At 37.1% G+C, this 144,179-nt stretch overlaps 4 protein-coding genes across 5 annotated transcripts; 3 read left to right on the forward strand and 1 right to left on the reverse strand.

The window, feature by feature from the left end:
- Positions 1–11,815: 11,815 nt before the first annotated feature.
- On the forward strand, positions 11,816–24,250 carry arfip2a (ADP-ribosylation factor interacting protein 2a). The gene is given in 13 exon segments (XM_048161470.1): positions 11,816–11,862; positions 12,232–12,402; positions 12,931–13,035; positions 13,340–13,396; positions 15,249–15,357; positions 15,466–15,528; positions 17,206–17,255; positions 17,257–17,287; positions 17,669–17,781; positions 18,161–18,382; positions 18,515–18,672; positions 23,200–23,374; positions 23,481–24,250. Coding segments are annotated over 11 exon segments (1,230 nt in total). The 5' UTR covers positions 11,816–11,862; positions 12,232–12,402; positions 12,931–12,939; the 3' UTR covers positions 23,637–24,250.
- Positions 24,251–26,542: 2,292 nt separating this feature from the next.
- Positions 26,543–43,440, forward strand: fhdc4 (FH2 domain containing 4). 2 transcript variants are annotated; one of them, XM_048161883.1, is made up of 12 exons: positions 26,543–26,670; positions 27,371–27,739; positions 29,768–29,829; positions 33,267–33,369; positions 33,526–33,611; positions 33,817–33,917; positions 34,213–34,283; positions 34,429–34,536; positions 34,640–34,710; positions 35,230–35,347; positions 36,165–36,329; positions 40,981–43,440. In XM_048161883.1, exons 2-12 carry the CDS (start codon positions 27,410–27,412, stop codon positions 42,052–42,054), a joined length of 2,289 nt encoding a protein of 762 aa, XP_048017840.1. In that variant the 5' UTR covers positions 26,543–26,670; positions 27,371–27,409; the 3' UTR covers positions 42,055–43,440. The 2 variants fall into 2 exon arrangements, with proteins under 2 accessions (XP_048017840.1, XP_048017839.1); XM_048161882.1 differs by lacking the exon at positions 26,543–26,670 and adding an exon at positions 26,677–26,832.
- Positions 43,441–44,772: 1,332 nt separating this feature from the next.
- On the forward strand, positions 44,773–79,939 carry trim3a (tripartite motif containing 3a). The gene is made up of 14 exons (XM_048161881.1): positions 44,773–44,941; positions 65,180–65,353; positions 67,057–67,297; positions 69,079–69,230; positions 69,488–69,668; positions 69,840–70,187; positions 71,959–72,349; positions 72,956–73,059; positions 73,157–73,324; positions 74,408–74,576; positions 74,684–74,743; positions 74,896–74,966; positions 75,202–75,342; positions 78,066–79,939. Exons 2-14 carry the CDS (start codon positions 65,208–65,210, stop codon positions 78,216–78,218), a joined length of 2,325 nt encoding a protein of 774 aa, XP_048017838.1. The 5' UTR covers positions 44,773–44,941; positions 65,180–65,207; the 3' UTR covers positions 78,219–79,939.
- On the reverse strand, positions 79,454–103,638 carry c4 (complement component 4). Its single transcript, XM_048161880.1, has 41 exons — positions 103,467–103,638; positions 101,374–101,566; positions 101,093–101,273; positions 99,925–99,995; positions 99,756–99,841; positions 99,462–99,544; positions 99,294–99,381; positions 99,100–99,205; positions 98,856–98,982; positions 98,540–98,655; positions 98,218–98,391; positions 97,829–98,026; positions 97,513–97,707; positions 97,269–97,412; positions 96,738–96,867; positions 96,541–96,615; positions 96,243–96,449; positions 95,743–95,860; positions 95,066–95,136; positions 94,828–94,967; positions 94,455–94,658; positions 94,306–94,357; positions 94,133–94,216; positions 93,139–93,342; positions 92,265–92,340; positions 91,941–92,097; positions 91,752–91,856; positions 91,503–91,671; positions 91,121–91,308; positions 89,001–89,156; positions 85,795–85,854; positions 85,622–85,712; positions 85,228–85,399; positions 85,028–85,115; positions 84,830–84,904; positions 84,539–84,638; positions 84,364–84,453; positions 84,179–84,271; positions 84,021–84,104; positions 80,206–80,350; positions 79,454–80,125 (listed from the first exon to the last, which is right to left on the reverse strand). Exons 1-41 carry the CDS (start codon positions 103,526–103,528, stop codon positions 79,984–79,986), a joined length of 5,100 nt encoding a protein of 1,699 aa, XP_048017837.1. The 5' UTR covers positions 103,529–103,638; the 3' UTR covers positions 79,454–79,983.
- Positions 103,639–144,179: the final 40,541 nt, after the last annotated feature.

Raw genomic sequence — 144,179 nt, forward strand, 5'->3', positions numbered from 1 at the left:
GTTAAATCGGTTTAGCAGACAGAATCTGTGAATGGAATGCAGCAAAGCTTCTCCAGCTATTGCTGACATCTATTACTGCAAGGAGCACATGCCAGCAAAGCACAAATCCTGTTCAGATGGACACCATGCAGTAGGTGGCAATTTAACTATTATAGTAAGACTGAACAAATCCTTTGGATGAACTGAGAGTTTACAACAGCCAGTCGATGGCAGTGTCTGTTTTCAGTCACGGAGACCAGGCAGGCAAAACATCCATAGAGCTGCATTACAGGCCTGTCAACTTTTCATATCAAAAGAAGAAAGACAAAAATATGTGCATAAAATGCAGGTTTTATGCGGGCACCCGTGATCCATATCCAGCACCTGCTGCAGTATTTCAATCACTAAAAACATTTAAAGGATTAGTTCACCAAAAAATGAAAATAATGTAATTTATTACTCACCCTCATGCCATTCCACACCTGTAAGACCTTTGTTCATCTTCGGGACACAAATTAATATTTATTTTTGATGAAATCCGATGGCTCAGCAAGGCCTCTATTGTTGACCACTGATTCGAAACATAAGATTCGTAAAGCATCATGAAGCAGTGTTTTGATATCAGCCATCACTAGATATTGTTGAAAAGTCCTTATTTTATTTATTTATTTATTTATTTTTGGCGCACAAAAAGTATTCTTGTCGCTTTATAATATTAAGGTTGAACCACTGTACTCACATGAACTGATTTAAATATGTTTTTAGTAGCTTTCTGTGCACTGAAAGTGTAAATTAACTTGCTGGCAATAGCAGCCTCACTGAGCCATTGGATTCCATCAAAAATATCTTAATTTGTGTTACGAAGATGAATGAAGGTCTTATGGTTGTGGAATGGCATGAGGGAGAGTAATAAATAACATTATTTTCATTCTTGGGTGAACTAACCCTTAAAAGTGCCTTAATGTGCTAAAACAGTGATATAAAAAGACCAAATTCAGTATACACCTTATTAATTTCAGTATTTTCATATACAAACCCGATTCCAAAAAAGTTGGGACACTGTACAAATTGTGAATAAAAAAGGAATGCAATCATTTACAAATCTCATAAACTTATATTTTATTCACCATAGAATATAGATAACATATCAAATGTTGAAAGTGAGACATTTTGAAATGTCATGCCAAATATTGGCTCATTTTGGATTTCATGAGAGCTACACATTCCAAAAAAGTTGGGACAGGTAGCAATAAGAGGCCGGAAAAGTTAAATGTACACATAAGGAACAGCTGGAGGACCAATTTGCAACTTATTAGGTCAATTCGCAACATGATTGGGTATAAAAAAGAGCCTCTCAGAGTGGCAGTGTCTCTCAGAAGTCAAGATCACCAATTCCCCCAATGCTGTGGTGAAATATAGTGGAGCAATATCAAAAAGGAGTTTCTCAGAGAAAAATTGCAAAGAGTTTGAAGTTATCATCATCTACAGTGCATAATATCATCCAAAGATTCAGAGAATCTGGAACAATCTCTGTGCGTAAGGGTCAAGGCCGGAAAACCATACTGGATGCCCGTGATCTTCAGGCCCTTAGATGGCACTGCATCACATACAGGAATGCTACTGTAATGGAAATCACAACATGGGCTCAGGAATACTTCCAGAAAACATTGTCGGTGAACACAATCCACCGTGCCATTCACCGTTGCCGGCTAAAACTCTATAGGTCAAAAAAGAAGCCATATCTAAACATGATCCAGAAGCGCAGGCGTTTTCTCTGGGCCAAGGCTTATTTAAAATGGACTGTGGCAAAGTGGAAAACTGTTCTGTGGTCAGACGAATCAAAATTTGAAGTTCTTTTTGGAAAACTGGGACACCATGTCATCCGGACTGAAGAGGACAAGGACAACCCAAGTTTTTATCAGCACTCAGTTCAGAAGCCTGCATATCTGATGGTATGGGGTTGCATGAGTGCGTGTGGCATGGGCAGCTTACACACCTGGAAAGGCACCATCAATGCTGAAAGGTATATCCAAGTTCTAGAACAACATATGCTCCCATCCAGACGTCGTCTCTTTCAGGGAAGACCTTGCATTTTCCAACATGACAATGCCAAACCACATACTGCATCAATTACAACATCATGGCTGCGTAGAAGAAGGATCCAGGTACTGAAATGGCCAGCCTGCAGTCCAGATCTTTCACCCATAGAAAACATTTGGCGCATCATTAAGAGGAAGATACGACAAAGAAGACCAAAGACAGCTGAGCAACTAGAAGCCTGTATTAGACAAGAATGGGACAACATTCCTATTCCTAAACTTCAGCAACTTGTCTCCTCAGTCCTCAGACGTTTGCAGACTGTTATAAAAAGAAGAGGGGATGCCACACAGTGGTAAACATGGCCTTGTCCCAACTTTTTTGAGATGTGTTAATGCCATGAAATTTAAAATCAACTTATTTTTTCCCTTTAAAATTATACATTTTCTCAGTTCAAATTTGATATGTCATCTATGTTGTATTATGAAAAAAATATTGAAATTTTAAACATCCACATCATTGCATCATTGCATTTCTGTTTTATTCACAATTTGTACATTGTCCCAACTTTTTTGGAATCGGGTTTGTACTATTTCATAGTATTTTTTTATTACTTTATTAAAAACAAATCTGAGAAATAAGTTATACTAAAAGTTATTGTAGCACATGCATTTTCAAGAGTATTTTCTTTCTGTCAATCTATTTACTGCATTGCCACAGTGAATGTTTTGCAGGTTAACACATCCAAAGCACTAATGGTTAAAGAAAGGTCCATTTTAAGCCTAATAATGTCAGTTTTCTGACCTCTGTAAGCAACACCCTCTATGTCCTTTATCTGCAGACATCTACAGTGTTTATCAGTCCAGCACAAACCGACCCAGTGATATTTAAGACATGAGAAGTTCATAAGACACTCACTATTCCTTAGAAAAACAGCGTGTTTTGAGACTAGATGGCAAAGATAGTGTGAAGTATTTTCCTCTACTTTGAAAATATGAATATTTTCTCTTTTATGTCCCGTGGAAATGAGATGTCCTCTCTGTGGCTCTCTGAATCTGCATGCAGTCTAGAAAGTGTCTGTGCTCCTATGCCAAACACAACAGCCTAGCGTGATGTAAATCGCATGAGGTGACAGAGGCAAAGGAAGACGCATGTCTGAGCTGTCAGAGCCAGACATTTCCATTAATAGCCTGTCAGGGTGCCTTGCGTTCATGGGGAAACACTCCAAAAGATGGAAATGAAAGATTTCCCTATATCAGAAATACTTCTTGGCCCCTAACAGTTCTATAAATGTAACTGAAGGGTAACTTGGACAGAGTGATGTAAAATGAGACAATAAGGAAGGAACTGCAACCTGTGCACACCCCTGTGAGAGCTACACAGGTAGAGGGTTATAAACTCCTTGTCCACACCAGAACATGTGTTTGGCTTGTTAAAGTCACTTGTGAAAAATGGCAAATGCTTATGCAAGCCTCAAGCACTTTATCATGCTAGAAACTATCTAAAAATGGCCAAAAAAGACAGAAATGCTTCTGCAGGTGGTGTGTAAAATAGCTGAACTTTAAGAAACGTAGCCTTATTTTGGCTGGAATTAATAATCACTTGAGCTGTTATTGGTGTGATTCCCTTGCTGTTGACTTCTTCTTTTTTTACTATTTCCTCTTTCCTACTCTTAATGGTATAAGTTTAGGATTTAGTGAGAAAACTGAAAAGTGAGACCGGTGCTTGAGAAATAATAAATATTAGATGTGTTCACCGAGACTCAAAAATCACTGGATCTACAGGGGTCATGCATGGCCTGAAATAAATCAGTGCTGCTATGTCAGTTACCCTGCTAAGATACAACACAGAGATAATGATGCTGTGATACTGCGCAAGACAGAAAAGTGTGATAACACATATAATGTGAGAAAGTTCTCACCCCCAGGGCCTTCTCACATCATATATCTGTGCATACATTGTACAGGTTAATGATTAATTAGATTTAGCTGATGTGTCTAAATCATTCAAGAAGTCTGATATATGACTGGAAAATTTGGCTATATTTATTTACATCTAAATAAATAAGAGCTTGCTTGCGTTAGTATTTATTTATTTATTTATTTAAATATTTATTGTTTGATATATTTATTGTTTTTTTTATTTATATATATTTACCAATTTATTTATATACATTTATTTTATTTTATTTTATTTTATTTTAACCTTGATAATGCTGCTTATGTCATGCTTATTTGTATTATCAGCATAAAAATCTGAGTGAAAAGTTTGGTTGAAAAATAAACGGTAATACTTTAGTTTAGGGTCCAATTCTCACTTTTAAATAGTTGCTTTTTGATATTAACAGGAATTTGCATATTACTACTTATCTTTTATATTGATATGTAAGCAGGGAATGTATGCAAGTATACATACATAACGTCATTACTTTTCTTCTTATTCTTCTTCTTATTATTATATTAGCAAATATCCTATATTTTCAACTTCGTCCATTACATTCAACAATTAAATTGACTGAATGTACCATGTTAATAACAACAGATGTAGAAAATGTATATACCGTATCCTTGTATATTGGCATTTATGTATGTATGTGTTTATATATGTATGTGTATGTTATAGATATACATTAACCTTTTCTATATACACTGAAAGCTGTGGAATAACTTTTGCATTTTTACAAGTACATGATATATGACATTTAGCTATATGTGTATCTATTTTTCTTTATGTATCTTGGTATGTTTGTTCTATTATCTTTTCTCTCTATCTTTTCTCTCTCTCTCTCTCTCTCTCTCTCTCTCTCTCTCCACCTGTTGGCTTCTTATGTTATTTCACCTTTCACTCATTCAAAAAAAAAAAAAAAGTTGCTTATTAGCATGCATATTACTAGGATATTGGCTGTTTATTAGTACTTATAAGCACATATTAATGCCTTATTCTACATGACCATATACTAAATCCCTCAATCCTACCCAATTCCTAAACTTAACTACCTTACTAACTAGTAATAAGCAGTAATTAGGAGTTTATTGAGGTAAAAGTCATAGTTAATGGTTAGTTAATAGTGAGAATTTGACCCTAAACTAAAGTGTGACAAAATAAACATTCATTTTAGTATGTCCTGAAATTTGGTTTGTTCCTCTTTGACTGTAACGACAGCAGCATTCGGGCTGCATGAACTTCACAAGTTTGTGTAAAACCTGATGATCATGTTTTATTCCTTTTATGTCATAACTTTCGTTTGTTTCCAACATTTCCAAAATCCTAATACTTTCTGTTCACTTCCAGGTTTAAATCAGCTCACAAACATCTGGTCTGAGGAAAATTGCCTCCAGTGAGGATTCTGGATGTGACTTTCGCCAAGGTCAGGCTGGAAATGGCAAATATAATGAGTGAGCGTAGAATGCATTGTCCTATTACTACTAGGGAAAGTTGAAGTTTGAGTGGTACACACAAAAACAGACACTACGCATCCAATAAAATTTATAGGCAGCTGAGGAGACATTAAACAAGAGTAAATGGAGGGGTAAGAGGGTAGAATGTGATCTCTGAAATACCAGAGAAAATAAGCAAAGGATGTAACAGAAATGTTTTCTGTTACATCCTCAATATGCTGAAGCTCAGTGAAATGTTGATATAAATAAACGTTTTATTAAATATAGCTAAAAAATAGTTTTCTCTAAAAGGGAGGTCAGACAGTATTGTGTTCTACATAATTCTGTTCGGATATAAGAAACAATTGTGCAATTTTCAGCAAAGCAGCACAAATAGTTAAAATGCATGGCATTCAGAGCTCAGATTACTGCCTGTAACTTCACAGGACGTGGCCTTTAAATTCCCTGCATCTGCCATTGCGTGCAAGCCATGTCTGCAGACGCTGGGAGCCAACCACAACTAGTATTCACAGAAAACAAAATTAACACTTTGGAGTTTATGCTAACAACCCCAACAGGATTTATGATGCTTAAATAGTTTTTACACAAATCTGTGGGCTCTTTTTGGTCGTCTTTTTGATTATCCAGGTGAAATGAACAGGAAGAGTCGTAGTGTTACCAGCAGGTTGGTGGAGCTGCTTGTTATTGGGTTTTACAAGCTGCTCTCACGACACACGGGGTCAAACAGTGGCAATGGAAATTTTAAATGGAAATGGTTTTTGATAATGATAAAGCAACTTTTTTTACTATTTAGTAACCCTAAATATGAGTGATAGTTACCCAAAACTTTGTCATCCTTTACTCGCCCTCATCTGAGTAAACATGAAAGAAGATATTTAGCAAAAGCAGTTCGGACTCAGTTTTGGGCAAACAATCCTTTTAGTGTCCTAATATGGAATAAAATATGTGAATATGGAATAAGTCTGTGATAATGTGGAAGTTTATATAGGGCTGTGGGTGGCATTTCTTCTGAAACAACCACAAAATCAAGCAAAAACATGTTAATTGCTTTAAGTAAACAAGCAAGAGACAATGGCTTTCTGGTCACAAACCATTTTCCCAAGTGAAACTCTGCATCTTGGTATCTCTAGTCCCAGACTAGAAATTAGGGAGGAAAGTATAACTTTTTCAAAAGACCAGTCTATGATGGTGAGCTGTGCAATTTCATCCCTGTTTTTCTTTTTTTCTTTTCAGAAACTGTAGTTCAGGTCTTTACAGAGACTCTAGAGAATAGAAAGTACAGAAGAAAAGATAAAAAGACACACTAAGAAAATAATCTGCCGTCTTCCTTTGAGCCAAAACCAATTTCATTAATATTCAAAAAAGCCGTATACATAAACAAAGTATTCCTGCCAGAGAGCAGTGTAATACTCTTCTCTAGACATGTGGATTTGGAACTATAGCTGTGGCATTATATAGAAGGGCATTATATATATATGTATATATATATATATATATATATATATATATATATATATATATATATATATATTTTATTTGCATTCAAACTCTTCCACCATGTCAGTATGTTAAATAGGCAGAAGTTGTTCTTACAGAATTGACTTTTTGGTTTCTCAGAATTATCATGGAAAAAATGGCACTACATAGATCTGGAAAACCAGTATTGTTTATCAGTTATGAAAAGCCAAAACACTCAACAGTTTCTGGAACGCCACTAGATACTTTTTCATAATTTCCTTGTCAAATGATTCCAACTTCCCAGCATAAACTCGTTCAGCTGTGGTTCTTCCTCACCATAGCTATAACTCTTGCTAATTCCAGCTGGATTAAACAGTGCCTGAAATCCACCCAATTTAGCCCTGAAATATTGTTGCTTAATGGATGATAGGCGACATGGAAAATAACATCACTGTAATTTTTTGCCAAGATCTGAAAAAGAGAACAGCTGCTCTGAGAAGTGTTTTGCTCTTTAAATTTCATAGTGATCTTTCCTCTTATGAGAATTTGCAAGCTGGAAAATCAACAATGGATATTAATTCAGCTACTATAGGTTCACCTTAAGGTGAGATTGCATAAAAAAGTGAAGCCGGTTAAGAAAATCTTTTGCTTTTGGGTAGTTTTTTTTTTCTTTTTTTCTTTTTTTTTCCCGAAAGGGCTCCTGAACATCATTCAGAACTTCTCTTCTTATGTTCCACACAAGGGGGAAAAAAAACATATAGGTTTGGGTGAGTAAATGATAACTGTTCCTTTAAACATGTTGCGCTGACTTATAAGGATTACGTTGTTGTTTCTCTCTTTTCACCTTGTGTTTTTAGGAAGAGGTTTAGTGTTTGATGTTCACAGTCACGCATATTATGGATCCATAACAGTGACGAATTGCACTCAGCCTGATTCAACAGCAAGCAAGGGGAAAAAAAGGTTGACAGTTTGTTTGAAATGGCACATTACAAAAACTATAAAAGGACCAGGTCCATATGCTACACGGTGTAAACACGAAGCAATGTTTGTAATTATTTTGCTTGGGAATAATGACATAGCGGGTAAGACATCTAGAGCATGGTGTGTTGCCATGTTTTCTTTCTTGCTTTTCTTTGAGGTCCTTGTCTCTGTGCCTTGATTGCAGTCGAGGAACTCAGAAAGGGCTGTGTGAGGACGAACCGCTGGCCAACATCTGGAGGCGCATTTAATGATCATTAAAAGCGTGACGGGATATTTACTGAATGGGAGGAAAGGAGTGGGAAGCTGCAGAGCTTTCGAAGGCACGGAATGGCTCAGTAATGTATGTCCTTGCAAAGGTTTCAAACATGGACAACTTAAATTTAACAGGCCTTGTTTTCAGTTTATGTGTACCAGTAAACTTGCATCCAAATACGTCCACTGTGGGTGGCTGTTTTGGTCTGCCTCTTTGACAAATTTAACCTAAGGTTCCCAGACTAAAAAATGCTCTAAACAGAAGGCTTGTGGCCTAGACACGACTTCAATAAGGTATGTGTTTGGAATTACAACCTAATTGCAATTACATTAAACCTTGTGTTTTTATCCTTGTTGGCCCCAGATGAACCCAGCTGTATTGTAGCAGGCGACCACCCAATCAGAATTATCCTGTTTAAAGTACAGATAAACATCAAGTTATTTGATTTTTAAGATTTTTAATGGATTGCCAAGTCCAGTACATGACTTTTAACAACACATATTTTGGTAACACTTTATTTGAGTGTCCTTGTTACACATGTTACATGTAGTTACTATAGTAATTACTATAAATTGGGCAACTAACCCTAAACCACACACTAACAGTGTTGGGGGTAAGGCATTACAAGTACCTTGAGTTGTGTAATCAGATTACTTTTTCAAGTAACTAGTAAAGTAATGCATTACTTTTTCAATTTAGAACAAAATATCTAAGTTACTTTTTCAAATAAGTAACGCAAGTTACTTTTTCACATTTATTGAGTGACAGCTCTCCTCTCTGCAATCTCACTTGCACGAAAACATTCAGTATTCCTCAAAATGAATAAAAACAGTGAAATGCAATCTCTGAATTTTATGCAAACCTGTTATAATTAACTGTATTAAATTACACAAACATACTTTATGTATTTAATCTCACTTTATTAACCAGTGTCTTTGCTGCTGACCTTCAATGATCTAAATACTAATAAGAAAAAATGACTTTAGATTAGATTTAGAAATTAGTGTTGAACTTCCTTCTCCTGTATCCTATTCTTCTTTAATCCAGAATGGCAGCACAGCTGAAACATTTGTTTGAGCTGCGCCCTCTACTGTACAGGTGTAAATTTCCTTTTCCATCAGCCTGAGGCTTATTCATTTCACTTTTGGTTTGAAAGGGCCTTAACATTTTCCAAATATAAAACTTTTTTTTTTTTTGTTACTAAAAAACAAACAAGCAAGCCCAGCCCATCTGAGAAAAAGTTACGCAAAAGTAATGTAACGCATTACTTTTCATAAAAAATAACACAATTGGTTACTTTTTTAGGGAGTAACACAATGTATTACTTTTAAAAGTAACTTTCCCCAACACTGCACACTAATCCCAATCCTAACCCTATAGTAAGTACATGTAGTTAATTCTTATTACTCAGTACGTAAATGTATAGTTACACTGAAACACGGACACCTTAAATAAAGTGTAACCCATATTTTTTTAAATCATTACCAGAAATTCAGCTATAAGCACATTTTTTGGTTTTCATTTTCCGTTTTTGCCTATTATAACTACTTTTCTTTGGCAGACACAGAGGACTTGGCTCTTTCAGTGCAAAAGGGCCAAATAACTGTTTTTTAGTTTAACCATGATTAGGTCCATGCAAGAATGTGGAGGTCAAAGGTTAAAAGTCATAGGATGTTCATTTAAACGGTCAAGCAAAAACCACACTTTTCCAATTTTTCACTTCCTCCTCATGCTTTATGCATATTGGCTTGCAAAGGTGAAGCATGTGAGGCGTTTCACACATCAACTAATATCTATTCCCAAAAGACTCAATAACGGCTTCTTCTGTCTTCAGCTTGGCCTCTAAATGGTATTCTTTGTGAGACTTCTGTGATTTTTCTATTAGGAAAAAAATTATATAAATAATAACAAAAAGTAAAAAAAAAAAAAAAAAAAGTTATTAAATAATGACTGATTTAAATAAACATATAAAAGTATCTGAGACATGCAGTGTCTAAATGTGTTATGCTATAAAATATACACTTGCTTCTGGACTTAAATAGATATTTATCTGACTCCAGCCTTGGTTTAACCCATCAATATTCATGTATCCTAGTCTGTGAACCTCAAAGATTGTTGTTTTAATAATCTACGTAGATACCATGCTATATTCTCTTCCAGTAAAATGTCTGGCCTAGCCTTAAAAACATTTATAAGCAAATTGAGTCAGAACAAACATGCTGTATTAATTTTTGCTATAAATCAGATTAGTAAACAGATTTTCATCTTTGATCTGATTAGAAGCATGGTGATCTTCACACTTTATTAAAGGAGACACATGCATTGACTTAATGAATTAATGCATATCTTGCAGAATAAAAATATTCTAAGCTTTGTTGGCCCAATGTATAAAGCAAATGTAAAGCTGTAAAAACAATGTTTAAAAAAGCGTTGTCAGGTACTTGAACATGTGCTTTATGCGGTACAATATTAATTAAGTGGTTTAATTTGTCAAAAATTATTATTTAATATGACTGAATTTGAATAAGTGGTACAACACAAATATACATTTAATAAAATATATGTGTATAGGCATAGATATTAATTTGCATAATTAATGAGAGGGAGACAGAATGCTTTAAAGGGTTAGTTCACCCAAAAATGAAAATTATGTAATTTATTACTCTCCCTCATGCCATTCCACACCCGTAAGACCTTCATTAATCTTCGGAATGCAAATTAAGATATTTTTGTTGAAATCCGATGGCTCAGTGAGGCCTGCATAGCCAGAAATGACATTTCCTCTCTCAAGATCCATTAATGTACTAAAAACATATTTAAATTGGTTCATATAAAAGCGACGAGTTCATATAAAGCGACGAGAATATTTTCTGTGCACCAAAAAAATAAATAAATAAATAAATAACAACTTATTTAGTGATGGCCGATTTCAAAACACTGCTTCATGAAGCTTTGGAGTGTTATGAATCTTTTGTGTCGAATCAGCGGTTCAGAGTGCCAAAGTCATGTGATTTCAGCAGTTTGGCGGTTTGACACGCGATCCAAATCATGATTCGACACAAAAGATTCATAACGCTCTGAAGCTTAATGAAGCAGTGTTTTGAAATTGGCCATCACTAAATAAGTCATTATTTTTCTCATCACTTTATAATATTAATATTGAACCACTGTACTCACATGAACTGATTTAAATATGTTTTAGTACATTAATGGATCTTGAGAGAGGAAATGTCATTGCTCCCTATGAAGGCCTCACTGAGCCATCGGATTTCAACAAAAATATCTTAATTTGTGTTCTGAAGATGAATGAAGGTCTTACGGGTGTAGAATGACATGAGGGTGAGTAATAAATGACATTATTTTCATTTTTGGGTGAACTAACCCTTTAAGCTTTGGAGTGTTATGAATCTTTTGTGTCGAATCATGATTCGTATCGCGTGTCAAACCACCAAACTGCTGAAATCACGTGACTTTGGTGCTCCGAATAGCTGATTCATTATGCTCCGAAGCTTCATGAAGCAGTGTTTTGAAATCGGCCATCACTAAATAAGTCGTTATTTTGTTTTTGTTTTTTGGTGCACCAAAAATATTCTTGTCACTTTATAATATTAATATTGAATACCTTTATGGATCTTGAGAGAGGAAATGTCATTGCTCCCTATGAAGGCCTCACTGAGTCATCGGATTTTAACAAAAATATCTTAATTTGTGTTCCGAAGATTAACAAAGGTCTTACAGGTGTGGAACAGAATGAGGGTGAGTAATTAATGACATTATTTTCATTTTTGGGTGAACTAACCCTTTAAGTTAGTTACAGGAATGGGTTAACCCTAGCACTATTCACCAGAGCTGTCACAATGATGCTCACATTCCTGAAGTGATACTGACACCTCCTGGTCACACTGACTATAGCAGAAAACCTCTGTTTATCCCTTTATACCCCTATTTACAAAAAACTGCGTATCACATTTAACCTCACATCAATTATTATTTCTATTTGGATTGTATTTTGCGTAAAAATAAATAACAGCACTGCTGTTTACTCTCCAATAAAAATGCCGTTAGTATGTATCGACGCTATTACAGTAACCCTGAAGAATTTCACATCGTCACTTCCGTTTGCAGAGAACGGAGAGGATTTGCGTTACCGAGCGACCAAGAGGATTGACAGAGGAGCCTGTGGAGATTACATGCCCTCCAGACATCCATTAAAACACACACACATCTCATTTTGATCATGGAATAATCTTAAATGTGGTCCGTGTGGTTCTGTTCAGCGGTTGAGACGGCATACAGGTAAGTAAAGCAGCAGCAGATGGATCGCATAGGTCAAGCATCCTCTTCTCTCCCGGTGTGACACGTAGTCGTGCAGCGGCGCTCACAAGAAGAGGACGCTTGACCTGCTCCGGCTGAATCGCGTCATGGCGTCTATTCACATCACACTGTAGTATAAAGTGTAATCCAACCCTTCCCCCTTTAGTCAAGGGCGCAATTTTAACAGATGCCTATATAATCTGCTAAAAAAATGTTGGTATTGGCCCCCATATTATTGCTTATAGGCTGGCCTATAGATTCATGCAATGCATATAATATTGGTTTTCTAATAAAACGTGTATTTATCACTCTTTTACATGACATTATACGTTATACATATTTATATTTCAACATAATGCTGAAATATTGTATTTAATTGATTTTACTATATACTGTGTTTTAAGGTACCTACTCTATCTCTCTGTCTTCATGATGTCTTTAGTCTCTATCTATCTATCTATCTATCTATCTATCTATCTATCTCATCTGCAAAGTGTCTTTTTTTTGTAGATATCCATCATGACAGACAGTATTTTGAGCAAAGCCGCCACTATGGAAATACCCATCAACAGCAATGGGGACACCAGGACGGCAGAGGATGACAGTCTTGAGCAGGTGTGTATCTATTGTCCATCCAGGCTAATTTTAATTTCAGACCCACTTCTCAGTTGCGTCACGAACCAGACCTGATTGTGATGTGACGTCCTGTTTCTGTGGATATTGTGTGGCAGGTTCTGAGAGGCCTTGAAGGGTTGGCTTAATCACACATTAATGAGTCATTGTAAATATAGACACTGTTAATTGTAGTCGTGCAGCTCTGTTGTGCTTGGTTATTTTTTAGCATGTTTGTCTTCTCAATGTATCTGTTTCACCATCTTATTTGACACTGTCTTCACATTTTATGTTTTTCATGTCACAGGGTGCACAGATTGGTGGGAGCTTAGATGAAATTGTAGGCACACTGCCAGTGGCCATGGTGAGGGAGAGTTTGTGGGTGTCCCTGTATGTTGGAGCCCCATTCCCTTTGATTTAGTGTGGTCGATGGTTTGCATAGTTGCACATGTAGTAGTCACTGAGTTATGGGGCTTGGGCAAATGTTGGTGCCAGATTTATCACAAACAGGAGCTGTTTACTGGTCAGAAAAATCAAATAGAGACATGGAAAGCAGTCATGCAAATATTTTTGCATGTGTTTTATATCGACTTTTGATTTTTTTTTCTCTTAATAGGGATTCTCTTGATCTAAAGATATCCGGTTAATCAATATATTTCTCAACTAACTTGTTGAATTGCCACATTTTTGAGGGTTTTCTATATGTGTTAAGGAGAAGGTAAGGCTTCAGTGTTAAATGATTAGTTCACTTCTGAATGAAAATGTCATGATAATTTACTCACCCCCATGTCATCCAAGATGTTCATGTCTTTCTTTCTTCAGTCGAAAAGAAATTAAGGTTTTTGATGAAAACATTCCAGGATTATTCTCCTTATAGTGGACTTCAATGGACTCCAAATGGTTGAAGGTCAAAATTAGTTTTAGTGCAGCTTCAAACGATACCAGATCTTGATCTAATGAAACGATCGGTCATTTTCTAAAAAAAAAAACAAACTGTATATGCTTTATAAACACAAATGATCGCCTTGCAAGTGCTTCCATCATTCCGCTTTTCGTATTCTTCAAAAAGCTTACGCTGCATGTCCTACGCCTTCCCTATTCTACTTACACAAAAAAAGGAACTAGCGCCGCGTTCGTTCCACGTAAGACCCTTATTCCTCGTCTGGTATCGTTTAAAGCCCTTTGAAGCTGCACTGAAACCGTAATTTTGACCTTCAACCGTTTGGAGTCCATTGAAGTCCACTATAAGGAGAATAATCCTGGAATGTTTTCATCAAAATCCTTCATTTCTTTTCGACTGAAGAAAGAAAGACATGAACATCTTGGATGACATGGGGGGTGAGTAAATTATCAGGAAAAGTTTATTTGAAAGTGGACTAATCCTTCAATATAAGGCCATATTCTTTAATAAAAATAAGCTTCTAGTCTAAAGCAACATATTTGTGTGTGTGTTTAAGTATATAATTTGGTCACATTTTAGATTAGGGTCTAATTCTCACTATTAACTAACAATTAACTATGACTTTTGACTTAATTACTGCTTATTACTAGTTAGTAAGGTTGTTAAGTTTAAGAATTGCGTAGGATCAAGGATGTAGAATATGGTCATGCAGAATAAGGCATTAATATGTGCTTTATAAGTACTAATAAATAGCCAATATCCTAGTAATATGCATGCTAATAAACAACTAGTTGATAGTGAGAATTGGACCTTAAACTAAAGTGTTACCATATATATATATATATATATATATATATATATATATATATATATATATATAGCATCCAAGTGTAGTTATTGTTAACTAAAACTATTAAAAATCATTTTTGGTAATTGAACAAAACTGAATGAACATCAACGAAAATTCACAATATTCCCTTAGCAACTAAGTACTTAAATTACTAAAACTGAAATAAACATTAAAATGAAATAGAAAACTGAAAAAAGCACAAAAAAAAAAAAACTAATGAAATTACTAAAACTTAGAGTAAAAGTAAAATGAAAATCTGAAAAATAAAAAAATAAAAGCTCATTTAAAATAAATAATGTAAAAGTATATACCGTGAATAATACTAAAATAGCACTGCTCCTTCCACTCTTTTGATACCCACTTGTGTTTTCCCCCACCTAGTGTGCACAGTTTGTGTTAAATGTGTTTTTATTTCTGCATTTGGAGATTGTAATGTACTGTGAAATTAAATCCCATGACGTCTAGGACTTGCAGCAGGTGATGGTGTCTGGACCAAACCTGAATGAAACCAGCATTGTTTCTGGAGGCTACGGAGGGGCAGCAGAGGGCATCATACCCACCAGCTCCATCAAAGGTAAAGGGCACTTGAATAGCTCAAAATGGTGTCCGAATCTGATCTTGACTTGAAGCAGCATCTGAGTCATGTAGACCCACTTACATCTCTGCTGACGTATATGTCTAGGACCAGCCGTTCGTTTCAACCCGGAGTATTTTGACAGAAGATGTGGTAACACGCCCAAACCAGGTGTCTGTGCATGCATGCTAACTTGACAGAAGATCTTTTTTTTTTATTTTTTAGAATCTCTACAGCTTCCTCTCTCTCCCTCAGTGTAAAATGTGTCAGCATTTTAACAGCAAACATTTGGCTCTTTTCTACAGGGTCTGAGGACAGTCGCATGGTGGATGCATGTTTGCATATGCAAAACAAACCCCTTGTTTATTTTTGTTTGTTTTGAATTTACTGTAAATGTATGTTTTGTAACAAACAATGTTGTTTGTGAGCTGAATTTGTTTGAACTGTGGAATACACAATAATTCTCTAATGGTGTTTCTTTATGCTCAGTAACATGGTTGGCCTTAACACATTAACATGGCACTGATACACATGCTAGAGTACCAAACCTAACTGACACAGTTAGTGGCGGTCCATGAGGAGTTTTATTATTATTATTTAATTTGATTTATTATGTTCATTTGTATATCCATTCTGATTGGTCAGTTCACTAATCAGAGGTGCCTTCGTTATTAGCGTCATAAATTGAAAAATTAAATAAAATAAAATTTTCAATAAATTGAAAATTGGCAACAAAAGTTCATTTTAATTTATATTGATATATATATATATATATATATATATATATATATATATATATATATATACATACATATATATATATATAATACATACTACTATTTAGAAATTTGGGGTCAGTAAGATTTATATGAAAGAAAAATTAATACTTTTATTCAGCTAGGATGCATTAAATTGGTCAAAAGTGATTTTGACATTTATAATGTTACAAAAGATTTCTGTTTCAAATAACTGCTGTTATTTTGATTTTTTTTTTATTCATCAAAGAATCCTGAAAAAAATGGTTTTCACAAAAATATTTTTCAACTGTTTTCAACATATCAGCAAATCAGCATATTAGAATGAATTCTGAAGGATCATGTGACACTGAAGACTGTAATAATGCTGCAAATTCAGCTTTTCTATCACAGAAATAAGTTACAATGTAAAATGTATTCAAATTGAGACTATAATAATATTTCACAATATTAGTTTTTACAGTATTTTTATCAAATCAAAGTTGAAAAATAATAATAAAAAAATCTTACCAACCCCAAACTTTTAAATGGTAGTGTTATATATATATATATATATATATATATATATATATATATATATATATATATATATATATATAATATAATATATATATTATTTTAATTACTGCAGTTTATTCAATACAGTTCTGATGACCGCCACTCAACACAGTCAGTCTTTTTAGCAGCAACCTTGTTTTTCATTTATTAATTTTCATCCTCTACTTTCACCTTTTATAACCTTACCTTTTTATAAAGATATCATTTTCTTCTCTTTTGGTCTCCTTGCTCTTATAAACCTCTCAACATTCATTTTAAGCATTTAACTGTTAATTTCTGTGCATAACTCATCATCATAATCATCAATAATATTATTGTTTTTGGACATTTTGATAATACCATCTATGAAATCATTATGCATTTGATTCTGTCTACTATAATCTCAACTATAAAGCACAGTTAATGTTACAGTTATTGTTACTCATTCTCTGTTACCCCCAAAACACTTAATGTTGCAATTTCCCTAATGGTCTTTCACTTAAACTACATCTCCATCCCATTCCTCCACCCGTCCACTGTTATTCATTCATTTCAGACATCCGCTCCAAATCCAGGGGTATCACTCACAGCCATTCAGCCGCCAGTTCGGATAGCAAACCAGCCAGGACATTACCCAGGTATCCCAGGGATCCTCCTCACCCTTTCCTGCCACTGCCAGCCACCTTTTTTTCCAGTCCATAATTATCAGTCATTACTCATTTACTGCCATCACACCTTTTATTCTTGCCCCTGTTCATTTGTCAGTCTCAAGAATAAACGATGATTGGTTATATGTAGAATTTTGAAGTCTCTAGTCTGATAATGGTGCATTTTAGTAACATATTTTCTCTGTAGTCATATTGTGACTACACGAGATGTCTGTAAAGTCAATACTGTAACCTTACAGACACAACTGGGTGTTCCTTATTTCCAAAATGTCCAGTTTAAAATGATATTCGTATTTTGGGGTATGGCCCCTATTTGCACAAGTAGTAAGTACTTACATTTTCTGCCCTCAGCTCCCAGCATGCACCACAGCAACAGCAACCCAATGATGTCAGAGGAGGCCACAAGAGGAGTAGCTGTAGAGAAATTTGACAGTGTGAAAAAGTGGAGCATTAACACATACAAGGTACAAAAACCTACCGCATGGAAATAGTAGTTTGACATTTTATAAGTCTCTTATGCTCACCAAGGCTGCATTTTAGAAAAAATACAATAAAAACAGCAGTATTGTGCAATATTATTGCCATTTAAACTTTTTTGAATACTATTTTAAAATTTCAGTTATTCCTGTGATTGCAAAGCTGAATTTATTTCTCCAAAAAGAACAGCATTTATTTAAATTAAAGATCTTTTGTAACATTATAAATGTCTTTACTGTCAGTTTTTGATTTAATGTGTCCTTACTAAATACAATTATTTACATACAGGTATTTAGGATTTATTAAAATGTTAGGTAAAGCCATATTGGGATTCATTTGTATCTCTTTCTATCCTTTCATCATCAGTGCACAAAACAGATGTTTTCGGAGCGCTTCGGCCGTGGCACAAAGACGGTGGACCTGGAGCTTGAGGCTCAGATCGATGTGCTAAGAGAGACTAAGCTGAAGTACGAGCGTATTCTGAGACTAGCACGTGAGCTCACCAACCACTTCTACAACATGGTGCAGACTCAGCAGGCTCTTGGGGACACTTTTGCTGATCTTAGCCAAAAATCCCCAGAATTGCAGGTACTAATTATTTTTGTGTCCCCTGCTCTGCCTGCAGGTGTTGGGCCAATTTATATTTAGTTCCATATTATTACCGAATCTTACCTTACCATAATGTCCTATTTGCCCTAACCTAAACTTAATCCCTTGCAGGATGAGTTTGGCTATAATGCAGAGACACAAAGACTGCTATGCAAGAATGGAGAGACGCTTCTAGGTGCCATCAATTTCTTTGTGTCCAGCATTAATACGCTAGTCAACAAAACCATGGAGGACACGCTCATGACCATCAAGATGTATGAGAATGCAAGGTATCAGAAGTTTGATGTTAAGAGTTACGTTACTTCAAGAGTAAATGAGTGAATGTGTTATTAGCTGCTTAAAGGGTTAGTTCAGCCAAAAATGAAAATTCTGTCATTAATTCCTCACCATCATGTCGTTCCAAACCCGTAAGACCTTTGTTCATATTCAGAACACAAATTAAGATATTTTTGATGAAATACGAGGTATATGACTCCTCCATAGACAGCAATATAACCAACACTTTCAAGGTCCAGAAAGGTACTAAAGACATTGTTAAAATAGTCGACGTGACTGCAGTGGTTCAACTTTAATTTTATGAAGTGACAAGAATACTTTTTGTGCGCAAAAACAAAAATTATGACTTTATTCAACAATCTCTTCTCTACCGTGTCATTATCCTTACGCAGGTGATGCAGTAAGCACAGTGAAGGCTTTCGTGGTTGCGTCCGAATGCCGGCTCAACATTGGCCGACGCTGATCACGTGAGCGGCACGACACATGCGTGTGATGCTGACGCAGGTGCCGGCCAATAATGAGTCGCCGTTCTGACGTAGAACCTGGAAGCGCTGGATGTAAACAACGTATGAGAATGACACAGAAGAGAAGAGATTGTTGAATAAAGTCATTATTTTTATGCACAAAAAGTATTCTCATCGCTTCTTAAAATTAAGGTTGAACCACTGCAGTCATGTCGACTGTTTTAACAATGTCTTTAGTACCTTTCTGGACCTTGAAAATGGTGATTACAGGTGCTGGTCATATAATTAGAATATCATCAAAAAGTTGATTTATTTCACTAATTCCATTCAAAAAGTGAAACTTGTATATTATATTCATTCATTACACACAGACTGATATATTTCAAATTTTTATTTCTTTTAATTTTGATGATTATAACTGACAACTAAGGAAAATCCCAAATTCAGTATCTCTGAAAATAGAATATTACTTCAGACCAATACAAAGAAAGGATTTTTAGAAATCTTGGCCAACTGAAAAGTATGAACATAAAATACTTAGTTGGGGCTCCTTTTGCATGAATTACTGCAGCTATGCGGCGTGGCATGGAGTCGATCAGTCTGTGTCACTGCTCAGGTGTTATGAGAGCCCAGGTTGCTCTGATAGTGGCCTTCAGCTCTTCTGCATTGTTGGGTCCGGCATATCGCATCTTCCTCTTCACAATACCCCATAGATTTTCTATGGGGTTAAGGTCAGGCGAGTTTTCTGGCCAATTAAGAACAGGGATACCATGGTCCTTAAACCAGGTACTGGTAGCTTTGGCACTGTGTGCAGGTGCCAAGTCCTGCTGGAAAATGAAATCTGCATCTCCATAAAATTGGTCAGCAGCAGGAAGCATGAAGTGCTCTAAAACTTCCTGGTATACGGCTGCGTTGACCTTGGACCTCAGAAAACACAGTGGACCAACACCAGCAGATGACATGGCACCCCAAACCATCACTGACTGTGGAAACTTTACACTGGACCTCAAGCAACGTGGATTGTGTGCCTCTCCTCTCTTCCTCCAGACTCTGGGACCCTGATTTCCAAAGGAAATGCAAAATTTACTTTCATCAGAGAACATAACATTAGACGCTTCTGACACTGTCTGTGGTTCAAGAGTGGCTTGACACAAGGAATGCGACAGCTGAAACCCATGTCTTGCATACGTCTGTGCGTAGTGGTTCTTGAAGCACTGACTCCAGCTGCAGTCCACTCCTTGTGAATCTCCCCCACGTTTTTTGAATGGGTTTTGTTTCACAGTCCTCTCCAGGGTGCGGTTATCCCTATTGCTTGTACACTTTTTTCTACCACATCTTTTCTTTCCCTTGACCTTTTGTGTCTTGCCCTTCTTGTGCAAGGTGTCAATGGTCATCTTTTGGACAACTGTCAAGTCAGCAGTCTTCCCCATGATTGTGTAGCCCACAGAACTAGACTGAGAGATCATTTAAAGGCCTTTGCAGGTGTTTTGAGTTAATTAACTGATTAGATTGTGGCACCAGGTGTCTTCAATACTGAACCTTTTCACAATATTCTAATTTTCTGAGATACTGAATTTGGGATTTTCCTTAGTTGTCAGTTATAATGTTCAAAATTAAAAGAAAAAAACATTTGAAATATATCAGTCTGTGTGTAATGAATGAGTATAATATACAAGTTTCACTTTTTGAATGGAATTAGTGAAATAAATCAACTTTTTGATGATATTCTAATTATATGACCAGCACCTGTATATTGCTGTCTATGGAGGAGTCGTATACCTCTCGGATTTCATCAAAAATATCTTAATTTCTGTTCCGAAGATGAATGAACGACTTATGGGTTTGGAACAACATGAGGGTGAGTAATTAATGATAGAATTTTCATTTTTTGGTGAACTAACACTTTTTTTAAATTCAAACTGCCAAAAAGGTCTGCAAATTAAATGGATGTTATTTAGATTGCTTAATCAAATTAATCGCATGTATCAAAATTTGCTGAGGAAACCCCTAAATGAAGATAGGTCAAAGACTTGTTGTGGAAGATAAGTATTGAATAGACATTACAAAAAGGGGCGTTAGAAGTCAATGCATTGCTTTATTTCCTTGTCATTGAACATAAGCATATTACTGGATTCAGTCCAGTCCACAGGAATTCATTTTGCAATTAAGTTTGTCATTCTGTTTGTCACATCTTGTTTGTGTTCTTGCATCACGTTTTAAATGTGTTCACCCAAAAATTCTGTCATCATTTACTCACCCTTGTGTCTGTTATTCCAAACCTGAAAGACTTTCTTTCTTCTGTGATACACAAAAGAAGGTATTTTGAGACATTTCTCAGTTTGTGTCTATACAATGGAAGTCCAAAAGATGTTTGCAACAACATGATGGTGAATAAATGATGACAGAAATTCTAATTTATAGCTCTAGTTACACTGTAAAACCTGATAAGTTCAGAATACTCTAAACTTTTGTGGACACCGATTACCTCAAAATATTTAAGTAAACCAACCCAATTTTTTTAAGTTAAAGGGATAGTTCACCCAAGATGAAAATTGTCATCATTTACTTCCCCTCAAGTTGTTCCAAACCTGTATACATTTCATTGTCCTGCTGAACACAAAGGACGATATTTGGAAGAATGTCTGTAACCAAACAGATCTCGCCTCATATTGACTACTATAGTATTTTTTCCCCCTACTGTGGTAGTCAGTATGAGGCGAGATCTTCTTGGTTATAGACATTCTTCCAAATATCTTCCTTTGTGTTCAGCAGGACAAAGAAATGTATACAGGTTTGGAACAACTTGAAGGGAAGTAAATGATGACAATTTTCATTTTTGGGTGAACTATCCCTACAAAAGATTAACTATCCCTACTCAAAGATTATTTTAATAGAACTTAATTTTATTTTGTACTACACAAACTTGTTAATTACAACGTAATTGAAATATTGAATAAACAAACTCATAATCTTTATGGTTAAGCATTAGTTAGCTACAGCACACTAGCATGCGCTAACGTGACTATCAAAGAGCTTATCGCTATATATATGTTTGAATTATTAATCAACATGCAGTGATATATTTCCTTTGCAGCCCATTCTCGACCTAACCGCAGGTACTACTCTTCACCACTGTGGTAACCCTACAAAACTTAACATAACAGAAACACCATTAAATACCAAAATACTAGAGCAGTAAACAATATCACATCTCCCCATATTTTAATCTTGTGCACTGCAGAAACACTCAAAATAACACTTAAAGGAACACTCCACTTTTTTTGAAAAAAGGCTCATTTTCCAGCTCCCCTATAGTTAAACAGTTGAGTTTTACCGTTTTCAAATCCATTCAGCCGATCTCCTGGTCTGGCGGTACCACTTTTAGCATAGCTTAGCATAGTTCATTGAATCTGATTAGACCGTTAGCATCTCGCTCAAAAATGGCCAATGAGTTTAAATATTTTTCCTATTTAAAACTTGACTCTTCTGTAGTTACATTGTGTACTAAGACCGACGGAAAATGAAAAGTTGCGATTTTCTAGGCCGATATGGCTAGGAACTATACTCTCATTCCGGCGTAATAATCAAGGAACTTTGCTGCCGTACCATGGGTGCATAGTACTGTCAGACCCGTAGATCGGCTGAATGGATTCGAAAAATAGTAAAACTCAACTGTTTAACTCTAGGGGAGTTGGAAAATGAGCCTATTTTCAAAAAAAGTGGAGTGTTCCTTTAATTTCAACATTTATTCTCCTTACGCAAAGCATGCTGGGAACTAGAAAACTGCTGCAACTCAGTCAAAGTTCCACGAACTAGTATCAGATTTTGAGCTCACATAACTTTTTTCTATTAAGTACAATGAACTTTCAGTAGTATTTGAATGAAATTAACTCATTTCATTTAATTAAACTGTTTGGTTTTACATTGTATGATATCAAGGGATTCACAGCCTGCACTTCTAGGAGGTTTCCTGGAATATCTTGTTTTTTTTTTTTTTGCCTAGTATTAGTTATATAGATTTACTGAACACATATAATAATGGTGTTTTCGTTTTAGACTGGAATTCGATGCCTATAGGACAGACCTGGAGGAGTTGAGCGTGGGTCCGCGGGACGCTGCAGCCATGGTGCGCATTGAGATGGCTCAACAGCAGTACCAGATCCACAAAGACAAGTATGAACGACTGCGCAGTGATGTCACCATCAAACTCAAGTTTTTGGAGGAGAATAAGGTACCATGTTGAAATCCCTGGTATTTACATGTTGTATTTCATACGTCAGAGTTATTCCTTGCTTTTGTTGTAGTTTCTTCAGATTTCTGTTGATGTTGATTTCCAGGTAAAGGTGATGCACAAACAGCTCCTTCTGTTTCATAATGCTATCTCGGCGTATTTCGCTGGAAATCAGCAGCAGCTGGAACAGACTCTCAGACAGTTCAACGTGAAGTTGAAGCCACCGGGTTCTGACAAGCCGTCTTGGCTTGAGGAACAGTGATCACTTTCTCAATGTAAAGAGACACTCAAACATGGAAACCTGAAAATGGATGGATGGGAATGTAAAGAGATGCATCAAATGTGATTCGTATGAATGATTAACACAATAGAAGTGGAAGTTTTCATGATGCCAAATCCTGGAAAATGTTTTATTTAAAGCCGGAAAAATCTTCCGATGAATATAATTTTAACTGACCATGGTTACGTTTTACAGCTGCCTTAACTTACTTTTAGGTATATCATATGGGTTGTTCAAAGTAAAAGTACGCAAAATGGAACAAATCAATTACATCACTCACTTTCTGTAAAAACATTCACATTTTATGAGGCATTCATAGTCATATTCAGAAAACTGGTCTGTATCCAGTGTGCACCTCCCAGGCCAGTTTATATATTTTGTTTTATTTTGATAGAATAGAGCTGAAAGGAATGAATGTTGTGCTTGTGCGTTTGTTTTTAACATAACGTCGTTTGAGGGAGGATTGCGTCAAGGTATAAGAAAGAAAAATTGCTCACGGTATGTGTCATAAGAAGGTTAATAATATATTTATATTTATGTAAATTGTGAAGTCCCACCTATGAAATTAAAACACATTTGAAGGCGATAGAATCTAATGAGTTTGTATTGTGATGTTTATCATGTCTTGCATGCGTCTCTTTGCATTTACTGCCACATGGCAGCTCGACCAAGTTTCATTCTGAGCAGTGACTTCAAACTCTGCCAGGCTGGCAGCAAACGCTATTGGTAGAGTCTCCTGCCAGCCAGGAAAGATTGAACCGCTTTTCCTTGATTGGATGGATTGTTATTCCCTTGGCTCTCTACTCAAATAAGAGAGGGGCTTGGTTTTGGTTTCACTGTGGTAATCAAATCGGACCAGTCATTGTTTCTTGGAAGAGAAGTTATAATTTTGTATTCGTCTGGAATAGAAGAGCTTTGCTGGTTTGCTTTAACAAGAATTTGCTACATTTGCAAGTAGTTTTTATCAGTGTTACACATTTTTTTTATATTGATTCAGCAACCATGCCTGGTATTTTATCTTCTTAAAATAGTGCTCATAGCCCATTCTTTACAGTGGACATTTCTTAAAGTATAATACTGACTAGACTGTTGAAATCAATCCAGTCCTATATACAGTACAGTCCAAAAGTTTGGAACCACTAAGATTTTTAATGTTTTTAAAAGAAGTTTCGTCTGCTCACCAAGGCTACATTTATTTAATTAAAAATACAGTAAAAAACAGTAATATTGTGAAATATTATTACAATTTAAAATAACTGTGTACTATTTAAATATATTTGACAAAGTAATTTATTCCTGTGATGCAAAGCTGAATTTTCAGCATCGTTACTCCAGTCTTCAGTGTCACATGATCCTTCAGAAATCATTCTAATATGCTGATCTGCTGCTCAATAAACATTTATGATTATTTTCAATGTTGAAAAGAGTTGTGTACTTTTTTTTTCAGGATTCCTTGATGAATAGAAAGTTCAAAAGAACAGCATTTATCTGAAATACAAAGCTTCTGTAGCATTATACACTACCGTTCAAAAGTTTGGGGTCAGTAAGAATTTTTATTTTTATTTTTTTCAAAGAAATTAAAGAAATTAATACTTTTATTCAGCAAGGATGCATTAAATCAATCAAAAGTGGCAGTAAAGACATTTATAATGTTACAAAAGATTAGATTTCAGATAAACACTGTTCTTTTGAACTTTCTATTCATCAAATAATCCTGAAAAAAAATATTGTACACAAATATTTTGTACAATTGTACACATTAAATGTTTCTTGAGCAGCAGATCAGCATATTAGAATGATTTCTGAAGGATCATGTGACACTGAAGACTGGAGTAATGATGCTGAAAATTCAGCTTTGCCATCACAGGAATAAATTACTTTGTGAAATATATTCAAATAGAAAACAGTTATTTTAAATTGTAATAATATTTCACAATATTACTGTTTTTTACTGTATTTTTAATTAAATAAATGTAGCCTTGGTGAGCAGACGAAACTTCTTTTAAAAACATTAAAAATCTTAGTGGTTCCAAACTTTTGGACTGTACTGTACATTTCCCCACAAATGTCTGCAGTGAAATCTACTTAACTTGGTTTTAATCAAGCCAAAAATATTTAATATGATGTAATTGCTCTTCTGAAGTTCCATAAAAATGTCTCATCACCCTACCCAGGTGAAATAATTTATAGTAAATACTACAGTGTTTTTGAACCATACTATAGTAAAGTACTTGAATTAATTTGTTGTGGTAATTATATTGAGCTGTGGTTATATAACAACTATAGTAATATAAACAAATTACATTACCCAATACTGTGCTAAGTGTTCTATAACTATAGGGTATATTATACTACAATATACACTACAGTTTACTGTAGTAAAAACTAAAGTATACTACAGTATTTATTACAGTTTTTCACTTCACTATAATTAATACTACAGTATGCTGTAGCATTCATTAACAAAGTGTTGTAATAAATACTATAATATATACAATTTACTATAGTTAAGTTAAAAAGCACTATAGTATTTTTTCACCTGGGTAGTTAAAGCGCTTGCTTTCGTTGTTGGCATGAAATGAACACCCATTTGACAATTTAAAACGCGCGAAATTTTCTGTGCAAATCATGAATATTTAATAAGGTAAACATGATTGGTTGTCTGTTGGTAAAAAAAAAAAACCCTTAAAATTCTAGCACCTGGTTGCTTTACTCTGGCTCCGTCATTCAGGGTTAACCAATATTTTACCCATAATCATGTTTAAAAGCGGCACTAAACCCTTTCAAAAGTATCAGTGTTAACTACCTTTACTCTGAGTTTAATGAAACAAATAAATGTAAACTTTCGAAATCTAACGGTAGTTGCTTTTACTTTATGTTCAGTTAACGGTAGTTGCTTTTATTGTCTGTTAAGTTTGGTGAATACCCATTTATGTGGTATTTTTATGAAATCTGAGCAATGACACATGGATTACGTCTGAAACAAGCGCTGACGAGTTCTGGGCGTGAGCTACAGGTAAGAGAGCAGATTGCAACATCACTCTTCCGCAGAACAGTAACTACAGTCCCGTGTGATAGAGTAACATGGAGCATGTTTCTCTCTGGAGTATATAGCTAAAGTAAATTCGGATATTGTCAGTAATTTGTGTTGGTAGACGTCTGGATACCTCTCACACGAGTAAGTAAATTATTTTTAAATACCATGGATATCCAAGTAGTTTTTTTCCCCACGGACTGTGTTATTGTAATACTCAGTACCATTTAAGTACTATGGTAAAACTGAGAGATTTTTTTTTAGCTTTATATATAGGCCTATATATATATATTATTCGTTGTTAAAGATTTAAAAGTTTCTCAAGAAATTATGATAGCCTATAACTAACCCTTACAAAAATACTGTAGTAGTAGTAGGCTACACATCTGTCCATGTTAATTTTGTTTACATGTGTGTACCATACTTCTGTGGAAATGTGCACCAATTTTAATTTGGACAGTTTGGGCATTAACGTTTTCCATGTAAACTTTTGTAAACCCATTAGATATTTTCCACTGCCCTGGTTTTGTTAGTTTATTCACCAGTGCTTATCACCTAGAGTTTCTCAGTTAACTTCCCTATTACACTAATCCTTCCTTTTTCAGTTAACAGCTGACAGCAGATATTAACATACTACACACACGCTTTACATATGGTTTCCTTTTCTGTCCTGTCTTTAAAGGGATGATGCAGCAATATCTTTGCAAGTGACATCCAAACCATGATACCACCGCCACCACCACCACCACCACCACCACCTAATGCCCCACCTCCCCCTCCTCCTCCACCCCCTGGCCTCTTCTCAAGTGGAGGCCCATTTTCCAGAGGGCCCACACGGGCCTCTAAAATGCGTAATTTTAATTGGGAGACCATACCAAACCACACTGTGATAGGCAAACATAACATATGGACGGCTGAGAAGAACAGAGAGTTTGAGTTGGACACCAAACGTATGGAGGAGCTGTTCAGCCGCAATGACCAGAAGCAGGTCCAGGCCACAACCCGCCGCAGTGTACGCCAATCCCCAAGCAATGCCCCAGGAACTGAAATGGTGAGTTCAGGAGGAATGTGCTAGAAAAGTTGTTTTGTGCCTGCAGGCTTACAGTAAATGGGTGTTTCCAGACTGATTTACTCAAAGAGATTTACATACTGTATGCTTACATCATGCTTGTCACTAGGGTAGGGTTTGTGACTGTGTCAGCTGTGGCAAAACACTGTAAATATGACTTAACCTCAATTATTATAATCAATTCTGTTTATTTTGGGATCTATAAGTGTTTCTGTAGTAATGTTTACAGAGCTGAAGGTGATTCAAGCATCTAATATTCTCATGCCGAACACAAGAGGTGTCCTATTTGCTAGTTTTGCATAAACCGTTTCTTTATGGTCAGTTATCTTCCATGTAGTGTACTATCATACTATTTCTATCTACAAAAGTGGTGACCTGCAATTGTTGCAGTAAGGAGCTACTTTACCTGATCAAACCCATTCATCATCTATTCATTTTTATTTTTTGAATAGGTTGGATTAAGGTTTACCTCATGAATTAACTTAAATTTTATATATATATATATATATATATATATATATATATATATATATATATATATATATATATAAAAATGTTGTCCAGTGTTACAGTGTGAGGACAAAATGTTATTTTGATCCCCATAAGGACTTATAACAGCTTATAAATCATACAGAATGATGTTTTTTGAGGGTTGTGTTTAGGGGTAGGGTTAGGATGAGGATATAGAATATACAGTTTGTACAGCATAAAAATTATTATTGTCTATGGAAAGTCCCCGTAAAACCTGGAAACCCAACATACGTATGTGTGTGTGTTTTTGTGACATATCAGGACACAAATTTGTATGACATGGGTATGACATAGGTATTACAAGGGCAGGGTGACTTATGAGGACATTACCCCATGTCCCCCTTTTTCAAAAGGCCTATAAATCATACAGAAGTGATTAACAGTTTTTTTGAGAAAGTAAAAATCTGCCCAGTTTCCTGTGATGGGTAGATTTAGGTGTAGGTTTGGTGTAGGGGCATAGAAAGTATACGGTTTGTACAGTATAAACAACCATTACGCCTATGGAATGTCCCCACAATTCACAAAAACAAACGTGTGTGTGAAAAAGTATGCTATTCATATTGTTATTGTTATATTACTAAATATTGTTATATTACTAAATTAACAGTTTTTGTGGCCAATGTGGACTAATTACTATTTTTGTCATTTCCCTTTTTGGTAATTTAAGTTCATTGCATAATAAATTCTAGGTTAGGTAATGGCATATTGTCAGAAAATGTGCTTCAAAACTGGCTTTACTTCTGCCAAAGTCACATGATGCAGAACTAACTGACAACTATTACTAATGTCAGATAGATAAGAGGGGGAAAATTTTACTGAAAGGAAATTCAAATAACAGTCTGATTTTAGCATGACTGGTGTGTTTTCCAGCAAAAAAAAAAAAAAAAATTGCAGTTCAGCCAGTTGTTTGGAACGTTTTTACATTTTTCGTTGTTGTAATCATGATTTGTCATGCTGTGCCCCACAGTCAAAAACAAAACTTCCTAGCACTGTAACTAGATTTGAAGTAACTTTCTCTTTCAAATAATGATTACACTCATTCAAAAGACAATACTTTGGCATTTATGGATGCCACTTGACTACGTTTGTCCTTTGATCTGAACCCTTTTCAAAGGTGGAGTGATTTCTTCTTTTCTGTAAGTGTTTACATAAGGCGGGCTCCACTAATATTGAATAACTAACATTTCAAAAACACTGTGATGCAGAGCATCTAATTTTACAACTGCTGAATCACATCATCGCAACATTCCGGGGATTACTAATAATGCAAGAAATTAATAGGCAGGGTGGTTGTTGTTGTTTATAAATCATCATTAATTTTTCATAGTTAAAAAAATGATTAAACACATAAGGGTGGAGTAATTACCTAATACAATCTGTTTACATTTATGTTAATGGTGTAATATAACTAATAAGCACTCAGTTGGACAACTGTCTTTGTCAAACCATGTCCATATAATGGCTTTTTTCCCTTGCCAGGTGTCCATTCTTAACTCCAAGAAGAACATGAACATTGGTATCTTCCTCAAGCAGTTCAGAAGGTAAGTGTATCACAAATTATTATTAAGAAAAGCTCTCAATTTCATCAGCAGATCTTAGGGTGGAAACACGCAGTAGTCATACGATAGATTGCTCACATGTCTCTGCAAGCCAAGTGAATTTTTCCTGACGACATCAGTCCAGGTATATCTTTTCTACCGGAGTTCTAGCATAGAGATAAGACGGGCTTTGCATTATTCACACCATCAGCAGTTCCCTTAATCATGCAGTGTTTCTCCTCAGATATTGATTAGTTGATTGTGACAGTTTAACTTTGACATGTTACTGAACACATCAATTCTATAGTGCTACAAGCTTGAGCTTGTGATACCAGTTTGGTGTGCTTGGGTATCTCTAAAAAAGCAAGACGGGGCTTGTCTAGTTCTGGTATTTTTGCAATGCTTGGCCAAGAAGAGGAGATTAAGAGTGTATAGCAATCAGAACAAAGTGAAGTATGACTCACAGTGTGGAAGTCCATATGTTGGCCACTTCCTCTATAGCGTTCTTACAGATGGATTGCTGGATGTGTCAGTTGTTTCTGAGAATTTAGTTTTACAGTGTAGTTAGTCTATTTAAAGATGAAGTGTGTCTGTTCTATTAGCGATGAAAGTATTAATTGTTTTCTAACTAGTTTCTCATACATTCGCCCAGCTGTCATTGGTTGGACAAACGGGTAGTCCTGCCCCCAAACTCACGCTATTGGATGAGTCATTGTTGCCGTGTTTGGCTGCTCAAACAAACAGAGCAATGTTGACATGCCACAAAACCAGAGTGTTTACACTGCTGGAAAATTAACCTTCAAATATCTTATAGTTGTGGTTGCACATTAAACTGGCATACGAGACAGTAAGGGAGAGTTCACCCAAAAAATACAATTCTGTCATAATTCTTCTCTCCTTCATGGTGTTCCAAACCTGAATGACCAAACAGTTTCTGTTCTGTTCCCACAAAAGTTTTTAAATTCTTATTTTGTGTTCATGTCATACAGGCTTGAAACAACATGAGGGTGAGTAGTGACTTTTTATCTCACAATTCTGACTTTTTTTCTTTTTGCAATTGTGAGTTACAGAGTCAGAATTGAGAGATATAAAATCGCAATTGCAAGTTATAAAGTCATAATTGTGTGATATAAAGTAGCAATTGACCCTTTCGCAAAGACCCGCCCCCCTTAGTTACTGATGCTTTGTCCGACAAACCATGGCGCTGTCACGCCACACGCAGTGAAAAACACATCGCGGAGCAAAGAGGATACTGACAACTCGTCGACATACAAGACAGAGCAGGTTACTTATGACATTAAACAAAGTCCCAGCTTTTAAATTGTGTAATTATTTACGAAATTCAAACAATTAAAAATGTTTTGTGGCTCTTTAATGTGTCGTAACAGATTGCTGTAGTGCCTCAGTTCAAGCGGCTCGTGAACCGATCATCTCTTCCTACTAGTTAATTTATAGCATCAAATAAACATGAATGAACGTTGAATGAATGAAGGAATGTTGTTTAAAACGTGGAAAAGACGTCAACACACACCATTTTTCAAGTTCAAGTCCACCGAGGTTAATCTACTAATTTCTGACTGCTTTGTCGGACAAAATGGCGGATTCTGTGTTATGATTGGTTAGATCGCTTGTCAATCAAACTCCTGGCGAAGGGTCAATTGCATGTTATAAAGTCAGAATTGCGAGATATAAACTCTTCTCAGAATTGTAAACGTGCAATTGCGAGTTATAAAGTCCAATTCTGAGGAAATTTCTCAGAATTGCGAGTTTATATCTCACAATTCTAACTTTATAACTCACAATTCTAACTTTATAACTCACAATTGTGAGTTTATCTCTTGCAATTCTGACTTTATAAATCGCAATTGTGAGTTTATCTCTTGCAATTCTGACTTTATAAATCGCAATTGTGAGTTTATCTCTTGCAATTCTGACTTTATAACTCACAATTCTAACTTTATAACTCACAATTCTAACTTTATAACTCACAATTGTGAGTTTATATCTCGCAATTATGACTTTATAACTCACAATTGTGAGTTTATCTCTCGCAATTCTGACTTTATAAATCGCAATTGTGAGTTTATATCTCGCAATTATGACTTTATAACTCACAATTGTGAGTTTATCTCTTCGCAATTCTGACTTTATAAATCGCAATTGTGAGTTTATATCTCGCAATTGTGAGTTTATATCTCGCAATTGTGAGTTTATATCTCGCAATTATGACTTTATAACTCACAATTGTGACTTTATCTCTCGCAATTCTGACTTTATAAATCGCAATTGTGAGTTTATATCTCGCAATTGTGAGTTTATATCTCGCAATTATGACTTTATAACTCACAATTCTGACTTTATAACTCGCAATTCTGACTTTATAAATCGCAATTGTGAGTTTATATCTCGCAATTGTGAGTTTATATCTCGCAATTCCGACTTTATATCACTCAATTCTGACTTTATATCTCGCAATTCTGACTTTATAAATCGCAATGTGAGTTTATATCTCGCAATTCTGACTTTATAACTCACAATTGTGAGTTTATATCTCACAATTCTAACTTTATAACTCACAATTCTAACTTTATAACTCACAATTGTGAGTTTATCTCTTGCAATTCTGACTTTATAAATCGCAATTGTGAGTTTATATCTCGCAATTGTGAGTTTATATCTCGCAATTGTGAGTTTATATCTCGCAATTCTGACTTTATAACTCACAATTCTGACTTTATAACTCGCAATTCTGACTTTATAAATCGCAATTGTGAGTTTATATCTCGCAATTGTGAGTTTATATCTCGCAATTATGACTTTATAACTCACAATTCTGACTTTATAACTCGCAATTCTGACTTTATAAATCGCAATTGTGAGTTTATATCTCGCAATTATGACTTTATAACTCACAATTGTGAGTTTATCTCTTGCAATTCTGACTTTATAAATCGCAATTGTGAGTTTATATCTCGCAATTATGACTTTATAACTCACAATTGTGAGTTTATCTCTCGCAATTCTGACTTTATAACTCGCAATTCTGAGTTTATATCTCGCAATTATGACTTTATAACTCACAATTGTGAGTTTATAACTCACAATTGAGAAAAAAGTCAGAATTGTGAGATAAAAAGTCGCAATTACCTTTTTTATTTTTTATTCAGTGGTGGAAACAAGCTTTCATAATAAATGATGACCAATGCCCCCAAAATAAAATTAAATAAAAATCTGATGCATATAAAACTTTTTTTTTTTTTTTTTTTTGTTGCTTTTTCCATAAAGTTCATAAGGAAGCCTGGGGATTTATACAGTAAATGATATTGGCAGAGATCCACTTCCAGTGAATCTCTGGGAAATCTTGAGATTTTGTAACTCCTCAAAAAAAGTGTGGTCCTGATCTATAATTTTATCACATCTTGCTCTAACTTTCACCACAGGTCAGTGAGTGAAATGATTGACGACATTATCAATGGCAGAGGAGAAAGATTTGGTACTGGGAAATTGAAAGAGTTGTGCAAACTACTGCCAGAGGATGGAGAGGTGTGTGTAATATTTGATTAGAGCCTTGAGCAATTACACATTGAGCAATTCCAAAGTTTTGATAGTATAAGAATAAGAATAATTTATGCAGCACTTTCATCTGAATCACAAACCTAAAAGCTTACCGCTATGTATTATGTTTCTTCATTTCGCCAGGTGCGTCAGCTTCTTGATTTTAAAGGAGACTATGCAACTCTTTCTGAACCAGATCGGTTCATGGCACAACTTGTCAAAGTTCCTTGGTGGGTGTATACAGCTACACAAAGACAAATACACACTTAACACGGTTGTAGACAGAGCTCTTTCCATACAGTAATTTGCATTCTGCTCATGTTTTATCTCCATCATCAGGTATTGATTATGGCAGTGCATTTAAAGGTCGCTGTAAGTTATTCTAAATATGGATATGCCATCATGATTATTTTTATTTGTATGTTCTTCCTCTAGCTATGAGGAACGGTTGAACAGTTTAGTACTCAAAGAGGAATTCTCCCATTTTGTGGATGAGGTGAATCACTCTATTGCAGTCATGACCGCTGCTGGACAAGGTAAGATTGAACTAGTTTACTACCTATTGTTAAGTATAACCATAAACGGCTGTCTGCTATTTCCTACAAGTCGACATGCGGTGTTCCCATTTTTAAAGCAAAAAATGTATTTTTTATACTAAATGATCCTCATAATGATGTAATTAGTTAAAGCATGACTAACTTTATAGGTTTGATTCCAAGGAAACGTTTAAAAACATGGTAGTACTGTATTACGTTATTAGTGCAATTACATAGATGTGACTAGGTTTGATTTATTTTATTTCACCTAATCCATGTTTGAAATTATTTCCAGAGCTGTTGGAATGTGCTGATCTACATTCAGTCATTCGACTGGTCTTGAAGACAGGCAATTACATGAACTCTGTGAGTATAATCATGCCACTGTATCTTGTTACGCTTGTTAAAAATGATTCAAGTTGGTTAACCTCAAAACAGCATAATGCACTGCACATTTGTGTGTGTTTATACTGTCATGAGATCCTAATCGTTCTGTCCCCACTTCCACCAGGGAGGGTACGCTGGCAGCGCGGTGGGATTCCGGATAACGTCTCTTGTCAAACTAGCGGATACCAAAGCCAACAAGCCTGGAATGAACCTCATGCACTATGTTGTGATGGTAGCAATGATGTTTAATATTTTATTGTGTGGTGCCAGAGCCACATTAAGACACAGAGCTTTATTTCCATGTTAATTCTTTTCTCATGTGTCTGTTACCACAGCAAGCCCAGAAGATAGATGCAGCGCTGCTGAAGTTCCCAGAGCAACTACAGCACATTGGAGATGCAGCAAGGTAAGCCACAAAAATGTCACTTCCCTATAATTATTTTACGTTATCTGATTAATTTAACTGTAGCTCAATATAAAAATGCACACACACACTACAAACATCTGGAGCTAGTTTTGAAAAATAAAAGAAGCATTTTAACCAGTGATATTTTAGTACTTACTAATCATTTGAATTGGCTTTTATTTTTCTGTTTTCAGTTTTGATTTTAATTTTAGTTAGTCATTTTATTTTGTTTCAGCTTTATTTCAATTAATAAAAACACTTTTTAATACTTTTAGTTTTACTGATTTTAACAAAGTGTTTACATGTGATTCTCGGTATTGTTACTTTTATATGGAGTTCTAGTAATGTCCTCTTATATCTTGGGAGTCTAATATCATGATTTATTGAGGTTTTGAACTCAAACTTGCTTTAGCAAAGTCTTTCAATAGATTTATAAGGGTTCAGTTATTGTGCTAAATACTAAACTGCACTGATAATGCAAAAAAGAGTGAAATATATTGTCTGTCTTCCTCAATACAGGATTCATAAACAGGAAATTGAGTCTGATTTTCAAAAGGAAGTGAGTAAAGTCCAGGTGTCAAAACAGAATGCTAGTAAACATCCAGATCTGGAAGAACAGATGAGGGATTTTCTGCTGGTGAGGCATTTTATATGTCACAGTTCTTCATAACCTATTAAGTTTATCTCTGCATGTGAGCATGCAAGCTTTTTTGTTCAAAGTCTTTCGGTATAGTAACATGGTATTGACACTATTGACTATTGAAGTGCTGACATCAGGTTCAGTGCCAGTGTGCACAAAGTGTTGGGGTGGTGAAATAATAAAAAGGTGCAGTAATTTTTTCACTTTAAAAAAATAACTGCACCTGTTTCTGAATATTGATGGATCTAAATAGTGTACATTATTAGTGTAGATATCATTATCTGAAGCTAAAAGAGGCACACCGCCCGCACTCCTGTGTTGACTTTTTTACATTTAAAACATAGCTAAACAAATAACATGTTTAGGTTACAGCTGCATCTGTCTCTGAAAAAAAGCAGCAGTGATTGGTTTTTATTGATATTTTTAAAGATTATTGGCAAAGATTATTATGAATCATTATAAAGCGAATGCTACTCCATTCTTATTTCACTCTGGAACCTGAGCGAAAAATATTTTTGCTAAGGACGAATGGAAATGAAAACAATTATGTATTTGACAGTCTACACCCATCCATTCACCATCTCATACTTATGAGAGGACATCTTCCCAGGGTACCCACTTTGGGGCTGGGTGGGGGTCTACAAGAGGTGAGGGGGCAGAGTGACCGAGGTGCCCCCTCCTCCCCGGTCCTGGCTGACATGCACTTCGATATCAATACATTTCCTTGATTGCATGAAATATTAATGTGTTAAATAAGTAAAGTAAAAAATCAGAACAGTTTCTTCCATTTATCTTTTCTTTTATTCTTTTTTAGAATGCAGAAACCAGGTTAAAGGAGACCGAGGAGGGCTTCAAGACCCTTTCTGCTGTGAGTGATTCGGTGGCAGAGTATTTCTGTGAGGACCCCACTCAGTTCAAACTAGAGGACTGTTGCTCCATTTTCTACTCTTTCTGTGAGAAGTTCAAACGAGCAGTTCAGGTAATTCTAAACATATATTGTAGGTGCTCTAAGCAATCTTAGCAGTTTTTTTTTTTTTTAAACCTAATGAAATCAATACTACTTTTGTAAACATCTTTGAAATGATACACGGTGGAGTCCAAAAGTCTGACACCACATTGTGCGTTCACACTTGTATTTCAGTTTGTTTGGTTTGTTTGGTCCGAACCAAAAAAGGGAAAAAAAAAACCCCAAAACATTTAGTCCTGGTCTGATTAGCGTTCAGATTGGCAAATTTTATCAACGAACCAAAAGATACTGAACCTAAAGTCATAGGTATATGTTCACAACCTGATTGGTCAGATTTTATGACGTATTGCCTATTTTGAGACAGAACTTACCGAACATCCAAAACAATGCTGTGTGCTGAGGTAAATGCGCTTGTTGTGTATGCGTAGGCTGCATACGATGGTATTTTGGCCATCTGGGAACTCATGAAGAGCTTATTAAATGTGTAAAGGAATCAAAACAGTGGCGGGAATCCCTCTGTCACACACACAAACAATCTGCTGCGTGGAGATGTGCGTCTGATGCCTATGATTGGAAAACTCTCGACTGTGATGAGATATGCATGAGGATTCTGTCCTTTTTAGGGTTTCATCTTCCTGTTTTTGGTTTGTTTACATGTCTTTGGTCCGTGTTACATTCATATATCATTCGAACCGCACCTGAGTTCGTTTGGAAGCGGGCTGAGACCCATCTATTCAGCGGTCTTGGTTCGCTTGTTTGGTGCACACCAGGGTTCAGATGGCAGCATTCACACGTTCAAATGAACCGCACTAACCGAGCAATCGCACCAGGGTTTGTTTTAATCAAACCAAATGTGACAAGTGTGAACACTAGAAGTGTGAAAATCAAGTTTAAACCTGGAAATTCAAACAATTTCTTTACCATGAAATGAAGAAGAAATACAACATAACATACACTACTGTTCAAAAGTTTGGGATCACTAATTTCTTTTTAAAGAAATTAGTACTTTTTTCAGCAGGGACGCATTGAGTTGATTAAAAGTGGCAGTAAAGATTTCTGTCTGTAACAAGTGCTGTTCTTTTGAACTTTCTTTTCATCAAAGAATCATACAGAAATGTTTCACAGTTTCCACAAAATATTAAGCAGCACAACTGTTTTCAACATTGATAATAATAATAATGTCACACCTATGGACTTTTGTTATGTTTGTATTTAGTTCTGTCATGTCTTGTTCTGTTCATTTGCCCTCATTGTGTGTATCCTGATTAGTTAACTATCCACACCTGTTTCTGTTCTCCCTGATTACATTCCCCCTCATTAGCTCCCTTATATAATCTCTTGGTTCTGTTGTGTTTGTCGGATCTCGTCTTTATGTGTGAGTTGTGTACCTTCCAATCGGTGTTGGATTAAAACAACCTGTGATCTGATTTTCTTCGTCTTGTTCTCATATTTATACACATCCACCGTGACAGAAGATCCGACACACTAACTGTTAAGTGTGGCAGCGTTTTTTTTGTGTTTTGGTTTCATTTTGTTTGTTTTTCCCTTCGTCATGGATATCACCGCTGTTCGTCTTCTGTGTATGGAGCAGGGGGTACAAACATTGGAGGACCACACGCAGACCTTCATAGATACTGCCTATTTTACACACTACCCGGACAACTGCCTCTGCACTTTCTACCAGGTAAGCTTGAACTCCACGTGCAGAGCGCAGTTGTCCGGAGAAGGTCCGTGGACGAATTTTGCTGCCTTTGTGGAGTGGGTGCTGGCGAGCTGTAACTTGCCATTCACCATCTGCCTCGGAGAAGAGGATCTCGCCAGCACCACTCCGAACCCAGACCCCGACCAGCAGCCATCCCACGGTACGGAATGCCCGCATGAGCCATCGCTGTGTGGAGCGACAGAGCCGAGGTTTGCCATGGAGTCAGAATGGGAAGAGACGTCTGATCAGGTGTGTGAGTTGGCTACAGCGCTCGTAAGGGAGCTTACGGTGGAGAGCGAGGGCATGGAGGAAAGCCCTGCCCACTGTACCGCCGCTGAGTGTGAGCAAGGATCGTGCAGCGCTTGGGCAGCGCACACCGCCTCGGTACTCCCAGCCAGTCCCAAACTCCCACCCAGCCTCCCTCTCCCACCTCCTCCCATCAGCACCCATTCATCTTCCTCGTTTCCGCTGCTTCCTGTCAGCCCCTCTGCTCACCCTCAGCCCACCATCTGTGATGTGGGCTCGCTGTGTGTCTGCCAGTCTACAGCTACGTCATGGTCAGTGGATCCCCGGTCTCCGCCTCCAGCCTCTGCGACCAGGAATCCACCTCGGCTTGTCGGTCCATTAGCTCCTACTTGGCTCCAACCTCCCTCATCTCCACCGTGGTCCATCAGTCCACCAGTTCCGCCGGGCTCCCTCCTCCCTCTGGCTTCGCCTTGGTCATTCGTCGGCCTGCCCTCACCTCGGGACTGCACTCCTCTGGCTTCGCCTTGTCCGTTTATTCCTCTGGCTCCATTGGCTTCCTCACTCCCTCCAGCTCCACCTTGGTCCTCTGTCGCTCCGGCTCCACTGCGGCCTTCTGGATCCCCGTCTGCGCCTCAGTCGCCAGAGCCGTCGGCATCGCCATGTCCCGCTGGATCCTCACCATCTCCTTGGCTCGTCGGCATTCCGGCTACACCCTAGTACCTCTTCCACCTGCTCCGCCTCAGTCAGTCACCACCCTGGTGTCGTCAGCCCTTCCTCTACCATGGCTACTCCCTCCATCGATTCCACCACGGGCAGCCTGCCTGGCTGCAGTCTGGGTCCCACCTTACTCCTCCTGCTCCAAGTTCCTCCTGTTTCCTTGGCTCCTCCCAACATCTTCTCTGCCCTGGTCCCTCCTGTCTCCTGTTGGGTCATCTGCCTGTTGTCCTGTCTTCCCTTCACCTGCTCCTCGTCCTCCACCTGAGCCCCTTCCCTCCCTCCGCAGTTGGTCCATCTACGGCGCGAGGCCGCGCCTTCCAGGGAGGGGATGTACTTTCACGCCTATGGACTGTTATGTTTACATTTAGTTCTGTCATGTCTTGTTCTGTTCATTTGCCCTCATTGTGTGTATCCTGATTAGTTAACTATCCACACCTGTTTCTGTTCTCCCTGATTACGTTCTCCCTCATTAGCTCCCTTATATAATCTCTTGGTTCTGTCCTGTGTTTGTCGGATCTCATCTTTATGTGTGAGTTGTGTACCTTCCAATCAGTGTTGGATTAAAATAACCTGTGATCTGATCTTCTTCGTCTTGTTCTCGTATTTATACACAACCACCGTGACAAATACATTTTTCTTGTGCACCAAATTAGTGTTATTATTAGAATGATTATAAGAATGATTTCTGAAGGATCATGCGACATTGAAGACTGGAGTAATAGCTGCTCCAAAAATACAGCTTTGTCATCACAGGAATAAATTACATTTTAAAACTTAAATTTCATGGTATTACTGTTTTTACTGTGTTTTTGATCAAATAAATGCAGCCTTGGTGAGCATAAGAGACTTTCAAAAACATTAAAAAGTCGGTAACACTTTACAATAAGATTCATTTGTTAACATTAACAAATGTATTAACTAACATGAACTAACAATGAACAATAGATTTGTTACAGTATTTATTAATCTTTGTAAATGTTAGTTAATAAAAATACTGTTATTCATTGTTGTTAGTTTACAGTGCATTAACTAATGTTAACAAATACAACATTTGATTTTAATAATGTAATAGTAAATGTTGTAATTAACATGAACTTAGATTAATAAATGCTAAAATAATAAAGTACTTAAATAAAGTACTTAAATAATGAAACCTTATTGTAAAGTGTTACCAAAAATTCTTACAGAGCTTTTGAACGGTAGTGTACTTTACCAAAAACTTTTGTGTGATGCTTAGAGTTGCAAAGGGGCGGAAAATTTTCGGTAAATTTCCAGAAACTTTTTCCATGGGAAGTTAAGCTGGGAAATATTCCAAGTTGGAAACTTAACAAGAACATATGGGAATTAAAGGGAAATTTGGGGTAATTTATACAAATGGTATCATATACAAACATACATATAAACATTTTGTTTGGTCATAAACAGACATGCATGCAAACTAATACAAATAAAAAAAAAATGACATTTTTGACTTAGATTTATTTGTGAGTAGAACTTTAATCAGTTCTTTCATTGAACAACAAAAAAAGCATCAATGTTGAATAAAAAAATTCCCATGGAAAGTTTCAACTGTAAAAATTCCCAGAATTTTGCAACCCTAGTGATGCTGCATCCACACCGATTTGTGCAAGTATAAGAATCAGGGTCACTGTCATTTTGGCAAACAAAATAAAGAAAAAAATACTTGAGCATATTTGCAAATGTAACCTCTTTAAAATAGATAATTATAAATTATATATTAAATAATTAAATATGAAATATTTTTAAACTTTTTTTTTTTTTTTTTTTTTAGATTTTTTTTTTTGTTTAGATGATTATTTTGTTCTTGTTTTTTAATTGATTTATAAGATATTCATAAGATTTATAAGATGTTTTTTTTTGTCATATTTTCAGTAATGGCTGCCACAGGCGTCTGTAATAATATTGTTTATCCTCCTTGACTAGGTACAATGCATCATGAATCACATTAATCACTTCTCTATCATCTTTCTGCCATAGGAGAACCTTGAACGAGACATGGTGGAAGTGAGGCGCAGGCAGCGAGAGCGTACTCAAATTGCTGCCAAGCGACGCTCCACCGCCACCTGCTCCTCACGAGATAAAGACATCGAAGGAGTTGCTCTGGAGTCCATCCTACAGAGGTTTAACACTCGGCAATCCCGCCGTAGAGCCGGGACCGGTTCACCCACGCTGGGGAATCTAACTGAGACCATCTTGAAGGAGAACAACCACCCCAATGACAACAAAGAGATTAAGAGGGACAGCTGGATCAAATGTGTCAAGCAATCCTCCTTGATCAAGGAGAGCTTTGAAGAGACGCCCAATCACCCAGAGATTACAATCTCAAGCCCAATGCAGGAAAATACAGATTCCCCAATCAATCAACGTGTCTCCGTATCCACTGAGCAAGAGGAAGAAGATGTCCAGACCGAGAAAGAGGTGCAGAATATGAGAGAGGTGTCACGGAAAATTTTACAATATCAGTCCAGTCGAAGCAGTATTTCATCTGGCGAAGCCCTGTCACCGATCCTGTCTCCCAGGCAGACGTTCTTCCAGGAAGACAGAAGACAGCTGCTGATCATGGCCATAGAAGAAAACACTTCTAAATCCAGCCCTCTGCTGGAGAACAGCCAGATCATCAATCGCCGGCACACAATCGCACTTCCTGAGGCCAATTGTGGAAATACCAGCCAAGAGGACATATTTGTGCCCTGTAATGTCAATGCATCTCCAGCTCCCTCTATAGGTGTTATTGGAAAAGGGAAATCTGTGGATTGTAATATGCTCACCATACAACAAAACTCTTCAAAGACTGTTAAAGATTCAGAAGCAAAGCCACTTAATTCTCAAGAGGAATCACAATCAGTTGATTTATCACAGTCACAATCAGCCGAGCCAGAAGCAAAGACTGAAGAGATGGTACCTAGTTTGCAATTGGGTACTGGCAAGAGAAACAGCCAAACAATATCATTTAAAAGTGCTAAAGAGGGCTTCAGCTTTATGTCTTTATTTAAGCGTTGGCGTGAAAAAGACAAATCAAAAGAGCTTGATTCTGACAGTGTGGACCCGTGATTTTGAAGAAAAAAACAAAACATTGCTCTCTATTTATTCGGAGATTCACGCTGAGTGGCATGCTACAGTTATGGAAAACAAGCTTGGTGCTTTGTCATTGTTTGCTTGTTAAAACAGTGAATGGACATTTATTTTCACGTTTTCTATAAATAACGCACATGCAATTACACTTCATCCAAAAAACACAATGAATATAATTAAATATAGTGTTAAGATTAGTGGAAAATGACATATTTTACCTGCAATGCTCTTTATTTAACACAAGGGGGCAGTACATGGGATTACATTTCCATGGCGAGACATTTCCCATGAAATTTCTGACAGGACTGTGACTATGAGTAATTATTCTCTTAGTTCAGATTATATACTGACCAATCAAAATACAAGTTGGTAAATGTGGTTGTAATGCACCACATAAAATCACAAATTCTTGTTCGATGAATAATTTAATGTTTAATAATAATTATTATATTTATCCAGTACCCTAGCTTGTACCACATCATGTTTCTAATGGTCTCTGAATGGTCATTGTAGGCTTCCTATGACAGACCAATCTACGGATCAAAGCACTCGCCTACATGATGAAAATGTGGAATAGAGAGCTCATGTAATTTGTGGTTTTCACTGCTCCAGAAATGAAAGAAGGCCTTTTATTTGATAAAACCTCTGCTTTTGATTCTCAATATGAGATTTCATGAAAATTTAGAGACCATGTTCCACTTAGGAGTTGCGCACACACTAAGATGCTTAAGTGCATTTTTATATTATGTTATTTGTCCTGTTTTTAGGCAAGATTTATTTATCCTTTTTGTGTTACATAGATATGCTTGACCTCAACAACATCTCCTGTGCTACTTGATGCAGTTATACATGGTATTTCATGTTTTTTTGTCCGCTGAGCTTCTGGAATAATGAGGGACAATGAGAAGCTAAATGGGCTTATCCATGATAAAGACATTGAAGGCTTAGTTAGGGAGAATAGATAACGTCATAGGCTCCCAATAGGTCTGCTTTAGGTGGTCTTTTAAGTGCTTTCTAGACAGCCTGAGACCCTGTCGGGGTGGAGATTTGGGGGAGGGGGGAGTTTGGGTGATTGTGTGAGTGAATTATCATCATCAGTCTCAAAGAACTGAGAATAAAGGGTCAAGCCCTGATTGAATGTCACAACATGCTATGGTTATAGTACAGATGATCCTGAAAATGGCTTATCAGAATGTGTTGGACAGCTTTTAGTCTCTTAAAGAAGCCTAGCGTAATATGTTTGATTTCATGCTGTTACAGTGCATGTCTAAATGCTGTTTATTTCAGACACTTACCGTGAATTGTTTAGAGATGTATTTCTTTGAATACATTGTAATAAACAGTTTGTAAATTTAATAAGAGAAATGTTGGAATGATATCTATTTCACTATTAAAAAAAAAAAAAAAAAAAAATTTTTATTTATTATAAAACACAAAATTAACCATTATTTAATATATTGGTTGGAAGTACCATATAAAATCAATAGTATGCTCATTTTCATCACACTTTATCAGCTTTTTTTTTTGGCAGAGCACACAATATGATGAGCAAATGTGTAATAATGTTCAGTCTATGTCTTAATGTACCGTCTGCTGACGTGGCTCGGGAGAGACAGTCTGCCTCTGCCATCTGGCTGCCTTGGGCTGGATGCAGTCTCCATAGCAACCACCACCTTCATAATGAAAGCCCAAGAACACAGTCTTACCTCCCCCACCCCACTGTAAACAAAGCCCAACCCTTGCACTATGTAGCCTCACATCCCCACCCCAAACTGCTGTACTTTCACTCATATCATCTTAGGTCATGGACTGACTGAACTGTTGTGCCTTGTAATAAAACTCTTTTCTGCAGAACTGGGTTTAAGAAAGAAGAGCACCAGATGTTTTCCCATTTTGAAGATGTCTTTCTAGGGTGTGTATGAAGATGTTTCCTCCCCTTTGGAATTAATTAGTGTTGCAATATGACTGCTATTCATTATTTTTATTTATTTACAGTAAATGTATTTAACTCACCTGCTGCAGATAAAGAGTATGATTCAACTAGTCATGAGAGGCAGTTCTTAATATGTTTCTTTGAATAGTTGTTGCAGTGCATCACAGTGTACTGGCCTTTCGTTCGAGGACGAATCGTTATTTTTGAATGAATCTTTCAAGTGAACAAATCGTTCTGGTTCACTTCCACGCACTGAATCTTTTCTCTCTTTTTTTTTTCGTTGGTTCCGTTTTAATCGAGTCACTAACTTTTCGTCTTTTATACCTTGGTAAAAGAGAAGCCCAACAGTTAAAGGACTAAAAAATATCTTTCTAGACAGCCTCAACTCACTTTTGAGTTTGGACAAGTTTTGTCAAGTTTATAATGGCCTTCTGATGATGAATCATCCAAATTAGGTGCTGGACACCATTCACTGTCTTTTAGTTGATTTATAGACACGCATATTTTATTTTATTCGTTAAAAAGTTCAGCAGAGTTGCAGGGAAATCAAGTTAACGAACCTGAACAAATCTTTTCAGTCAACAGATTCAAAAGATTCGATTCACTGGGATGAACCAAAAGCGCCGCTGCCAGTGAATCACCCCTTTTCAGATACATTTTAAATAATTACATATTCCAAAATACCAACTCTTATTGGCTATCATAGCTCCTCCCATTCCAGTGCTGGCCAATGAGCGAACACCTCTTGCATTCGCTCACGCCCACAATCTCCCTTCACTGTCCCCTCCTTGCCGACTCTCCCATTCGGAGAAAAGGACTGCAGTTTTTCATGAAAAACCGTAAAACCCGGATTATTTATCGGACATTGACAATGAAAAACGCTTTCTCCCGTTATTCATGCTGACTCCTCTCTAAATCCGGCCCAAATTTCACGTGAGTGTACTAGTTTCTTACCGTCGCCTCTTCCCAAATTAGACTCATTTTGTCATTGCGGTGAATGCGTTGATACATATGTTGAATAATTCATTGACATTTGTACTGGAGACACGCATCTCGTTGGCTTGACTGCTGAAATCAGCCCGTTCTTTGTAAATGTTCCCCACAGTGTTTCAATGTCCACCATCTCCGAGGATGTGAGGAAGTCTTAAAATATCTGCAGGATGTAGATTCCCCTTTATGTCATGGGGCTGTGCTTTAGGTCAACGAGTTTTTCAGTAACTGTGATTGTTTCATATTCCATTGTTTTACCGTGTATGCAGAATGAATGTCATCCCATCACATGTTATTTGTTCCTTTTATTGCCATTAGTGTCCTTAGGCTGTGAATCACTTCTATAGACATCTTTTTTTCTCAAGAAAGTACATCTTTTGTAAAGTTTATAAAGGCCTTTGATGATGAATCATCCAAATTAGGTGCAGTAAATGACTTATGTGATATTGTAAATCACACTGCATGTCTTAGATTGGCAGTATTTTTTTTTCTATTATTAATTCTGATTGTTTTAATGTTTTAAGTTGCTCCAAAACCGATTCTTGTTTTTAATAAGAATTATTATTAAAATTTGTGATTTTATATGTTGACACCAATTGATTAAGACAAAGTTGGAACATAATTTTTTACTTTTACTGTAACCTTTTTCTAGTCTTACTACAGATGCTAATGAGAAATCAGGTAAAGACTTACTGTACATGTAAATGGTCATTGTCTCTGCAGCATTTGTGCTCAATGAAAAATATGTCTTAAATAGCTTTTGCAATTTTTTTTTTTTCAGCCAATTTCCTCTATCATGCACCATTGCTCATGCATGACATGAATTTCACTAGTGAAATGGGCAAAATTTAAGCCTTTTTTAGTGTTCCATGCTTTATTTTACTTGCAGTTTATTAATGTGAGTAAAAGGCATGTTAAATATTTCATTTGGTATGAAAGCAGTTCAAGACTGGGTTGTTTTAAAATTTGTTGGATAACAAATGCGGTATAATTTTGGTGAACAGGTTGCCGTGTTGTGTTGTTAACACATGCCGCAATTAAAATTATATCCTATTTAATGTTTTCTCTAGTCAATCATGTTGATTTGTAGTCCATATACTGAAAGGCAGACTTACTGTTGTTCACTATACAGTCATCAGATAAGTGTGGCAATGAATGAATATAAGTCCTCTCAAAAACTACTTAATGAGAGGAAAAGGCTACTGGAAACACTTTGATTAACAACAAGGCCAGATACCTTAAGTTAAATTAGAAATTGTGATTCCAGCTTCCAAGGAGCTACCAATTTAATGTTAAATCACATGGAGAGTTGAAATTTCCGAAACCCTTTGACATTATGCTTGTTTTTTGTGCCCTCTTTTGCATCAAGAAATACCTACTGTATGTAAAGTGGGATTCTAGTAAAATAAAGTAGAGAAAGTAGTCTTGAGAAAGTTGTGCCAGCCCGTCTGCTCAATATAACAGTTGTTGCCTGCTTTGGCACAGTAAATGCTCAGCTGTTCCTGTCTTCATCTGTTTGAGAAGAAGGATGAAAGTGTAGTCTTTACACCAGCATTTTTCCACAGCTACAGATTATGCATTATCTAACTGCATTATCACTGACATGTAGAAATGTTTTGCTGCAGTGCCGTGAGAATCTGCTTTAGCTCTGAGTAGGATGTTAATGCTCATTCAGTGACCTTTTGTTGTTTGCTTTATAAATGCTGGTGAATCCGGAGCCAGGCAATAGTGAGATACTACACTATAACTACACTGTGATGAAGATAACAGGCGGTTTTGATCATAATAATTGCAATAAAATGAGATCAGTCGCTGTTGATGGTGCATTTTATCTGACCAGAAGCATAGGTGTGGAGAAGTCAATATTCTGCTTGTCCTGTCATGTTGAGTTTCTGGACAGGGTTTGGTGAAGGCTGGTGTTGGCTTTGTTTGTGCTGGACAGATGCTGTCAGGTTGATGTTAAGCAAAGCATACAGACAGACAGCAACTCGTTCCAGGTGAATCAGTGTGCGGGAATCACGTCTTCGTGTGAGTGACAGTTTACTCTGCAGTCCTGTCATCGAGGTGACGGGGCTGGGCGGCGCTTGGTGGTCTGGAATGTTTTGACCTTGCAGTTTGTGTATTTCTGTGTGTGTGTGTGTGTGTGTGTGTGTGTGTGTGTGTGTGTGTGTGTGTGTGTGTGTGTGTGTGTGTGTGTGTGCACTCATGCATCACAATGAATCCAATCAAGCTGACTAGATTTGTCTAGGTAGTGTGAGATTGATTTATTGGACATGTCTCTATTCTTCTTCTTCTTCTTCTTCTTCTTCTTCTTTTTATCTTCCTCTTACCCTATGCAATCAAAGTAAAGAGACATTTTAAGACTTTATTCGCAGGCATTAAAATAGTTTTCGGATCGATATTCAACACATCGTATTGGTATTACAAAGAAATGTTTCATTTCTTTTTTTCTGACTAAGAACTAAATAATCATTGGATTACAAAAATAAAAAAGACAAATATAAATATATATATATATATATATATATATATATATATATATATATATATATATATTTATTATATTATATTTATTATATATTTTATATTATAATGTGCATTTAGTTTGTGATCTAAATAGTTACAAATGTATTTTGACCTACTGTTTACTCTTAAAGGTGCCCAAGAACTTGTTTTCAAAAGATGTAATATAAGTCTTAAGTGTCCCCTGAATGTGTCTGTGAAGTTTCAGCTCAAAATACCCCATAGTTTTTTTTAAATTAATTTTTTTAACTGCCTATTTTGGGGCATCATTATAAACGCGCCGATTTATGCAACGCGGCCCCTTTAAATCCCGTGCTCTCCGCCCACGGAGCTCGTGCTTGCCTTAAACAGCTATAAACAAAGTTCAAACAGCTAATATAACCCTCAAAATGGATCTTTACAAAGTGTTCGTCATGCAACATGTCTAATCGCTTAAGTACAGTGTTTATTTGGATGTTTACATTTGATTCTGAATGAGTTTGATAGTGCTCCGTGGCTAACGGCTAATGCTACACTGTTGGAGAGATTTATAAAGAATGAAGTTGTGTTTATGAATTATACAGACTGCAAGTGTTTAAAAAGTGAAAATAGCAACGGCTCTTGTCTCTGTGAATACAGTAAGAAACGATGATAACTTTAACCACATTTAACAGTACATTAGCAACATGCTAACGAAACATTTAGAAAAGACAATTTACAAACATCAGTAAAAATATCATGTTATCATGGATCATGTCAGTTATTATTGCTCCATCTGCTATTTTTCGCTATTGTCCTTGCTTGCTTACCTAGTCTGATGATTTGGTTGTGCACATCCAGACGTTTATACTGGCTGCTCTTGTCTAATGCCTTTCATAATGTTGGGAACATGGGCTGGCATATGCAAATATTGGGGCGTACACCCCGACAGTTACGTAACAGTCGGTGTTATGTTGAGATTCGCCTGTTCTTCAGAGGTCTTTTAAACAAATGAGATTTATATAAGAAGGAGGAAACAATGGAGTTTGAGACTCACTGTATGTCTTTTCCATGTACTGAACTCTTGTTATTCAACTATGCCGAGGTAAATTCAATTTTTGATTCTAGGGCACCTTTAAATGCTATGCGGTTCTCACTTGAGAATTAACGACTGTTACGTAAAAAAATAGTAATTTGTGCAAATAATTAAAGATTTTGAAGTGTCAAAAGGTCATTCGGTTTAACGGTCCAAAGGCCAATACAGCCATTTTATTAGTGATTAAAATATCTTAAAATGTAATAAATGTATATATTTTTTATTCTGGCATGATTTTATAACATCATATTTTAACATAATGCAAAATGTTATTAAAATTATATGTAGAAGTTGTTGCTTTGTTATGAAAAAAATGTCCGGAAAAATGAATTTCATTGATGTCATTCAGAGTAATCAATATAAAGGGTCCATTTTGGATCAAGTCATGCGGTCAATATCATGTGACAGGATGTGACATCATTCAGACACCTGCAAAGGTTGTGAAGCATAGTAACTAACTCTCTTTTAACTTTTTTAACTAAAAAATTAATGTTTTCACTCATACGCAAGTCCCGAATCATCAGGTAATTCGGTACAACCGCTATAAAACATGGAAAATGTTGTAATACTTTAAAAACCGGTACTAAATATAAAATGTTTGATTGTCCTTTTACTAGCTAGCTAGATATCAGCCTGTTACTGTAGCTTTGTATGAAAATATCGTCAGTGTTATTCGGTAAAACCGAAATTTTTGTTAAACCGAATGACTTTTTTTGTAAAAAAGCAGTGTTGATTGGTTATAAAAACCACAATCTCATTGTTAACACTGAATAAATCTTCAAAATTAATTATATCTCCATTATGCATTTTTACACTTTTAAAAACCTTATTCATCAATGACCCAAATATCAGTAAAATAAAAATAAATAAATTAGGTAATTAATTAAAATTATATCCTATAATGTATCATGCAATATCATGTTTAATGCATAAATTATTTAAATAAGTAATGAAATACAATGAATACATTTATTTATAACTAATACTAATTCATCATGCTATAAGTTACAGCAGATACACAGAGAGTGTCCAGATGACCTCACCACACTGCCGGTGGACAGTAACACAAGTTTACATAGTGTGACTAATGACTGCTTTGGCAAACGTGGCCTAACTTGTACTGCAACAATTTGCCTTTGCCTCAGCATCTTGTGTCATTTACCAAAAGACAAATGGCACCGTTTTCATCCTTCTGTCTGTTAAAGTGTACTAATGAGTCAATGTGGCGTTGAATAATCCTTGGGTAAATGATATGGAGTAACTGATATAGGAATGGACAGATTCATCCATCTGGTTTTAAAGATGCAGGGAGCTGTGTGACACAGCAGACAAGGCTTTCATTAGGCTGAACAGGAGCCAAGCATCTCTCAATGGACTTGGCATCTGGGCCACCGCAGCAGCAGGACAGCCATGTCTTTATGCCTCATAACAGCACGCTTTGGTTAGTCAGGATCAGATGTGTTAAGACATTAATGAACTGTCTCGTCTGTGATGAGATCCGCTCTTGGTTGTGTGTGGATAGTGATCAGAGTTGATGTTATCAACCTCCTCTGTTCCAACCATGATTGTTAGTTTGCCAAAAGAGCTGTATAATATGCTGACATTATTGTCAGAAAAAGCCACTCAGTGTTTATGTGACCGTTTACTTTGACACTGATTAGACGTGGATTGCGTTACAGGCTGCATTTGAATTCATCTACTGTACTTTCACACCAGCTTCCTCTAGCAGTCTTTCTTGATTAATGTGACAAGTAAATAGTATTAGTTTAGTCACTATATACTTATGTTGCTAACAATTTATTTTACAATGTTGTTACACATTACATGTAGTTACTGTATTAATAACTAGAAATTGATGCATAATTAAATGCAATAAACCCTAAACCAAACCCTCACCTTAACCCTAAACTTATAGTAAGTACATGCAGTTAATTATTATTACTCAGTACTTAAATGTATAATTACACTGTAATACTGACACCTTAAAATAAAGTGTAACCTTTATGTCATAAAAAGATAACATAAATCATAAAGGTGTTTTACCTGAATTGGTGAGTCGCTGAGTTGAACTTGAACTGGATTAGTCAGATGTGCAAATTAATCATTTATTTGAATTAGTGTTGTCAAAAGTACCCACTTCGGTTCCAAATCAGTACTGAAATTTTAGAAATGCGATAATACCAGAAATTCTGGTATCGTCACATTTTTAAAATTTCAGTACCGACATGGTACCAAAGTCGGTACTTTTGACAACAATAATGGCGCTTTTCCACTGCGTGGCACTACTCGGGTCGGTACGGTACGGCACGGCACGGCACGGCACGGCTCGGCTCGCCTCGCTTTAATTTGGTTTGCTTTTCCATTGCAGTTAGTACCGCTTCAAAGTGGGTGGGATTATAGACTGATCATTATAGTTGCGCCGCCTCTTCTGCTGTGGATCCGCTCCTTGTCTACCAATGAGTGTGCACCTCATCTACTGACCACGATACAGCCATTTATTTTTTCAAGTTGTGCACGACAGTCATTTAAAGGGATAGTTCACCCAAAAATGAAAATTTGATGTTTATCTGCTTACCCCCAGCGCATCCAAGATGTAGGTGACTTTGTTTCTTCAGTAGAACACAAATGATGATTTTTAACTCCAACCGCTGCCATCTGTCAGTCAAATAATGGGAGTGGATGGGAACTTCTACTATAAGAGTAAATAAAACTTGCATAGACAAGTCCAAATTAAACCCTGCGGTTTAAAATGCGTGACGACACATTGATGTCCTAAGACACGAAACGATCGGTTTGTGCGAGAAACCGAACAGTATTTATATCATTTTTTACCTCTAATACACCACTATGTCCAACCGCGTTCAGCACTCTTTACTAAGGTCTGATCGTGCTCTGACAACAGAAGTGATGTCTAGCACTAGTTGAAGTGTATGCGTGAGACATCACTGCCGTTGTCAGAGCGCGATCAGACCTCACTAAGCGAATGCTGAATACGGTTGGAAATAGTGGTGTATTAGAGTTAAAAAATGATATAAATACTGTTCGGTTTATCGCACAAACCGATCGTTTCGTGTCTTAGGACATTAATGTGTTCGTCACGAGCCGCAGGGTTTAATTTGGACTTGTCTATGCAAGTTTTATTTACTCTTATAGTAGAAGTTCCCATCCACTCCCATTATTTGACTGACAGATGGCAGCGGTTGGAGTTAAAAATCATCATTTGTGTTCTACTGAAGAAACAAAGTCACCTACATCTTGGATGCGCTGGGGGTAAGCAGATAAACATCAAATTTTCATTTTTGGATGAACTATCCCTTTAAAGCAAGACGTTTCGCGAACAAATTATAGTGCGGTGGCTGTTACTGACTATTTAGGTTTGGTGTCTCGTGTTTCAAATCCAGTGACGCTGGTAGTGGCGATTCTCTCTGACCAATCAGTGATCTGTGTTGTTTATACATGTTACATTTAGTATCGGTACAGCTTGCTTGGAACTTTAACCGAGGTATTTAAGCTAGCCATAACGTCCCATGCGGTGTCGAGCCATACCGAACCGTACCATGCAGTGGAAAAGTGCCATAATTTGAATTGTTTCTTTTGGTTGAACTGTTGATTTAGCATTGAGGTCACAAATCGGACTGAAGGATTCATTGATGCATTTTCCAGAAGCATTGTAAGCCTAAGTTGATTGCAAACACCATTGGTACCAATATTTTCAGTGATCTACTTGCAGCCCTGGTCTGGTTCTTAAATTCAACTCACTGACTTTCCAAATTTTCAGTCCAATTTGTGAATTGGATCAACAATTCATGGAAAAGAACCAACCCAAAAGAATGATTTATTTTCAAATGTAATTGATCCAGTTCTTGTGTTCAACTCAGTGATTCTATCAGAGCAGATCTTGAGTTATCATATGGCTTTAAAAGACTTGAAATATATAGTCACGTGGACCACTTTTATGCTGTGCCTTTTTGAAGCTTGACAGACACTGTGTATTGTTGTATAGAAGAAAGCTGTGTAAAATTTTTTTAAACGTCCTCCATAAGGAGAGAAGGGGGGTCTGAACTGTTCAACTGTCCTTTTAAGCTGTGGAATTGCACACTCAATTGTTAAACACTAGGCCTTGAACTTTGATCTTACATATTTATACAGCAAGAACAATAAAACTATGCAAGATCATTATTGCTCATAGTCCAACTGTGAAATATATCATGCAATTTCAAATCCACAGTCAGCGTCTGCAAGCCATATTAAAAGACTTTTGTATTTGTTCATTATTCATGGATGTACACACCGGATGTTGATCCAGTGTCTGGAAGTAACAGGAAGTAACTGTCCGGCCCACGTCTGCAGTTCAAACCAGACATATAAGGATAAAGAACCACGGATGCATCACTTCTGTTAGTGCTCTGTGACTCATGGCATCTCCCCAGACATAACACTGTAAATGCCGCTTACGCAACTCTCAGCATGCAAGATCAGCCTGGTTATATGGAATAAATCTGTGCAACTGCTTCCTCTGGGTCTTCAGATGTCATAGACTTCTTAAAAGTCTGAACATGTGCATATCTTTATTGAAGGCACAGTCTGAAGACATTGTGTCAAGGGTCTTTTGTAATTGTTTTCTGCAGCCCTGCGATAAATTGCTTATTGCCTGCTGTGTGCAATATCCTGCAATTAGACACAGGTAATGGAAAGAGTCACATGCTGTTTTGCTGAGTGCCTTCACTAATGTTTACTAATTGCCAAAAAGTGAAATTTATGGAAATGATGCAGTCTTGGACTATCCGCTGAGCTCTATTGTCCTAAACGGGCACTCTATTATTTTGGTGAGCTGTTGGTGGCAGGGGAGGGAAGGCGGTCTCTGTCCCAGGCAGATTAGACCCAGACTGTTTTTTTTTTTTTTTTTTTTTTTTTTTTAATGTAAGTCAGCGTTACAATCCTATTAAACGCCATCCCTGCCGAGAAAAGATCTTAGAAATGGGCATTAAGAAATAAATATGTTAAAGGCCCTTAAAACCTTATGATATTCAGTTTAAGTATATCCACCTTTATTCTGTTATGAATATTATTTTTAATATTAGCCTGTGGAGATGTTGCATTATGTATAATGCATAATGTTGCATTATACAAAACCTATATATATATATATATATATATATATATATATATATATATATATATATATATATTTTTTTTTTTTTTTTTTTTTCCTTTTCATTTAGTTTTTTATCCTAAGCCACTTTTAAATGATGAGTATTTCACAATGGCTGTTACTGTTGAATATTTATGCTAGCACAGAATGCAGACTATAAATGAGATGCATTCAGCAGGAAATCATAAATCACTGCATGGTGGGGTCGGTACTGTCTGCTGTAGAAGGTACTGTCTGCTGTACTTGCAATATTTTGTTTTTCATTGTGTTTGTCCTCATTACTCTGCAGCTATGTGGGACATCTAAAGACAGATTTGTGTAGTTTAAGGTAAAGGTTCACTGTGTGGTATATATGAACTCTGTATCATGTGTAAAGCCAAGATAAAAAACGATTCATCAGAGATCCCTGTAAAAAAAATGTATCACAGTCTTGACGTTCTGTGTGAAATTGTGGAAGATGATGGGATCACAAAACTAATTGTCAGGTTTGTGTTCTGTTTTGGTTTAGTTCCCAGTTCCTGTCTTCCTTAGTTGACGAATGCTGTGTTCGCAGTCGCCCCCTATACCCTCATTCACTATTCCCTACATTAGTCCACTAATATAGTCCACTTGAAGTGAGTGAATACAGACACTAGGTGCGCTGGAAGGGCTGCCACTTTTGCATAGTTTGTGCTTGCTGTTTAATAATAATTTGAAACACTGTAAACTGGCAGCTCCAGTATAATGAAAAGATTTATATTGAGCTCTGTCATGTAAACTAGCATGTATCATCCTTAATTAAACAATTTAATAATCAAGTAAAAATGAATTTATATCTGTATGATATCACGCTGTAACCACACGAGTGCTAACCAGAGGTTGGTATTTCCTTGTCTGTTCTTACATCTGTTTAAGTTAGTTGTTGTGTTCCTGCATCTTGTTCTCTCTCCTGAGTGTTAATTTATTCTGTCCTAAGTTATTGTTCAAATTTTACTGCTGCAACTAGATCCTGCTTAAACTTATTCTTGCTACAACCACCGTGACACTAATCTAATGTTGTTTTTAGGAAACTATTGAATACATTGTGAATACTGAATATACTGTGACTATTTAAGTTCTTGTCCAGCCCTAATTGGAGGTATACAAAAGGAAATATGATTCCAGAGATAAAAATGTATTGTTATTTTACTGGGTTTATTTTATTGTATTGGCTATAGCAGCAATATAATACTTTTACTTTTGATTGGCTATATCAGTGATTAATATTAATAAATATTAACTTTATTACATATATATTTAAAGGGTTAGTTCACCCAAAAATGAAAATTCTGTAATTTATTACTCACCCTCATGCCGTTCCACACCCGTAAGACCTTCGTTAATCTTCGGAACACAAATTAAGATATTTTAGTTGAAATCCGATGGCTCCGTGAGGCCTCCATAGCCAGCAATGACATTTCCTCTCTCAAGATCCATAAAGGTACTAAAAACATATTTAAATCGGTTCATGTGAGTACAGTGGTTGAATTTTAATATTATAAAGTGACGAGAATATTTTTGATGCGCCAAAAAAACTAAATAACGACTTATATAGTGATGGCCGATTTCAAAACACTGCTTCAGGAAGCATCGGGGCATAAATGAATCAGTGTATCGAATCTGCTGTTCGGAGCGCCAAAGTCACGTGATTTCAGCCGTTGGCAGTTTGACACGTGATCTGAATCATGATTCGATACGCTGATTCATTATGCTCCGAAGCTTCCTGAAGCAGTGTTTTGAAATCGGCCATCACTAAATAAGTCGTTATTTTGTTTTTTTTGGCGCACCAAAAATATTCTCATCGCTTTATAATATTAATATTGAACCACTGTACTCACATGAACTGATTTAAATATGTTTTTAGTACCTTTATGGATCTTGACAGAGGAAGTGTCATCGCTCCCTATGCAGGCCTCACTGAGCCATCAGATTTCAACTAAAATATCTTAATTTGTGTTTCAAAGATTAACGAAGGTCTTACAGGTTTGGAACGGCATGAGGGTGAATAATAAATGACAGAATTTTCATTTTTGGGTGAACTAACCCTTTAAGATCACACTAAACTCAGAAAAAATGACCTCTGTAATGTCTTCACTAAGGGAAAACATTTTTCTTCAAGTCTGTATTTGTGAGAGAGAGTGTGAATATACTCTGTTGTTTTCAGAGTATCTGATCCAGACTGTTCATGGAGGTTTTGGCTGCGGGGGGTCATTAAGCTTTTAACACAGTGTGAGAGGGATTAGATGAGAGTATCACATAATATGGCTTATTGCCACTAGTTTATATTTCACATGCTAAGCAAAGCAAAGCAACATTATTAACTTTTATTTCATAAGCAAAGCAACATTATTAACTTTTATTTCATGTGCTTAAAGGTAAACTGTGTAACTTTTGTTTTGTTAAAAATTTAATAATGAGTCAATACGTCGTCAATCCTTCTTCCAAAATGTGTTTTTGTCTTACCCTGATTCACTATGGTAAGCCGGCATGATTTTCCTGGTGAATTGCATATACGTCACTTGCCTGTGCGTGTCTCGTCATATCCGTAAATAGAGAAAAGTTGCTCCGTGTATGGTGTGGGAGTGGCATAGGTTAGTTGTCAAAACGAGCGAGAATGGTTGACATGGAGTAGTCACACATTTAAAAAACGCAGAACAGAGGAGAGTTTGCTGGCAAAAAGAGAACGCAACTGAGCTCGTAATAAAACAAGAATCAACATTGGCTTGGCTTTTTGGAGATGTGTTGTTGTAAAATGTTGTAAAAGTGATGCAGAGATGGTATTTTTATTACTCAACAGCTGAGTAAGGTATTTTATTGAACAGATAAATTGCCATGCAGCTCTCTAACAGAGTTCATTGTAAAGCATTATTTATTGTGGTAATTTCATTATGGCTGTTGAAGTTCTGTGCTGGAATGTATTTTCAAGGATGTATCGTGTCTATTAATGGTTATAGCTATATATAATGTGTTTGTCTAGTCTGCTGAGATCCTTTCCATCTAAACCGGTTATATCTCTTAAGCCTAGTAGTGAATGTTTTATGAGCAGTAGTATAACCATATTCATCGTCACGGTCACACAGAGCCAAAGCACAACCAAAACAATGTTCTTATGCAAAATGCATGCAGTTTTGTTTTACATAGTGTACCTTTAATATTGCATTTTGCATGATCAGTGGTTTGGACTTTCAATTATGACTGACTTTGGTCTACTGTTGTCTCCAGTAAATGCTATTTATAACTAACCTAAAGATTTCAAATTTATATTACAGCTGTAATTTGGTCTTTATCTACCCATCCTCATGTTGAAACGGGGGACTGGGACTAACTTTCACATGACTGATATTTCATTGACCATAAGGTACAAAAAGTAACATGTTGTTTACTGCCCAGTTATGGTACTTTTTCTCAAGTCTGCCCATAGGACATGGACTGTAATGGCAGACACAGACTCAGGTCTGAAATGCAACAGCTAAAAGCTTTTAAAATTTCTACTGGGCTTTAGAGCATGCATAAGAATCTCGAGAGCATGAAGAGAGGGCGAGACAGCGAGAAGCGGTCAAAAAAGGAGGGAAGGGCAGCTGTGATGTCAGCGTTCAGCTGCTCTCATTCAGGGCTTATGATGAAGGGGGTGGGGCGGGACAGCGAGGGGGGCTGCGCTGGTGTTTCTTGGTTACTGGGCTTGGCTAGAGCGTGCAGGAAACCAAACAATAAGGTCTGCTTGAGAAAATCCACAGCCCTGTCTGGTGTGTTTTTCATGACCATGGATAATCTTTTTAGTGTTTTGTGTGTGTATACATTGGAATTAACGCCCATGTCCAGCTAAGCAGTGGGGCAAATGGTATTTCACATGGTATTTCAGCAATTTTTTTGAGCATCATATTTGCTATCATTAAATTATATTATATACATTTGCAAATGTTACTATTATGTACATTTTCTATTGATCATTCATGACAGCATTAGGGGCTGTTTGCATAGAAAATGTTTTTGCATTCAATTGTACCTTTCTGCTGTTTAGCTATTTCTGTTCTTTTCGTTATTGCACCACATCTCAAAAGTGTGTCTCAAGACCATTCCTGAGGGCTGAGTCTTGCATTTTTAAAAGCAAAAATGTGTTCTGTGTGAACGGACCCATAATGGATCAAATGATGATCTAAGGAGGGAGTGCATCATACATGTTGTCAACTTAGTGTGTAATGTTACCGGTTGAGCATAAAAAAGATCTGTAAGGTTACAAAGATCACTCCAAAGGGAGATATTTTAATTAACAAAATCCACTTTCCAAGAACTACAGTGAACGACTCGTTTGGACTACAACACGTTTTTTCCGGGTTTTGTGAAGTCACAATGTTACTCATTTAAATAATCCCTGCCCACGTAATATGCAAATAAAGGGGTGAGGCCTGGTTGAGCTGTATTAGAGAAAACAGTGTTGTTGCGATGTTAAAGAGGTGCTGTTTTTTCCACCCCGTTTCCAAAACTCACTACTTTTAAGTACGTCTTATTATTTGTAGTTGCATTTTTTATTTAGAGTTCCAATGATAAGTTTTATGTTGTTGCTATGATGTAAACAAAGGGCAAAGCTTTTCCTCCGCTCACCTGCTAGCCAACATGTAAGGCTCACTGCCCCTTAGGAAAATTAACCATGGTTTTGTGATTGATTACTGTTTGTGTTACCATAGTTTTCCAACAAATACCAAGTGGCATATTTGTATTAAGTGGTGTATAACATAACACTGTATCTAAAATGTATTAGAAAATTACAACAACAACAACAACAAAAAAAACGTCACAAATGTCCTGTGAAATGCATGCTTGCAAAGTCCATACATGAAATCCGTTCTGCACGATCCTCTTGTTTGTTAACATTCTTTAAAGCTGCTGTCTGTAACTTTCTTTGGTTAAAAATTATCCCAAATCAATCATAACCAGCCAGTGTTCAAAACTATCTCCTTACCATAGCCGATTCACAACGGTAAGCTTGTAATAATGTTTTCTAATTCAAACTGGTGGGTTTCCGTGGGAAATTTGAGTATGCAGCCGTTCCTCTTTGTGTCATTACATCATCTGTTTACATAAAGAAGGAGTCTCAGCTAGTAGACTGTATGGCATGTGGAGGATGCTGCAGGCGGCGGATCATTTATAGCCTTTTCTCACAGCAGCTGCAATAATAAAACTTATCATTTTGATGGGGGATTGTAATCCAGAAAGGTCCAAATGACAATCATCAGTGACTACAGGGATTGGCTACAGAAATTGAAATTTACAGGTAATGCTAATACACACTAAATACACAAAGTCACGCAATGCTGATGTTGTTAACATTAACAATTAAGAATAAAGTATAACAATAATAATAATTTGCACGGTTTGACGTGATCTGAGCTAAGCGATCGTTAGATTTAATCACCATTGGCAGCGCAATTTATTGTAATGCTTTTTTTGGTCAGCAGGACAAAAGTGGCAGACATGATACTTACTTGTTCAGATGACATTTTCCAGTGAAAATTCTTATTTTGGTCATACTTCCATGACGTAGAATCTGTGATTCCGAAGTACAGTATCCACACCGGTGCGGTGACTGACAGCAAACATTAGATTCATCCCCGCTGAGGAGCCGTGCCGAGGCACAACCCACGTAAAAATTATAATTCTGCAAATAACTGCAATTGCAGGTTTCAAACAGAGATGGCGACAAAGAAGCAAAACTTATGGACTGCAGCTTTAAGCCTGAATCAGGCTTGAATTGGTTTGAAATTTACAGCATCCATAATATTTACATCTGAGTAGAGCTTGCAGTTATGGCAAGGGGTGGGACATTTCCGGAACACGTGCTAACACTGGGCCTGCTAACCAATCACAGCACATTTCCTTTTTTAAAAGGAGGGGCTTTATGGAAACAGGAACTAAATGGCATGTTCGAGTCAGACTGGTGGGAAAGGTGCTGTAATATACTGTAAATATGTGAAAAAATAATGTGTTTTTTTGAACAATCAAGCATGAAAGCATATACACCCCAAAAACAAAATCTTCGTAAAGACCCCATTAATGTGTGCCTGATTTGCATAATTTCTTTAGTTAATTTGGTGCTAAAACATAGATACAGACGTGTACAAATAAACAGTGCTATCAGTGGGCATCCCAGTTACTTTATTGCAAGCAACATTTCCCCAGGGCTTTCTCTCATCTGTAATAACAAGAACAGCTGCTTTTTTTGACCTTCATTTTGGAAATCTTTTTCATCTTTTTATTTATCCCAGTGGCTAGCAATGACTAGTTAATCTCTCTTGCTCTCTCTCTTTGTCTCTCTCTGTGTGTGAACACAGAGGAAGGAACTGGGAGGATTTTTAGGAAGTGCCTTTTAGAGACTTCCTTTTTTTCCTTCCTCCTGTGATGAGACAGAAACAGAAGGTGTGGCAGATAGATAATATTTCTAATGTGTGTGGGTTTTTTCAATTATTAATATTATTACTAAAGTCTGAAGAGGGGGAAAAAAAACACTTTAGAGAGCATAAAGAGAAGAGAATTTTGCCACACCTCCAGGGAACCACAATCTGCTGCTTTTCCAAAAGCTGGAAGTTAAAGATTACACAAGAAGCACAGAACGTCTGACGTTACAAGTTAGTCATGAGGGAATTGGGAGGTTTCTAATCCCAGGATGAGAGGGATGAGTCTGCAGTTTTCCTGTCTTCTCACAGCTGCTGGTGTGTTCATTCATCACTGCACTAATGTCATATACAGACCTTATTTGATTTGACATGAGTAAAAACAAGGCTATGAGAGACAGAAGTACAGTGAGGTCTTTCAAAAAGATTTAAGATGGTCAAAAAGACTCCATGAACTTTTTTAAACCCTGCCACATTAAATATTTACAATAATTTTTACAAAATGATAATAATAATAATAAATATAGCTGCAAGCAGCAATTACGGGGCCAAGCACAAAAACGGCACAAGAAGCCAACCAACATGGCTGGGAGCATCAGACCAACAGCAGCAGTGAGCAATTAAAGACCTATTAAGATCATTTTAGGCAAAAGAGCTAAAAAATGATCAAAAATGAGGATTTACTGGTTCATCACTTTCGACCAATAGGTGGCGCTGTGTCCAAATTGTTGTGGTATGGTCAGAGTGAGGTGACAATGGCACTTGCAAAGTTTGGTGTCAATATGTCAAAGCATTGTAAAGATACAGCTTCAAGAGTGTGTTTTGCATCATGCCTTAAATTCATTGCTCCGGTATACGAAAAACGCTTTGACGTATCGACTTGAAATCCATAACTTTTTGTCGGAATCGTCTGATGATGATATGGTTCGATTTTGGTGAAAATCGGAGCAACGGTCTAGGAGGAGTTCGAAAAAGTAGGTTTTTAAAGAAAAACAATATGGCGGACAGGAAGTTCAGCCGACTATGGCAAATTTGATATCTGTGTTCTCAGCATGACCCAAGGAATCAACTGAGACCAGTTTCATTACAATCAGTTAAAATAGTCAAAAGTTATTAGCATTTTTTGTAAATTTTGTTATAACTTTTGACCACAAGTTGGTGCTGGTCTGAAACTTCTCAGGCTCCTTCATATCGAGTTTCGTAAAGATACGCTAATGCGTTCGTAAAATACAGCATTTTAGCACAAAATTCAAAATGGCCGACGGTCAAAATGTCCGAAATGAGAAAATTGGATAGCATTGGACTCGGCATGATGCCCCGAATCCAACGAGACCAAATTTATGATTTTTGGACAAACCCATTAGAAGTTTATAAGCAAAAATAGCCATTTTTCATATCTCCGGACCAGTAGGTGGCGCTGTGCCGAAACACTGCATGATGCCTCAGGTCATGCTTGCGATGACATGTACCAAGTTTGGTCTGAATACGATAAAGCGTTGCGGAGATACAGCCTTAAGTCTATTTTAGCAAGCACTAGGTACAATTAATTTGCGTGTTTTTCGAAAACGGTTTGAGGAATCGAATTGAATTCCATAACTTTTTGTCGGCATGGTCTGAAGATGATCTGATTCAATTTTCGTGAAAATCGGAGTAACGCCTAGGAGGAGTTCGAAAAAGTAGGTTTTTCAGAAAATTCAAAATGGCTGGAAAATTTTCAAGACGGAAAATGACGTCATATGGTGCATTCGATTCGTCTTGACCCAAGGAATCAGAAGAAAAAAGATTTGTTTCTAACCCTTACGGTTCAAAAGTTATTAACATAAACATAAGTGCAACTTCGGGCAGCTGGTGGCGCTAGAGGGATTGAGTTAGAGACTCCAAATTGGCTGGGGACAAAGATCAGACTGTTCTCTAACTGTTTGCCAAATTTCACAACTTTTTACCATACGGTTCTACGGGCTGCCATAGACTTCAAGAGCGGAAGAATTGTTCAATTACCAGAGTACACATACAATTACAGTTTAATGCACTTTTTTAATTCTGCATTGAACTGTTTTTTTTTTTTTTTTTTTTTTTACAAAATAACTAAAATATAAAACTATTTCTGAACTGCCAAAGTACACATAGGCCACGTACACACTGCAGCTAAATTCGGTTGTCAGTTCACCTTTTAGTGCTTAATCGCGTTCTGTACACACACAGTTCAGTAAAATACGGGAGTGACAACCGCATTCTACAACCGTATTAACTCCCGAAAAATACAGGCAGTGACAACCGCATTTACAGAAATTCTATGCAGTGTGTACGGAACCGAACTGAACAACTAGTTGTTAATGACGTTTACGTGCACCGGTGTAACGTGTCTCTCTTTTAAGCGCGCCGAATCTCGGGGAAAGGAAAGCACATTCATGTCTGCTCACTTTATGAGACGAGCTTAAACAACAAGCCCAAAAAGCTTATAATGAGTGACCATGGCAACACAGAATGAGTGCCGCGAGCTGTGTGAAACTGGCTAGCGTTATACAAGCATAAACAAAACACGATGCCTCCGCCTGTTAGTGTGTTTAGTTAAATTGCTGAAAATAACGAGTGTTTTGTCACTTTAATATTACTTTGGTCACGATAACGGATAGGCCTACCAAACACGAAAGACGCTAGAACGTCGCTATGGTTTCCAAGCTGTCAATCATCGCATTTTCGAGAGTGAGTCGTGTTCCGTACACACATGTAACGATAATTTAGGGGATTCACTCCCGCATTTAAATGCGGTTGTCACTCCTAAAACTTACAGTGTGTACGTGGCCATACAGTGTCAGTTTAATGCATTTTTGTTAGTAAAAACAATTAGGAAATTATGTGTGACCTGACCTCTACCAGCCTGTTTGACGTTACATGGACCTACCCTTATATTTACAGTATTATTTAGTACAGTTAATGTTTCATGCTTTTCATTTAAGACGAAGTGCCTGCCACGTCACTTGTGTTTCAACATGGAATATAAAAATCATACTTTCAGTAGACAAAATCCTCTCACTCTAATCCTAAAATGGACAACAGAATCAGACATGGGTCAGAGTTGGAAAATCATGACAGACGAGGAACCACATGGTCACTGAAACAACAAACAATACCATGTGCTTACACAAACACACATTCACAGACAGACAGATGACCCTCAATAACAGAAAGACTGTTATGTTTTGGGTATCATGGGATTTCACATTTGTTTGTAAATGATAAACTGCTGCTCTGTTAGCATTCATTGATATTTGAACAATAACATGTTGTTAGTTGATGGAGGGAACAGGGTTAATCTGTTTTCTATCTGACCTGACAGATGTTCACATGGATGTGTGTCATGGATATAGCTGATGGCCAAAGCTGCGGCTTTCAGACACTTCAAGCTGTTCTTCCTATGGACACTTTTACGTCCTAGGGGGTTGTTTTTATTAAAACTAACAGAAGTTCTTTTAGTTATAATACACACTATCATTCAAAAGTTTGGGGTCGGTAATATGTTTTAAATGTTTTTGAAAGAAGTCTCATATGCTCACCAAGGCTGCACATTTTTGATAAAAAAAAATACAGTAAAAACAGTAATAGTTTCAGCATCATTACTCCAGTCTTCAGTGTCACATGATCCTTTGGAAATCATTTCTAATATGGCTAATTTGCTGCTCAAGAAACATTTCTTATTATTATCAATGTGGAAAACAGTTGTGCTGCTTAATACTTTTGTGAAAACCGTGATTTTTTTTTTTTCAAGGATTCTTTGACGAATACTAAAGTTTAAAATAACAGCGTTATTGTAAAATAAAAACATTTATTTTAAATACAAATCTTTTGAAACAGTATAAATGCTAACTGTTCTGTCGTTGGCACACCACACTATTTAGAGTCTCCTTAGCTTGGATAGCCTGCAAGCTGACCCTGGCAAGTTCGATTGCTAAAAAAGGAGCATTTCTGTCCGAGCGATAATTTGCTAGGATAGCAATCTTAAACGGTAGCCTGGCGTGTACGGATTTGTTTTGCAAACAGGTCCGCTATGTATAGTGGGCGTCCATACGGGTTTTGCTCAAAAGATTAGCGTGATGGCACATGCTAGTCAATGGGTTGAATCAACTCCACAGCAACTACATAAATTTATCCACTAACCCTTCAGAAATGTCCAGTTGCATTCTAAAAGTTGTAACTTCTTCCTGAGTCTCTCCATCAGTGTCCGACTCCAGTTTGAACAATGTAAGGCTGAACACCGTTACTGACAATCGTCATTTTGGCTGCGTGAGATTCTCCAGCTTTGTTGTTGTTGAGCAACCGAAGCTGTTAAAGCTCCGCCCTCTTCTGGAAAGCGGGCCGGGAGCAGCAGCTCATTTGCATTTAAAGGGACACACACAAAAACAGCATGTTTTCGCTCACACCCAAATAGCGGCAATTTTGGCAAGCTAGTATTTTGAGCTGAAACTTCACAGACACATTCTGGGTACACCAGAGACTTATATTACATCTTGTGATGTCACTTTTTAACATTTTTATTAGTCATTGCTGAGTAAACGTAATAATTAAAGAAAAAAATCTCACAGACTTCAAAGTGTATAAAGGTATGTTAGTGTATAAATGAATGTGTTGCCACTTTTCAAATGCCTGTATTTTTATGTTTTACACTTGTTCTTGACCCAGGCTTTTAACTTAACTTTTCAACTTTCAGCTTTTCAATGTAAATATTATTAGAATGTTTGTACTGTGCAACAAATTGTATTTAGTAATTATGCAAATTTTGGAAAACATATTTTGTAAAATGTCAAAAAGTGTGGAAATATTATTTAATTGTATTTAGGTGTGATTTTATTCCAGATAATTTTTAATTTTACTCCCTCAGAACCTTGCCATGCATAAAAAGCTTTATTATGTAATTTTGCATGAAATCAATGCTTTTGCAAGCTTATTCAAGATTTCATTGGTCTCCTTGGGATTGTTGAGATGAAATAGGCAGAACTACAGCTGTATTCAAAGATTAACGCTCTCTCTCTCTCTCTCTCTCTTTCTTATAGTCTGAGAGGCCTCTGTCTCTTCATTTGAATGCCTCTCACGATGGCTAAGCGGGAAAGCGGCAGCACCAGCCCGGTGGTGCGTCAAATAGACAAGCAGTTCCTGGTGTGCAGCATCTGTCTGGAGCACTACCACAACCCTAAAGTCCTGCCCTGCCTGCACACCTTCTGCGAGAGGTAAACTGACACATCACAATAGAAAAAAAGTTCTTTGTGCATGAATAATCAAATGATTGCAATCACGCAATAGCCTGAATGTGACTTTCAGAATATGCTAAAGACTGTCTGTGTTCACTGGTGTGGAAGAAACATGCTCAATACCGCCCAAAACACTAGAGGCCTGTCGCTCTGGGGGTGTGTCTGTAAAATTACAGCAATCTAGTTGTCTTCAGTGTTGGGGAGTAACCACTTAAAAAAAAAAAGACACTAAATTAAGTACATTTTTAGTAGCACAACAGTAGCTGGACTATTTTCAGTGTGTTAATGGTGTGCGTCTTTATTTTTTTTTGTAATATTGTTTTATAGCCAAACATAGCTTTATAGCTCTCTCTCTTATGAAGTGTTGGGGAATTTTATTCATTTTAGTGAATCAGATCATTTGAATAGTTCAGTTAAATGAGCCCCCATCCAGATGCTGTTTTTAAGTCTTTTTTCTGTAGCCATATTTAAAATAATACAAGAATTTTACAAAATAATATAACAGTTATTAAATTAAAAAACACAATAAAATACACTTTATTTCCAAATTGCTGGAGTATACATACAATGTCAATTTAATACACTTTTTAACACTGTTAATACTGCCACAGGCTAGCCACACTGAACATTTTATAAAATAATATAATATTTATTAAATTAAAAAAAAAAAATTAAATTAAAAACAAACTTTATTTCTGAATTGCTATCAATTTAATACACATTTAAAAAAAACACAAAAAAACATAGTCTAACCACTCTGAAATAATACTTACAATAATTTTACAAAAATATCATATGATCAATTAAAAAAAAAAAAAAATTACTTCTGGATTGTCAAATGACTTTATAATTTGCACTTCATAATTTGTATATATTTTTAAATCCTGCAATAGTCTAGCAACATTGAAAACTTTACAAAATAATATTTATTAAATTAAAAAATAGTACTAAAAATAATACAGACTTTATTTCTGAATTGCCAAAATACACATACAACATCAATTTAATACACTTTTGTTAATCTTGCCACAGTCTAGCACATTAAAAGCATCCAAACAGCATCTGATTAAATAATTAATTATATTTTTGAATTAAATATCTAATATATAACAGTGTAATTTAAGCAAAATTGAAATGGTTATGAGAGACGTCACTGCTTTGACCTCACAGTGATTGACTGCCGCCCATTGTTTTTCACCTCTTGTATAAAGTTCAGCATTTCTCAAGATTTCAACACTCACCACTAGAGAGAATGAATTGAAATCCCCCGCACAGCTCCACCATGCCAGTGAACATGTACACTTTGACGTAATGCTCTTCAGGGCTTCCAAAATAGTAGAAAAGCAGTGACCCAGATGCAGGATTTTGCTTTAGAATGGCTGTCGGATGACATCATGTTTAGAAACCGCCCGGTAAGGCAAAGACAGAGATGACCATATTCCCTCTGCCGTCACTGAGCTGGAATGTGAGCCTCAGTTTTTTCCGCTTTTATCAACAGATCATAGCTAATTTAATTTTCTATCATCCTGTCAAAATATTTACCACTGAAATTTAATGAGACTGAAAAAAATACAGACCACTATTAATCACGTCTTGGGTTATATCTTCATTTACAATCCATTAGATGTGGAGGGAAAACTTTACGGCTTGCTTTTAAGTCTTGCACTATGTTTTCATCACAGATGTCTCCAGAACTACATCCCCCCTCAGTCCTTGACCCTGTCCTGCCCAGTGTGCAGACAGACCTCCATCCTGCCAGAAAAGGGTGTTGCAGCACTGCAGAACAATTTCTTCATAACTAATCTGATGGAAGTGTTGCAGAGGGAGCAGGACTGCACCCGTCCCGAGGCCTCAAGTGGGCTGGAGTCAGCCGGTGCTGCTACATATGCCCCGCCCCTGTCCTGCCCCAACCACGAGGGCAAGGTAAGCATGCACACATACGGACTAATGAACTAAATGTACATACTTCGCTGATAGGTGTTACGGTTATGGAATCTTATTTTAATATTCTGTTCCGTTTTCTTTATTTCCTGTTTCGCTGCTCAGTTTAGTTTTGGTTTCCTTGGTTTCTGATTATGCCCCTGTTTCTGTGATTATTATCAGCTGTATCTTAAATATATACCCTGCATATATACTCTCTGTTCAGTTTAGTTCTTTGCAGTATACAGGAACACAAACGCTACCGTTAATAAGAACTGACAGTGTTTGACATTCATTAGTTAACATTAGTTAACTACATTAGTTAACATGAACTAATAATGAACTGCATTTAAACAGCATTTATTAATCTTTGTTAATGTTAATTTCAACATTTACTAATACATTAAAATCTTGTTAACATTAGTTAATGCACTGTGAACTAACATGAACAAACAATGAACAACTGTATTTTCATTAATGAAGATTAGTAAATACAGTAACAAATTTATTGCACATGGTTAGTCCATGTTAGTTAATACATTAACTAATGTTTAATTAATGAGCCTTATTGTAAAGTGTTATTATAATTTGTAGTTATGTGCCTATGAATACACCAAGCTAGTTCTCTTGGCAACCTCTCTTAGCAATGTAAACTGTATGTTCTCAATTGGTATTGTTCATTGAAGCTTACTGTATTATGTAGTAGATTATTGTGAGAATTGTGAGAAAGTGATCGAGTGAACAAGTTTATTACCTGCATTCAGATTTAGCATTTTCCTTCAGGTCAGTCCTATGTTCATAATAAAAAAATCTGTTTAAATGTCCAATGTATTATCTTGTCCTTTTAACAGTTAAGGGGTTTTCCCGTGACTGACAGCGCTAGTCAAAGCATTTGTCAGTTGTGTCTTGTTCTGTGTTCACAACAATTCAGTCTTTTCAATGTAAAAGTCTTCAATACTGACTGACACACTCATAAAGACAATCTTTGCCGCCATCTAATGGCATAATAATGTAACTTCTGTTGCTGCTCATGGTCAGGGACTATTTTTTTCTGGCTGAAGGAAGGCTTTTATTGAAAGTTTACTTCATGAAAGTTGCATTGATACATATTTTTGACTTTAATATTTGTATTGTGAGGTAACCGTTTTATAAAAGCTTTGCGACGTGCCTAACAACGCCCTTCAGCCGTGACTTATTCACAATACAGCACAGCCTCTCGTACCTTATTGCTTACATATATGTGTGTATATATATATATATATATATATATATATATATATATATATATATATATATATATATTATTTTATATATATATATATATATATATATTATATTTATTTATTATTATTGTTATTCAGTTTTATTTCAAAAAGATAAATGTATTTAAATTTATTTATTTTCTTATGTTGTTTTTATTTATATACTATTTAGTATACTATTATAATTTAGCATATTTAGTATATACTATTTCAGTTTTCTTTTTAATTTTAGTATAAATTTAATCATTTTGTTATGTGTTTTTGTCATTTTTATTATTTTAAATATATAATTCTATTTAGGTGTAATTCAATTTTAAATTTAAGTTTTTCATCTGATATTTGTATTTTATTATATTTCTGCTTCTTTCAGCTAATATTTATATTTTATTTTATTTTAGTTTAGTTCAGCTAATATTTATATTTTATTTTATTTCGGCTAACATTTATTTTATTTTATTTCATACAGAGTCTTTCCCCATCAGAGTGTTCAGTATTTCAATGAGTTTTTGCCGCCCTCTGCAGGTCATGGAGTTTTACTGCGAGTCTTGTGAAACGGCCATGTGTTTGGAGTGCACAGAGGGAGAGCACAGAGAACATGTGACCGTTCCACTGCGGGATGTTCTGGAGCAGCACAAAGCCGCGCTGAAGAACCAGCTGGACGCAATTCGCAACAGGTTCATGCAGCCAAAAATAATACTAAGCTCACTGTTATTCTGAGCCAGTATTTGCAGCTCACTTTAACCCATTCTTTATACGCTGAATCCTTCTTCAGGTTTAAAGCTCAGTTATTTAAAATAAAAACTTGTTTCCCCTTCTTTTAAAACATTTTTTATGAGTCTCTGCTGTGTTTGCATAGCTCAACTGCTGGAGTCACACTATGACTTCCTTACGGAAAGTTTGACTGAACATTGCCCTCATTCTGCATCCGCAGGCTTCCTCAGCTGACTGCAGCCCTAGAGCTGGTAAATGAGATCTCCAGGCAGCTAACAGACAGGAAGAATGAGGCAGTGACAGAGATCAGCAATACATTCGAGGAACTAGAGAAAGCACTGCACCAGCGCAAGACTGCCCTCATCACTGACCTGGAGAACATCTGCAGCACCAAGCAGAAGGTGAAAAGCTTAGTTCACTCAAAAAATAAAAATTCTGGCATTATTTACTCACCCTTGTGTAATTTTAAACCCATATGCTGTTATGTGGACACAAATATTATTTTATTATTTGTTGTACTGTATTCATTTTTCAAAGGGCATCTGCTGTAATTATATCGGCTGTTGTTGCAGGTGCTGCAGGCCCAACTCACTGCATTACTGCAAGGGAAGGAGAACATCCAGAGCAGTTGTAGCTTCACAGAGCAGGCGCTGAACCATGGCAGCCCCACTGAGGTGCTCCTGGTGCAGAAGCAGATGGGAGAGCGGATGGGCGTTCTCGCCCGCCACGCCTTCCCTGAGCAGCCCCATGAGAACGGCCACCTGGACTGTCAGGTGGAGACAGAGGGGCTGCGTCGCTCCATACAGAACCTGGGAGTCCTGCTCACCACCAGCGCCGTGGGCCACACCAGCGTGGCTACTGGAGAGGGTCTCAGACATGCTGTTGTCGGGCAAAACACCACCGTTACAGTGACCACAAAGGTTAGTGGCATTAAACACAATTAATGTTTGCATATAGTCTAATAAAGAAAATAAGTAGTCACTATACTCAAGGAAATTTATTTTAGTATAAAATGTGATTTTAACCTATGAGCCTGTTACTCAGTTCATTATATTTAGCAGACTGAATAGGTCCTGTAAATTACATTGTGTCACTCGAACCAGGGCAAACTGAGCGCAGGCCGGTTAAAATTATCAAAGCTTATTGGCGATTACAACATGTTATTATCCAAGTAATGGCAAATAGGCTTTCCAACTAATGTAAATCAATATTTAGTAGTAAATATATATTTCTCACATGTCCCGCATTGTCTCACAAAGTCACATATAATGTCCTGCAATAATGCAGTAACCGGGTGATCACCTTAGTTGTAATATGCCGCATTTAATTTGTCGACACTTAAGTAATTAGTGTTCAGTGCACTCATATAAATGTTCTGTCTGATAAATAAATAATAAATACATTTAAAATGAATGATAGAAATATAAACAATACAATTTTTTGATTTATAATTTAATTTATTGTACAGTAAAAAGTAAAAAAAAAAAATATTCAATTTGAATTTGAAATTTTTATTTTCATAATTTATTTAAAATGTATTAAAATAATTATTATTTCATTGATAAATTGTTTATTATTTAAATATTATTAAAGAACTAAATATTTTATGAAAATAAATAATATCTAACATCTAAAAAGATTTTTAAATAATAATTTAACCATTAAAGCTGCAGTCCGTAACTTTTTTTGGTTAAAAATGATCCAAAATAAATTTTTGAGCAAGTACATAACCAGCCAGTGTTCAAAACTATCTCATTATCTTAGCTCGATTCACAACGGTAAGCTTGTAATAATGTTTTATAATAAGAGCGACATGGTGGATTTCCGCGGGAAATTTGAGCATGCAGCAGTTCCTCTGTGCGTCACGTCCGTAAACAGAAAGGAAGGAGTCCCAGGCTAGTCAGTTTTATCACGTGAGGATGCTGCTGGTAGCGGATCATTTATAGCCTTTTCTCACAGCAGCTGAAATAATGAAATTTATCATTTTGATAGCGGATTGTAATCCAGAAAGGTCCAAATGACAATCATCAGTGACAACTGGAGATTCAAAAATAGTCAAAAAGCAAAAGACTTTGGACTGTGGAGTGGTTACAGTAATTGAAATCTACAGGTAAAGCTAATATACACATAGTCATAGTAATGCTGATGTTGTTAACATTAACGATTTGAGAACAAAGTATAACAGTAATAATAATTTGCAAAGTTTAGCATGATCCGAGCCAAGCGATAGTTAGATTTAATCATCATTGGCAGCGCAATTTACAGGTTTCAACCAAGAGATGGCGACAAAGAGGAAAAATCGTGGACTGCAGCTTTAAATTAAAATGAAATTATGAAATTAATATATATATATATATATATATATATATATATATATGCTATATATATGATTATAATTCCAATATAATAATATTTTTCAAATATAATTAATATATTAATATATAATTGTTATACTTTTTAATGTATTTATTCTATAAAATAATTACTTATTATTGAAAAATAAATTAAATATTTTTTTATAAAAATAACTTTATAATATCTGCTAAAATGTTGTAGGTTTGATCTAGGAAAATCACCATTGTGCCCTTGAGCAAAGCACAAATCCCAGGTTATTTCAGAGGGACTGTCCTTGTAATAAATGCTGTAGGTTGATTTAGGTTCGTAGCATAAGCCTTTAACTGCTTTCTCTAGGACAAAGACGGTGAGCTAGTAAAGACGGGAAACGCTGCACTGAGGGCTCAGATCAGCGGTCCAGATGGAACAGTCACCGAAACAGACATAACAGACAACAAGAACGGCACTTATGAGATCGGCTACACTCTCCGCTCAGAGGGCGAGTTCTCCTTCTCCGTTCTGCTCTACGGGCAGCCTGTGAGGGGCAGCCCCTTCCGCCTGCGAGCCATTAAACCCTGCGACGCCCCGCAGTCGCCCGATGACGTGAAGAGGCGCGTGAAGTCTCCCGGAGGAGGTGGAGGGGGTGGAGGACATGTGCGCCAGAAGGCGGTGCGCAGACCCTCAAGTATGTACAGTACAACGAAGAAGAAGGAGAATCCCATAGAGGATGAACTCATCTATAGAGTGGGTGAGTTGGGTGTTTTATTTACATCTTTACATCAGATTGTATCCCGAATTCCAATAATAAATATTTCAGAGATTGCACTAAATATCTTAAAAGTACAGTAATGTATTTTGGCATTTGAAGGTTTAAACAAAATATTTTTCCAACTTGATCCACATGATTTACAACATTTATTTAGCTTATATTTGAAATATATTTTGGTCAGAAAAGTTAGCTCTTAAAGTTACATGGTGAAGAAAAAAAAAAGAGATGTGAGGAAAATGCAGGAAAATGTTTTGTGTTCCCCCAAGAAACGTTTTGTTCGCTCGCAAAATGTTTGCGTTCCTCTGAGAAACATATTCGTTTGCAAAATATTATCTCGGGGGGGATGGAAAAAACTTTTTTCCATCATCATGTCCCTTTATAATCACTGGAAATGCCATGGGAAAATAAATGGTCAAAACCAATGGTCAAAACGTGTGGGAACCCTGTTTTTTTATAAAGAAAATAATGCAATAATGTTGCAGTCTTTTAAGTTAACCTGTAAAGATGAAAAGGTCATTTCTGCACTCTGCTTTATTGTTGGCCTGTGTCAGAATGTGTCAGCTGACCTCTTATTTGATGTGACAGGGACGCGGGGGCGAGAGCGGGGGGAGTTCTCCAACCTGCAGGGCATCTCTACCACCAGCAACGGACGAATCGTAGTGGCCGACAGCAACAACCAGTGCATACAGGTAAGACTAAGCAGCCTGACGGCCACCTTTAACAAGAAAACACATGAATAAATGTTGACTGCAAAAATCACTTTTGGTGTATTCTGTGATCTGATAGGTGTTCTCCAATGATGGTCAATTTAAATTGAAGTTTGGGGTCAGAGGTCGCTCCCCTGGCCAGCTCCAGCGCCCCACTGGTGTTGCAGTGGACATGAATGGCGACATTATTGTAGCCGACTATGACAACAGGTGGCTCAACATCTTCTCCCCAGATGGCAAGTTTAAGGTAAGTTGCATTTATTTCATGATCGTTTAACAAAAAAATATTAATATAAAAAAAATTAAAGACATTAAATATAAAATGTACTAAAATTCTAATAAAATAAATTGTAATTCAATAATGACTTTTTAAAATTAAATTAAATGAAATTAAACAATTCCAGAAATCACACATAGTCACGTGGCAGATTTGTTACTTACTTGTTCAGATGACATTTTCCAGTGAAAATTCTTATTTTGGTCATACTTCCAAGACTACTGTTGTGGCAAAAATTAAAACTCTCACTGCATAAGAGACAAATCACGTCCAATTGTCTTTCGAAAGGTATATTTTTATTGCAAGAAAGGTCAAACAGTCAACAGAAACACAAGTAGCTTCAGAGTGTAAGACAAAGAATGAAAGCTTCCCCTCACTTTTATATCTCTAACCTCCAAGGCTGAAACCTCTGTCCTTTTACCATATTAGGAACATGTTTACCACTTCAGTGTTTTTCCACTTGTCACCCTAAGTCACCCAAAGAATCCATACTTAAGCACAAAATCATCTAACCATGAGCATATAAGTAAAATCATATGGAAATTATACAGAAATTTCCCCCATACTACAATTTGTGATTCCGAAGTGCAGTATCCACCGGTGCTGTGACTGACAGCCACGCATTCTCCTCAAAACATTAAATTCATCCGTGCGGAGGAGCCGTGCCGATGCACAACCCACGTAAAGATGATAATGCCGCAAATAACTGCAATTGCAGGTTTCAAACAGAGATGGTGACAAAGAGGCAAAAACTATGGACTGCAGCTTTAATAAAACTTTAATACATTAGCTCATCCAAGAACGTGATTTCTGCCCGAGTCCAATTCCCATGATTCCACACTCATTCATGGCATCATCAAGCTACGACTTTGTTATTGTTTTGAAAAAGCGACCTCTGGCGGTGAAACTTGCATACTGTGCCTTTAACTCACTTTTCCAAGCACCAGATAGCTTATTTATGTTGCTTGTGGTACACTATAAATGTCTACCACGTTGATTTGATGAATTAGTTGCCAATTATGTGCTAATGTGTTTTTCTTGGCTTTCTGGCAGAATAAAATTGGTGCAGGTCGGCTGATGGGACCTAAAGGAGTGGCTGTGGACAAAAATGGTCACATTATCACAGCAGACAACAAGGCCTGCTGTGTCTTCATTTTCCAATCCAACGGCAAACTGGTGACCAAATTTGGTGCCAAAGGAACATCAGAGAGGCAGTTTGCAGGTAATGTCTCTTTTTTGTTAGTTTCTTGTGCTACTGCACTGGTCTTGAGCATTTATTTCATGGCCAGATCATGTTTTGATCAGATGACTCTTTCTGTTTCTCTGCAGACAAAAGTACTCCGAATACACCAACAGAGCCAAAGCAGAGTAAATCTGGCCCTGCCTTCAGTGCGTATTAATTTTTTTTTCATTTTTAGGTGAACTATGGTTGCATAAATCAAGTGTTCTCTATGTTGCCGGACTATTCCTTAGAAACAAAACAGCATCTTCTTAATGTGATAGTAACTCTCTCTTTTTCCCTCTCCTTCTATGGCCATAAGGTCCCCATTTTGTGGCTATAAACAACAAGAATGAAATTGTTGTGACAGACTTCCACAATCATTCTGTTAAGGTACGGTGAGCTCTTCTGTTTTATTGCGTAAATTGTTCCACATGCCATAACATGTAATTGTCAAACTCTAGCCAGGTCTGCTGTCCCTTTTTATTATGTTCTGCCTCTAATTAATGACACATCAATGTAACTTTTGCTTTTGTGCATAGTTCAGTTGCTAATGATACACATTTCTTAACATTGTTCTTTTTTTTTTTGTGGTCTTTTTTTTCTCTGGATTTACAACTTCTTGCAGGTTTACAATGCCGATGGAGAGTTCCTGTTTAAATTTGGTTCACATGGCGAAGGGAACGGCCAGTTCAACGCACCCACCGGTGTGGCTGTAGATGGCAATGGGAATATTATTGTGGCAGACTGGGGTAACAGTAGGATTCAGGTAGGCTATGGAACGTTCTGATTTTTATGTTCACATTAAATATGATTTATAGTAGTTTTATAGTTTGGGCAAATTCATAAATTTGTGTCTTAAAAATATATGTAAACCTGACTGTTTATATATAATGACCCCAGTATTTGCACACTTTAGACAGAATCCCAAATGTGTGAATTTCATTGCATTAGATAACAAAATGTCAAATCAAATAGCATCTGCAATTTCTGCAATTATTTTTTGCAATTACTTTTAGCTACCTTGCCTATATATATATATATATATATATATATATATATATATATATATATATATACTGTGTGTGACCCTGGACCTACAATACATTGTATGAGTCAAAATTATCGATTTTTCTTTTATGCCAATATTAAGTAAAGATCATGTTCCATTAAGATTATTTGTAAATTTCCTACCATAAATATATAAAAAATTAATTTATGTGAGTGGATATGCATTGCTAAGAACTTCATTTGGACAACTTTAAAGGCGATTTTTGATTTTTGGACAACTTTAAAGGCGATTTTTGCACCCTCAGATTCCAGATTTTCAAATAGTTGTATCTTGGCCAAATACAGACCTGCCAACATGTACGCATTTTGCGTACCAAGTACGCATTTTGATTTTGACATCAAAGTACGCTGGTACGATTTGTCACTCTATACTACGCAAAAACCCGGTGACTCCTCTGTGCACGCGTAGTGCTCAAATCCAGCAAAAGAAAGACTTCGACCAATCATAGCGCTGGGTTCATTTCCCCAAATAGCAAGCGGGGATGATTGACAAATGCATACGGCCTATCATTAAAAAAAGAGACTGCAAATCAGCAGCAACACAAAATCCCGCTCGATCCTCCTTCCGCTCCCGCCGTCTGACACTGACTGAATTCTCAAGCGAGGACAGTACAGCAGTCACGGTACTTCTGACTCCTTAAGGTAAACGGGTATACAATGCTCAAGTAATGTTGAACAACAAATCTAAATAAAATTGAAATCGCTATATGGTTTAGTGATTATGAAAATGTTGTGATGTGTGACTGACAAGCGCGAGTCTGGAGAAACAGGCGTTTGTTTATTTATTTATTCTCAGTGTTCAGAAACGTATAGCCTACATGTGTTGCGTTATTGTGTTAATACTAACTAAACTAACGTTACCTAATTGTGTTACATAGCCTACTTATTTTGTATGAAAACTAGCACTTATGCATTTAAAAGTACCGCTGATCAGAGCTGCGCGAGCTCTCTCTCATACACAAACGCTCGCGCGAGGCCGCGAGCAGAGAGGAAAATCATTGTAAAATGAAAATCTACGTTCTAGGTTTAAACTTTGTTCTTGCTTGTGTTGTTTTTTTGTCAGAAAACATTTTTAATTATCCACCCGTGTTTTTAAGATTCGGTAAATGACGAACGCTTTAGTTGACAACCCCCGGCCCTCGTTAGATGTCGGGCTAACTTCTAACGTTACTTGATATTCTTGAATACTCGATGCGTTTTGCTCTTATTGGTCATTTCTATTCATTGTCAGCTGTTTTCTATAAATATGTTTGTTTTGGCTAACCTTTAATTTGAATGTTTGTCTTGTTCAAAGACAGCTCGTTACAAATAGAAACCTTTTTTTCTGTGGGATTTAGTATCATATTTGGATATTGGAATAATAAATTAAGTATTTTAAATGAATCACATGTAAACTCAATGTTTACTGTTTTCTAAGGGTTTCTTAATCTTAGACCTGTATAGACCTAAACCTGTATAAAAGACTGTCAGGTTAGTTGTATGTAAATATAGCCTTCTTGAAATTGCAAACAAATTTTTTTAGTCCATATTAAATATATGCGATTCACTTGTGGTTGTCAGTTTGTATAAGCACACATTATGCAATGCAATATTAATCATGAATTAAAAAAATGCTTTTGAGCAGGTGTAGTGAAATTTTTAATTGTGTCATATTATAAAACTTTAACAGTCAAAATTAGATTAACAAAGATGGGTGGGTGTGTGTGCTTTGTGTATAGTATTCTCAAAAATGTAAAAAAAAAAAAAAAAATGACCTCCCCAAAAAAAAACCCGTGCCCCGTCCCGTCACACTGGTACTCGAAAAAAATTTCCAAGGTTGGCAGGTCTGCAAATATTGTCCTATCCTAACAAACCAAACATCAATGGAAAGCTTTTTTTTTTTTCTCACTGGTTTTGTGGTCCAGGGTCATATATATATATATATATATATATATATATATATATATATATATATTTTATGTGATTTTATAAATATAATTTGTAATTTCATTTTAATTTCTAATATAATTATATATTTTTTATTAAACACAATACAGTAGCCTACAGTAGCCCTATTTTAGTTTATAATTTTATGTTGTAATATATTTTCATTTATTTAATTATTTAATTTTATATTATACCAATTGGTAACACTTTACAATAAGGATTAATTTGTTAACATTAGTTAACTACATTAGTTAACATGAGCTAGCAATGAGTAATACTTCTACAGATGTTAACAAACATCACCTTATGGTAAAGTATTACCATATAATTATATATTTATTTTTTATTTAAAAAACTATTTAATATAGACTTTTTTTCAACCACCTAGCCCTTTAATAATTATATATATTATATTATTATTATTATTATTATTATTACAAAATGAATTCCACTTTACGGGCATTCATTAAAAAACTACATCTTTTTGTTGTTTAGGTGTTTGACAGTTCTGGCTCTTTTCTGTCGTACATCAATACGACGGCGGATCCTTTGTACGGTCCGCAGGGTCTGGCTCTCACATCAGACGGTCACGTGGCCGTGGCAGACTCTGGAAATCACTGCTTCAAAGTGTACCGATACCTGCAGTAATTAAAGACTCACCGTGGTGGAAGAGTTAACAAATATACTGTAAGGTCTTCTTCGGCATTTCATGTTTTCCTTTGCACAAGTCTCTGCACATAAATTTCCAGCCATTTGACTGATGTTGATGTGAACAAACCCAGGGCTTCATGAATGTTGCATCCCTATTTGATCAATTTGTTTTAATAGCCATTTCCTAAATGAATGTACTGTATATTGAACCCAAGCAAGTAATAACAGTTACTGTGTATATAACAGTGACCAAGAGGGCAGCTATCTGTGTGCTTTTACAAACACTTTGATGCAAAACTTAAAGCTGCTTATCAACCACCTCTGTTAAATTTATTAAGAATTGCAGGGAATAAAATGGGTGTCAATAAATGTTCCCTGGGCAAATGATTAATGCAACAGCTTAAGAATGACCTGTGGATGGAGCTCAAAATTCTCACATCAAACTGGCCTTTTGTGCATTGACTAGCTGTACATGTGTACGCGTTTGTATCATATGGTGTAAATTTGATCGCCATTGATTTGCTGTAATATGGTTTTTTGGAGATCCACTCTCTCTTAGTGCGCTAAAGCTCAATATTAAAGTAACCCAGCTGTCAATGTGCTTTACTGGCTTTACTAGAACTGCTCGTAGGTTCATCGTGCCTCTGATTTTAAAACTGACTTGGGCTTGCTACATATCACTGACCACAAGAGCACAATTGACGTATTGCATGCTTTGTATTCACGTAAAAAGGTTATAAAGCAAGTTTATTTATTTTGTACACAATGGTATAATGTACAAGTTATTTTTCTAAGTTGAAGTGTTTTGTTTATCTGCAGTTTAATGCCTTCAGTGGTTTTCACAAGGTGTACAAAGCTAACGTGTAGTGAAGTACAAGAGTTTTTTTTCTTCATACATTGTCACCACATCAAAGGGAATGTTAATCTGTCATATCAAGATGCCGAAAATATGAACGTAAAACAATAAGGGAGAATTAAATCACACAGCCACTGCTGCATTTTAAGTTGCCAAATTCAAAAAAGAACAATTTTCAGGGTACTAGCCATAGTTTTCCATATTACTGAAGCATTTACTACTGTTTTTTATTTTGTTTTATTGCTTGTTTTATATGAATGTAAGAAAATGATTGAAAAATTTAAAAAAAAAAAAAAATACTGCATTAGAAATGACAGTTTGATAATTTTGTCCCGGATGTTACACCACGAAATACACGAAAGCAATGAATTCTGAATCAGGACAACATCTGTACTTTATATGGACTCATGAACATGTGCAAGCGATAAAAAGCCAGTGTTCTTTAAGCCACTAAATACAGTATTCTGTAATAAAACTGTACAGTGTATAACCACAACAGGACATAGTATTTAAACTGCAATAATGCACTCTTGAATATTTCTCAAAAATGTAGCATCTCTTAAAATACCCCTAAAAAAAAAAAAAAAAAAAAAAGAGTACCTTTGTTTTATGGTGTTGCAATACTGAAAAGCTAAAGGACAAGTCATGTCAAACAGATAATAGCTGGGATTACTGTAATAAATTTCTTCCATTTGACTTCCCTCTATGTAAAGGTAACTTGAATCTACTGTATTGCCAGTACACACAGAAAACTGAATTGAATTGTTTCAGACTCTATTTTCCAATGTACCAAACAACTGTAACAGTTTCTTTATATTTCAGTATGCACTAGAAATAAAAGCACATGATTTACAGAGCCAAATATTGATGTTTTAAGTGGTTATTTTACCGTCTTCATTACGTTTTCTAAATATCACAGCGGTTAATGGGGTGTTGCGTTATAAATTCTTTAAGAAGAAAGCAGGCGGAGCGGCTTGCGGTTGCTTTGCATTTCTTTTCTTCTGGTATCTTCTCGATCCACATGTCACTGTTCAATATGTACCTGAAACTTCAGAAGGAAAATGAAAATTGCTTTTTGATTTATAAAACATTTAGTTTTTTCAATAAACATCAGATTTCAAGGCTTACTGTTGTCCATCGTTATTCCGAACAGAGACTGCATTGTTCTGACCCATGATCAGATATTGCGCTTCATTATTTAGCTCCAATCCATCACAAGATAAGCGCAGTATCATCTGACGTGTGACATCTTTCTGGATACTAGAGTCCAGCCCTTTAACAGAAAAGATATATTATTTATTGCGGTAACAATTTTCAATTAGGTTTTACGTTATTAGGTATAATGAACTTTACAGAATCTACAACTTGAAGGATGTACGGTCAGCCGGCAATTATCACAAAATAACTCTCAATAGCGTGGTCAGGTCGGGGTTCATTTTGCGATACTAGGTTAATGGCTGATGGTACACTGCACAGATAAAACAAAACAAAAAAAATATGTGGACTATGGACAAGAAATGTTGGCTGAAATAATCTTATGATTTTACCTGTATATTATCTTAAAGATTCCGTTATGAAAAAAGTCCATTACAACCAGGCCCTAAAACTATTCAATTTACGAAGAACTATTCAATTTCTGTACCTGAAAATTGTATATTAAGTAGGCAACTAGAATGTAAAATAACACTGCCTAGTCTTCACAGGACAAATTAACATAGATTAATCCTTATTAAAAAGTTAATTATTCAGTCAAGAGCAGTGAGTGTTTTTTATATGAGGTATATTAGGCTGCTGACACTTTAAGACCAAATGCACAGATCCAATATACCGATACATTCTGTACACAAGCGTTTTCTTAACTGTTTACGTTTAAGACATAACCGACCACTAGGATACTAGTAATTTTAACATAATTTTGTGTGAATTTCTCAGTTCAAACGCAAGAAGAAAGACAAGAAAGAGCTCAATTTAGTAAAAATGCTGCCTTCGTAGGACACATTTCAAGATAGGAAGGCATCAAGGCATGTCCGAATCCAATGTTAGCTTCACTTCCTGTCTCCTGATCGATGTTTGCTGTCACTTTAAGACCAAATGCACGGATCCAATATACTGACACATTTTGTACACAAGTGTTTTCTTTCTCAACTGTTTACATTTATTTAAGACATAACCGACCACTAGGATACTAGTAATTTTATCATCATTGTGTGTGAATTTCTCAGTTCAAGCGCAAGAAGAAAGACGTGAAAGAGAGCTCAATTTAGTATTTGCGGCTTCCTGGTGCTCGCTTCGGATGTTTAAACTTCCCACACTGCACGCGAGTAATGAATTGAGTATTTAAATATAAATATTTACATGAATATTTTATTAGCAAGGCTTAAACTTTCGTGCAACACTGGCCTGTCAGTGTCAACTGTCCTGGGATGCATTTCCCAAAGCGAACTATGGTCGCAAGTTCCATCGTTACCAATAGAGTCCAATGGGACTTAGACCATAGTTGGCTAACGATGCTTTCGGGAAACGCACCCCTGAGCGTTTGTTCACGTTAAAGGTGCCCTAGAATCAAAAATTGAATTTACCTTGGCATAGTTGAATAACAAGAGTTCAGTACATGGAAAAGACATACATTTAGTTTCAAACTCCATTGCTTCCTCCTCCTTATGTAAATCTCATTTGTTTAAAAGACCTTTCAAGAACAGGCGAATCTCAACATAACACCAGCTGTTACATAACAGTCGGGATCATTAACTCCCTGAGGTCTGAAAACGCGCCGGCGCGTTTTCAGGTTTTTTTTCACATTGCAGCAAAACAGACTTAAAATACTCCATTTTTTGTCATAGAGACATAAGTAATACATCAATTGAATCTATAGAATATCTTTTTTTTATTTGTATACACTCAGAGTAAAAACAAAATGTGCTTTTTGCAAAATAAAGAAAACTAAAATGATGTATGATCTGTCCTCTCCCTCTGAACAAAGTTTAATCTGATAGTTCTCAGAAAATGAACTATAACTTAGTGAATACTAATCACAAAAAAATAGACTTAGGTCTAAAGACACGTTGAAATGTCAGGTTTTAAATCATATAAGTCATATCGAAAACAAAGATTCTGTGTTTATTTAATCTGTATGAAAATAGACACATGTCAGAAATCCATGATTCAGCTCATTATCCGCTAATGCGGCCACGCCCACGGAGCCAGTGCTATTCAGACGCAAATTATGAGTCAATACAGGCATACGTCATCTCAATCGTGTATTTATTGTCTTGAAAAGTGTTTATCTGTATGTAAAAGCCTGTATGTTAGTGACCTCTGGAAGACATGCTGTTAGTTCCTGGTTCTTCTTCTTTAGAATAATTTGTGGACTAAATGTGTACAGAGAGCGCCCTCCGGCTACAAGTATGAATTAAAAACATCATTCCTGAAATGTCCTCTTATTCTTTGGAATAAATTGTGGACTAAAGGTGTACAGAGCACCCTCCGGCTACAAGTATGAATTGAAAACACCAGCGCTCATAGTGATAACAATGAATATAGAATAAATATAACTCTTCTGTATAGAAAATTGACATAAACATATGAGAATCCATCGATATTTCTCCAAATGTGAATGCTTTTAAACTAAAAACCTATATTCAGACTCTTTGCATCACAGAAATACATTATATTTTAAAGAATATAATAGAATACCATTATTTTAAATTGAGCTGAGACATGATTACAGAGGTTTTTTTTCACAGCCTACCTGACTGAAAGGCCTTATTAATATGCAGCACCATTAGAGGTTCTTTAAGCAATTCTTTTGTCTTCTCAGGTGTAAATGACCCATTATTCATGATGATTCACGCCTCCACGCATACTGTGTTTCTTGACAAAAAGTGTCTTACAAAATCAATATATTGTGTTATATGAACAAGTAGGCATTATAATTTTTACATAATTCTGAAGCAAAAACTCTAGTCTACAACCTCCAATACCCAGAAGTCTTGTAAACACAGATTTAATATATATTTTTGTCCTTATTTCAGTGACTTAATTTTTTTGTTTTTTCAATAACCACGCATAAACGTTATTCCTTCAAAAACACAAACATGTGCATACATGTTCCTTACATATTATGGTAGCCTAGTTTGTGCTGAATACAGTGTAATGACACCTTTGTCATTAATATGTTTATGAACAACTGAAAAAAGCACAAATGTCAGGGTATGTCAAAACTTCTCCAGGCCCCAAATCAGCCTCAGACTCCAGAGGGTTAATATGTACGCCCCCAATATTTGCATATGCCAGCCCATTTTCAAGGCATTAGACAAGGGCATGCAGTATTATCGTCTGGATCTGTGCACAGCTGAATCAACAGACTAGGTAAGCAAGCAAGAACAATAGCGAAAAATGGCAGATGGAGCACGAGATTTAAAGGGTCGCAGCCTGAATCGGTGCATAGTTAATGATGCCCCAAAATAGGCAGTTAAATTTTTTTTTTTTTTTAAATCTATGAGGTATTTTGAGCTGAAACTTCACAGACACATTCAGGGGACACCTTAGACTATTAGATATTACATCTTGTAAAAACTGGTTCTAGGGCACCTTTAAATGTTCTCGCAACATTGTTAAAGTTCATAAAATTGTTACCAGCCAATTGCCGTTTCATATCCTTTTTTTTTTTTTTTTTTGTACTTGCATTTGGCGCATGGCGAGTGCTTATTTTAGGACCTGATTACAACGTACAAAACAATCGGTATAGCAATAAGACACAACAATTGTAACATGTCCTTTGAGGTCATTTAAGCGATAAACAAGACGTAAAATAGTGTCAGTTGCGAATATATGAAACAAGGGAAAACTAGTCCACTTATGTAATACGAGAGACATGAATGTGGTGCAAAATAATGTCACACTATGATCAACCAACTTATTTTTCAGTTACCCAGATGACTTACCAGTCTGAAGAACATCAGTGATTAATGCGGTGTAGTACATAAAAACTTCATCGCTGCTTGAGTTGAGAACTGTAATCACATAGACTATAGAAAACAGAAACAAGTATAGTGTTAAAACTTGACAACATATTTTACATTATATGACTTTAGTTTCTCACCATAGTCAACGGTAGGATTGTAGCAAGCATATCTACTCCGGGTTTTGCTTTCTATATCCTTGCTGAAGGTGACTTTCAGCTTTGGACAACCACCTGAAAAGTGTGAAATGCACATCTTGTTTCCACTTATGCATTTGTATCCCATGTGTTAAAATATAATCACAGTACACTACAGTTTTTCTTACCTTCTGCACATTTACACACATCCCCATCACACAGTTTGGAGATCATTGGGCTTTTCTGAGGGGCTGTATAGAATATGCCACATCTCTTTTCTGTGTACCACATTGAATAGCATTAGTCAGTGTTCACCACTCAAAAGTGTTATCAATAAATGTTCTCTTAATAGCATTTGATGACCTGGGCTGTAATAGTCATATATGACAGCAGAAGCAGGTTGAACAAGGCCCATGGGAACCACCTGGTCAGCACCAAACTGAAGACACTCGGTTTCGGTGATCTGTAGATATGAACCATACAATCAAATCATTTGTGTCTGCTGGATCTGTTGCATAAGCACTGATTAATAAAAGTAGAGCCAATTTAACTCCTTAATGACATTTATGTTCATATTCAGCAGTAAAGAAAAAAGAAAAGATGCAAATCATATTTTAAAAAGAAAGAATTTGAAATTCATGGGACTTCCATTACCTTTGCATAATAAAGATAGACTTTGTTATGGTGGATTTCATAATGATCAATAAACTTCTCTGAGCCCTTTACATTCTGTGGGGAAAAAAATTAGAAATGAAATAAATTCATATTTAAATGTCATTTTTATATCACACTGCAACTAAACAAAGGCAGGAAATAATGCTTTTATGGTGCTTATTAATAAAGCATATGCACATGTTCCAAATCTTTGATGTTTGGTATCAGTCCACTTAGGAGTGAGATGTCCACCATGACCATGCCAACAGAATCCTTCTTTTTCATGCTGTGGGAAGACAGGAGAAAAAAAAATAGTTGATCTCAGAGAGGCCAAACAATTCTGCTGAACATTTATATAACAAATTTTAAATGCAAAAAAGATTGTTTACTGTGCTCACCCCACACACACTGTGTATACGAGTGAACTCTCTTTCTTTGGCTCCTCTAAGATTTGTCTCTTTCTGCGGCTGCGAAGATCAAACCATTCTATGCTACTCATGGGCTCATCTTTTTGATCTTCCTCGGCTTCGTAATTGTAAAAATCATCATACGTTTCATCATTGTGATTTTCTACAGAAGAGCATAGATGACATTTGTAACTACTCCTCCTCAACTGTCTGAGGTCACACACCTCACCCAAATATTAGATGCTTGACATGTGCAACTTTGAATAAAAAATGTATAGTTTTAAAAAAAAATAATAATAATTTATACATTATACACACAATTCAAAATGTATTTCTTATTCAGAGTGACCTACAACAGCAGCGGCTGTCATATAATGTTACATACTGTATTCCAGCTCTCCTTCCACTATAACACTAAGGTGAAAAAGATCACAGTATGATTCATCCTTCTTCATAGTTCTGTATGTCTGCACAACCTGTAACAAGCAAAATGCCATTTAAAATACCATGAACTGAAACATCATAAATCAACAATACAACAATACAAAAACTTCTTACTGCTAATGTTCCGCGGCCCGTTCCCTGAACATTTAGGGTAACTTTACCCGGATTTCTGACCTGTGTAAACAAGTTCAGGTATAGTGAGGATTTTTTATGTCATACTTTATCACATATTTGAAGACCAATAAAATCACCTGGGTTTGACATTCCACATTAAAACTGGATGTCTCAACATATTAAAACATTTGTTCCTTTTTTAAAAATTAGTTGCATCAAAGCCATGAACCTACTTTCTAGTCACTCGAATATGGAATTAGTGGGAGGGGCTTATTCAAGAAAGGAAAAAATCTGGGCAGTACAGGATCAGTCATAACTTTTTTTAAATGTAAAGTATATATATACTGTATACACACAGGTGCTGGTCATATAATTAGAATATCGTGAAAAAGTTCATTTTTTTATTGTAAATTATTTTAAAAAAATGAAACTTTCATTTATACTAGATTCCCTACATGTAAAGTAAAACATTTCAAAAGTTTTTTTTTTTTAATTTGTTGATTAGAGCGTACAGCTCATGAAAGTCCAAAATCCAGTATCTCAAAATATTAGAATATTTACATTTGAGTTTCATTAAATGACCATCCCTACACTATAAATTCCGGGTATCTCTTGTTCTTTGAAACCACACTAATGGGGAAGACTGCTGACTTGGCAATGGTCCAGGAGACAATCATTGACACCCTCCGCAAAAAGAGTAAGTCATAGATGATCATTACTGAATGGGGTGGCTGTTTACAGAGTGATGTATCAAAGCATATTAAATGCAAAGTTGACTAGAAGGAAGAAATTGGGTAGGCAAAGGTGCACAAGCAACAGGGATGACCACAAGCTTGAGAATACTGTCAAGTAAAGCCGATTCAGACACTTGGGAGAGCTTCACAATGAGTCAAATGAAGCCGGAGTCAGCGCATCAAGAGTCACCACACTCCGACATCTTCAGGAAAAGGACTACCAAGCCACTTCTGAAACAGAAACAACGTCAGAAGCATCTTACCTGGGCTAAGGAGAAAAAGAACTGGACAGTGAACAGTGGTTGAAAGTCCTCTTTTCAGATAAAAGTAAATTTTGCATTTCATGTTGAAATCATGGTCCCAGAGTCTGAAGGAAGACTGGAGAGGCACAGAATCCAAGCTGCTTGAAGTCTAGTGGGAAGTTTCTGAAGTTAGTAATGATTTGGGGGGGGCGTGATGTCTGCTGGTGTTGGTCCATTGTGTTTTATCAAGTGCAAAGTCAATGCAGCCATCTTCCAGGAGATTTTGGAGCACTTTATGCTTCCATCTGCTGACAAGCTTTATGGAGATGCTGGTTTCCTTTTCCAGCAGGACTTTAGCACCTGCCTACAGTGCAAAAACCACTTCCAAGTTGTTTGCTGACCATGATATTACTGTGTTTTATTGGCCAGCCAACATGCCTGACCCCTGAATCTATGGGATTTTTCAAGAGAAAGATGAGAAACAGTCGATCCAACAATATACAGATGATCTGAAGGCTCAATAGTGCCTCAGCAGTGCCACAGGCTGATCACTTCCATGCCACACTTCACTGATGCTGTAATTTGTGCTAGGAGCAAGTCATTTGCTGTAATATGTGCTGCCGATCAAGTATTGAGTGTACAAATGAACATACTTTAAAGAACTTGAACTTTTCTGTTTTGAAAATCCATTTTTTGATTGATCTTAGGAAATATTCTAATATTTTGAGATACTGGATTTTGGACTTTCATGAGCTGTACGCTCTAATCATCAAAATTTAAAAAAAAAAAAAAAAAACCTTTTGAAATGTTTTACTTTACATGTAGGGAATCTAGAATATATGAAAGTGTCATTTTTAAAAATAATTTACAATAAAAAAAACTTTTTCACGATATTCTAATTATATGACCAGCATATATATATATATATATATATATATATATATATATATCCGCTGAAGATTGTCAAGAGAAATGGAGTGTTCTCTTCCAAACAATTTGATAAAGATTTTAAAAGATAAAATAAAAAGCAGAAAATTGTTGAACTTCTATGAAGTTTTCATAATATGACATTAAAACACATGCTGTGGGCTCGAGTGTTGTGTATACCACATCCTGTAAAGATGACAAATGTTGCATTATGTGTGTAGGTGAACATGGGTTCTGGGGGATAGAAGCATTGTTGTGTGTAACTGACAAAAATGAAGACGGTTAGGAAATAAATGTCTAGCAAGGTAGAAATCTGATAAAAATGTACAATAAAAAATGTGTGTATTGCTTAAACCATTGACACAAATAGAAAATGCATTGACGTAAGTAAAAAAGGTGATAGACAAGTAACATAGCAATTGACGCATGCAGGTAATATGTTAATGCAAGTAGAAGCCACATATGCGAAAATGAAGAGATAAAGTGCGTCAAAAGAGAATATAAAAACAGAGGCCTTTATAGCTCTCTGTGTAGTTGTGTAGTTTTGCATACAAGCAAGCAGACCGCAGCTCAGAAGATCAAAGAAGACACCTGATTTTCTTAGAGAGAACATGTACCGAGTAGAGAAGAGGGTAAGCTTTAAAATGTAATTATTTATCTGGCCCATGGAACTTCCAGCTTAGCTGGCATAGAGTGATGTATTTAGCTTTTGCCTTTGCAAGAAATAATACAATGAGAATGAGGACTGCCCTCAAACTCTGATAGTATTGTCTCAGTCTGTTTATTGTTGTAGAGTGAGAATCCATTTGGGGTATCAGAAGTTGACCGTCTGAAAAAGATAGATTTTTATAAAGATATCCTGACGGACTTTACAAAGTTAGTCAAGGTTGCCAACCAGTCGCAACAGAGTGGGCCGTGGGAGTGCATTAGCAGTCATAGCTGTCCTCTGAGAGCGAAGAGCCAGCTGTGGTGGACTGAATGGAAGGCTAACCCACCCGACCCAGGTAGGCTTGGTTGATATCTGAACCGTAGGCGAACAGGAGGTATGGTAGTGATCAGAAGTAGACCCTGAGATAATATAGTCTAAGAAGAAAATATTATACGCCTACCTGACTCCTCCTCAATCTATAAAGGTAAACCTTTTACAGAAGTTGAGTAAAATGAATAGAGGAAGTGGCTCGTGACCAAGATAGTGTTAAGTGGTCGCGGTAGAAACCACCCAGGAGGTGATGTGGCACAAGATATAAAAGTCAACTTTTAGGAATATACTAGTACCATTACTGTTTTAAGTAATCTTTCTTACCTTAACGGCTTCTGCAGTGAGCGCATTATATTTGGTTAAGCGTAAATCTTCTTTTTTGCCATTTTCATGGCACAATTCCACCCTCAGATCCAAGTCTCCTACATCGTTGTTCTGTATGCTGTATTTGGACAGAGCCTCAAGGGCCACGACTGTATCCTATATATAAAAATATATAAAAAAAAAAAAAAAATGGATTAATGCAAACTGGAAAACCAACACAAAAGATGGTAGAATTGGGGCTTACAAGTTTAAAATGCTAATGTGTCAAAATTACTCGTCTTGGGCCTAACCTTTTCACATTGTCTTGTCATCTTACACTGTTTTTAAAAAGGTTGTATGTTTTTTGAAATAAGGAAATTCATTTTGGTTTAAATTATGATATATGTAAAAGGTACACTGTTCAAAAGTGTGTGCGTGTTTTTGAAAGAAGTCTCCTATGCTCACCAAGGCTACATTTATTTGAACATTAAAACAGTGAAAATTGTGAAATATTATAAATTAAAATAACTTTAAAAATATTTTAAAATGTAATTTAGAGTATTCTTGTGATGGAAAAGCTGAATTTTCAGCGTCATTACTCCAGTCTTCAGTGTCACATGATCCTTCAGAAATCATTCTAATATGTCTAATTTCTGTCATTAAGAACTCAGCGTCATGTCGTCCCAAAGACGTAAGACCTTAGTTTGTCTTCGGAACACAAATTAAGATATTTTTGATGAAATCCGAGGGAATCTGATCCACACATAGAAAGCAACGACATTGCACCTTTTGGCGTCCAGAAAGGTACAAAAGACATCGTTAAAACCGGCAACGAGAATACTTTTTGTGTTCAAAAACAAAACAAAAATAACGACTTTATTCAACAAATGCATCTGTCCCCTGTAAAACTGCTATTTTCGTTGCAGAGCTTCAGTGTTTACGTCTGAATGTAGGCTCACGTCGTGCTACTCACGTGACCAGAGCCGGCCAATACTGAGCCACCGTTCGAACGTAAACGCTGAAGCTCTGCAACGACAACAGCGTAGCAATATGACAGGGGACAGACGAATTTGTTGAATAAAGTCATTATTTTTGTTTAATGGTCCCGTTTTTCGTGGTTTTTTTGAAGCTTTGATTGTGTTTATAGTGTGCAATATAACATGTGTTCATGTTTCGCGTGTAAAAAAACACAGTATTTTTCACATAATTTACTTATCTGTATACCGCTGTTTCCACCGTCATAAAAACGGGCTGATGACTTCCTTGTTCTATGAAGTCCCTCCTTCAGAAATACGTAACGAGTTCTGATTGTGCCAGCGGTTCCTGTGTTGTGATTCGACAGCAGCTTAGCGAACCTTGCCCGGAAAGGTCACGCCTCTTACCATAATGTGGAGATGCACGCGCTCAGTGTTATTGTAAACATGTCTTTAATTTTACCCTATCAATTTGAGCCGGAATCAGACCCGGTGATTGGACTGCGAGATGAAAATAACAGCGTTTCGACGACATGGCGACAAACACACTCTACAAACGCAACTCTTGTGTATTCCTGTGGGCGGAGGTTAGTCTGTTTTAGTGACGTCATTAAAGAAGGAAGTAGAGGGATGTAGTCCAAACTGGCCGTTCGATGTAGGCGACTTCTGTTAAATAAAATATCTCGCTTGGCATTGAACTTTGAGCTTTAAAATTTTACAGATTTTATTTATACTCTAACAACAACATTACACACTAACTAAAGTTTGAAACATGAGATCACGAAGAACGGGACCTTTAAGGTTGAACCACTGTAGTCACATTGCCAGTTTTAACAATGTCTTTGCACCTTTTGAGGTCCAGAAAGGTACTAATGTCATTATCTATGTGTGGATCAGATACTCTTAGATTTCATCAAAAATCTCTTAATTTGTGTTCCGAAGACAAACGAAGATCCTACAGGTTTGGGACGACATAAGGGCAAAGAACTTATACTGACAAGAAGTGAAAGCCAATAGAACGTTCTATTGCAACACCAGCGCCCAGCAGCAGCCCTACGCTTCCGCGATGAATGATTTTGTGATTCATTCTTTCTTTGAATAGAAAAAGAAATAATTGGGAGTAAAGTCACATTCAACATTTTATAGTTACATTTTTCTGCAACCCACCTGTGTGGACTGGAATCCACCACCATACTTGCGCTGCTCTGTCAGCCAGTTTGCAGCCTGTTTAGCAGTCTTCATGTCACCCACAGACAGCATGCTGAGTAGAGCATATGCTGTGGCCTCCACAGACTCAGCATCAGCTTTACCCACTAATTTGCCTCTGCCACCCTTGGCATTCCAGAAACACTTTGCTGTATAGAAAGATGATGCATGGATAGGATAATATGATAACTGAGCTGAATAACTGTGACCAAATTTTTTCAAATGCTAATAAGACATGCATCTTCTGCAGTTTTTGAGAATATCTTCTGCTGTGTTAAGTGAATTATGTTTTAAGAGAAAGAATTCAAGAGATACAATTGCTGGTAATAATTTAATTACTAACTGTTGTCACAATTAGCAGTGTCTTTCAGCTTCTGCTTCAATCGCTGGGCTTCTGCACTTTGACGGTCATGAAAGGTCAAGGCATAAGCTGTGATGGCAAGCGAATAGGGACTTTCCAAAGCATCAAACTGCCCCTCTAGATAAGACTTTGCTTTATCCATAGCTACTCTCTGGAAATAAACAGAGGTTTGTACAGTTTATTTAGTAGTTAATGAATAGAAGAAATACTCTGCCACTATTAATATGTTACCAGTTCTGTATCACTTCCCAGCTCGTACACTTTCAAAGCATGGTTCATTGATATAAGGAGAAAGGCAGTTAAGGGGACCTCATCTTTGGCCTGTCCAACTCCTCCCTGAGGGCAAATATTTTGTCTATTTTCAGTCAATGTTAGCAATCAATACAGAACAAATAAAATAAAAATGCCCTTTGGTTGTACCTTCATTCCTCTGTCATATAGGCGATTGGGATCATCCCATGCACCGTTGCTCTTCTGTTTGGAAATGAGATAAGACATGGCCTCCTGAATATACAAGTCATTCACATTGATAATGTCCCGAGACTCCGTCAGCTCCTTTGCAATAAATGCAGTAAGCCTGAAGGAAGGTTGGATAGAAGATGAAAAATAAATCACTATTGCACTAATCAAAAAAACAAAAGTCTTAAATTATGTATGGATTTAGTTAATATATACACACACACACACACACACACACACACACACACACACATATACATACATATAAGATAACCAAAAACATACCAAATACTGCTGGGAGTCCTCAGAAAGGCTCCGTAAGAGCCATCAGTTTTCTTGTATGTGAGGACTGTGTTGTAACCTGGTACATAAGAAGTTGAAACCAAGATGTATGCGGTATTTGAACAACCTAACATTAGTCAGGTAATTTAATACTAAATACTTTTACATAATGGTGGGCCCAACAAAAAATCTTGTCTCTCATATTTATATGCAATTATGTGATATATAAAATACTGAAAAATTTTGGGGTCAGTAAGTTTTTTTTTTTTTTTTTTTTTTAGAGAAAATAATTTCTCAACAAGGATACATTCAATTTAAGAAAAGTGATAGTAAAGGCATTTATAATGCTACTAAACATTCTATATCAAATAAACGCTGTTTTTTTTAACTTTCTATTCATCAAATAATCCTGAAGAAAAATATATCAAAGTTTCAACAAAAATATTAAGCAGCACTACAAACTGTTTTCAATATTGATAATTATAATAAATGTTTCTTGAGCAAATCAGCATATCTGACCAAAGACTAGAGTAATGAATGGCGAAATTCAACTTTGTCATCACAGCAATCAATTACATTTTAAAATACAAAATGGAATTTGATCAAATAAATGCAGCCTTGGTGAGCAAAAGGGACTTCTTCCAAAAAAACAAAACAAACAATCGCACTGACCCCAGGAACCTGATTTCAATAGAGGGGGAAGAACGCAATTTAAATTGTGGGGGACCCCCACCCAGAACGTGATTTCCACCAAGGAGAGCCCACAGCAATAACCTGCAATGGGGCACCAGATACTCTAGCTACGGCCCTGATCATAGCTTATGACCTATTTACTTAATGTTTTGTCATCTGCAGGTATCTCATAATGGATACGCACCAGTTTGGATCATTGCTTGGGCCTCATCTCTTCGTTCAGCTTTCAGTGATATCCATTGGTTGGTGGCATCCAGGTACCTCATGGCATGAATAGCAGGAGACATCTTTACCATAGTCTGCTCCGCACAGCCAGTGGGCAGCTGAATGAGTTTATCAATACCCTCCAGGTTTAGACAGTTATCTACTGACTCACCCATCACCCCACCTGGAAAATAACAAGGTCATTATATATATATATATATATATATATATATAACAATTACAGAAAAAAAAAATCTGAATTCACAGTATGTGTACAGAGCAAATGCAAAGAGTTATACTGAGCTATACTGAACAGGACCACGTGTTTGCGCATAAATATATAACTGACTCATGCGTGCTTACTGTATGACTCCTATACATCACTGCAGTTGTCTTTACTTTGAATGCAATCCTCAGCATCACACTTTACTAGCGAGACGCTGGTTTGCTTTATCCAGCCAAGAAACATAGTTTGCATATTATCTGGCCATACAACGGTGGGGTGTTTTGACATTCATCTCAGTGGTGTGCAGTGGCGTTTTAAAATGAGGAGGCAAAGTCCTCACATTTTTATATATGCCAAAATAATGAAAGATCCTGTATATACTGTATATCAAATGTAAATGTATGTCCTTTATTCTTAATTTTCCTGGTTAAATAAACATTACATAAAAAGAAAGACCAAATGCATCCTATTTTGTATTTTTTGCAATAACTATGTAATGTTTATTACATAAAGGCAAGTCTCCTGCTGTAACTTCGCTGTTGGACACTTACTTTATAAAAACAAGTGATATTTGTGTTGTTTTATTTTTTGTAATATCAATTATTTTCTCATCGAGGTTTTTTTTTTTTTGAGGAGACACTTCCTCCTTTGCCTCCTAGGAGAAAACACCCCTATATATATATATATATATATATAATATATATATATGGGGTGTTTTTCTCCTCCTCCTATATATCTCCAAACTCACCTTTTAAACTCAAAAAGATGTCTGACTCTGTCCCACCAGGGATCTCATCATCAGGGAATGAAATATCAATCTCTAATTTCTTCACTGTGCATAAAAAGACAAATAAAAAAAAAGTTTATTACAATGATGAAAAGCCTAAGAACAGATCTACTGATTATGTATTGGATTCTTACATTTTGGATCAATGTTGTACTCTTTGTCAATAGAGGCGATTTCCCCTTCCCCCTAAACATGGATTCCAACAAGAGTTTTTAGTTGTCATACTGAATTACTTGTAGAAAATCACAGTATAATTGTGGTATGCCATCTTAACACACTTTACCTCCACACGGAGCTCCTTTTCAACTCGGTCATTGGCAGTGTCTGAGGCATAAGCCAGCACAGTGATGGGGATATTTCCGATAACAAGGGGGACCACGGTGAAATAAACAGCCACTGCTGAGTTACCAGGAACCATGACCTCCTCCCTCACCTCACTACCACCAGCAGTGCACAAACCTTCCTTCTTATTCATCTTTACTATTACCTATAGAGACACATGATACGGCATTCTCAGCCATTAAACTGGAACTAGAGTTTTGCTGAGTTTCTACAAAGAATTTTAATCTTGTTTGTAACACTAGTCATTTTTAGGCGTGTGTCTTTGTTGCTGGTTAGTAATAATAGCACCTAAAATAAAGATTTATTAAATTTACCTTTAAACTCTCTTGCTTGTAATTGTACACAACAGCTTTAATCTGAAGCTGCTCATTTCTCTTCACAGAATAAGGAAGGTTGACAGACAAAAAGAAATCCTGGAAGACCCTCAGGGGCTTTGGCTCTGCAATGCAGAATCCTGGGGGGGGGAGAAGAAAAAAAAATGAGCACACCATCTAAATAGCACACCAAATGGTGATATATATGAACAAAGGCAAATTTTGAGTTAATGGCAACCTTTTGTGGAGGAAATGCCCACAGCCTGTACTTCCCAAGTGGTTATAGAATCAGGAGCAACTGCTCCATGTCTTAAAGTTCACAAAAGACAAAAAAAGTATTTACATAGAACATTTATCATTTATGTTGGAGATAATTTATTCTGTTAATCAGAATTACAGTATATATAATATATTATATATTATATAATCAGTTGCAAGAAAAATGGCTGCAATATAACAAAGAGTAACAAATTTAAGGGGGTCTGAATATATATATATATATTTTAGTTGCAAGGAAAAGTATGTGAACCACTTGCAGAAAGATTTTAACAAAATGAGAGATCATACAAAATGCATGTTATTTTTTATTTAGTACTGTCCTGAGTAAGATATTTTACATAAAATATGTTTACATATAATTCATAAGGCAAAAAAACAAACCCCGTTCAAAAGTTTGTGAACCCTTGATTCTTAATACTGTGGTGTTACCTGGATGATCTATGATGAAAACTTTTTGAATTTGAAAATCAAGGAATATTGTACTTAATTTTCTTCCAAGAAACATGTAAGCATCTTCTGTTTATATATATATATATATATATATATATATATATATATATATATATATATATATATATATATAATTCATTATAAAATTGAAATATTGTCAAATATAATATCTGATTAATGGGTGACCTGATAATGCCAGTCCTATCCGATGCAATGACTGTCCACATCCATGATTGTGGGAAATATTTGCGGAGGTAGATTGCATCCTCATTAATAACAATTTCATCCAGTGTGTCGTCAGTGACTACAGTGAGAGACAGAAAAAGAAAGTACATTTCAGCTTTTGGAAGTAGCATACCTTAACCTCCATGTTCTAAACAAACAATTTTTTGAACAGTAATAATAATCATTTAAATTATAGTTGCAGTGTAGCCATTTTCATATATAGACAACATTTTAACATTATTAATAATAATATTATTAAGGATACTAACACTAAAAAAAAAAAAAATCAATACTATTATAATTATTATAAGATATAATAGGATAATACACTAAACTGGCTTTACTGCTTACTCATTTCTTTGTCTGTTTTGATTTAGAAAGTCAAATCACTAGAATTGTGCAATAAATGTGGTTTTAATCCAAGAAAACCTTTCCGAGAAGTTATGCAAGACAAATAGTACCTCTTCCAAGGCTGGTTTTTCTCTTCTCCAATTTCTCCCTCTTCCTTCTCACATTTGCAGCTTCACAGCATTTTTTAAAAGCGTTACGACAGCTGTCCGATTCTTTTACTCTTTTGAGACGCTCATCACAGGACGTATGCATTTTGCCTGGCCTTGGCCTTACACCATCAAGACAGCATTTCCTGTCGTGGTTCTTATAGTGATTGACTGTGGTGATGATATTATCATTTGACATGATTAAAAGACAAATCATGCGAGGAATGAACAAAGATTGTCAAACTGTTGTTTTGCATCTTACCGACTGCGTTGTATTTTTCAACATAGTCTGCTGCTCTCCTGATGCGAGGTTCAGGTTTAAAGTTACACTTATGGTCTGAGATGAAGAACAAAACTGTGTTTATCACACTTTCATGCTTTCATTTACACTGTTCTTGAATAATAATAATAATAATAATAATAATAATTCACAAAATAGAATGTCAGCAGGTATTTTACTTGGAATTTTAGGAGTTTCCAGATCACAGTTACAAAAGAAAGTTAGCCCAGCTCTCTGCAGAACAGCACTGGAGTCCTCTCCTCCTCCGATAGAGCAGGCCAAGTCATATGAGTTCATATACTCAAACATCTGTGGGGAAAAAAAACAAATCATCTCCACCATGAGCAGCAATACTGAAAAGGCACATGCACTATTTTAGAAGCACTATAGCATAGCATGGGTGCTGCTACCAAGAAGCGCATGAAGACAAAAATTCAAACAAAATAATCTTTAACCCAAAGAGATAACAGGAGAGTTCAGGGAAACAGACAAAATGAACCCTTACATTGACCACATCAGACAAAGAAAACAGGAAACACTAGGCTTAAACACCAAGGAGAACCAATAAGATAATTGACTGAACAGGTGAATGTAATCAATAATCAGACACACTGGGAAACTACATCCTGACAAGCATTGCACACTAGATATGCACAAAACTCCAGTTTTGATTTTGTACATAGTGTACAGTATAGTCCCAAATGTGTTACCTTTTGAAGGCTTAGTTTGTTTTTGTTCAGAATGTAAACTGCTGAGTCCACTGCAGCAAGAGCAACCTTGGCCTTTGGATCTGTTCTGACAGTCACCTTAAACTCAGTTGCAGGTTTTATCTCAGCCATTGGATCAATTTCTACCTGCACACAAAACAGTATGTGGAAACTGCTTCTAAAATAATCTAATATAATATCACTTCACCGGATTTAGATTCTGAATGACAAATCGCCTCAGCTGTACCTTGCCTTTGCAGACATCTTTCACATCGACCCACACAGAGTCAGCCACTATTTTTTCTTTTGGTGAAAGGCCTGTAAAATAGTAGGCGACCAGGCGAAAAGAAGGCACCATATCCACATTGACATTCAGATTGACTGTTGTGATTTCAGTTCTTGGCACTCTCCCCACCTGCACAATTTGTCCCTTACTCCAAACCTGTTGGGGTATTATTTATTTTTAAAATGTTGGAAGACATTAGATTGAAAATAAAGCAAATCATTGTTCACTGGTAAAGACCTACTCATAAAAATTAAATTGAAGCTGAAGCTGTTCTTACCATAAAATAAAAGAAAGTTGGTTTTGCTGCACCCTGAGGTGTAATATCCCGTAATGTAACTTTCAAGTCTTTTCCAGGCTGTAAGAACTGTTTCTCCACTTCCAAACTAAGATAGCTGTGTTCTTGAGCTTCTATTGCACTGGCTGTCATCTTTTCATTGCTACGAATTATCTCCTGGTCTCTCCCCTCAGCAAAAACCTGCAAAATATGGACCATATAAAATGGACAGTACCAGTCCTGGATGCTGACTGGTCAAGAGCCACAAGAATACATAAAAGTTTTATACTGTTGTTGACAGCATATTCAAAACAAGGTAACTGTATATTGTGGCTCCTTAATTTGGACTTTCGAATGGAAATAAAGATATCAATTATCATGTGAAATCTCACCGTTATAGCTAAATTCTTAGCATGTGGCGGTATTTGAAATGACATGGCTACATCTCCCATTTCATTTCCCCAGCCCTCATTTTCCAAAATTTGTTCTGATGGTCCTTCTATTCTAATAGTGGCTGTAAATTTCAAGTTTGGGACTCTTTTGCCATCTGGATAAGTTGAAGTAGCCTGTAAAAAAAAAAAAAAAAAATCAGGAGTAACCAAATTATTTATTTTATTTGTGTATTCAATGTGGTACAAACATATACATATAATTTAACATTAGAGAGGGATAAATAGAACAGATTTGAGTTAAAAATATCTTTAGGCCACATACCAAAATGGAAAACCTGCCACCGGGAGTGAAATATGTCTTGGTTTTTGACAGATCAACAACATATGGTGATGTCACAATCTTCACAGAAGAACTTTCAGCTTCCTCTAGATTGCCACCTGGATAAAATGAGTACAAATATTTATAATGATATAATTTTCCATCATTAAACATATTTTAATATCCATCTTGGGATAAATAGTAACTCTAAGTGAATAAAATAAGTGCATAAGATGGTCGGTGTATAATAAGATAAGGAAAATTGAATAATTTCATCAATATAATTTTGCACTTGTGGTAACTAGAATTTTTTACTCACTTGCTTTTTCCAAAACCGAGACCGCAATATAAAGATAATATCCCTCTATATGGCCTTGAGTGTTATTTTTTGATGCTGTCTTTAAGTCCTCAGTGAGTACATGTGTATTTGCAGTGCCATCCTTTACCTACATAACAGAAGAATACAAACCAATAAACCAAATCAGATACTGACAAGTACACTGTATGTTTTTAATTATAAGAAACATTTTAGCTTTTTTTCCACTGCAAAATGATTGACTTACTTCTATCTGTTGTTCAGTGCCTGGAAGATATATCTTATTACCCTTTTCATCAATAAGTCCAAATCGAACATATGCTATCCCGTCGACCCCCTTCCCATAAGTATATCTGAAAACACCAAAAACCAATGAGTTACATGGCAAAATCTGAAGTCAGCAACAAACCCCATCAGCATGTGATGAAATAATGTATGTACCTTGCAGAGATGTTAAATGGAAAGGACTCGCTCTTCAAAACATGGTAAGGCTGTGGTGCCTCAATCTTAACCTCAAATGTTGGCAAAACTACAGCGAATGAAAGGTTAAAGTGACCGATTAAATGAGAATTCTTAAAACAGATGCATCTGCAATTTCATAATACCTACCGTATTCCTTGACCTCAAACTCCAATGCTGATTTAGATTCAGGGTAGTTATGGAATGATGCAGTGATTTTCCATTTGCCTGCCCTGAAGGATTAATACAATTACACATAATATATGAGTGAGGTTCATTACAAGTCCATAGCTATCCCCATGATGTAATGTTTCCCACTGTATAAGAATATACTGCGTATGCACGTGATTTTTACAACCAAAGCTTTAATCAAACTCTATATACATACTTTATTTAGTGAATGTGTTGTTTAGTGTTCATTTAGTGCTCATGTAGTTAACTTACAGCTCCACTTCCGGTAAAGTGATAGTTTTTTCCAAGATTTGGTCAGAAAGCAAAATATGATTGTAAACAATCAAGCCCTTGCAATTCTGTAAAAAGAAAGTTTTTTACCTGCTCATTCCAGGTAATTGTGCTTATTATTTGCATTTGATCATGGACACTAACAACTTACAGCTATTTGAACGTGAATTTCATCCTTTATGGGGAGCATGTAGTTGTCTAGGATGAAGATTCTATATTTGACTGAAAAACATAGAATAAAGAGAAATTAAAGTGGCTCTTTTTTAATACTGTTAAACAAATAATACAGATTTAAAGGCACAATATGTAATTTTTCACCACTAAAGGACGCTTATTCAAAACAAAGACGTAGCTTGATGATGCCTTGATTTCGCGGAATCATGGGAGGTGTTGCTTTCACGTCTATAGCCGGAAAAGAACAGGATAGGACTGACAGGACTCAGGCAGAAATCATTTTCATGGATGAGATAATGTACTAAAGATTAACATTATGAAGCAGAGTGGGGCTGAAAGCCGTTGGAGCAGCTCTGTGCGTTTGCTCGGCGGCTACTATGAGATACTTGTTGCACACTGCACTAAGCTAGATCGATATTTAGCATGGTAAAACATGGTACTCGTGGTAAATCAAGAAAATGAGGTGTGGCTGAAAGCCGCTGGAGCGATTGCTAAAGAGAGACAAGCGTGACACACGGCTCGAGAGCAGTGGAGCTTTTATTATGCCGCAGACAACCGCTTCTGCTTCTTCCGGTCATGTGTATGTGGAGTAACGTAGTGCTGTTTTATCATATAAGATACATTTGTGTGTTGAAAGTTGTTTGCTCAGTGGCTACTATGAGACTGCAGTAAGCTAGATCAATATTTAGCATGATAAAACATGGTACTTGCGGTAAATCAAGAAAATGAGATTTAAACAATAGGACTTACTGCGTTGAGCTATATAACAATGATTTGTTTTCTGTTGATGAATGTATCCAAACAATTGATCACCTGTCTAATAAAAGACATAATATATTAAAGCATCTTTGGAGTTTCCATGGTTTCTACAGAATAAAAGCGAAAATCAAGGGTAACGCGGTTATGATGTCATTGACAGGCAATGCATGGTCACGGCCCGTATCCTGGTTAAAATTGCTTATTTCTCTGGATTTAAAAATTCTTGGAAACATTTGGGATAATGTAAGTACACAAAAGTCAATAAAATATATAACATTGTTCTAGTCTTTTTTGGGGGATATTTTTACATATTGTGCCTTTAACGGAAGTAAATTATAATAATAAGAAAAATTAATAAAGGAAGAATGTGAATAGTCATACAGTACCTTTTTCCCCTGGGTTATAAATGGGCTTGTCTGTTTGGATAAAAATGTACCCCCTTTTAGTTGACAATAAGATGTTGACTTTTTTGACATTATTGATTCTGTCTGCAAAGACATCATTGCTTTTGGCTGCAAGCTGAACATATGAATCCCTTTTTGTACTTCCATACTTCTTAGGATCAACCTACAGTATATGGGTAAGAAAAGACTTTGGCAGTTTATTTAAAAAAAAAAAAAAAAAATAGATTTTAACACTTTTAAAAATCTGAAGTGTACAGACTCACCTTAAGTTTTACCACAGCCTGGTAGTTATTGTCGTTATTGAGCATTATCGATTTCTTTTCTGACAGAATTTTTAAAGGATTCTGGTTTTCAAAGTATAGATCCATACTCGTTGCTTTAGTTGCTCCATGAAGCTGCACACTCACAGTCTCTTCCACTCCCAAGTGAATTGTATTTGGAGCAACAATTAGGCATCTGCAGAATAAATGCATAAACATGTATATAAACACATTGACCACAGCAGTGAATGTGATTTCACTAAGTACAGCATGTTCCTGGATCAACATCTTTGTTGATCCTGGAACAACATTCCAATCAACCAATCAGATTTGAGGGACAAGTTTACTGTTTTTGTCAAGTTTAGGCTTACAACCAGGGTTAGGTTAGCCTGGGTGCCAGCCCGAACCCCGCCCACAACATTTTTTGGACGGGAAGTTCGGTCTGGACTCGATCCATTGTGGAGTAAAGCTGCATTCACGTCACCTAGTATTTACCGGAATCTTGAAATGACAACACGTGACGTTATATTCGGAGCTGTTCACGTCCTTTTGGTCCTTGGACTGGGAATTATGCGTTTCCATGGCACCACTATCAACGCCTTATAAATCAATCTACAGCGGTCAGGTGGTACATAGGCCACGTGGTACATCTGGGAGCTTTCAGAAAACTCCCAGCTTACAAGCTGTAATTACAAGCTCTACGAGGACGTGAACGCTTTTTACAAGCTAGAATCTTGTAACTACAGGAATTACGAGGCCGCGTGAACGCACCTTATTTATGCTCGGCTCCCAGAAGGCCGAGCCAATCAAATTGCCAGGGCAGTCTTTAATCGATGATGGACAGGCTATCTGCGGTTACGTAACAACCTACGTCATCAAAGAGCGCTTGGGGAGTTTGATTGACAAGCGATCTAACCAATCAGAACGCCGCATCCGCCATTTTGTCCGACAAAGCAGTCAGGAGTTAGAAGATTAACATCGGTGGAGTTAAACTTGAAAAATTGTGCATATTGACGTCTTTACGCGTTTGAAACAACATACATTCTCATGTTCATTCATGTTTATTTGATGCTATAAATGGACTAGTAGGAAGAGATGATCGGTTAAGGAGCCTCTTGAGCTGAGGCGCTACAGCAATCTGTCACGATCATGGTCACAACACATTAAAGAGCCACAAAACGGTTTTTATTGTTTGAATTTTTTAATAACTACACAGTTTGAAAGCTGGGACTTTGTTTAATATCATAAGTAACCTGCTCTGTCTCGTCTGTCGATGTGTTGTCAGTTTCCTCTTTGCTCCGCAATGTATTTTCCACTCTGTGGCGTGACAGCGCCACGGCTTGTCGGACAAAGCAACAGTAACTAAGGGGGGCGAGTCTTTGCGAAAGGTCAATTAGTTTACAACAATGATGGCTGTTGTTGAAGAACTGAGATGTGTAGATTCCGCCATCGCGTCCGTTATAAAAGATATCGGCAGCGCATTAATTTTAAAAGAGGAACAGAGGACCACGATCAAGGGATTTGTCGATGGGAAAGATGTCTTTGCCGTCCTTCCTACGGGATTCGGCAAAAGTTTGATTTATCAGCTGGCCCCGATGGTCGCTAAGAAGAGTTCTGTTGACAACTATGCGTCGCTCAACATACGTCACTTACTCTGTAGCTCTGATTGGTTGTAGGTCTATCCAATTGAGGTCTTTCCTGGATCGGTTGAAATACGCCCCCATAATGAAAGCCCAATGGAGCAGTATCAGACTCATATTCTGACTAGAATTGAGTATGACCACGTCAGGCTAGGGTTAGGTGCTTCCACATCAGTGTTATTCAACTATAATTTCCCTCTAATTTTAGAAATAAGTTATGGGTAGGGTTAGGTTTAGAGGTTTGGAAAAGGTTAGGACTAAATTTTCGGATAGGAATGTTGTTCCAGGATGAACAAAATATGTTGATCCAGGAACATGTCTTACTTGGCAAAATCATGGTAACCATACAACAGCAGAGCTACTGATAAGATAGAACAAAATGCAAGAAATGTGTAATTATGAGAAAACAAAAATTGTTTAACATTTGGAAAACTAGTCAATAATTCTAGTACTTACGTCGGTCCCTGTGCATCCGCTACAAGAAAAAACAAAAATGCAAAAAAGAGAGGGCAGATCATCTTGCTGTTATACCTTGCTCATATGTGATTATTCCAGTAGGACAGCTACTAACATCACCTAGCTACTAACTGAGAAAAGACTACGAAGGCTATTTCCCAACTTCATCAAATTGTGCTTTGACTCACACACACACACACACACACACACACACACACACAAAAAGGAAAATTCTTGGCAAAAAAATTGTATGGTCATGTGATTTACAAGAAATCTTGTTTGTAACAGAACACAGCAGGCAGCTGTCTGGAGCAAAGGCAATGAGAAAAGAAAACACCAGTCTAATTAATACAGTACATTCTAAATTTTATGTCTCTGTATTAATTTTAGTAATGTGATTAGATGGATTTTTTTCTTAGCTATTCCACCATGTACATGGTTGGGTATGGAAGCTTGTTTCATCCACGGAATAAAAAAAAGAAAAGATAATTGTGACTTTTTATCTTACACTGACTTTTTTCTCACAATTGTAAGTTTATATCTTGCAGTTCTGTCTCCCCTCACAATTTTGAGTTTGTATCTCCCAATTTTGACTTATTTTCTTATAATTGTGAGATATAAACTCTTAAATGCGAATACAAAAGGAAGAGGATTTAAATGTCCAAATAATTAATTATACAAAACACACTGAACCGGTTGTTAAAGTTTGTGTTAGGTTTATCATATCTAATACAGATGTCACACTGGTTCTACTGTGGTGCTAGATGGAAGGTCATGGGCTCACCCATACTGCCAGATTTGTATCTTCTTGCAACACAAATGATGTCATGCAATTTCAAAGTCTAAAACCTTCCTGGTGTTGATGCTAAAGGCCAGTAAGGATGTGAACATGAAGAAAAATCTCTGTTGGGTCTGAGGTCTGCTGTGAGTATGTACACAAAAAGAGAGAGAAAAAACAAAAACAAAAAAAACAACAACTGACTGAGCATATTATGACTATTAGATGGTACCAAAAAGAATGTTTTGGGATATTTCACACTATGAATTCAGTGATATCACCAGTCTGTAAAATTGCACCAGGAATTAGCATCATCATCACATATTTGCAAACAGGGCTTGACATTAATGTAACGTCTGGATGGATCCGTTCAGAGTCAATAAACTTTGGAGTTTTCAGAACGCTTTTAACCTGGTGAACTTTGTTTATAAATCACTAAATCGGCGCCGGACGGCTGTGACTTTCGGCAGGTTTGTGGGCCTGCGATGGTAAACAGAAAAGTCCAACTTCCTCACTTTGGTGACTTCAAAAGGAGCACCCCCCCCAGAGACTGACCAGATCCACATTCCAACACCCCACACACACAGGGACACACAAAAACACACACACAGACACATACAGAAACACACAATCATACATTTTTAACTGTATATGTGAACTACCACTATGCTGGAATATATATATGATATATTTTAGAGCCTATGCATGTTTCCTAGTGTTTAAATGAGTGTATTTGTGCTAGTGTGCATTTTAATAGGGGAATCCTGTCTGTAAACCATAACTTCTTGTCTATGCCTTTCTGATCTGTCGAGTTTGATCTCTCCGTAAAGCTCCGGACTCGAGCTATTCACTGAGGTGGGTCACATGGCTGACATATGCATTTTTCTATGTGTTTAATGATACTGTGAAGAAAGCACTCGATCTCGAAATCCGGGCTGATAGCCATTAAGTATGCAAATTCATCTAGGAGACCAAGCCAAGGAACTCTGCCCGCCAAATAGTGCTGCGCCTCTATTGGCCGCCACAATTCAGGAGGTGTGTTAGCGTGGGTTTCCATAAAGACAACGACACACATCTCTTCGCTCTTCTTCTTCTCCTTTGTCTCCCGACTGACTCACGAGCACCTCGTGCACGGACGCCTCAGGTGACCGCGCTTCCCAACCACGCGCGCAGTTCGGGAGGACCACTTCCTTAGACTCTCTCTCTCTTCGGCTAAGTTACTTAAGCTTAAACCTCTTTTGAAAACCTCGCCGGAGAAACCCTCTCTGAAAGGACCAACCCAGCCAGGCATTGAAACTGCTACACACGGACTTGAACCAATAAGCAAGTATTAGGCCTATCATTTATCTGAATTTGTCTAAACTGATTTCTGTGCTGGCTCTCTCTCAAAAAGGTTTAACAAAGAATTTGCCATTCTTTGATTATCTTTCTTTCCCTGTCTTTTCTTCATTTTCACTCTTGTGTATATATATGTGTATACCTTCTGTATATATTTTAGACGTATAATCTCAGTCATAGCTGCATATATTAAACACTTTAATTCATGCTCGATTGTTCTGTTCGTTCTTTCAACTGAAGACCAAGTCACTTTAACGTTTTTCGATCGTTTTAGGCTTTGATGCTATAATAGGAATTTATTCTCATTGGCCAGAGAATAACTCCGTTCATAATATTCTGTGAGAATTAACGGTTTGCTGGACAAGCTGGTAGTTTCTCTAAGTAATTATTAAACCAGAACTAAGCATATATGTAATTGATTATAATTCATTGTAATTAATGCACAATATATGTTTAATTCCCCGTTGGGTCGATATATGAATCATAATTTATTCATAACCTTATGAATTATTATATTCATATTTCATCCATAAATTTAGTAATAACCGCTACATTCGTTATATATTACATTAACAAAGAATCATTCTGTATTTAAGGCATTTTTACAACACAACTTTAAACCAACAAAAATATCAGTGTCTAATGATGTTAGAATTTCATACTGTGTGGTTGAATATTTTAGCTTGTATTTTCCAAATCAGTTTTAGCTCTGATAATATGTGGACAAATGCTAAATTGTCTTTTAATTCAGAATCCTATAGCTATATAAGTATAGTAAGTAAAATGGAAACATACAACAAAAGGTCCAATGTTCTGTGGCAGAAGTGACAAACACAACAGATAAAGAGCAATTCTTCAAATCTGAAGTAATCAGCTGAATCCTTGGTGTACAGTATCTGGGGTTAAAAAATGAAAGAAAAGAAGACATTCACTGAAAAGTCCTCAAAAAGGACGAGTTCATTTTTGTTCCTTTCCTTTAAACAACATTTGACATTGAGACATTTTGGCTAATTTAATTATCTAGTTATGGGCTAATGGTTGGACTTGTAACCCAAAGGTCTTGGTTCTGGCAGGCAATGTAGGTGGAGGGAGTGAATGAACAGCACTCTCATTACCCAAACTGAGCTGCCCTTGAGCAAGGCACCTGACCCCCAATCGCTCCCCGGGCGCCGCAGCAAAAATGGCTGCCCACTGCTCAGGGTGTGTGTGTTTGTCACAAATCAAGTCTCTGTGGCTCCCTCCGATCACTGCCAGAGGGCGCCATTGCCTGAGAATTGATCTCTCTTATGGATTTCTTTTCCCATCATCCCGTACCTGGCGCTGATTACATTCACCTGTAACCAATCCTGTAGACTATTTGGCCAGCACTCTCACACACACTCCTTGCAAAGTTTTGTTTTGCTGTGGCTAACAACTCTGTGCGTTTATCCCTGTTTATGATAATCCGGTGTATTTCCCTGGACTGTTTACCTTGTGACGATACCTTGCTGCCTGCCTTGATTACTGTGCTTTGTCTGCCTGGATTACGTTTATACTGTTTGCTGCCTGTCCTGTTCCCTGCCTGGTTAATGATTATGTCTCTGCTTTGCCCTATTTGTACCTGATGCTGGTGATTGACCCCTGCCTGTTTGTTCTACGAATATCTGTTAAAGCTGCACATGAACACTCTATTGACTCAGGGTTACAGTGTTCAATACTCACTGCCATGTGTGTGCACTTGATGGGTGAAATGCAGAGCACAAATTTCAAATATGGGACACCATGCTACATGTCACATCACTTCATATAAACAGAGTGCTCTTAGGTTTGAGATGGTAGTTATAAGGAATAAGAAGATTCACAACAATGGACACCTTTTCTCAAATGTAGCAAGGTGAACACAGTTGTACCAATTTTTGTATCCAGAAAAATGCCAATTAGTACACCAGAATAAAACCAACCAACTAATATTTGTATTAATTGCAGCAGTTTTCTATCTCAAGTGGGTGAAATGTCTTACAAATGTACTTGATGAGATCATTAAATTACTCAAGATATCATAGGATGAAAATTCTGTCATCATTTACTCACCCTCTTTTCCAACGTGTATAACTGACTTTCTTCTGTGGAACACAAAAGAAAATATTTTGAGAGATGTCTTGGTGATTTTTGTCCACAAAACTTGGTCCAATGTTGTTTGGTTACCAACATTCTTCAAAATATTTTGTGTTTCACAGAAGAAAGTAAGTCATACAAGTTTGAAAAGACACAAGCGTGAGAAAATGGCGAGGGAGTTTTCATTTTGAGTGACCTATGCTTTTAAACTCAAGAAGGAATGTTTGAACCTGAGTGGTGCCTTGGTGCAGAGTTTGCATTCTTTGCCTATGTTCACATTTTCTCACACATAAGGGTCACAATATTATTTACGGTATTAATGTTAGTACAACTTTCTCTGAAGATCATGTGGCAGAAGATTTTCAATCCCAAAACTTCTGGATTATGATGGGGGAAACACACACACACACACACACACACACACACACACACACACACACACACAAATGAATATTAATGTGTTAAAGGGTTAGTTCACCCACAAATGAAAATTCTGTCATTAATTACTCGCCCTAACATCGTTCCAATCCCATATTCAATACATATCTTTTAAATGATTTATAATAAAGTTATTAATCAACATTTATCTTTCTAAATATTAAATTATTTGAATGACTTCTTCAAGTTATGTTAAAGCATTTACTTTCCTTTTCATGTTCAAACACTAGAAAATAATGATGAATATAGTCTGTACCTCTCACTGAAAGAAATGTACAACTTATCGGTATGTTTTGGGAATTGTCACGATAACCAGTGAGAGTGCCCGTTATTGCCACCAGAGGGCACTATATCCTGGACTGCACACATCATTTGGACTCCATTTCCCATCTACCCTCATACCTTGGGCTGATCGCCCTGTACCTGCTACCCATTATACAATCATTCACTCACACATAAAAGACACTTGCACCCACACCCTCATGTGAAGTTTTGTTTAGCACCGTCTGACATTTCTGAGCATTTCCCCTGGATTCCGTATTCTTGTGTTTGACCTTGAACTGTTCCTCATTTCTGATTCTCTGCTGCCTGCCTTGATCTTTGCCTGTTCCTGGATTGTGTATGTTTGCTGATTGTGTATGTTTGAAACCGAGGCTTTCTGAAGCATTTGAGGCCTTCATCAAATTGTGCCGAAAAACAGTTCATTACTCAAAGCTTTTAACGCGGTGTGCATTAGCAACATCTGGTGGTCAGACTTATTTTCTTCACCATATCTAAATCATCGCGGAGCAGATACAGTTTGAAAAAGCACGTGACCAAAGCTTCGGAAGTCTGTGACAGAATCACTCTTGTCTTGAAACAGTTCTATCAAATCTGATGTAATCTCATCTAAATTAATTTGTGACAATGAGACCACCACCCGTGTCATGTGTAACCTGGTCAACGGATTCACATATTGATCAATAGTATAAAATATATTAACTATTGACGTGAGTAGTTAAAAAAAATATTTTGGGTGAGCTGTTTAACCCTTATGTTCTGTTCAGGGTCTCTGAGACCCCAGCAATAAAACATGATTAAATGCATTTTCCTTTATGCATCAGCTGATGCGCCAATTTTTTCAAACCAGCTGTCTCGACTTTCTGATACTGCATGACGTTCGAAGCTTCAAACGTCATCAATCATGTGGTATTGTCATTTCGATACAAACATCGGTACAGTGTGTGATACAATAGTGCTTTGAAAACTGTGTCGGAGCATCGGAGCCCCGGTATTAACCGTCCCGTTCACTACTCTGCCTGCCTTGGGACTCTGATTGTTTGCTGCCTACTCAGGTCATTGCCTGTCACTGTTTCTGCCACTGGCTCATCCTTGCTGTTATTTTGTCTCTGAACTTGACTTCAACAAAAGCTGCAGATGGATCTTCACTCTGTTGACTCAATCCTTACAAAACACATCACCACACAAGGATCCAGTGCCTTCTGCAAGGAACATAGGCCAGGTATGAACACAGCGATTCTGCTGCTAGCGCTCAAGCAAGGCACACAATCACTCAAGGGTTACATTATGTATGGCTCCGAATTACCAGACTGTATATTAATAGATTTTTTCTGTGATGGCCTTAATCAGCCTTTAAAATCAAGAGTGATTCATGAGGGTCCTCGTACGTCATTGGGTAGCTTTTTGGATTATGTTTTGTGGACTGTTGATTCAGCGTTCACTGTGGGTGTCACAGAGATCCTGCATTCACCCGTATGATAGCAGCCGCACTAGAACACGCTCATAAAATGGCGGCCACAACAACACCAAATCAAGTTAGAGTTGATCTTCATGAGCTAAGTCAAGTCACAGTTCTCCCTGAGTCAAGTCACAGTTCTCCCTGAGCCAAGTCAAGTCACAGTTCTCCCTGAGCCAAGTCAAGTCACACTTCTCTCTGAGCCAAGTCAAGTCACACTTCTCTCTGAGCCAAGTCAAGTCACAGTTGATCTTCATGAGCCAAGTCACAGTTGATCTTCGTGAATCACGTCATGTCTCCGCTGATCTTCTAGAGTCACGTCACGTCATGTCTCTGCTGATCTTCTAGAGTCACGTCACGTCTCCGCGGATCTTCCAGAGCTACGTCATGTCTCTGCGGATCTTCCAGAGCCACGTCACATCTCCGCGGATCTTCCAGAGCCACGTCACGTCTCCCCGGATCTTCCAGAGCCACGTCACATCTCCGCAGATCTTTCAGAGCCTCACCACATTATGTCTGACACCCCAGAGTCATGTCTTGTTGCGGTTGTCATACCACAACCCTCCTCTGTTCTGTCAGGGGAACCCGTCATCAAGCATCAGAGGTTGGCATCCAGCGTGGAGGATCCACCGCTGGTGTCAGTACGTACAGCTGGTTTCCCCAAACCAATTAATTTTATCCCTCCTGCTCCTGAAATGATTCCCCTGTCTGCAACCCTCCCCATAATGGGGGTCGCCTTACGGTGTATCTGGGCCACGTACATCATCGCTGAATCTCCAGAGGTGGCGGCTTATGCTGCAGAACTTCTGGAGGTAGTTACTCCCGCTGCAATTTCCCTAGAGGTGGCGGCATATGATGCAGAACCTCACGAAGCGGCGGTGCTTGTTTCAGCTACTTGCATGGTGGTGGCATCCAGCGTCACACTCTCATCTTATCTTGAATCAGCCACGGAGTCCGCTGATGAACTCTTGTCCTGTCTCGACCCAGCCGCAGAGGCTGTCTGTGAGTTTGCGTCCTGTCTTGAATCAACCCCGGGGCCGTTTGCAAACTCTCGTCCTGTCTCGACCCAGCCGCAGAGGCTGTCTGTGAACTTTTGTCTTGCCCAGAACCAGCCACAGAGGTTTTCAATGGTACCAGTTTTTCAATGGTACCACTGTAGAAACTCCAGAGGTGGCGGCATCCACTGCAGACCCTCTAGTGTTGTCAGCGATACTTAACTATGAACTTTCGTCTTGTCCTGTCACGGCTAAGGAGGCTATCTATGAACTTTCGCCTTGTCCTGTCATGGCCAAGATGGCTGCCATGCCTGAGCCTTTGGCCAAGATGGCTGCCACGCCTGAACCCTCGGATCCAGTCTATGAATCCACTCCAAGGCCCGCTCCAGTCCATGACTCCACTTCTGAGTCCACCTCTGTCCATGAGTCCAGTCCAGTGTCTGTCCGTGGTGGTCATCCGCTCCGCCGTGGGGGTCTTCAAGCCTGTCTGCACTGCCGTGGTGGTCCTCTGCTCCGCCGTGGGAGTCTTCAAGCCTGTCTCCCTGGCCGTCTGTCCAGCCTTCTCCACCTGGACCATCTGCCCTGCCTCAGTCTCCAGGCCTTCTTCCTTTCCATGGACCTGGCCCACCATCCCACCCACTGTTCCGCCTCCACACCTCCCTCCAGGACTTTCTGGGTTTTGGGGTTTAGGAGTGTCTCTGCCTGCCTTGGGACTCTGATTGTTTGCTGCCTACTCAGATCATGGCCTGTCACTGTTTCTGCCACTGGCTCATCCTTGCTGTTATTTTGTCTGTGAACTTGACTTCAATAAAAGCTGCAGATGGATCTTCACTCTGTTGACTCAATCCTTACAGGAATCTTTCCTGTTATAGTTAAAGCCTGGGTCAATTTCAGCCTTAAAGAATCTGTGAATCATGTGTATCTTTGTATGTGTGTTCTGTGCAGATCCTTTATGGGTACTGGTGGACAACTGGCACTCTGCTTGAGACCTGCAGACACCTTTTCATGACTTAACAAGACATCCTGTGCCTAAGTTCAGGGTCCGAGTGTCAGCATCATGATGGATGGAGATATGCTTCTGACTATCTGTCCATGGGTTGAAGATTACTAATTAGGGCCCGAGCACCGATAGTGTGAGGACCCTATTGTAATTGCTCAGTCAATTCTTCTTCGAAATGAATCACATTTTTTGAGGACCTAAACATGCTCAAAAACTCATGAAAGTTTGCAGATGTGTCAGAAGTGGTGAAAATTTACGCCTGGTATTGATTTCAGATCTAGGTGTGGCAAAAAGGCTGAATAGCGCCACCTACAAAATAGAAATTTTGCGCTTCGCTCTACATTTCACGTACAAGTATGAAATTCGGTAGACACATGTAACAGCCCAATACCTACAAAAAAGTCCCTGGGTGCAAAATCTGAAAACCCAACAGGAAGTGAGATATTTAGAATTTTCTCTACAAATTTTTTGCAGTTTTTGTCATTTCCACATGTACTTTAACAAACTCCTCCTAGAGCTCTGATCAGATCAACATCATATTTGGTCAGTCTAATCTTAAATGTGCTCTATGTACGTTTTTTACTGTACTAAAGCATTAAAATACCATAATATGTTTGCAGATATTTATTAAGCATGCTGAGTTCACATACTGGTTTCTATGAAAACCATTGCTATACAGCCAAATATTTTACTTTGAAATTTGTGTTCCGTGTCGGAATTTCTGTTTTTGTTTTGGTCTGTGCAAGACCGCACGTTGCCAATTTACCCAATAGTATTTTGCCACCCCGGGTTGACAGTTAGTGGAAAACACATGCAGCGAATTGCAGCTATGGAAGTCAGCGAACAAACTTTGTCAGAGATCGCAGATTCTACCCGACATAAAAAGCCTCAGCATCCATTTACAAATCTCTATGAACGGGAGCATATTAAAACGCGATACCAACTCATCATGAATCAATATATCAACTAATTATCTTACAGTGTCTAAGTGTCCTCGCCTTCCAATGTCAATTGAGCTCACTCCTGTTGCGTCTTCAAACTGGCAACCTGCGAGAGCGTCAAGTCTGAGGAGGAGGGGGCGGTGCAAACAATATTTTGAATTTGGACTGCAGTACCCATTTCAACCACTAGCTGTCATTTTTACAAAGAGCAAAGACCTTTAAGGCCTTTGCAATGTTTAATTGTGAAGATCTTGAGTTTTCGTTGAAAGGCGTGTCCATGACAGCCTGACAAAGTTCGATGTTTCGCCATGAAAAAGGAAGTTGTTGTAACTTGGCCATACAATGTCCGATCTGCCCCAAACTTCACATGTTTTATTTAGTCCTGGCCTGAAGACTTCTACATGCCAATATTCAGTTACAGTCATAGCGCCACCTGTGGGCAATAGGAAATTACATGTTTTACACTGTGATTAACTAGTCATAGAGATTTAACTAGAACAACATCATATTTGGTCAGTATAATCTTAAGGACTAAGTGATGTTAAATAGCAAAGATCTTGATTTTTCTCTGAAGGGCGTGTCTGTGTCAGCCTGACAAAGTCTGATGTTTCGCCATGAAAGAAGAAGCTGTTGTAACTCAGGCATACAGTGTCCGATCTACCCCAAACTTTACAAGTGTGATAAGATTCCTGGCCTGAAGACATCTACATGTCAATATTCAGTTAGTCATAGCACCACCTGCTGGAAACAGGAAATGACATGCTTTACACTGTAATTCTCTCCCAGAAACACATTTCATTATGCCATGAAATACCAAACATGCTAGAAACATGTTAAATCATGAAACACTTGGCTAAGTGCTAATGTTTGCGATTAACGCCACAAAACGGGAAGTTGTAACTCAGGCATACAATGTCTGATCCAAACTTCACGTTTGATTATAGTCCTGGCCTGACATCTACATGGATATATTCAGTTACAGTCAAAGCACCACCTGTTGGCAGCAGGAAGTGTGGCACTTTGAAATGACTGCCATAATTCTCCTGTATTTATTCGCTTACATGCATGTCGCCCGCTGTTCACTGTTTTCCTAAGGCCAAAGGGTGGTGGTGAGCCTGGGTGTGAGGGCCCTTTCATCGCTGCTTGCAGCTTTAATTTTGTCTATTTTTCATGGCCAATCAGAATCATTCAACCTGAAGTAATGATGTAGTTAGTGGACTCTGTTAGAGTATAATTGTTGTGGAAATGTGAATGTACGCAAAGCGGCCTACAAACTCCCTGTGAGACTTGAAGCTAGCTTCTGCTGATGAAACTGCAAACTATTCTTAAGTAAAATTTTCTTCAATTTATTATTTTTTAAAACTCTGACTCGGGGTCTTCATTTATCATATCTGGTCTTTTGGGTCTTTAACTGTAAAATTCCTCTACGCCTCATCCTCATGATACGGCCTCAAATGAACTATAAAAACGAGAAGAAAGTCTTGTCTGAAAGTAAAGGTTTTTCTTTATTATTGGTTAAAATGAATGGAGAATATCTTGTGTTTTTTCCGTGGGTGCTCGACCATTTCCGTGGGTGCTCAGGATCAGCGCCTATGCTCTCATTGGCTGTAGCTTGTTGCAACACGTGACACTGATAGCACTTCAGTCACTGGTGGAACCTGGAAACAGAATCGAAGACAAAAGCTGCTGCACAGTTTGTGGATGGTGAGACGGCCGATTTTAATGAAACTGTATCGTAAATAGCAATAGGTTATGATTCAGATGATGATGATGGCGGGTGGCCTTCAGATATGCAGGTTAACCAAACTAAAAAGGCAAGGAAAAAATCATGGTCTGAAGTGAGTAGTGGAGGAGAGAGTATTCCAAGACAAACCTAAGTGGGAGCTAAACCTAGTAGGACCAGTAGGTTTAATGATGACAAGCAGGAAGAATGGAAAGTCATTATTACGCTCAGTAATGATTAAGGTCACTTTCATCCAGTTCAAGTAACTAAAGCAATTGATAAGGAAACAGGGAAAATAAAATATGCTAAATTGTTGAATAACAGAAGAATTCTAATTTCAGCAGTAAATAAGAAGCAGTAGGAGATGATTTAGTCTCAGTCTCAGATGTCACACCCATGGGCATCTAAAGCCTCATACACACCGGAACGATTATCGCGCATGCTTATTATTAGTGATGTCCAGAATCGTTCTTTTTAATCGGTTCTTTTCAGTGAACCGGTCTAACCAGTTCACCAAATAGGACTGAATCATTCGAAACAGTTCGCATCTCCAGTAAGCAAACACTACTAAAGTTACTCACTTTTTGACCTGCCTGACACTACCTCTCAAAATAAACCAACATCCTGGAGTTATTCACATATTTTACTCCAAAAGTACACTGACTGACTGACCTGCTATGATAGAACTGATGATGATGATGAGTACGAGCAGCAGAGCAGCTGATATGAGTGCGCATACGCGGCGCACACGAACGAACGTACACGGCCTGTCACCGTTCCTGTTCTTGAGTCAAGAATCGGTTGCAACGGTTTTCGGATCACCAGTACACAACTGAGAACTGCTTCTTTCAGACATGTCCGATTTGAGAACTGATGAGCTGATGACACTGTGCATGCGTGTAATTTTTCAAGAGCACGAAAAGTATATTAGTCAAGTTTTGTTGAACATCGGAAAGTGTGATAATATAAAACATACTGGAACTATGTTTATGACTTAATTCAAAATACAAAAAGTTTATTGTCCTTTTCCAAATGCACCATAACAGATTAATACAAAATACTGTACATAATACTGTACATAAGAAGCTACATGCCAATGTGAACATAAATATTTTGTACACAGATCAAACAATGTTCAGAAATAGTTCTACTAATTTCTTTTTCTATATTAATGTTATTTAAAAAGCAATATAGTAAAAGTTGTGCAGTTGTGCTTTCAAATAAATTTGTTTTAAAGATTGGAAACAATTAATTGGACAGCTTTTTGAGAACCGCTGATACAGCAATTCAGTGTGTGATCTGAAGCTTCCGAACAACAGTAATGACTGTCATAGAACCGGTAAACTAATAGGACAACTGATGCTATGAGAGGACTCGAATGAAGGTCCAATCTGGCGAAACATGTTTATTTAATTACAAATAAATTAATTACAAATAAATCGTAATGTAAGAGGATCATGGTTTAAGTATATATATATATATATATATATATATATATATATATATATATATATATATATATATATATAGTATAAGTACCCCTTAGTTCTAAAATACTTACAGTATATATAATTTGTTATTTTCCTGTTTGTTACCCCTTTATTCCCAAGACTTTACATATTGTTCCCCTATACTTACACATACTTACTTTATAGGTACACTATAATTATCAGAAGTTATGCTGTAAATTTGTTGTAATTACACAGTACTTTCCAGGCTGTAATCTAAAGCGTTACTGAAATGTTTTGCAAAGTTTTGTTGGGGCTGAACGCAGTTTTCCGGTTTGGTCATGTGACTAAACATTCCATACCGAGCTGTCCCATGCAGTGGAAACGCGCCAAAAAGTGAGCCATACCGAACTGTACCATGCAGTTGAAAACCACCAAAACAGAACTTGAAGTTATATGGCCTCAATATGAAAACAGTATCATTTTAAATATTTGGGTATGTGGTTAGATCAAAAGGGTACATGAAAGTACATATGGAAAAGGTGGAATCAAAATGTAAGAAAGTTATAAACCTAATCAGAGCATTAGTTGGGAAAGACTGGAGAGCAGATAAACAATCACTGATGTATATTTATAGGGCTCTGATGAGGTCAACAATCGATTATACCTTGTTTACTGAGCAGCAGCTAAAACACATTTAATGAAAATGGATAGAGTTGGTAAACGGTAAAATAGTAGAGCTGGTAGAATGGTAATTGTTTTTGTTTGGTAAAAATCAATCAGATGAATATAAAATCTGTAAAATCACAGAAAGTGCAGAATATATACTGTTGCATTGTAGGACATATAGGGAAGAGAGGATTAGATTAAAGCAAAAGATTAGTCAGGAAGAAAATGGGATTTTGGGAACAACAGGAGAAGGGGTAAAAGATGCACAGAAAGCTGTTGTGGAATACCTGAAGGATATATGGGTATATTATAGGATTTAGTTAGTGTTTTTTTATACATTATTATGTAAAGTAGTTTAATAGAACTATAAACCATGATACATACTCTGGTACAGTAGGTGGCGGTATGCAAGTTATGGTTGCAATCCGCCATAAAACAAGAAGAAGAAGAAGATGACACGGGACATGACGACAGCTCCAGATAATTAGCATGCTAGATATTTTGGATATTTGAATACATCTATGCTTAGATATTTAGCAGTAGATAGGCATCAGCGAGCGTTTTTGATGCGTCGTTGAGTAGTTGCATAAGGATAGGCAAACTCTGATCTCCCGATCACAGCCAAACCCGTCGGTGAGCTCGTTACCTTGAAAATCGGGCTTAAAATCCTGTAGTGTGAACTCGGCTAGCGGGAGAGCATGCACTATCCTCCGATCACCTGCGAGCAGAATAGGTTTCTATTTATTATTATTATTATTATTATTATTATAGCCTGTTATTATTAATAGCCTACATTATTAAAATATTTTTAAATTTAAATTAGGTCCCTCTCCTCCCCTGCATCATCCATTATCTCCCATGTTTCCTCTCAATCTCAGTACATCCAAAGACTATAGACCTTATGTAGCCCCGCCCCTTTTCAGCGCTGCGCTCGTTGTCTTTTGACTTCCGGCTTGTATTTCCACAGCGATCTTGTATTTATGAATGAACTGCTCATTTTAAAATCTTCCCGGTCTACTGACATTTGTTAAGACATCTGCTTTAAACATAACTGTGCTCATGATAACTTTCATTGGCTCTACAACAGGTAAATCCACTTCACCAGTTAATTATTCTTATTCTTATTTCCATAGAAATATACAGGGCTACCGCAAAACCGGAAGTTCAAAGACAATATTCTAAAGATGGCAGCGCGCTTGTTTCTCTGGAAAATAAGGTCTATAGAATAACACAAAACATGTCACTCGTATTGTTTTGAATGGGAGAAAGTGTAACGCGCAATATGTCAGAATAAGTCCCGCCTTCAAAATGAGAGCCAATCGCGGACTGGTAAAGTCATCGCGTCACTGCAGCGGCCGTTAGAATCACTGGTTTCTATAGAAACAGTCAGACGTGCCCCTCCGAAATGAGGCACAAGAGACGCGCATTTAGGTCTGCGCATGCGCATTAGCTTGATCCAGCCTAAAAAATACTTTTTTTTTGTCATGATTTGAGCGTTTGGAAAAAAAATAAAAATAAAAATGAGACAGTTGTTGTCAGATTTCACTGGTGATTTAGATGTAGGCCTACTACTAAATGATTAAAGTCCCCCGTAGTCAATTATTTTTCCCTTAAAACTCATCTTTGCATTTACATTTACATTTATTCATTTGGCAGACGCTTTTATCCAAAGCGACTTACAAGTGAGGAATACAACAAGCGAGTCGTCATGACGAGGCAAATAGACAAGAAGTGCTCATAATACAAGTTATAGGCAGTGCTCAGATTATCCTAAAATACAATAGAGAGGGATTAGAGGAAGTGAAAGGATAGGAGTAAGAAGTTTTTTTTTGTTTTTTTTTAAGATGAGGTTAAGTGCTCACGAAAGAGATGGGTTTTCAGCTGTCTTTTGAATATTGCCAGGGATTCCGCATTCCGGATGGAGGCAGGAAGATCGTTCCACCAGCAAGGAACAGTGAACGAGAACGTTCTGGAAAGTGATTTTGTGCCTCTCTGTGATGGTACCACAAGCCTTCGCTCCTTTAATGAGCGCAGGTTTCTGGTAGGAGTGTAGACTCGTAAGAGTGAGTGGAAGTAGGAGGGTGCTGAGCCTGTGGCAGATCTGTAAGCAAGCATCAACGCCTTGAATTTGATGCGAGCAGCAAGTGGTAGCCAGTGAAGAGAGATGAAGAGAGGCGTGACGTGGGCTCTTTTGGGCTCGTTGAAGACGAGACGTGCTGCAGCGTTCTGAATCATTTGTAGAGGCTTGATTGTGCATGATGGCAGTCCAGCCAGAAGAGCATTGCAGTAATCAAGCCTAGAAATGACCAGGGCCTGGACCAGAAGTTGTGTTGCATGTTCTGTTAGAAAGGGCCTGATTTTCCTGATGTTGTATAGTGCAAATCTGCATGACCAAGCTGTCTTTGCAATGTGGTCTTTGAAGGACAGTTGGTCATCAAGGATTACTCCAAGATTTCTGGCCGAATTTGACGGGGTAATTGAGGATGTACCTATCTGGATGCTGAAATCGTGATTTAGAGTCGGATTGGCAGGGAAGACGAGAAGCTCAGTCTTAGCCAGGTTGAGCTGTAGATGATGTTCTTTCATCCATGCCGAGATGCCCGCCAGACAGCTTGAGATTCGTGCAGCTACTGTGGGATCATCTGGTTGGAATGAAAGGAAGAGTTGTGTGTCATCAGCATAGCAATGGTAGGAGAAACCATGTGCCTGAATGATGGGACCAAGTGATGTAGTGTAAATGGAGAAGAGGAGGGGTCCAAGAACTGAACCCTGAGGAACACCCGTGGTTAGTTGATGAGCTTTGGATACCTCCCCTCTCCAGGCAACCCTGAAAGACCTTCCTGTGAGATAGGATTCAAACCAGAGAAGCGGAGTACCTGTGATGCCCAGTGATGAGAGGGTGGACAGGAGGATCTGATGATTCACCGTGTCAAAGGCAGCAGATAGATCGAGCAGAATGAGAACTGATGATTTGGAATCAGCCTTTGCAATCCGCAGGGATTCAGTGACCGACAGCAGTGCAGTCTCAGTCGAGTGGCCACTCTTGAAACCGGATTGATTGACATCCAATTGGTTGCTCTTTGAGAGGAAAGATGACACCTGGTTGAAAACAACTCGTTCAAGTGTTTTTCCTATGAATGGTAGGAGAGAAACAGGTCTATAGCTGTCTACAATAGACGTGTTTAATGTGGGTTTCTTAAGCAGTGGGGTTACCCGAGCCTGCTTGAATGTGTTAGGGAAAGTGCCAGTGTGGAGAGATGTGTTGATGATGTGTGTCAGTGCTGGTAAAAGTGTGGGAGCGATGGCTTGTAGAAGGTGTGTGGGGATGGGATCTAGAGGGCAGGTGGTGGGATGGCTGGAGAGGAGAAGTTTGGATACTTCTGTCTCAGTGAGGGGGAGAATGAAGAGAGGAGGTGTGTGGCTGTGTGTGTGGTTGGTCTGAAATCTGTGCTTATTCAAGGATATGCATCTTTGATCACCAAAATGACATATTTTTAAAAAAAATTGAAAAAAATTTCTTCATACCTTAAAATAGCTCGAATGTACCTCTACACCCTAGCCTCATTTAAAGTACACATGAAATCAAAATTGACCTTATTTATTTTGTTAGCTCAAATTGCTAGTTTTGTGGTGAACAATTCATCCGTGCAAGTCGGTCCACACACAAAAATTGTTTGGCTTCGTAATATTTAATTAAAATCTGAAAATGCTCCTCCCCTCTGCAACGGTGCCCCTTCTCAGATGACGTCAGTTTGACGGCTTGGGTTGAAAACGCGTAAACCACTCCCCTCCGACCGTTAGTCTGCTATGAGGGAGATATGGAGAGGAGGAGCGCTAAAGTAAAACTCTGCCCTCTGTTCAATATTCTGTTTCACTTGGAAATACGTCACAACACTGGAGAAAAGTAATTTGCAACTTCCGGTTCACACAGTGAATATGCAAATTAGCCCCGCCTCCACTCGCTCACGGCAGCTCGGAGAGTATAGGCTACTGTTGCTGTAGTGACGACTGATGAACAATTTGTTGTTTGTGCCCTCTCCGTACATGAAATAAATGCATATCCTTGAATAAGCACAGATTTCCAGCGTATTTACTTGAACTTATCAGGAAGGCTAATATCTATGGTTTGATCCATTCCAGAGGTGGACAAAATCAGAATTTATAATGGACTGAATAATGGACGTGCAATTCCACACATACTGAATATGCGCATGAATCACGATCACACACATACGCTCAAGAGCAATATTGTTTTAGCTATGTTTTATAGTGTTAAAATATTTCGAAGGACAAAAACATGAACTTTATTGCATGGCTTTACTTCAAGTTGGCTGTCACTTTACTTTGGCGCGAGCCCCTGCGCTCATACACTTGGCAGAGCCCTTGCGACGGTTCTGTCATTTAAAATGAATTAATTAGCCTTTTGCTTGACTATCAAACAACTAATAATGTGTTGCTAATGTTACATAAACCATGTTCCTGTTCTGAGAGTCAGACAGCTGCCTTCTAACAATCTGTATCCTTAGAAACGCTTTGAACAACTCAGAACGTCAGTGGAGAAAGGCATATAGTTCATCATAATGTAACGGAGGCCAGCTAGTAGTTGCTGTGCGAGTAAACCTCACTCCTCTGATCTCAAGAGATGCTCTAGCGACTGACGTTAGGGTTTGCAGCCTTTAGCCTCCTTGTTAGAGCGTCCGACTCCCACGCCGGGGATCCGGGTTCGAGGCCCGCACGGAGCGGGTCGAGTAGGACCTGGGTAGAAGGGTTACAATAACATCGTAACAGACTCGATATATTTCTAATTCTACAAAATTTTTCCAGCTTCAGAGCACTCATGGTTAATGATATGCTATGTTGAATTGTGATTGGTTACAAGGTAGTTTGTGACGTCACAAACACCCACCATTTCAATCCGCGGGTTTTTGGTTTACTGCAGTTTTAAATATAAAATACTCAGCAATGGTGCTGACTTATGAATCGGCACATGGTTTGTCTTAAAGCATAAAAACACTATAGACATATAAACAGCATTAAAAACTTGATTTTCACCACAGGGGGTCTTTAACGTCACATGCTTGCACGTCGAATGCAATTTCAGGAGGACAGCACTGATTGGCTATTAGCTGTGTGCAGACAGTGTCAATCAATTTATTGGAGAAAACAGATACCATAAATGTAAAGAAACAAAGTCAGGGACGTTCTGGTGGAAAAAAAAAATTGGGATGGATGGAATTTGTTTTTCAAAGATATTTGCGTTCCCTCGCAGTGAGCTCAGACAAACACTAATGTCCCGCTGGCTGGCAGTAGTGTTTCATGTAGTATAATGCACACAAATAATGCGCAGCTCTTAGAGTTTGAACTTGTTGGACTCAAAAAGAAATGCAGTCAGTGCTTAAGTCAAGCAGTTCAGTAAAGTTGGCAATATATTCACAGATTCAAGCTTCCCGGATCAATAACTCGTTGCTAAACGTTGTTAAAACACAAATGCAGCTTCTTCCAATCCTAGTAATGAAAAGTCTGAAGGGACCGTCTAAAAAGTGCAAAACCCAAAACTCTTTTGCTCATTTTATATTATGAAAAATACTCAATAACTTCACTGTAACACACTGTACTGTCAACAAATTCAGTTCATACATCACTGCTCTCCTGATGGTAATAGGTAGGCTACTACAACACATACACACAGCACATAAAGGCCTTCTTTACATAAATGTTGTTGGTACACAGCTTACATACGTACAACAGCCTTTGCATGATAATTGCTTACTGAACTTGATGGCATTACAATTTATTTAATATTTTTAGTAGGCTAATTACAGCGAAGTTATTGATTTTGTTTAATAATTAATATTCATAAAAATTATGCTCTTTTTTTTTTTTTATCAAACTAAGTGTTCCAGTACAACCAGCAGGAGAGGAGTGACGTAACTGAATTTGGTGACAGTACAGTGTGTTACAGTGAAGTTATTGAGTATTTTTCATAATATAAAATGAGCAAAAGAGTTTTGGGTTTTGCACTTTTCAGACGGTCCCGACTTGTCTCCGCCGCCTGCTCACAGAGACCAATAAAGAACATTTGAGGAAAATTGGGTTGTTGTAGCTTGTTGTCTAGGTTACTATGATTGGAAGAAGCTGCATTTGTGTTTTAACAACGTTTAGTACGAGTTATTGATGATTGAAGCTCGAATCTGTGAATATATTGCCAGCTTTACTGAACTGCTCGACATAAGCCCTGACTGCATTTCATTATATTTGAGTCCAGCAAGTTCAAACCCTGTGAGTCGCGCATTATTTGTGTGCATTATTAACGTATGGAACAAACTGAACTACTACTGCCAGCCGGCGGGACATTAAAGAGGAAGTGTTTGTCCGAGCTCACAGCGTGGGAACGCAAAATATCTTTGCGAGGGAACGCAAAAGTTTCGGCAGGTAGGAAAGAAGGCTTACCGTACGAGCCTTCGTTGATGGAAAGGAAATACGTCCTAAAGATTAAATACGATCTTGATCAAGAACTGCATACGGACATAAATATATGTCGGTGCCAATGCAGTCGTTACTGGAGTTATGACAGAATGTTTTTTTATATTTTTTATTTTCAATTTACAGACGGAATGAATCTTTGTTAATTGAAATATCACTATAATGTAACATTGTACAGTAGCTATTTTTTAAAAGTTTTGTTTTAAGTTAGGTATTATTAAGGTCAATTTGGGTTGAAGTTATACTGTTGAGGTGTTGTTTCACATGTGTTAAGCCGGTTGCTAATAGCACATGGTATCTTTGTCAGTTTTATCTTTAAATGTCATGGGAATTCGTGATTTGCTGAAAAGGAAAGCAGTTTTTTTGTTTTGCAGGAAATTTAAATGTGACTTCTATTATATTCAAGAAACACATGCATCTTTGTCAGATTATAATTTTTGGAAGAGTCAATGGGGGGATGATTTATGGATGTCACATGGGAGTAATCGAGCAGCTGGTGTTGCAATCTTAAAAGGTAGGCTACATTTTAAGGTGAAAATAATTCAAACTAAAATGCACGATTCGGGTCGATGGGTAATAATGGTAATTGAAAAGAATACTTAATTGTTTATTTTGGGGAATATCTATGCAAGTAATTTTACCACTCAAAATAAAAAAAAATTATTTTTGAACATTGAAGAACAAATTGAAAAAACAGTGGAACGATATAGCAATGCAAAATTAGTACTTGGAGGGGATTTCAATACAATATGGGATTCTGAAAAGGATTGTTATCCACCCCGTCCAAGTATCAAGTACTATTCTTCCAGAATTATATGATTTATGTTCTACTTTTGATTTGATTGATATATGGAGACATAAGTGTCCAGAAAAATTGGTTTACATGGTGTAAAAAATCTCTCTCAACAGTCAGGTATAGACTATTGGTTAATTAAAAAGGAATTTAATTAATTATGTTAATGAGGTTTCTATAGAACCATCTGTTCTTACAGATCATAAAGCTATTTTCTCTCGTTTAATACAACTAAATCCAAAGATGTAAAAAATTTTACTTAATGGAAAATGAACCAGAATATATTGAGAGATGTGCAGTTTAGAAATGAAGCAAAACAATTTTATCATAGAATCCTGGAAGAAGGCAAAGTTAACTAACTCTTTGGAATTGGGAATTCATGAAATATAAAATCAGAACTTTAGCCATAAGGAGAGAAAAAGAAATAACAAAACATAGACGAGAAAATGAAGAAAAAAATATACAAGAAATTATAAGCCTTTCTGGAAATTGTAATATAAAACAAAGAAAAGAAAAATAAATTACTACAACTACAGTTATAGTTAGATAAAATATACTGTATGAATATAAAGCAAAGGGTGCTTTCATAAGATCAAGAAAGAAATGGTTTGAGGAAGGAGAAAAACATACAAAATACTTTTTTAACATGGAAAAAAAGGAAGGTAGAACTTACATCTATGGTCAAATTGAATATTAATGGACAGTTAACAGAAAATTCTAAAGAAATATCAAAATATGCAGCTGAGTTTTATGAGAAATTATATTCCTATGATAACAAATTGAGTAAGGCACAGTCATTCTTAGAATCTATAAAAAAATGACATTAAGAAGAGAAGTGAGTCTTCTAGTAAAATGTGTGACCAAGAGATTTCTTTAAATGAAGTATTTCACTGTATTAACAAACTAAAAGACAATAAGTCACATGGAGAAAATTAGTGAATTTTATAAATATTTTCAAGAAGAATTGTCACCTTTTTTGTTAGGTGTATTCAATGAAGCTATACAACAAGGTTATTTACCCAATTCACTGAAACAAGGCTTAATAACTTTATTTCCAAAGCCCAAAAAGGATTTATTATTTCTAGAAAATTGGCGTCCAATCACACTAATTAATAATGATGCAAACATTTTTGCACGCATATTTGCCGAAAAATTGAAGAAATGTCTTGATCCTATAAATGATGATTGTCAATCAGGATTTATGAAAGGTTGGCACATTTGTAATAATATTAGGCTCATTTTAGATTAATTGACTTTAATGAATTTATTATAGATAATAGTTTTGTTTTATTTTTTGATTTTTTTAAAGCTTTTGATACAATCGATCATAACTTTATGTTAGAGACCTTAAATTTGTTTGGTTTTGGAGAATATTTTAAATAAGCTATTCAAACACTATACAATGGCTGTAACAGCTCAATTAAATTATCATATGGAACGTCATCCAGGTTTAAAATCAGTAGAGGTATACGTCAGGGCTGCCCCATTTCTCCGTTTCTTTTCTTACTTATAACACAAACCATGGCCATTCATATTAAAAGAGATACATTTTGTAGTATTAGAATTTTGGAGAAAGAGTTAAAGTGTTCTCAATTAGTGGACTGCACTGCCATTTAAAAAAAAAAAAAATGAAACTAAAATTAAAAAAAAACTATTGAGTGCCTTAATATTTTCTCATCTGTATCCGATTTATGTTTAAACATTAACAAATGTGTGTCGTTTCCTTTGAAAACATATATTCATAATAATTCCAGTAAAATAGATAGTTGATTATTTAGGTATTAAGATCTGTAAGGACCAAAAGGAGAGAAATAATCTAAATTTTACACCAATTATTAAGAAAGTTAAACAAAAATTAAACTCATGGTTAATGAGAGATCTATCATTAAAAGGAAGAATATTATTATCTAAAACTGAAGGTTTGTCATGCTTAGTGTATACATCTCTTGCATTATATGTTCCACAATCTGTTATAAAAAGAGGTAGATACTATTTTGTTCAATTTCATCTGGAAGAACAGACCACATTATTTAAAAAGAACAATTATATGTAACCCAGTTGAAGATGGTGGTCTAAATGTACTTGACTTTAATACTGCTAACTTTTTGATAATTTTGATCTTTTCTCCACACAGCTCTGTGATTTGGAACAACAAATATATTAAGTTTAAAAATAAATCTTTATTTTACAGAAATTGGTACGATAATGGTATAATTTTGGTGAGGCAGCTATTTAGGAATAACGGACAGCTCTTCAATTATTGTGAATTCCTGAATCATTATAAGATTCCTGTAACTGCTAAGGAGTTTGCAGTATTATTTGATGCCATTCTGTGGTCTTATTCAACTTTTATCAGGCAATATATCTTCTGAGACTATTCCCTTATGTACAGATCAGTTAAGTATTAATGATGTGAAAAAAAATTTAATAACTTTTATATTAAAAAATCATGTGGTACATTATTGTCTAAATGCAAACCTTTTTGGAACTCGATGTATAATCGGATTGAATGGAAAGTGGTCCGGAGTTTAGTAAATACTGCCTCACCAATAAAGTTAAAGACATATAAGGTTATTCATTTGATTTATCCAGTGAGACGAGTAATCTCAAGATTTTTTAGAGACATGGAGACTACATGCGTCTATAATATCTATTATTCAAATTCACAAAATTAAAGATATCTGACTATATAAGACTGTCTGGTAAATATATATTTTTGTTATATAAAAATAAGATTTTGGAGCATAATTTGGTGATTAACTTAATAATTATGGAAAATACCACATACACAAACAGAAATAGAATAATAATAAACCTAACATTATATTATTTAAAATTGAACTTAAGCATTATATTGAGGCTCTAAAAGATGCAAGAAATAAAAAAGCGAAACGGATGTATAGAATTTTTGAATCCTTTTCCTCCTTTTCCTCTTGGAACACTCTGTAGGTTTTTTCCCCCTGTATAGTTTTTTTTCTTTTTCTTTCTGTTGTTTCTTTTTATGCTATATGCATGTAATAGATAATAGTTGAATACACTGTGATCCTCTGTATGTATGTTGTTATTGTTCTTGTTATGCAATAAAAAAAAAAAATCAAGGGTATGTACATTTTTGAATGGGGTCGTTTTTATAAATTCTGCAATTTTTTTCTCTTGTGGACTTTATGTAAACAACTGTTATGTGAAATAGTTTATTAAGGACAGTAGTACATAAAAAATAACATGCAATTTTCATGATCCTTATTTTGTTAAAATGATTAACATTTTTTGCGGATTCTGCAAGGGGTATGTAAACTTTTGAGCTAAACTGTATCTAATAACATACGTCTTGTATTGGATATGATCGATTATTCTGATGTTATTGAAGAAGGAGCCATCATTCTGTTCTTAGATTTTATAAGGCCTTTGACTCTATTGAGCATGAATTTATATATACAGCCTTAGATAAATTTGGATTTGGATTCAAATTTAAAAATATGGTCAGAACTATAAAGGTATAAACAGCAGTGTTTCTCTGGCATAAGGAACATCTAATCATTTTGCACTTACTAGAGGTATTCGTCAGGGTTGCCCATTTTCCCCTTTTTTATTTTTGATTGCAGCAGAATTATTGAATCTTTATACTGTAAATTGCATCAATGCTGAAGGTATAATAATTGGTGATAATGTTATTTTAATTTCTCAGCTAGCAGATGACACAAGTATTTTTCTTAAAGTTGAAAACCAGGTTTTGAGTGTTTTGGAAGGACTGGAACTTTTTTCAAAGGTTTCAGGCCTCCTAACAAAGATAAAAGTGAAATACTAACTGTTCATGACTCTAACAAAAACCTTATCAATGGCGTGTGTGTGTGTTTTTGTGTAATTTATTTATTTATTTATGTATTATCTGTTTACTTTGTCAATACTCTATGTCCCTCGTACCAAGTCAGTTGTTCTCTTTTAATTGTTAAATTCAACTTTCAATATGTGTTGATGGATTGAATGTTAATTGTTTTTACTTGAAAATTTAATTAAATAAAGAAAGAAAGAAAGAAAGAAAGAAAGAAAGAAAGAGAAGCGCAAAGTCTTGACAATTCTGCTCCGAAAACATTTCCTATTATGTAGGGTATATGCCTATGAAAGACAACCGAGCCAATCAGAGTAAATATGTGGCGGTGCGACACGTGTAGCCCATTCTAAGTGGAACAGCCTTAAAAAAAAAAAAAAAAAAAAAAAAAATGGGTGGGTGGGGGGGGGGGGGGTTTGGGGCAGAAGACGACAGATAGGCTGAAAACATTGGAAACATTAACGACTAAATAAAAACGTCTTTGGACTTTACAATTACATGCTTTAAAAATATGCCTTCAATTAAAACGGACCGTGAAACTCAGGAAGAACACTGTAAGTTATTTCTGATTACTTAATAGCCCAAGGGATAGAGGAGAGCGGGGCACAACCGTTAGGTTGACTTTCCGTTTATGACTTTCTCAGTTTGTGTAAATCTAGGGTTCAGAGAATTTCTTTGTTCTACGTTAATTTCATACATATCTGGTACAAATATGTGGCTTTATATATACTACAGTGTATACTTTTTTCTTTATTTACCCCGAAAGAAGGTAAAATCTTGTAAAATCAGTAAAATCATATAACAAAACTAGTTTGTATAGGCTATATATATATATATATATATATATATATATATATATATATATATATATATATATATATATATATATAGGCTACACGACAAACTAAAATGTTTTGTTAATAGGTTGTTTGCACATGACGTCATTGCTGCACGCGAAATGCGGCCGGAGGGCAAGCAGTGATTTTTCTATATAGGAATCCTATCACAAATTCGAAATTCATATGTTTTGAGTCATTTATGGTTGCTCAAATCTATCAAACCGAGAAACCACAATGAGCTTTTATCGTTTAGGTAACTTGTATCGTTTTTTAACTTTAAATGTTGTCACCTTTTATAGCGTTTTGCGTCTGCTGATACTGAAATGAATATGGATAGGTCTACCTGCTTACCTTTTTTGTTTTTGACTTGGTTAAATATTCACATTCTTCATGGTATCTTTTGCAAGGAAGAGAATATATTTTATCCCATTGAATGATCATTTGGTGTTTTCACTTCAGTTTTGTAGAATTCTGTTTACAATGTTGATCTGGTTACCGTGAAAACAGTGTCACTGCTTCAGCCATATGGTAGTTGGAAGGGTGTAATTTGGAAGGGTGTAAATATAACTGTAGTTTTAATGTTGTCTTGGTAAATATTCACTTTCCCATATGGGCACGGAGGAGAATCGGAGGGGCAGTGGACAGACACCCTTTTTTACAGTCTATGACAGACACCGACACACTGTATTTTTTTTTTTTTTTTTTGTATTTATTTCAACAAATGACAACCAAAATCACACCTAAGTGGTTGCGTGCAAGTTCGTTCACAAGCCGAGTGGAATCATAGGCTACTCGCAAATAATGTTAATAATTAAACCAACATTTTCAAAAAAACACAGCTATGTGAATATTTTATTGAGTGATAGGGAATGGGTTCAATCAGTGACATTATTTCATAATAGTAGTGACTAAAATTTTCTAGGCCGATATGGCTAACTACTCTCGTTCCAGCGTAAATTACGCAGCGGCTGTGACCCCCTGCTTGCACAGGGAGCGTGCCTTGCAACCATGGACACATTTGTGAGAGACGCTGCGTAATAGCATTGCGCCTGCTGCACCCATGGTACGGCAGCAAAGCTCCTTGATTATTACGTCGGAATGAGAATATAGTTCCTAGCCATATCGGCCTGGAAAATCGCAACTTTTCATTTTCCGTCAGTTTTAGTACACGATGTAACTACAGAAGAGTCAGGTTTTAAATAGGAAAAATACGGAAACTCTTCGGTCATTTTTCAGCGAGATGCTAACGGTCTAATCAGATTCAATGAACTATGCTAAGCTATGCTAAAAGTGGTACCGCCAGACCCGGAGATCGGCTGAATGGATTTGAAAATGGTAAAACTCTAGGGGAGCTGGAAAATTAGCCTATTTTCAAAAAAAGTGAAGTGTTCCTTTAATTTCAGGCTTCATGCAAACTTTTGAGAGTGAAATTCAAGCACTTTTCAAGGACTTTTTAAAGTGCTTCACACTTTTTCCAGCACTCATAAGCTCTAAATATTGATTCAATTTTAATATTATTTTTAATGTGATGATTTGTAAAACTAAAAGGTTAAAGATGAAGGAAAACTTTCAAGGCAAACAAAACTTCTTTTTTTTAAAAAAAAAAAGAAGGACATGGCGGCAGAGGAGCATTTATCCTATTTTTTTTATCCTGGAGCATATATCCTACACAAGCTTATGAGGAGCTAATGGAGGTTGTGAATGTTCACCTCATTACGGTGCCCGTCTCACATATGTCTTAGTGTCCGCCTGGAAACGTAATGGCACTGGGGTGTTCACCCCCTCTGAGGAGGGTCTTAAATAGGCCAGTTCAGTTCCCTGACAGTTCGCGCTTCAGGGCATCGAGCTGGTCACTCGTATTACACCACTGGCCAGTCTCGAGAGATTGGTACCCTTAGTAGATTTTTTGGAGGTGTGAAAAATTCTGCCAAATATATCTCAGTGGGTCCTGCAGACAATAGAAAATGGGAACAGAAAGAATAGAAAGAAGGATGGAGGGTTGCGTTCTATTCTAGATCTGCGACAGCTAAATCGTTCTGTCAAGAAACTCAAGTTCAGAATGATCACTCTGAAAAAGCATGTCACAAATCAGGTCGGAGGACTGGTTTGTCACGATAGATCTAAAGGAAGGTATACTTTCATGTCTCCGTCCTTCCTCAGCACAGGAAGTTGCTCAGGTTCTCTTTCGGGGGCGAAGTGCAGTATTGTGTTCTTCTGTTCGGTCTAGTTTTATCTCCCCACACTTTCACAAAACGCGTGGATGCAGCTCTGGCTCTGTTGCGACTCCAGGGCATTCGCATATTGAACTCCATAGACAATTGGCTCATTCTAGCTCAATCAAGTCAGTTAGCGGTTCAGCATTGAGATGCTGTTCTCTCCCATATGAAAATGCTTCCCAGGCTCCGTACATTTTAAAGATACCACTCAGCAGATTATTGCTGAAGTGATTTTTTTTTTTTTTTAAGTGAACTCGAAAAAAGCTATAAACTTTTACATATTGTTATGAAAAAAAGCACAAAAATATCATTTTCAATTTGTATATGAAATATAGACTATATTTTCCCAAATACATTTTACTCTAAGACCGAGAGAAAATCAAAGCCATAAATCTAAATGTAGTTTTGTTCCAAAATTGTTCTAAAAAAATAAGCTTTCAGTAAGAATTGTACAGAAACATTTCCAATAGATGAAATTCATCTCCCATTCATTTCTAATGTGGTCATTTTTGACCTCGAACAATACAAAAGTGTGCCTATTTTTTCAGGACCATTTAACCTTTTCAAATAATGTCCATAATTTGTGTGCGTGAAACAATTAAATCAAAACGTAAAATTTTTTGGTCAAAAATGACTTATAAGAACCAGAGGGTTAAGCATCAAATTAGTTGTGATTGTTGTGTTACATTGGTACAGTAAATTACTTTGACTTTACAGCGTTAATTTTAAGTATACTATACAGTAGTATTTCTGCTGACTCTTTATTTTTATTTAACAAATGTGTATCTATATAATTATTGTACCAATTTCTTCATAACCAAAGTATATTTTGTAATATTGCTTTTATAGTTCACAGGAAACGATCTCGTTTATGGAAGTTTTTTATTGGGCTGTATCTACTGGCAATGGTGTGTTTTCTGGTAAGTTCATGAAACAATGTTTTGCTAACACTTTTTCATTTGTTAACATTAGTTATAGCTGCTGTTAAAGGACTGTAAACCTTTTTCTGTGTTGCTCCAACAGCTATTGTAACACTTTACTATTTGCTTGTTATAAATAATGCATAGTGTGCACTGTAGCCTACATATAGCTTACATAATCCTTGTCACTTGCACTGAGCTGATCTCCATTTACTCAACCTTTTGGTTGTTGTGCAGCCATTCAAGTGCAGCGCACTGGTCTTCTGTGATCCATGGCTCCTTCATGAGAGAAGGATACAAACAAATGGGATGAAATGTTGGAAGTGTATTTAACAATACTTTGTGTTATAGTCAGGATGTAGCATAGCATGTATAATAAAGTTTTTTCACTCTTGTTTTCTCATGTTTACATATTGGAGACATAAATCATACCCTGTCACTAATGAAATTAATCAATCATGTTCAGTTTAAAATTGTTTAAAAAGGCAAGCAGTTCATATGGTTTTTCACACTGCACTTAACCCCGGGTTATCATTGTTCTAAACACCACTTTTAACCGTGGGTAAAGTAACGTTCCAAGCATTGTATATAAATAGAAAATTCAGCGTTGGAGAGAAAAAACAACAAATGCTGACAGAAAATGCAACAACTGCATTGCAGAAAATACTGTTTAATTCTTTTATAGTATAAAATGTCCATTCAGGATAAATTTGATAGTGAAGTTGGCTATATGTAATGAGGATGTGCCTGAGCATTTATGTAAACAACATATTGTGTGCTTTTTCATTCAATCAGTGACACTGACACTGCAAATAAGGACGTTATCCCAGGGTTTAGTAATGTACAGTGTGAAATGCTTTGTATGAATACTCTGGATTAATTGTTAACCCCAGGTAAATGATGATCTGTGTGAACTGTGAATCAAGATAACCCAGGATTCCGTTTATCTGGGGTTAACAATCACCCACGGTGATTGTTAACCCCAGCAACTGATCAAAACGAGCATGCGCAAAAGCTGAGCACACGGTGTGAACGTCGTGCTCTGACAATTTGCTATATTGTGGTGCTTAATTGAATAAATAGTGCCTTAAATGTAAGTAGACTGAATGTAAGAGACTACAAGTGGTGTTATGCCTCCTAAAAAGTCTAAAGTACAGTCTAAACAAAGCGATGAGGTGATTCAACAGGTGGGAACGAGCGACATGGCAAGTGGGGAAGACAACACGCGTGAACTGCCAGCTTTAATACGCGCTGTGATAAGAGAAGAAATAAGCGTGGTGTTGGATAAACTTAACGTTCTCACAGAGGATATTTCTGTGTGTACACGGAAGCTTGGAGAAGTTGATGAGACTTTGTCGAATATGGATAGTCGTATCACAAAGTTGGAGTCGGTGTGTGAGGGGCTCCGTAAGGCCAACGAGGATTTAAAGGACAAGGCTGAGCGGCTCGAGATACACAGTCGGAAATATAACTTGCGTGTATATGGCCTGACGAGTGACATCGAAAAGGGCAATCCGACCAGCTATATGTCAGTGTTGTTTAAGGAATTATTTCATGATAAAGTGCAGTCGGAGCTAGAGGTGGAAAATGCACACAGGATTGGGCCAGCTGGGAAAACAACGGGCAGAGTGATGATTGTGCGCCTACAAAAGTTTACAACGAGAGAGCAGATACTAAGAATCTCAAAGAGAGAAGGTGTGCTACATGTTCGAGGTATGAAATTGAGGATTTTTCCGGATCTGACAACGGAGATGGCAAAAAAACGAGCAAGCTTCCGCGATATCAGGAGTAAACTGAGGAGCGCGGGGGTGAGGCATGGCATCATCCATCCAGCCACGCTAATTATAACTTTTAAAGGTGAGACAAAAAAGTTCACGGAGTGCAATGTGGCAGAAATGTATGTCAAAACTATAATCGAAACTGGATTGCATAACAGTGGACAGAGTTGATGAACTGTAACGACAAGATGTGAGGACATGATAAAATTGATGAACTGAATTGACTGGATTAGTGATCCACCACCCCTATGAAATAAACTCTGAGTAAAGGCTATGTTTTTGTTGGATTAAGTGGAAGAAAGTTATTTTAATTTAATTTAGTATACATGAATATATATATTTTTGTTTAGAATAATAACTCAGCTATGTATAATATAAGCCCACATGATGTTTAGATTAGAAGAATAATATGTCATGAGCAGGCGTGGCTCAGATGACGCAGTAGCCTATGTATTTCATTACAATGTTGAAGAGGTTTGTGTGTATGAGTGTGTGGATGAATTTGTTTTGTGAGTGTTTACATGTTGTGTGGGTTCTAGTAAAAGCTCAAGGTGATACTAAAAGAATAATAAGAGTGATGATAGGAAAGGACCAATGGTTGAAAAGAATATTATGTTGAAAAAAGGTGGTTTTAAAATTGCTCATTTGAATATTTGTAGTTTACGGAATAAAGTAAGTGACATTTCAGAAATTATACAGGATTACAATTTACAGGTATTAGCCATTTCAGAAACACATTTAGATTCAACAATAAATAGCACTGTGTTGAACATAGATGGATATAATATTTACAGGCAAGATAGAAATTTATATGGAGGAGGGGTAGCTTGTTATGTTCAAAGCCAAATTCCAGTTAAAGTTCGAAGGGACCTAACTATTGTAGGAGTGGAAGTAATTTGGTTACAAAATTCCACATTTAAGACCGATCCTCATTGCATGCTGTTACAGACCGCCAAATGCTACAATAATGTACCTAGATCAAATATGTGAAATGTTGGATAGAGCATATGATACAGGAAATGAAATATTTTTTTTAGGAGATTTAAATATAAATTGGAAATCTGAAAGTTGTACATTAAGGAGTAAGTTACTTTCATTTACTAATACTTGTAATTTGTCACAGGTTGTTACTGAGTATACAAGAGTAAAGTTTGAAAGCTGACGGGACATATTCAGCAACTCTTATTGATTTGATTTTTACAAATGTAATTGAGTTGTGTTCTGCGGCTGTCTCTATTCCAGTCGGCTGCAGTGACCATCATTTAACTGTGGTTAAAAGAATAACAAAGGTACCAAAATCAGGTCAGAAATTTATTTGTAAAAGGTCTTTTAAAAACTTTAAAGAAAATGATTTTATAGCAGAAGTAAGGAGTATGGATTGGACTAAGGTAACACAAGAGCAGGATCCAAGTAGGGCTGTGGCCGTCTTTAACAACTTGATAACACAGGATGATAGACAAATATGCTCCTATCAGAAAACGAACTGTGAGAAATGTCTCGGCTCCATGGCTGGATCAAGAGCTCAAGGAATATATGAAGCAAAGGAATCAAGCTAAGATAGAAGCAATTAAATCTGATGATGTTGTACAGTGGAATACATATCGTAAATTAAGAAATTATGTCACAAAATTAAATAAATCTAAAAAACGTCTATATTATCAAAGAAAGATTAAGGATGCTAAGAGGTGATAATGTGAAAGTATGGAGTACATTAAATGAACTAATTGGAAGGAAGCCTAAATTGCTTACAACATGTTTGGAGGCTGATGGGATTTATCTTACTAAACCATATGACATTGCTAATTACTTGGGCCAATTTTTTAAAAACAAAATAAAAAAATTGAGACAGGCCATGGAGTTTGGACAAGATAGGAAGATTTCATATAGATTAATAAGAAATATTATAATGAAGTCTAAAATATGTAATTTCAGATTTAAGACTGTAACAGTAGATAACGTTATAAAATTACTACAGGCAAGTAAAGATAAACCCTCGGGTTTTGACAACCTTGAGGTCAAGTTGTTAAAGTTGGTGGCAGATTTAGTTGTTCTGCCAGTTACTCATATAATCAATTTAAGTTTATTGAAATGTGTATTTCCATCACAGTGGAAGATAGCAAAAATTATACCTTTAATAAAAAATAATAAAGAACCATTTTCAGGTCAAAATAGCCGACCAATTAGTTTGTTACCTGCAATAAGTAAAATTATGGAAAAAGTAGTATATGATCAAATACAGGAGTATTTTGCAGTAAATGGGTTAAATACAATTTATCAGCATGCATATAAAAAGGGTCACTCCACGACTACAGCTTTGACTCAGATTACTGATCATTGGTTACAGGAAATTGATAACAGAAATTTGGTTGGTACAGTTTTGTTGGATTTAAGTGCGGCGTTTGATGTTTTAGATCATAGTATATTACTTAAAAAATTATGTTGTTATGGATTTGAATCAGCTGCTATTAAATGGATAGAGAGTTATCTTAGTAACCGAGAGTATACTGTGTATTTTAATGGCAGTTATTCTGAGGTTGAAAGAGATGAGTTGTGGAGTGCCCCAAGGCAGTTGCTTAGGGCCCCTTCTATTTTCTATTTTTATTAATGATTTTCCCCTGGTGACGGAACATGCCACCATGGCAATATATGCAGATGACATTACATTATATGCATCTGCAAGAACAGTAGATCAACTTAATAACATTTTAAATAAAGAATTGACCTTAGTTACACAATGGATTAGTGCTAATAGATTAGTCATCAATATAAAAAAGACAAAATGTATGGCAGTTGGGTCAAACTATTTACATTGACACCCACATTACACTTGTCATCTGGAGATACTTTGATTGAACAAGTAGAAGAAACTAAATTATTAGGTGTAATTGTTGATAGTAAGCTGTCTTGGACCAGTCAAATAAACCAAATTTTACAAAAAATGGGTAGAAGTATGGCCATTATTAGACATTGTAGGAAGTTCATTCCTTTTTGGACAACAAAACAACTGGTTCAGTCGTTAGTGCTTTCCCATTTGGATTATGCCTCAGTTGTTTGGTCAAATACAAGTGAAAACAATTTACACAGACTTCAGGTTGCTCAAAATAAAGCAGCCCGAATTGTTTTGGGCTGTCCATATAGAACCAGTGTGACTGCTATGCATGATAGTTTGGCTTGGTTAACTGTAAAATTTAGACTTAAGTATTTCTTAGTAACATTTATGAGAAACATTATAGTATCAAAAACTCCAGAAATAATTTATAGTAGGTTGTCCTTTTTTTTCAGATACACATAATTATTGCACTAGACAAACAGGTGAGATGCGATGTGTGTTGCCTTTATGCAGAACTCACCAAATACAGCGGTCAGTGTTTTATCGAGCTATGGTGGCATGGAACTCATTACCAGGATTTTTGTTGCTGGAAAATAATAAAATCTGCTTTCAAAAGAAGTTAAAACTTTTCTTGTTCACACAGTGATTATTGATAATTGTGTATTTTGATTTTTAGGAAGATTGAGGTTGAGTCTGGTGATTTTGGTTTTGTTGTGGTTATACGGCAATGCGAGTATGTATTGTGGTGTGTGTGTGCCAGAGGGTGAGCTGTTTTTGAGTTTTCTTTTCTTTGGCATTGAGCTGCTTTGAACTCTTGTATGTCTTGTATATGTTATTGTGTGTGTAGTAGGGTGGGCGATATATCGCATGCGATTGTCACGCGCATTTCGTCAGAAAGCCGGTTCCCTGATTACCGCTAAATCACCATCACCTGCTTTCAAATGCAGCGGCATTTAATAGCCAGAGCCGTAGATCACTGAAAAGCCACGCAATATCGCGTTCATTCGCAGATGAATCGCCTTCGATAATGAACGCGATATTGTGTGGCTTTTCAGTGAACTACGGCTTGTCTATTAAATGCCGCTCCATTTGAAAGCAGGTGATGGTGATTTAGCGGTAATCAGGGAACCGGCTTTACTGACGAAATGCGCGTGACAATCTCATGCGATATATCGCCCAGCCCTGTGTGTAGTTGTGTAAATGGTGTAGAAAGATGTGAGTGAAATATGTAATGAATATGGAGGAGACCCCAGGAAGAATAGCTGCTGTTGTTTCAGTGGCTAATGGGGATCTTAATAAATAAACATAAAAACCCACGGTAAACTATTTGAAGTATGAAAAGTCCTCATGTTTGTTTTTCATTCTAATGAAAAGAGAAGTTCATACATTTTTAAAAACTTTTAACTTACCCGGCTTTTTCTTACCATTAACATGAAGATCCCAGTCAAGTAGCTTATGTCTTTATGAAAGTCTTATAAAACTAACCTGGTTTTTGATCCGCTTCCATTGTCCTGGAGTGATTCTGCTTGTCGATTTACTGCATTGCAAAATCAAACAGAAAAACTTGAATGTATAACCATAAAAGTTGCATAAGAGAAACAAGCTCTAAAATTAAAATGACCATTTACTGCATTGCAAAAGCAACATTATAAATTCACAATATAAATGAAATGTTCATACCTCCATGGACAACAGCCTTTTTGAAGTGAATTTGAAGGTGTGCATTCAACTTGTGCCATCTGGTCGGTTTAAGAACACTGGGCAGTGGAAATTGTTGCAGCATGTTTTGCATCGCTGTAAATGAAGTAAAGCTGAGCCTCTCCGAATCCTAATACGTGTGACTTCATCGCAAAGCCCATTTACAAAAATGTTAATGTCATGTTAACTGTTCCCTATCGATTAAATACACAACAAATAAACTTGATCGATTAAAAACAAAACACAAACTTTTCCCCATGTTCTCTTCTTCTGCCATGATTGTTTGTTTGTCACTAACTCCACCCACATCCAAGTGAGACGGTTACTCCGCCCACTTCAAGTATGGCGGCATTATAATGCCATTAATGCCGCGTTCCAGGCAACCTGTAACCCGTGTTTTTCCAACCTTCTACCCGTGAAAGTGAATCTTTTGTGTCGAATCAGCGGTTCGGAGTGATAAAGTCACATTTCAGCAGTTTGGCAGTTTGACACATGATCCGAATCATGATTCGACACAAAAGATTCATAACACTCCGAAGCTTCATGAAGCAGTGTTTTGAAAGTCGTTATTTCATTTTTTGGCTCACCAAAAATATTCTTGTCGCTTTATAATATTAATATTGAACCACTGTACTCACATGAACTGATTTAAATATGTTTTTAGTACATTAATGGATCTTGAGAGAGGAAATGTCATTGCTGGCTATGCAGGCCTCACTGAGCCATCGGATTTCAACAAAAATAACTTAATTTGTGTTCCGAAGATGAACGAAGGTCTTACGGATGTGGAATGACATGAGGACTAATAAATTACATTATTTTCATTTTTGGGTGAACTAACCCCTTTGAGTTCAAAATAAGTACAGTGCACAGTATAAATGAGTACACCTGACCACATCTGAACATGTTATTAAAAAAAAAAAAAACTAAATGTGTCTTAGATATAAAGATTAATTGTATACTGTAATACTGTATCTTAACTTTAACTGCAACTTTTCAATGGGGTAAAGTGCTGAAACCATTTTATACTGTATTTAATGGAAAATATATTAACCTGACAATATATTAAACTGGTCAGATGACCAGAGACCATTATTCTGCTTTGCGTAACTGAGGAAGAACTGATGACGACACCCTTTGTATGCTTTATTATTATTTTTGAAGTAGAAATCCATTTTGATATTCAAAACACCTATAGTTACAATTGCTGAAAGAACTATTGTTAAAAATAGAAGAAAGATTTCAGACTTGACTTGGAGTTTATGGATTTGTGAAAATGTCTCACTCTCTTCTCCACTAAATGAGTAACAGAGATGCTGAATTTATGATCCATATTGTTCCCATAGCGTCAACGTTATGACGCAGTGTAGGGTTCCCTTGTAAGGGAACGTCTAGGGTTATGTATATAAACCCGGTTCCCTGAGAAGGGAAAAAGACACTGGGTCTCATTGCCATGCTTCAGGCATGTCTGTGCATCTCCTTCAGATTATGAAGCTGATGCTGTCTAATGCAGGCATCCTTTTATACATACAGGGTAATACACAGTTTATTAGGGAAACAGATCAAAGAGTAACAAAATAGCAGCAGACTGGATAATGTCCATAGTCAATGATGGCCTCAGGTAGCAAGACAAAGTCCATGGAACTGAAATGCCCAGCCAAGAGCAGTCTGCAGCACAGGAGGTTAAGGATGATGGTGAATGAGACAGGGGGAGCAATGGGCAGTGATGGCAGGTGAAGCAGGAAGAAGAGGAAGGAAGATGGCAGCGGGGAAGCCGGAGGTAGCGAGAAGATGAGCACAATCCAGCAGACAGGGAAACCAGTAGACTGGAGAGAAATAAAAAAAAAGTAAAAGAAAATATACCGTTATAAAGGACTCGTTGAGAGTATTCTCACCAGTGGTATTACAGTGTGGTATGGCAGCACCACCCAGGCTGAGAGGAAATCATTGCAACGAGTCATCAAAATTGCTGAGAGGGTTATTGGCTCTAAGAATGATTTAGAATGATTTAGAATGATTTCTGAAGGATCATGTGACACTGAAGACTGGAGTAACGATGCTGAAAATTCAGCTTTGCATCACAGGAATAAATTACTTTGTCAAATATATTTAAATAGTACACAGTTATTTTAAATTGTAATAATATTTCACAATATTACTGTTTTTTACTGTATTTTTAATTAAATAAATGTAGCCTTGGTGAGCAGACGAAACTTCTTTTAAAAACATTAAAAATCTTAGTGGTTCCAAACTTTTGGACTGTACTGTATATATATATATATATATATATATGTGTATATATATATATATATGTATATATATGTGTGTGTGCTTGGTGAAACAGAAAATATTCTTGCTCTCAGACAAAGAGATTGTGGCAAGGGGGGCGTGGTTCAGCGAAGTCTGCAGCAGGAGAGAGAGGCAGGAGACGCGCGGTGAGTGATTGGGTTAAGCGCAAATAACAAACACCTGTCTCTTGTTTCAGTAATTGCCGTGGAGACAGTATAAAACGCCAGGAGAAGCAGGAGCGAGTGAGAGAGAGAAGGACTACTGGCTGCCACACACACACACACACACACAGACTGGAGCTCATCAGCTGTGAACTGAAATTATTATTTTGTGACCGTTTTTGTGCCTGTCTGCACACCCTTTCTTTTGAAAATAATAATAAAAGCAGTCAGTAGTGAAGCCGACCCTGTCCTCTTCCTTCCTTACATATACTAACTTTGTTACACTGGTGCCGAAACCCGGGAAGGAAGACGGAAGCCGCCGCCATGCAAATGCCCTCTGCTGCACCATTTGCGGAGATTGTTACATCCCTCGCGGTCATGCAGCAAGATCAACACCAGGCCCTGCTGGACTTGCGACAGGATCAGGAGAGGCGGTTCCAGGCCGCCCTCCAAGCCCAGCAGGAAGACCGCGAGAGGTTCCGGAGCTGTATTGACCGGGAGGTTCGACCGGAAACAACGAGCTGTGCCCGCCCACCTCCCTCTCAACAAAATGGGGCCTGGGGACGACCCGGAGGCATTTTTAGACTTATTTGAGAAGACCGCAGAGGTCTGTGGATGGCCTCGGGACCAGTGGCCGATGCGCCTGGTCCCACTGCTCTCCGGGGAGTCCCAGGTAGCGGCACAGCAGCTTCTGGTGCAGAATCTCCTGGTCTTCGACAACCTGAAGAGGGCCATCATCCAGCGGGTCGGCCGGAGCCCCGAACAACACCGCCAGCGGTTCCGTTCTCTGGAGCTGGCCAAGTCCGGCCGGCACTTCGTGATGGCCCAACAGCTCCGGGACTCCTGCCGCAAATGGGTGCTGGCCGACGGAAGTGACGTGGAGAGCATCATCGATCGCGTGGTACTGGAGCAGTTTATCACTCGGCTCCCAAGGAGAACGGCCGAGTGGGTCCAGTGCCACCGCCCCACGTCGCTGGAGTTGGCCATCCATCTCACAGAGGACCACATGGTGGCGTGCCCCAGGGTCGGCAAACCCCTCCCATCTGCTTCTCTCTCTCCTTCTCTTCCACCTCCTTCTCTCTCTCGACCTGCCCCTTTACCTAGGTCCCGTCCGCCCGGCCTTCCTCGAGTCCTGCCCCGGGGGTGGGGCGGGAATAACCAGAGTCCATATTCGGCACCAGTGTAACAAAGTTTGTATATGTAAGGAAGGAAGAGGACAGGGTCGGCTTGACTACTGACTGCTTTTATTAATATTTTCAAAACAAAGGGTGTGTAGACAGGCACAAAAACGGTCACAAAATAATAATTTCAGTTCACAGCAGATGCTATGGTTCTTTGATATTAGACTGCGTAGCCTATCATAAAAGATAATGAATTTTTAAACCTGAACCAAACATATTTTTATTCAAAGATCAACAGTCTGTCATTAGTTTTTAGTCTGCCACAAAAAAACAACATTAAAATCATGAACTCAAATGTCATTGTGAAAAGAAAAAAACAATGACTGTTAGTAACAGTGCATAAATCAGACCTTTCTGGATAGCCTAACGCTAATAAGCTTAAACGAAAATAACGGAATAATTGTGAAGTATTTTTTTGTACACAGTTCCTCGAACAATCAATCACTCCTTTACGCGTGCATTACTGTCCTAGTCGTGGCTGCAGTGACTTGCGCTCTCTTCATCAAGGCTTAAAACAAAAAGGGCATGCATATCTAAATTCGCGCCTGGTCGGTATTTTTTTAGAACTTAGAAAAAAGATGCTGCAGCCGGCGGGGGCTGGTTGCAGGACGACTCAACCTCCGAAGACAGTTTTTAATGTTTATCAGACAATAACTTCTCAAGATTTTACTTAGTGTAATTTTCGGGACAATTAGGGCCAGATTCAGGATTCGGGACAACAGTTTAGATTTCGGGACTGTCCTGAATTTTTCGGGACGTCTGGTCACCCTAATGTTATATAATTTTCTTATATAAAAAATCCATCTTGATTTAAGAATTTTTAGATATTTGTACTTGAAATAGGACAAAAAATACTCCGTAAGAAAAACATTTTTGCAGCGTGAATGAATGAGTGAACCATTTAAACATCACTTGCACTTTAAATAGGGGGAGGAGACCGAAGGAAACATCTCGGTTATGTATATATCCTTAGTTCCCTGAATAGGAAATTAGTTCAGGGAACTAAGGTTATATACATAACCGAGACGTTCCCTTTCAAGGGAACTCGTGCTACGTTAGCTGCTATGGGACCGATCGTGTGAAGCCGAGGCGCACAGTTCACAGTAACACTTGAGCCCCAGGAGTGGAGCCGAGGTCGAGTTCATAAAATCTCACAAATGTATGCGGTGAGGACCAGCCTGCCACATCACAAATGTCATGAAGGGAAACCCCCGATATAAAAGCCTTCGAGGCAGCCATACTCTGAGTGGAATGAGCCCTAACAGCCATTGGTGAAGGCTGTCCAACCGACTCATAAGCAAGTGAGATAGCCTCAACCACCCACTTTCTCATTCTCTGCTTAGATGCTGGTAGACCCTTCCTAGGTGCACCAAAACACACAAACAGCTGATCAGCTTTTCTCCACATGGCAGCTCTGTGGACATATGCATCTAGTGCCCTAACTGGACACAGCAGATTAAGCTTTTCCTGGTCCGATGATGTAAATGGAGGAGGACAAAAGGCCTGCAGTACAATAGGTTTCGCAGAATTAGTGAGAACCTTGGGGATGTATCCCGGTCTGGGATGGAGGAAAGCCTTCACATTACCAGGCGCAAATTCCAAGCACGATGGAGAAACCAACAGGGCTTGAATATCTCCAGTTCTCTTGAGAGACGTAATGATCAGAAGAAACACTGTCTTTAGTGTTAACAACTTTTCTGACACCTCCTGATGGGTTCAAAGGGGGCCACAGAAAGGCCCTGTAATACAATGGCCAAATCCCACCTTCAGCATGGAGGGGGATAACCCTCAAGAAAATCTGTCCTGTAGGAACTCCAGCACCGCGCTAACCGGGCAGTTAACTGGATCCCACTGGTGATTTTCACACCAAGAAGTGAATAATCTCCACTTCAAAACATAAAGTTTCCTCGTGGAGGGAGCTCTGGACTGGAGTATGGTCTCAACAACCTCGGTTGAGAGACCGGAATCTATGAAACGTGCCCCCTCAGAGGCCACGCCCACAGTTTCCATAACTCTGGGCGGGGATGCAGTATTAGACCGCCCGCCTGAGAGAGAAGGTCCTCCCTGATTGGAATCTCCATCGAAGACCCGTCGAGGAGAGATACCAGGTCCGAAAACCACACTCGTGCCGGCCAGAACGGGGCTACTAATATGAGACGAGCCCCGTCCCGACGAACTCTCTCCAGAACTCCTGGGAGCAGAACAATCGGGGGAAATGCGTACAGCAGTAGCCTCAGCCACAGCTGTACCATAGCATCCAGCCCAAGAGGTGCTGGGTTTGACATCGAGAACCACAGTGGACAGTGAGTCGTCTCTCGAGACGCAAACAAATCCACTTGGGCTTCGCCGTAGTTCTCCCATAGGAGCTTCACCACCTCTGGTGAAGTCTCCATTCCCGGGCCTCGGCCCCTGCCTCGACAGGATGTCTGCCCCCACATTCAGGTACCCAGGGATATAAACTGCTCTGAGGGACAGCAGTTTCCCCTGGGACCACAGGAGAATCTGATTCGCCAGTTTGTAAAGCGGCCGTGATCTCAGCC

Source organism: Megalobrama amblycephala, linkage group LG16, assembly GCF_018812025.1.
Source record: "Megalobrama amblycephala isolate DHTTF-2021 linkage group LG16, ASM1881202v1, whole genome shotgun sequence".
Taxonomy (NCBI): domain Eukaryota; kingdom Metazoa; phylum Chordata; class Actinopteri; order Cypriniformes; family Xenocyprididae; genus Megalobrama; species Megalobrama amblycephala.

Coding starts and splice junctions, on each gene's coding strand:
- fhdc4 (XM_048161883.1), top strand. CDS start 27,410: ATGATACCACCGCCACCACCACCACCACCACCACCACCTAATGCCCCA. Junction 33,918..34,212: donor CATGACCGCTGCTGGACAAG/GTAAGATTGAAC, acceptor AATTATTTCCAG/AGCTGTTGGAATGTGCTGAT. Junction 35,348..36,164: donor AGATGAGGGATTTTCTGCTG/GTGAGGCATTTT, acceptor ATTCTTTTTTAG/AATGCAGAAACCAGGTTAAA.
- trim3a (XM_048161881.1), top strand. CDS start 65,208: ATGCCTCTCACGATGGCTAAGCGGGAAAGCGGCAGCACCAGCCCGGTG. Junction 65,354..67,056: donor CTGCACACCTTCTGCGAGAG/GTAAACTGACAC, acceptor TTTTCATCACAG/ATGTCTCCAGAACTACATCC. Junction 70,188..71,958: donor CCGTTACAGTGACCACAAAG/GTTAGTGGCATT, acceptor TGCTTTCTCTAG/GACAAAGACGGTGAGCTAGT.
- c4 (XM_048161880.1), bottom strand. CDS start 103,528: ATGATCTGCCCTCTCTTTTTTGCATTTTTGTTTTTTCTTGTAGCGGAT. Junction 99,382..99,461: donor GTTTGAGGTCAAGGAATACG/GTAGGTATTATG, acceptor CATTCGCTGTAG/TTTTGCCAACATTTGAGGTT. Junction 92,098..92,264: donor AGGACTCCCAGCAGTATTTG/GTATGTTTTTGG, acceptor ACCTTCCTTCAG/GCTTACTGCATTTATTGCAA.